Source organism: Abramis brama, assembly GCF_963993115.1.
Source record: "Abramis brama genome assembly, chromosome: 25".
NCBI lineage: Eukaryota > Metazoa > Chordata > Actinopteri > Cypriniformes > Leuciscidae > Abramis > Abramis brama.
Genome location: NC_139987.1, coordinates 7,031,884 through 7,176,062, shown reverse-complemented (window position 1 = coordinate 7,176,062; position 144,179 = coordinate 7,031,884). Strand labels below are relative to the sequence as shown.

At 37.9% G+C, this 144,179-nt stretch overlaps 7 protein-coding genes across 8 annotated transcripts in view; 4 read left to right on the top strand and 3 right to left on the bottom strand.

Moving 5' to 3' along the window:
* The window catches only part of LOC311076401 (integrin alpha-2), a 20,600-nt gene extending 5,235 nt beyond the window's left edge, over positions 1–15,365 (top strand). The window contains exons 13-30 of the mRNA XM_084104604.1: positions 58–201; positions 301–504; positions 2,530–2,660; positions 2,743–2,903; positions 2,991–3,139; positions 3,267–3,377; positions 3,479–3,561; positions 4,651–4,792; positions 4,886–4,972; positions 5,312–5,388; positions 5,477–5,560; positions 5,771–5,873; positions 5,983–6,093; positions 6,213–6,323; positions 9,318–9,431; positions 9,521–9,610; positions 10,454–10,570; positions 14,490–15,365. Coding sequence (XP_083960730.1) covers positions 58–201; positions 301–504; positions 2,530–2,660; positions 2,743–2,903; positions 2,991–3,139; positions 3,267–3,377; positions 3,479–3,561; positions 4,651–4,792; positions 4,886–4,972; positions 5,312–5,388; positions 5,477–5,560; positions 5,771–5,873; positions 5,983–6,093; positions 6,213–6,323; positions 9,318–9,431; positions 9,521–9,610; positions 10,454–10,570; positions 14,490–14,579 — 2,109 coding nt within the window. The 3' untranslated portion in view covers positions 14,580–15,365. The remainder of the gene's footprint in view (positions 1–57; positions 202–300; positions 505–2,529; positions 2,661–2,742; positions 2,904–2,990; positions 3,140–3,266; positions 3,378–3,478; positions 3,562–4,650; positions 4,793–4,885; positions 4,973–5,311; positions 5,389–5,476; positions 5,561–5,770; positions 5,874–5,982; positions 6,094–6,212; positions 6,324–9,317; positions 9,432–9,520; positions 9,611–10,453; positions 10,571–14,489) is intronic.
* Positions 15,366–19,953: 4,588 nt separating this feature from the next.
* On the top strand, positions 19,954–46,757 carry itga2.2 (integrin, alpha 2 (CD49B, alpha 2 subunit of VLA-2 receptor), tandem duplicate 2). 2 transcript variants are annotated; one of them, XM_084104603.1, is made up of 30 exons: positions 19,970–20,075; positions 24,837–24,960; positions 27,122–27,161; positions 29,418–29,527; positions 29,709–29,803; positions 30,911–31,025; positions 31,140–31,267; positions 31,817–31,965; positions 34,671–34,821; positions 34,938–35,103; positions 35,240–35,319; positions 35,404–35,542; positions 35,700–35,845; positions 35,928–36,071; positions 37,649–37,846; positions 37,930–38,060; positions 38,391–38,554; positions 38,653–38,912; positions 39,258–39,340; positions 39,731–39,872; positions 40,057–40,149; positions 40,224–40,300; positions 40,414–40,497; positions 41,527–41,629; positions 41,764–41,874; positions 41,988–42,098; positions 42,363–42,476; positions 44,103–44,192; positions 44,276–44,392; positions 44,483–46,757. In XM_084104603.1, exons 2-30 carry the CDS (start codon positions 24,867–24,869, stop codon positions 44,576–44,578), a joined length of 3,531 nt encoding a protein of 1,176 aa, XP_083960729.1. In that variant the 5' UTR covers positions 19,970–20,075; positions 24,837–24,866; the 3' UTR covers positions 44,579–46,757. The 2 variants fall into 2 exon arrangements, with proteins under 2 accessions (XP_083960728.1, XP_083960729.1); XM_084104602.1 differs by lacking the exon at positions 27,122–27,161 and having other exon boundaries at positions 19,954–20,075.
* On the bottom strand, positions 46,415–51,246 carry LOC311076402 (molybdopterin synthase catalytic subunit). The gene is made up of 5 exons (XM_084104605.1): positions 51,108–51,246; positions 50,878–50,994; positions 48,315–48,468; positions 48,097–48,220; positions 46,415–46,875 (listed from the first exon to the last, which is right to left on the bottom strand). The coding sequence occupies exons 2-5, from the start codon at positions 50,990–50,992 to the stop codon at positions 46,789–46,791; spliced, it is 480 nt and encodes a 159-aa protein (XP_083960731.1). The 5' UTR covers positions 50,993–50,994; positions 51,108–51,246; the 3' UTR covers positions 46,415–46,788.
* A 4,277-nt stretch (positions 51,247–55,523) lies between these two features.
* fstb (follistatin b) lies at positions 55,524–62,039 on the top strand. The gene is made up of 6 exons (XM_084104398.1): positions 55,524–55,702; positions 56,479–56,670; positions 56,886–57,104; positions 58,064–58,288; positions 58,561–58,794; positions 61,167–62,039. Exons 1-6 carry the CDS (start codon positions 55,618–55,620, stop codon positions 61,247–61,249), a joined length of 1,038 nt encoding a protein of 345 aa, XP_083960524.1. The 5' UTR covers positions 55,524–55,617; the 3' UTR covers positions 61,250–62,039.
* Positions 62,040–70,442: 8,403 nt separating this feature from the next.
* On the bottom strand, positions 70,443–118,784 carry arl15b (ADP-ribosylation factor-like 15b). Its single transcript, XM_084104397.1, has 5 exons — positions 118,336–118,784; positions 97,867–98,011; positions 97,573–97,632; positions 90,024–90,232; positions 70,443–72,095 (listed from the first exon to the last, which is right to left on the bottom strand). The coding sequence occupies exons 1-5, from the start codon at positions 118,441–118,443 to the stop codon at positions 71,943–71,945; spliced, it is 675 nt and encodes a 224-aa protein (XP_083960523.1). The 5' UTR covers positions 118,444–118,784; the 3' UTR covers positions 70,443–71,942.
* Positions 118,785–120,091: 1,307 nt separating this feature from the next.
* snx18b (sorting nexin 18b) lies at positions 120,092–124,162 on the top strand. The gene is made up of 2 exons (XM_084105226.1): positions 120,092–121,759; positions 123,415–124,162. Exons 1-2 carry the CDS (start codon positions 120,316–120,318, stop codon positions 123,660–123,662), a joined length of 1,692 nt encoding a protein of 563 aa, XP_083961352.1. The 5' UTR covers positions 120,092–120,315; the 3' UTR covers positions 123,663–124,162.
* A 4,118-nt stretch (positions 124,163–128,280) lies between these two features.
* LOC311076724 (chondroitin sulfate proteoglycan 4-like) lies at positions 128,281–140,214 on the bottom strand. The gene is made up of 10 exons (XM_084105120.1): positions 139,985–140,214; positions 138,318–138,481; positions 133,917–137,435; positions 133,355–133,828; positions 132,988–133,164; positions 132,270–132,468; positions 132,037–132,168; positions 131,581–131,756; positions 130,606–130,783; positions 128,281–130,507 (listed from the first exon to the last, which is right to left on the bottom strand). The coding sequence occupies exons 1-10, from the start codon at positions 140,067–140,069 to the stop codon at positions 128,415–128,417; spliced, it is 7,197 nt and encodes a 2,398-aa protein (XP_083961246.1). The 5' UTR covers positions 140,070–140,214; the 3' UTR covers positions 128,281–128,414.
* Positions 140,215–144,179: the final 3,965 nt, after the last annotated feature.

Below are 144,179 nucleotides of genomic sequence, written 5' to 3'. Positions count from 1 at the left end.
AGTTTCATTAGACAGTAAAGTCCTGTTTTATGTAATTGTGGTGTCTGTGGTTTGCAGATCGGGTCTTATTTTGGCAGCGTTCTCTGTCCCGTTGATGTGAACGCTGATGGAGTGACTGATCTGCTGCTGGTTGGAGCTCCGATGTACATGAGCGAGGAGAAGTCTGAGACGGGACGAGTCTACCTGTTCACCATTACCAAGGTGACAAAGATTTGCTGTCCATGCTCAGATAATCACTCAATCTTCACTCAAAGCATGTCCTAAAAAGACTGTCCATTTCTTGCCTCGTGTTGTTCTTAGGGCATCTTAAGCAACCAGGGCAGTTTAGAGGGACCCTCCGCATTTGAGAATGCTCGGTTTGGGACGGCCATCACTGTCGTCCCAGATCTGAACCTGGACGGCTTCAGTGACGTGGTGGTTGGTGCCCCGTTGGAAGGCAATGGCCATGGTGCCATTTACATCTACTATGGAGACAGAAAGACCATCAGAAAGCAGAGCTCACAGGTAGAACACACTCATTTTTATTTTAATATTCCTGCTGAAATAACCAGTATGAATTCAAGGAAGTGTGGCTGGTTAAGTTGTTGACCAGCCATGAAAACCTTATCCTTACATGTATCATCGGCACAACAGTGGAAACTAATTCCATGTTTACTTATAATATTATCAAGACGCAGTATATTATATTGAAAATAGCAGGGGGCCTAACACAGATCCTTGCAGCACTCCATAATTTACTGATGAAAACCTTAAGTAGTTAACATTCTTTTGTTATAATTTCTTAGTAAAATAATATTTTATCATTATAATATAATTGCAACAATATAATAATATTAATAAAATATAATAATTTAATTTATAATATATAATATTTTAAAATCCCACTTTAGTCATAGTCCAGTCATTTTATGAAAAAAGGTTGAACAAACTGCAACAGAAGCAAACTCAACTGATTTTGTATCCTCAATATGTCCTGAGTAAGGAAAAAAAAGTCCCGAAGAATCCCATTAGGGGAAAGTTTCGAAAAAGACCCAAATATACCCCATTCATACACCTATTCATGTGAATAGGGTTAAATTGTAACCTTTAGATATCACCATGAAAATTACTGAGTTGATTACTTACATCAAGACAAACAAAAATTGTATTACAAGTTTTTTGAAATTGTTTGTTAACATGAACAAACGGTGCATAATCTAATTATGTATGTGCTCATTTGCATAAATACCACAACAGGTCTAAACATTGGGTATAGCCAGGTGAAAATGTCTTGTTGAATCTTGTTGACACATAACAGTAAAATACTTAATGTTAAGGTCTGAATGGAACCCATTTAGGCTACCCATGAGCATTAATACATAGAGGCAGGAAGAAGTACTTTAGAAACCAGCCTTTATTCATTATTATTGCAGAGATGGGGTTTGGGGCTGGGTCCGTGGGACTGTTTCTGGGGATTCACTTTTTATTTTACTTACCTCTTGTCTTCTGCATTCTCCTTACCATTGTCTCCTGTTCTTCCCTCAGACTCGTCCCCCAGAAACAGTCCCACAGACCCAGCCCCAAACCCCATCTCTTAAAAATTAATAAAGGCTGGTTTCTAAAGTACTTCTTCCTACCTCTAATGCTCATGGGTAGCCTAAATGGGTTCCATTCAGACCTTAACATTAAGTATTTTACTGTTATATGTCAACAAGATTCAACAAGACATTTTCACCTGGCTATACCCAATGTTTAGACCTGTTGTGGTATTTATGCAAATGAGCACATACATAATTAGATTATGCACCGTTTGTCCATGTTAACAAACAATTTAAAAAAACTTGTAATACATTTTTTGTTTGTCTTGATGCAAGTAATCAACTCAGTAATTTTCATGGTGATATCTAAAGGTTAAAATGTTTACCCTATTCACGTAAGAAAAAGAATGAATAGGCGTATGAATGGGGTATATTTGGGTCTTTTTCGAAACTTTCCCCTAATGGGATTCTTCGGGGCTTTTTTCTCCTTACTCAGGACATATTGAGGATACAAAATCAGTTGAGTTTGCTTCTGTTGCAATTTGTTCAAGGTTGACCCCCATTTTGGCTTGAAATGATTGGACTATCAATCATTTTATCCCTTAAAACTCATCTTTGATCACCAAAATGACATATTTAAAACTTTTTTCCTTGAAAAAAATTATTTATGCCTTAAAATAGCTTGAATGTAACTCCACACCCTTGCCTCATTTAGTATATGCAGTTCAATGAATATGCAAAGTTTGTTGTGATTGGTCTACTCTGCTCTGATTGGTCAGATGGCCCAGTCTGTTGTGATTGGTCTGCTCTGCTCTGATTGGTCAGTCACCCAGTCTATTGTGATTGGTCTACTCTGTTCTAATGCAAATACAAAGATCACACTTATAAGAACTATTTACTGTATATATAAATATTTAAAGATCCTCCTTTTTCCTTAATTTTTTTTTTATCATGAGGAATTGTTTTTTGTCATTGACCTTTATACTAAAATAAGTCTTCCTATTTTGTGCAGAAAATTCTTGGATCCAAACTGGACCTGAAGCTTCGGTTCTTCGGACGCTCTTTAGATGGCCGTGAAGATATGAACAGTGACTCAATCCCTGATATTTCGGTCGGAGGAGATGGGAATGTAGTGCAGCTCTGGTGAGGGTCTCAGTGTAGTTGTTAAAGATCTAGTAAATAATTTACTGAAATTGTGATGTTTATAGAGTATTTCTGATCTCAGGTCAAGGAAAGTTGCAGTTATCACAACAACGGTCTCCTTCAACCCGGAGAAGATCAGCATTCTGAGTAAAACTTGCATGTTCGGTGGAAGGATGGTGTCGTGTGTTACTGCCAAAGTCTGTTTCAGGTCAACAATCAGACCCACTACATTAGTGGGTATAGGTAAGGTCGTCTCATGTATTTTGTATCTCATGTATGTTAATTTCTCTAAAAATCTCCATGAAAGTGAATGAAATCACTGTTCTTTAGATATCAAGTACAACCTGACCCTTGACGCTGACCTGCAGTCATCAAGAGCCACTTCAAGAGCCCAGTTTAACAGCTCAGAGCGTGTTCTCCAGAAAGATGTCAGCGTCTCTAAAACACAAACCTGTGTAGATCATAAAGTCTATGTCCAGGTGACTTTTTGCCAGTTACCACAAGCCTCATGCTGTTCATAATAACAGTGCTCACTGTACTATAGCTTTGTTTCATTTATAAGTGCTTGAATGATAATTTTACATGGTTGTTTTTGTGGTGTAATAGGAGACCCCTGATTTTGCTAGTCCAGTTGCTTTGCGAGTCGACATCAGTCTACAGAAACCAGAAGACGGCCCTGCCATAGATGCATTTCAGCCCAAAGCATGGGATTTTTTTGTAAGATTCCCTCTGAATTTAATTAAGGGCGTCAGTACGTCCAACGTCTATTTTTTTCAAAGTTTTTAAACTTTGACAAAAATGCATTTCTTTTTGCTCAGGTCCCTTTTGAAAAGGATTGTGGCTCTGATGATAAATGTACTTGTGACCTGAAGCTGACTGTGAAAGCTGTTGATGTACCAAGGTAACCTATTATTTATTTTAAAGGGCCAGTGTCTATAAACTGCTAAAAAAGGATAGTTCACCTAAAAATGTACATTCATTATACAATCACCTTGTCGTATGTGATATAATCATGTCGTTTCAATCCCTGTTTACATTATATATATATATATATATATATATATATATATATATATATATATATATATATATATAAAATGTGGTAATTTTAGGACTTCAACTTAAAATTGTTTATTTCAGTTAGTTGCCATTTCTAATTTTCATTTAAGTTTATTAAGTTTAAGTTTTTCAGTTATTATTTTATTTTTTTAAATATATATATATATATATATATATATATATATATATGGTACAACTATACAAATTCTAATATGGGCCGGTGTTTTTATTATTATTAAACTAAAACTAATCAAAATTGTTTTTGTTAATTGAATTAAAATAAAACATAAAATAATAACTGAAAAACTTAAACTTAATAAACTTAAATGAAAATTAGAAATTGCAACTAACTTTGTTTAAGTTGAAGTCCTAAAATTACCACTAACACTGAAAAAAATGCATATTTAAAAAACTAAAATTAAAAAGGAATATATAAAAATAAATGCAAATTCAAAATATAGATATAATAAATACTAAAATAGTACATAAATAATACTAAAATAACACTTAATCAGAAAAAAAAATCATAAAAGAAATCTGTAAAACTACAAAATAGCTTTTAATGAGGCCCAGACTGAAATTTTCTTCACATTTCATTCAGTATATATTCATATTTTTTATTTTTGTTTTATGAGTTGATAAAAAGCTAATACTTAAGCAATAAAATAAATAATTTAAGAATAAAAACAATCAAAATAAAACTTTTACTAAAGACATTTGAAACATATTTTCAGGGGGTACTTCAAGTAAATATTTAAGCTCAAATGGGTTCGGCTGCAAAAATGTTTGGGAATCTCCGCCTTAGAAGATGATAGTTAAAGTGATATTTCCTTTAGGAGTTAACTCAAAATAATCCATTTCTATCCCCATGGCTATGTGTAATGTGTTATCAGAGAACCAGAATCCTGACAGACTTTGTTGTGTTTTGCAGCTCATCTTCATTTCTTGTCAGCCCTGACAGAAGAAGACTCTCCTTCATTGTGACAGTAATGAACAGGAAGGAAAATGCATACAACACAAGAGTGTCCGCTAACTTCTCCAGCAACCTGTTCTACGCCTCTGTTACACCCCCTGTATGGGCCCCAATTTATGTTTTGACATAATAAATCTTCTCTGCTTTGTGTACGAGAAATTGCATTTGTGAACTTTCCAGCTCATGTTTGCAGGGTGATAACACTGAGGTGAAATGCACTTCAAAAACAGGCTCACTCGACTGCAAAGTTGGATACCCATTCCTGGCGCCTGACCAGACGGTAAGAGATGTGTGTGTGTGTGCCGGCCGGGTAAACCCTACATTATGGGGATAAAGTGTCTCCACAAAGATGGCAATATCTGAAATGCTTGACCTTGTGGGGACATTTTTTGGTCCCCACGAGGAAAACAGTTTACAAATCATTCTAAGTGATGATTTTTGAAAATGTAAAAATGCAGAACGTTTTCTGAGATGGGTAGGTTTAGTGGTAGGGTTAGTGTAAGGGGACAGAATATACAGTTTGTACTGTATAAAAATCATTATGTCTATGGAAAGTGCCCATATAACATGAAAACACAACATTTTTGTTTTCTTTAATAATTCCATTTTGTCTAATTAGGTAACATACAAGATCAACTTTGATTTCAACCTGAATCAACTAGAGAAAAATGCTGTTGTGAACTTTGAAGTGCAAAGGTAAAGACACTATTTTAAGACAGTTCTGTTTTAACTTTTGTGCATCTGTTTGTATAGCCTGTGAATAACCCTGCATAATATTTTCCAGTGACAGTAAGGAGGAAGTGACATCTGATAACAAGGTCTCTCTATCCATCCCAGTTCAGTATGATGCCGAAATCATCCTCACCAGGTCAGGACTAATGTTATGATGCTTTGACAACCTTAATCAGATCATAATGTTAAAGTGTACACACACACACACATATATATATATATATATATATACATATATATATATATAAATATATATATATATATATATATATATATATATATATATATATATCTTTTTTTTTTTTTTTGGTGTTTTAAAAATAAATCTTTTAAATAATTTTTCAAGAGACATGAGCTTGGATTATTGCGTCATTGGTGCTGAGGATCAAGTCAAACACACAGTCTCAGATTTCAATGACATCGGCCCAGAATTCAACATAACATTACGAGTGAGTCAAAACAATTAAAAATGTAATATTATACTAATATGTCCCGAGTTCCCTCTAGTGTTTGCAATGTGAAATATGCGATAGCTATTTGAAGCATGTCTTTCTGCAGGTTTCGACTGGAACCTTCCCAATCAATCAGGCTCAGCTGACCGTCTCGCTGCCCACCAGCACCAAGGCTGGAAACCATTTACTATATGTGACTTCAGTCAAAACAGCACCTGTAAGTTTAACGCTCGATTAAAAAGTATAGCTTCTATAGTTTTACTGCACATTATGCTGTAAATCCCAGGCTGGGATCAAAATGAAAATGATAATTTAAGCGGTGTTTCTGATCCGCAGGCTGTAAATGTGCAGTGTGACAGCAAAGCTCTCATTGACCCGTTAAACATCAGAGAGAAAACTTACACTGCCAGCTTCACTAAACAGAGCTTTAGAGGGACAACAGAACTGGTCAGTATGTGTGTGTGTGTGCGTTAATGTGGAATTTACAGAGTGCAACATAGGCCTTCTTGCACAATCAGCACATACAATACAGTTTAAAAGTTTGGTGTCAGCATATCAGACTGATTTCTGAAGGATCATGTGACACTGAAGACTGGAGTAATGATGCTGAAAATACAGCTTTGATCAGAGGAATAAATTAAAATTTAATATATATTCAAATTAGTGGTCGACCGATATATCGCCAAGGCCGATATATCGGCCGATATTTGCCATTTTTAAAATTTCGGCATCGGCCGATACGTTTTTCTGATTGGCCGATGTGTTGGAATTGGGACTTTTATTTTGACGGCGCTCCGGACTTTTATTTTGGCGGGCGGCGCTGATCACACAACGCTCACTCACCGTCATTAGTTTACCACCTGTCAGTCATATCTAATAGGCTACTTTGTTAGACAGAACTGGTAAACAAAGAAAATGGTGTGCGAAAAAGTAAAGCGTTTGCTTTTATATTATATTAACAGAAAAGGCAAACAATCAGTCTGAAATACTTTCTCATTTACCGTCAACATTAAGCAAATGCGCATCTAACTCATTTAAACAAATCTATGAATATCTAATAAACATCTTATTTCACAAAGCTTGCAGATTTAGGCCTAATCGAATCCAGCTGTGATATCTTGTGAAGTGTGCATTTGTAGCCTGCATAAATTGACTGCGAGCGACGGTCGGTCCGTGCGAATTATAAAATATTAATTTTAAAATATGCTGTGCTATATCCAGTTGCTCACTGTGTCATATTCATATTGTTTTCACTGTGTGCTGTTTGTAAAATTAGCGTTAGGCTACCTTGTCTTTATTTTAAAAAAAATATGATTACCAGTGCGCACGAAATTACCAGATTACTGAGTGCCCTGTTACAGTGTTTACTTCCTTTTTATTCACATATTCATATATTTTTAAACAATTACTTTATTTGTGAAAAATACTGTAATAGGATTACAGATTCAAGAAGTTGCCATCTCAAGTATAAGCATGTATATTTTAAGATGTGTTTTCTAATTTATTTATAATTCATTAAATATTGATTAAAATAAATATAAAGTATATATATATATATATATATATATATATATATATATATATACAGTGAGGAAAATAAGTATTTGAACACCCTGCTATTTTGCAAGTTCTCCCACTTAGAAATCATGGAGGGGTCTGAAATTGTCATCGTAGGTGCATGTCCACTGTGAGAGACATAATCTAAAAAAAAAATCCAGAAATCACAATGTATGATTTTTAACTATTTATTTGTATGATACAGCTGCAAATAAGTATTTGAACACCTGAGAAAATCAATGTTAATATTTGGTACAGTAGCCTTTGTTTGCAATTACAGAGGTCAAACGTTTCCTGTAGTTTTTCACTAGGTTTGCACACACTGCAGGAGGGATTTTGGCCCACTCCTCCACACAGATCTTCTCTAGATCAGTCAGGTTTCTGGGCTGTCGCTGAGAAACACGGAGTTTGAGCTCCCTCCAAAGATTCTCTATTGGGTTTAGGTCTGGAGACTGGCTAGGCCACGCCAGAACCTTGATATGCTTCTTACAGAGCCACTCCTTGGTTATCCTGGCTGTGTGCTTCGGGTCATTGTCATGTTGGAAGGCCCAGCCTCGACCCATGGCCTTAATGCTCTAACTGAGGGAAGGAGGTTGTTCCCCAAAATCTCGCAATACATGGCCCGGTCATCCTCTCCTTAATACAGTGCAGTCGACCTGTCCCATGTGCAGAAAAACACCCCCAAAGCATGATGCTACCACCCCCATGCTTCACAGTAGGGATGGTGTTCTTGGGATGGTACTCATCATTCTTCTTCCTCCAAACACGTTTAGTGGAATTATGACCAAAAAGTTCTATTTTGGTCTCATCTGACCACATGACTTTCTCCCATGACTCCTCTGGAATCATCCAAATGGTCATTGGCAAACTTAAGACGGGCCTTGACATGTGCTGGTTTAAGCAGGGGAACCTTCCGTGCCATGCATGATTTCAAACCATGACGTCTTAGTGTATTACCAACAGTAACCTTGGAAACGGTGGTCCCAGCTCTTTTCAGGTCATTGACCAGCTCCTCCCGTGTAGTTCTGGGCTGATTTCTCACCTTTCTTAGGATCATTGAGACCCCACGAGGTGAGATCTTGCATGGAGCCCCAGTCCAAGGGAGATTGACAGTCATGTTTAGCTTCTTCCATTTTCTAATGATTGCTCCAACAGTGGACCTTTTTTCACCAAGCTGCTTGGCAATTTCCCCGTAGCCCTTTCCAGCCTTGTGGAGGTGTACAATTTTGTCTCTAGTGTCTTTGGACAGCTCTTTGGTCTTGGCCATGTTAGTAGTTGGATTCTTACTGATTGTATGGGGTGGACAGGTGTCTTTATGCAGCTAACGACCTCAAACAGGTGCATCTAATTTAGGATAATAAATGGAGTGGAGGTGGACATTTTAAAGGCAGACTAACAGGTCTTTGAGGGTCAGAATTCTAGCTGATAGACAGGTGTTCAAATACTTATTTGCAGCTGTATCATACAAATAAATAGTTAAAAAATCATATATTGTGATTTCTGGATTTTTTTTTTTTCGATTATGTCTCTCACAGTGGACATGCACCTACGATGAAAATTTCAGACCCCTCCATGATTTCCAAGTGGGAGAACTTGCAAAATAGCAGGGTGTTCAAATACTTATTTTCCTCACTGTATATATATATATATAAACACCTGCTCTCTAAGATATCGGCATCAGCCATCAAAAAAACAATATCGGTCGACCACTAATTCAAATAGAAAACAGTTATTTTAAATTGTAATACAATTTCACAATATTATTCTTTTTACTGTATTTTTTATCAAAAGCAACCTCGGTGAGTATAAGAGACTTCTTTCAAAAAAACGCTGAAATGTCTTACTGAACCCAAACTTGTGTAACGTACATTTGTTCATTTCCAGAATTGTAAGGCGGCAAAATGTGAACCCATGACTTGTGTCCTCAAAGATCTGGAGATGAAAACCAGCTACTTTGTAAACATAACCGCAAGGATCTGGAAGGGCACTTTTGCCTTTGTAAGTGTCTCTTGATCTGTTTTATCATGTCTGATATCTGTCCTGAGCAGATACTTCAGTTCATACTCCATGTTTATCTTCTTTTATAGGCGGATTTTCAGACCGTTTTGGTGGCTGGAAGCTCTGAAATAGAAATATCTCAGCCTGATCTCATAGTCCTCACACACAAACAACAACAGGTCAGTTCATTACCCTTTCTTTCAGTTGTTTGAGCAATGATCAACACTGCTGAAAAGATCAGTGTTTTTCATTGCGTTTTAAGGCTGGTTTCAGCCGATACATCCTATTGGTTGACCACCATAGCCATTCTGTTCAACTGCAGAACTAATGGGGAAGTTGGTTTTAATCTGCACATTTGTCTTGTTTCTCCATACAAATATCTGAACTTTAGGACATTATACTTCAGAAGCAGAAGTTTTTCAGACATGGTTCAGAGTTTACTTTCATACCCTATTGTGAAATATGTAATGTATGTGTGTCCTTTAGAAATCAGTCTAATATGCTGATTTGCTTTTTGTGGAAACAGTGATACATTTTTTCAGGATTATCTTATGAATACAAAGTTAAATAAAAACAGCATTTATTTGAAGCAGAAACATTATAAATGTCTTAACTGTCACTTTTTTATCAATTTAATACATCCTTGCTGAATAAAAGTATTAATTTCTTTAATTAATTACTTTTGAATGGTAGTGTATCATAGTTCCCACAAAAATATTAAGCATAAACAAAATCGTATTTATTCTAACTTTTGAACGGTAGTGTATGTATACATAATACTGTATATATGTACATGTATGTCTGCAGTATATAATATGTACTGTATATAATATTGTTAAAGCTATAATACTGTCCTTAAATAGTACTTTTCATATTTTTCTCACACTATTATATTTCTGGAAAATGCATTATCATATTTTGGTTGAAAGTTGAAAACAACCTTTGCTAGTCTGGACTGTACAGTGGTATTGCTTTATGTGTCACTGATATGCTTTATCTAATCTTTCCTGACTCTGCTGCAGATAAAAATTACAGTCAGTAAAGAAGGAGCGATCGGAGATATTCCTATTGGTGTTATCATAGGAAGTGTCATTGGCGGACTCCTCCTGTTAGTTCTAGCTACAGTGATTCTATGGAAGGTATGTGCTCTTTGTTTTAGCATGAACTACAACTTCTGTTCAACTGCACTGTAATTTTACAAAGTAAAATGCTTCATTCTAATAATATAATATAATATAATATAATTAGAGCTGAATTATTTCAGTTTAACTCGTTTATTATTTCATCTTGAATTAGTTAAAAAGTGTTAAAAGAACGTAAAGAGTTAAAGAAACACTATGCAGTTTCCGTTTTTTTTTCAAACAGCGCCCCCTAGAGTTGCTGTGGAGTACTTGTATTTAACGTTACTGTCATAAATACCACTCGCGCAGAGCCGTCTCTGCACTCTTCCGACCGTGCTTTCTTCATTTTCTTCGTCGACTCTGAAATGCGTGCTAGTGTCTCCATAGAGGCTGCTTCATATGTTGTTGATGTATGTGACGTCGTGCCGTAAAGCAAGTCGTGATTCTCGTGAGATTTGTCGGGGCGCCACCTCTCAAACTTGCATTGCTGGTTTTGCCAGCGGCGTCCCCCTGCTGCTTTGCTATCGGGATGATTCGCCCTACTACGAGTTCGTTTACCATCGAAATGATTACGAAGCTGTTATAATAAGATACAAATCGTGCATAGTGTGCCTTTAAATAGATTCCGTGTCAGATCCGGGTCATGTGTGACGGCAGCCTAATAAACCTGCTGCTGTCTGTGATTAATGTTAACCAAAGAACAAAAGAAAAAGAGAAAATCCCTCACTGCTCTTGACTGAATAACTTTTGTAGCTTTAATAAGGATTAATCTGTATTAAATCTATAATTTATGCAGTGAAGACTGTGCAGTGATTGATTATTCAGTCCCTCCAGTTTTTCGCGATTCCGCGATCGCTGAATACAACGCAAAATCAACAAAATGTCGCATTTTTTTGCGATCCTGCATAATTCCTAATTTAACCGCGAAATAATCACAAAAATGAAAAAGACCTCACAAAACATTAAATTATAATCACCCAATTGAAATATCTCTAGCTCTCCGCGCACATATTGAGACGCGCGCACACACACAAACTCTCCACGCATTAGGCTATATGAAACGCGAGCACACACACACACACACAAACTCGCGCACATACACATACTCAATGTGACCCGAGCGAACACACACAAACTCTCCGCGCACATACTCATATGAGACGCGAGCATGCACACACACAATAGGCTACCTTAAAGATGTGGAAAAGTCGATCAAAAGTGTATCTACATTTCTCCAGGCTCGATGCCAGCAGCGCGCGATGCAGTATATGCGGTAAAATAAATGCTGCACCGCGACAAATATGATGAAGCCCTTGACAGTGCACATAGCAGAAAGTTGCTCCGTCTTCGAATGGTAAATGAAGATATACCTTGTTGATCCCTCTGACAGTGTTTATATTGCAATAATGACCTACTGAATGTACACTGCCGTTCAAAAATCTGTTGGTTAATCAGAATTTGTTTTCAGTAAGGATGCTTTAAAGTTTAAAGTGATCAAAAGTGACCTTAAAACATGTCACGTGTAATGTTACAAAATATTTCGTTTTTAAATAAATGCTGTTCTTTTGAATATGTTATACATCAAAGAATCATGAAAAAAAAATCCAAAATGTTAAAGCAGCAAACTGTTTTCATATTTCTGAAGGATCATGTGACACTGAAGCAATGATTTTGAAATATATTCAAATAAGATTTTAAATTGTAATACTATTTCACAATATTACAAGTTTACTGTATTTTTGATCAAACAAATTCAGCTTTGGTGAGCATGAGCTCATATATATATATATATATATATAAATTGTTCCTTTGTGCTTTTTTTGTTCCTTTGTGTACTGGCTAGGAGCATGAGTCAAACTGAAAAATAAAACCAAAGTTTTTCTGAGGTAATGTGTTATGTTAAAATGGATTACATAAAATTGGTATCGAAAAAAGTATCGTTAGGAACCGGTATCGATATTGGCACCGGATCTAAAGATTTTGAACAATACCCAGCCCTAGCAGCTGCACAGCTAGCACAGTGGGTGTCTGGCTCACTCATTGGCTGTGCTGCGGCAACTGCACATCCAACTTGCCAGGTTACTATAGTGCGGCCGGCTACGCAATACTCGTTCCCTACTCTCAGGGAACTGAGGTTACGATAGTAACCGAGTAGTTCCCTTTCGAACGGTCACTTCGTATTGCGTAGCTATACGCAGTGGGGACGCCATGCAAAACGCCGCACTGTAAGTAACTGGTTGCCTACTGCAGCTCAGGACCCCTTAACTCAGGATTTACACACAGCTCTACAGTATAAATGACTACACCTGCTGTTAATAGCCTATTTACATAGGTCAGGTAGAAAAATTACCCATAGGTTGTTTTAAAAGTTAATTTGATGAGACCAAAATAAACAAGCTTTATGCATTGTTTGTGATTTGTGTCATGTATGACTATTGTGCATTTGACATAATACTATTATGGTAAATGTGATGTCCTAATTATAAAATATAAAAATCGCAAATTTTTTCACAAATTTCTGGAAATTACCACCACAAAATCAGTCATTTTGATCGCAAAAATCACACAAAAAAATCGTGAAATCCTGGAGGGACTGATTATTCAATTTCTGTATAATTACATGTTAGACCTACCGGAAAATCTTAAAGCACTGTTTACAAGGTTACATGGGTCAAAAACAATGAAAACAATAACTTTTTTTGTGAATCTTAGCAGGGCGGGTAAAACCTGAACGGGCCCGACTGGGCCAGTAGGAAAAACCTTAGTATTGAGCCCTGATATATTAAAGGAGTACATTTATTACAATGGGTTTATGTGAAGATTTTTTTTAAAGCCTATTAAATGTTAAAATTGATAGCTGTTAATTATAATGTAATGTTGAATAGCTAAACCCTAACGCTCAAAATAATTAATTGGTTTGAGTAGGACAAACTTAAATTAAACTAATTAGTTCAGTCAAATTAACTTTTATGAGTATTTAGCACTTTCTTTTTCTTTCAAGTTCACAGAACTGATATATTTTAAGTAAACTGAACTGTTTCATTGTTTTGAGTTTTATGAAATGATTTATTTTAATTTAAACAAACTTAAGTTTAACTGAAACGGCTGGGATGTCTATTTCCCAGCGTGCTTTGCCGATGGCACTTGAATGGGAGAGTAAATGCTAAAATTAAGTGTAATATAATGTTTTTTTTGTGCAAGATTAATGTTAAGTGGGAGATTGAGTATTGATTAATGTTCTGTTATGCTAATTTAGAAGAATTTCTGTTAATGTTGGTTTTAGGATAGTTACCATCATGGTGACAAGTGGTGCATGCGGCTTGATTTGAGAGCAAATAAAATCATATTGTTGCACTCATGCAGCAAGTGCTGTATAACATACTATTGTTAGCATGATAACATAATAGTATGTTAGCAAACTAGCTTGTTAAAACTATAAGTTAATACTAATGAAAGTGTTCACATTGAGATTACATGAAGGTTTTAAGTTAAATGTATGAAATGGTGTACTCTGATTTTAATTGTTCTTAACTTGAAATGTTTAAGTACAAACTTAAAATCTGCCCGTTCTGCTTACTTAAACTTTGAATTTCAAAACTTAAAAAAATTGAGGCAATCGATTGCCTTAAATTTTTTTTGAGTTCTGCTAACTTATTCGGCTTTACAGTGTGGCTAAAATTGAGGGGGAAAATCCATGTAATAGAGACATCAGTGATTCATAGTGCTTAGTAAAAAAGATACCATTAAACAAATATTTAAAATATATATACATTTTTTAAGTTGTTTCTACATTATTTTGAAGATTCAATGTGAAAGTATTACAATATAAAAATATATTAAAAACTTTAATGTTCGGTGCGATTAATCACGATTAATTACAGAAAAATGTGTGATTAATTATATAATATAATATAATATTATACTGATTTCCCACCAGGTTGGCTTCTTCAAGAGAAAGCAGTTGCCACAGAAGGAGAATGAACAGGACCAGGTAGAACAAGAGGGTCTGTGTGAGAATCCTGCATGAATGGGACACATGACAACGATGTTACCTCGAAATGTACAGATAAATAACTGATATTCAGTTTGCTGCCTTCCGGGTCCTGCTGGAGGTCTCGGTTATGATAATGTTACTGTATTTTTAAAGCATCTCACAACTGTTGGACTTGATCGCTCCTTGCTCAGTTGTGCTCCGTTCTCAAGTTTGGACGAATGAGTTTGTACTTGCATGAGAGCTGTGATGTGTCTCCTTAAAGACAGGGGGTTGGGTGAGATGCCTCTGTCAGTTCCTGTCTCGTTCTAACTTGCTTCAGTATGTTCATGGTTCTCAGTTAAAACATATCAGAAACAAGTCTTAACATAATTTTAAGTTTGTCTATTGTCGCTAACGTCCTGCTGTTTTAGTTTCAGACCACCATTTGAGAAGTGTTTCTGAGACGTTTAACTCGCTCATGGCACAAACTCGCAGTACGATGACAAGTGTTATAACTCCTCTATGTGAAATACTTATTATGAATGACTCATGCTGTGATTGTTCAAGCCCCAGGGGCAGATTAAATTATGTTCTTGGTTTAATCCTTGTTTTTGTTGGCCAGATCTTCCCTTTTTCTCTTCCTTCGAGCTATTTCGGAATACTTAGCATATCTTAAAGAGATTGATGCGCATTGTTATGGTTTTATTAGACTTGTGTTGTTCAGTATGGCCTCAAAGAGTCTCTAATACGGTCTATAGCCTTCCTTCACTTAATAAAACCATAAAGTTGGGGTTTTATTAGTAAACTTTAATGTAGGAATGTGAAATTGTATACCTAATTAAAAAAAGAAAATATATATTAAAAGAAGCATAGATTTACTCTGGAAAAGCGTTGTCAGTGAAACGGGTCAGTTATACAGCCTATAACCACTGCTGTACTAGTTCCTAACATTAATTATATATTTTTTTGCACATTTAACAACTTTTTAATATAAAGGCATTGCATTGCAAAAATTCAAAAATGTTAATCTGTCCAACAAGCGAATAGAGAGCCTAGGTCCCTCCCCTTCCGGTCGACCACCATGAGACCTTACTTCGGAAAAATATTGTATGGTAGTCAATGGCACGAGACAACAAATATTTTGATCTCGTTTGAATTGTGCCCTGAATTACACATATGATGTTTGTCAATTTAAAATATACATTTTATAAAGTCAAGAAAGTCGCAGTTTGATGTAAAACTGTTGAGGTATAAGACTGTGAAAATACGTAATTACAGAGACTACAAACCCAAAAGGCGCACGTGTTACGTCATACCTTTTCTCTCAATGAATGAAGCTAACGTCTGTCTGTTTCTATAGTCTTACGTTATAATCGTAACGTTACGCCGTCATGCCTGAGTGTTTTGTACCAGACTGCACACATACGAGCAACGGATGGTGACGTACATAGTGCGAGACGAGAGATGTAGTTCATTGAGCGATTTTCACATAAAACTAAATGTTACTCTTCTGTTTTATGACAAACTGCGACTTAATTATCTATAATTATCTTTTAAATTTACAAATATCATATGTGTAATTCAGGGCACAGTTCAGACGGAATAAAAAGATAAGTTGTCTCTCGCCATTGACTACCATACATATTTTTTCCGAAGTAAGGTCCCATGAGCCGGAAGCGGAGGGGAGGGACTTAGGCTCTCTATAGAGCTGGTAAGTCCCGCCCCTTCCGCTAACCCCACTGGACCTCTAGGTTGAAAAATCGTCAATGCAAGTGAATGTGAGAAAATAATTATTTTCTGGTCTCGTTTGAATTTTGCCATGAATGTGAACATATGTTGTCTGTGAATTTTTTATATAATTTTTCGTGTGAAGAATGCTACAATTTATTATTCTTTATTTAATTGCCTTGGCGCTAATTGAAATACACGGGACAATCATGCCGAAGAGTTGCTGTGTCGTTTTCTGTACCGCCAACAAACAAATTATGAATTGAAGTTCTACATCCTTCCTAATTAACACACAGAACCGGAAAGGAGGACAGGGACTTTTGAGATTACTGTGTGATATAGTAGTGGGTGTTAAACTCGTATTAGGCAGTGGGCCAGATTTGTCTACATCCCTTACGAAAAAGAACTATAGTAATCCTGTAAGATTTCTATAGTAGTGTATAATACTTCTGTGATGTTCTGTAATACCTCTATAGTACTTCTATAGTATGTCCCAAAATACTATAGTATTCCTATAAGATTACTATAATATTTTGTCCCAAAATACTATAAGATTCCTATAGTTGTTTTTCATAAGGGATGTCGATGTCTCATTCACATTAGCGTTGATAGGCCAATCGCGAACCTATGGAGTAGTTCAAGGTCTACACTCAATACAGACTGCAGTCTGTGAGTTAGGGATAACTGTCAGCACAGTCCCTCGGCAACTTCGTACTACTGATCACCGTTTTACAAAAGGATTAATTAGGGCTGCACAATTATGACAAAAATCATAACTGCCGATTATTCCCTTGAAATTGTGATTGCGATTATTAATTACGCTTATCACAATTTATATATATATATATATATATACACATATTATTATACATGTTTACTTAAAAATTGTGAACACACACACTGTCCCCCTTTACTTAACATACACATAAATTGTAAGAATATGACTAATAGTAAAGACTACTAATAAATAAACATTAGGTATAGATGCTAAAGCAATTAAATAGCAGTCCAAGACTAGCTTTTGTTAATACAATGTTGGTATGAGCCACCACAGTCATTTAAAAATATAAAAAATAACACAAAGTGAAAATAAAGTGGCATGTTGGGGTTAATATTAAAACGACAGTTACCACGGTGATACACAATATTAACAAGAACTGTTAATGAAACATGGAAACTGCTCCTGGTGAATAGAATGAAAATCATCCCTGCATGCAAATATTTCTCAGCTAACACATGACGTACCAGTAACGTGATTTATTGGTATTTTACTTTTATTTCGTGACTTACTAATTTACAATGTAACAACGTTGCATGCTCGTAGTTTCCTTTGCACTTTATACACAGCGCGCCGCCGTATTTGAGTGAGTGTGCCGCGCGCTACGAGCACAGTAGCCTATAACGGCTGACATGACAGGAACGTCCGTTTTTCTGAGGTGAAAGACTTTTTATTTCAGCGTACATATACGTCGCTGCCTGGTAACTTAGTTCCTATTGTGCTGGGTTTTTTGAAGTAGTTGTGATTCGCCTTTTATAACATGCTCTAAATGCACGCAGAGTGGATTTATTTATTTTTATTTTTATTTTTTTGGTAATCGCGGCTTTGAACGATCACGTAATCGTGGCATCCATAATCGTAATCGCGATTAGAAATTCGATTAATTGTGCAGCCCTAGGGTTAATAGTTTGGAGTGAAGCATACGTACAATTGGTAAGTGACAAGGTTTTATGTAGTTATAGTATGCAACATATACGAAAGTTGATTGAGTTATAGGCTAATGTTACCGCTACAGCTACTGTGATGTCTTACCTGGAGATTCAACCAGATAACAAAATATGTCTGGAAACGACACCTCGATCTGGACATTTGGTTCGGGTCATTGACCCCGTTTTTGATTAAATAAGGGCAATCATAACCTATTGCAGTTAATTTTGCAATGTAAAGTTGCCGGTCGGCAGGCGTCAATGACTCGCAATATGGCATTTTTGTCATTCAAATACACACGACGTTCGCAGTGTTTTCCCCCACGCCGACTCCACCCTCGCCACGCCAGACCACGCCCCCAACTATGACTACATGCATATATATATATACTATGTATAACAGCTCCGATGTCATCAAGGGCCGAATAACCTGTTTGCAAAATGACTGTGGCATAAAATGTGACCACGGCGGGTCCTGTAAACAAGTTCCACTCACCTCTTAGTTGTTATCGTGATGTTCACCTTCACCGCAGATCACCTTGCTAAATTAATCAGACATCGAGGATGCTATGCTATCCAATATAAGCAATATCCATCGACAACACCCGCAAGATACTTGTTCGCTTTCAAACTGTGTATGAGAGACGCCAGTTTAAATTTGATGAGTGCACACGCCTAAACGCAATGCACAGACAGCCAGCTGTCACAGCGCGTGCACTAAACTAAATTCTCTTTATCGTCTTATTGCATTTAAAGTGTCAAAAACACAAGGTTCTATGTGTATCAGTATATTCTAGATCCCTGCATAGTTCTTAAAGTGACAGCAGTCTATATACGAATCAGTATACCGTATACTGATTCGTATATAGACTGCTGTCACTTTAAGAACTAAAGAACTAAATACTGTATACGTTTCATTCATACAGTGAAGAATGCAGTTTTATTATTTCATTTGATGATTCAATTTCTTACTTAAATGCTGTTTTTAGTGTTAACTTGTACAGTTAAAAAAAATGTGTACAGTCAGTTCAGTCAGAGTAGCAGTAGAGTAGCCTGACTTAACGTTAGTAGCCAACACATGTAAATTTCAGTACTGGGAAAAACTTCATATATGTTTTGTTTTTACTGTTATTTTTTAATTAATTTGTTTACAATTTTAATAACCAACATGTTATCGAATTATATTTTGTTAGTTTCAGTTCCCCTTTAACCTATTCAGTGTACTTTTACCCTGCTTTACCATACATGCTGTTTTAATGTGTCAACGTGGGTTTAGTTTGTGTGTGTGAGCACGGAGAACCTGATTTCAGTGCAACATGTTCCTGGATCAACATTTTTGTTAATCCTGGAAAAACATTCCAATCAACCAGTTTACAGTTTATGTCAAGTTTAGGCTTACAACAACCAGGGTTAGGTGCTTCTACATCAGTGTTATTCACCATTATTTCCCTCTGGTTTTAGGGATAACTTATGGGTAGGGTTAGGTTTAGGGGTAAGGATAGGGTTATGATTACATTTTCGGACAGGAATGTTGTTCTAGGATCAACAAAATGTGTTGACTCAGTCTAACTTGGCAAAATCGAGCACTCTCAAAATGGGTGTGGTAGGCTAATTAAAAACGCAGATATTTTAACACATTGTGTGTAATTTTGTGCTGATTGGTAAAAATAAAGATTAAAAAAAAATGCAACAGTGTCTTAGGTTTTTCTTGACTCATGTTTTTCGGTATATTGAGTATACATAACAAATTAGTCTTTTTATTTGCACTCTTGCAGCTTTGAATAAAAGAAGCCTGCAAGGCTTTAATTTAATTATTTAATAATGCTAAATGATGTCCAGCTCCAGCTCTCTGGATCTAATGGGAGGAGGGATAGAGTTATGGGTAGGGTTAGGGTGTGGTTGAACCCATTATGCCCAAATTACATCCAGAGAGGTGGAGCTAGTCTTCACGCTCCACCCATGGCTCTGCATTAAGCAGCCTCTCATTCCTAGCACTGTTTCACACACACACACGCTCACACTGAACTAGATGCAGATACACTGGAGAGCTCATGTTGATGCTGGATATCACTATGGACATAAAAATGAACATGCTGCAGGTACTTCTCACTGTTCTGTGTAAGTAGCCAACTTATGCAAACATTCTAGTTTATTTTTATTTTTTTATTAATTCGACCAAAATGAATGTGTGAACAGTGCTAAATTGTGTTGTAGGTGAAATAAATCTCAATGTATTTGAGATAGAATAGTTTTCTTGGGTCTGTGAGGAACATATATTTGTCTATTTTTGATCTGCACTGTATAAAGTATGATGTGCATGTAAATATACAGTTTGGTATTTCATCAAAGATGTTAGTATGGCCTTTGAAAAACAAAAGGGTAATTTAGGTGACTTTTCTTTTTCTTATTTTAAATTTTTTCTTAAAGTGCATTTCTGTATGATTTTAAACATTATATTAGACAAAAAAAAATGTATTTTAAGTGTTAATAGATGAATCATGCCATCTCAGTCTAAATGTGTAATTATATTGAGATATAGCTGTGCCTTAGGTAACAGGGTTGACCGTTTTATAATTATTTTAGCTATTAACCCTGTTTTCCAGGTCTGGACAGTACTAAATGTTTATAAGCAAGAAAATGAATGCCGTATTGATTATTCAGTTTTTTACTGTACAAAATGAAAAATAACAGAGTTGATTACTTAAAGGGGGGGTTGATTATGATTTCACTTTTCTAACTTTAGTTAGTGTGTAATGTTGCTGTTTGAGCATAACCAACATCTGCAAAATTACAATGCTCAAAGTTCAAAGCAAAGGGAGATATTTGCTTCTGGAACGCGATTTATAGATTATCAAGACAGAATATGCTAATCATTGACTAGAAGATAACTACACATAAGCTACATAAATTCATCAACTAACCATACAGAAATGTCCTGTTGCTTCTACATGTTGTCACTTCTTCTTGAGTCTCTCCATCATTGTCTGACTCTGGTTTGAACATAAGAGGCAACAAGTTTCAGTGAATGTCTGTGTGAGTTGAAAGAAAGCTCTTGAAGCTCCGCCCTCTATGCTGGGAGCAGCAGCTCATTTGCATTTAAAGGAAAAGATACAAAACAGTGCGTTTTTGCTCACCCTCAAAAAGTGACAATTTTAACATGCTTTATAAAAATATCTGTCTCATACATTCAAAAATGATTAAAAAAATAAAAAATGAAATGTTACTTTTTGTTCAGTAAAAAACTGAATAATCAATACTGCATTCATTTTCTTTCTCATGAAACAGATGACACAGGCTGACGGGTTCTTTACATGCATTACGTAATATCCTCTGAAAGCCTTCACCTCCCCAAATACCAACAACTGCGGTCTTTGCACTTAACCCCTTATCTACATGACATATTTCCTGTATAACCCAAGTGTTCAACTGGTCATGTGTCCAGAACTTTTATTACCTGATAGTGACACTTACAGTGTTGCAAAAAATGTAAATACTTACAGAGCTTTATTTAGATTTTCAATACTTTGCTTTTTAAAATAAACTTCTAAATGTCTGTTCAGTATTCACTATGTAACAGACGACACCATATTTTAAAGGTGCACTTTGTAACTTTTTTTGTTCAAAATGAACAAAATTTAAATAATGAGACAATACACCATCAATTCAATCCATCTTCCAAAACGTGTTTTTGTCTTATCCTGATTCACTACGTAAGCCTATTATAAGTGTTTATATTTAAAACAGAGTGGGGTGCTTTTCGCAGGAAATTGTACCTCACACAGAAAAGTTAGATATGTAGCTCTCTAACAGAGTTCGTTGTAAAGCATTATGTTTTGTGAAGGATAATTTCATTATGGTTGGTGTAGTACCGTGTCTAATGGGTAAAGCTACAATAACGTCTTCAGTTAGTCAGCTTGAGATCCTTTCCATCTAAACTGGTTTTATCTCTTAAAGGGATAGTTCACCCAAAAATTTAAACTCTGTCATCATTAACTCATCATCAAGGTGTTCCAAATCTGTACAAGTTTCTTCTGCTGAACACAAAAGAAGATATTTTGAAGAATGTTGGTATCCTGAGAGTTTACGGTTGAAATTGACTTTCATAGTAGGAAAAAAAATACTATGGAAGTCAATGGCTACCGTCAACTGTCTGGTTACCAACATTCTTCTTTTGTGCTTAACAGAAGAAGAAAAACTTGGTAACACTTTATTTCGATAGTCCACTTTATACATTCTACTAACAAAGTGTTGCACACTTTGCTGCTACATGTCACCTAACTGGCATTAGAGGATTAGTAGACTGTTAGCTTAATATTTGCTTACACTTTATTTTGTTGGTCCCCCAACAGACATTCTACCGACTATAAGTAACTTGGCAACTACAAGTCAACGTATTCTCCTAACCCGAACCCTAACACCTAACCATAACCTAACAGTCTACTGACAGTCTACTACAGCCTACTAATACTCTAATGAGAGATAGTTGGCATGTAGTTGAAAAGTTACTTATAGTTAGTAGAATGTCTAAAGTGGACTATCGAAATAAAGTGTAACCAAAAACTCATACAGATTTGGAACAACTTGAGGGTGAGTAAATGATGATAGAATTCTCATTTTTGGATGAACTGTCCCTTTAAACTTGGAAGTGACTGCTTTATAAGCAGTAGGATGACCAAATTCATCCGCACAGTCACCAAAGCACAACCAAAACAATGTTCTTCTGCAAAATGCATGCAGTTTTGTTTTTTTAACTGCTAAAGGGGAAAAAGTCACATAGTGCTGCTTTTAAGTGAAAAAAAGCAGTTGCAAATGTTGGCCTACCCATCTTTGCACCAGTAAAATGTGCAACACTTTGTTTTACTACCAAGTTGTATGTAGTATCTAATTAATTTAGCTTACAGTGGAATGTTTTCCCCGACATCTCGTGATTTCAGGGCACTTGAGCTCCTGAACATGATGGGAGACTCTTAGTGTGGGTTTAGTGTCATTTAAGGGCAATGAGCTTTGTTATTTTTAAGACCTGGGACAGTCTTGCGCACTTACCAACCAAATCAATAAAAAAAATCACAGCCAATCAGAAGAGCGTGTGGGAGGAGTATCTCTATCAAATTCATAAATATTAGCCTACAACCATTTTAACATTATTAAAACTACACACTAGGTGACTGAAATAATCATTATCATAGAATACACTTGTCTGTTCTCATTGAGTTTGAAAGTTAACATGCTTTTAATTCATTTCGTCACGTCGCGATGTATATTTATTTCGTCGTCTGACAGCCTTTGGTCAGCTTGTGGTTGGCTGGCTATGTGTAGCTATGGTAGCTTAATATTTCATTCAATCAGCAATAGCTGTGCTAATGTAAATGCAAGTAATTTTGAATATTTCATATGCAAACATGCTGTGCTAACTATTAATTTGAACTGAAGCAAGTAATTAATCGGTGCTTCACAGGAGTGGACACTGCTTTAGTCATAATCTCGAATTTACACTAATTACGACATGGTATGAACATACTTACACTCTAAAAAATAAAGGTCCTTTATTGGCATCAGTGTTTCCCTATAGAGTCTTTAACATCCATGGAACCTTTCCATTCATAACACCATTCCACTTACCATAGTGGTTTTTAAAAATGGTTCTTTTTATGGGATCACTGTAATTAGTATGTTTTTTATCCAGATTATTATTAGTTATCATTCCACATGAATCTACACAATGGTCAAAACATCATGGTTAAAATGGTGTAGGAGCACTGCAGGATGCTTGTCGAAGTGAATGGTGTCAAAGTTCAGTGTCTAAACAGGCACTGGACTGGAAACACATTCTTTCTCTCTCTCTCTCTCTCTCTCTCTCTCTCTCTCTCTTTAACCCCACAGTCTGACCTCTCCTTTTTTATCTCCGTCCATGTTCATGCTTAATTCTTCCTCTGTCTCGTTTCATGTGTCCGCACACTGTTTAAAGGCTCTCTTTGTGTGATGACTGTCTCTATAAGTAATGAATGGAGAACTCTGTAAGAGGAGATACTATATGTTCCTTCATTCATGGTGTTATGGATTGTGTCGCTCAGACATATTTTTAGATTAAAACGTTAATATAAATATAAACAGAGATAGCCAGGATTAAGATGCAGATTTGCAGGGATGTTTGAGAGCATAAGTTGAGTCATCAGAGATAAACCCTGCTCAGGCATGTTTCTACATCTCATGAAGCTCTAAATCAACTTGAGGTCAATTTCTAGCTTTTTCTTTATAGGTTTTTATTCAACACAGTCTCAGTTAGGTGCAAAGGAATGAAAATGTCTACATTACCAATGACATCTCACAATATTTCAACAATGGGACCTGCAAATAACACACAATATGTCAAAATTTCAATCAGAAAAGGTGTAAGGATCAATGACATGGTGCTCTTTTATTCTTGTATGTAAAATGCAATTCACACATACAAAAACTTCATTTTGGTTAAAATTCATTTTCATATTTTCTTGGGGACATAAAGTAAAACATTAAGCAAATAAAGCCACATTAAAATAATTAAATTCTTGAAAAGGAAGATTTCATACTCTTTATTATTATTTCCACACTCATGTCACTGACCCATAAGCTCTTGCAAAACAGAGAGGAGGTTATCTCTGTGTTTATGACTAAATATTGTTTACTATCTCTGAAAATCCCTACATCAAAGTTTTCCTGCACACAGTCACTCACAGCTTCACGTTCATGCTGTGGCATGTCTACATATCACATACCTGTTAAAAAATACAACTCCGTTTCAGGGGATATTATGCAGCATCAGACCAGATGTGTTGTTGGTATAATATGTTTATGTTGGTATATTTGTTAAGACAAAAGACTGATTTGTGCATGTCTCAACAGGTTTCATCATCGATAATTCTCAGGGTTTTAATGTGGGGACTTCTGGAGCTAAGATCTTCTCAGGGTCGGCAGAGGAACAGTTTGGTTACTCTGTACAACAGTTCAGCAATGGTCAAGGAAAATGGTAAGATGTGTAAAATATAATGGGAATTGCGTGCTATTTGTTTTATTTAATTATTGTGAGAATTGTCTGTCCCTATGTTGGATTTAGTTTTATTTGAGAATTGAGGTACTCTTTATTTTCTAAAAACATACTCTACAAAAGTAAATACTAACATAACTTGAAAAACTATATCCCATTTCGAGGGGAGTCACATGACCAGAGCAACAGGCCTGCGACCTGCTTAGTGCTCGAAATCTGTTTGATTTTTTCCCAAATTCCCTTTTATTATTATTTTTTTCTTCCAAATTCCATTTAATTTTTTTCTGGAATTATTATTATTTTATTAATTTTTTTCATTTAAAATGCTCTGTACTTAGATGGAATTTTAGACATCAAAAATGATAATTAATTTAAATTGTAAAACTTTTTTTTTTTACTTTTTTTATTCCATTTTAATTTTTATGGACTTAAATTAAATTTTAGTAATCAAAAAACATGTGTAATTAATTTAAATCGTGAAACTAACAATAAATGATCAACAATTTATTAGAATTTTATAATGGAATTTTTATTTAGAATAATTTTTTCTGGATTTTTTTATTTTTTTATTTTTGGACTTCAAAATTTTTGTCATCAAAAAACATGTGTAATTAATTTAAATCGTGAAACTTTTTATCAACGATTTATTACAAGTTTGACAAACATTACATTTTAGGGTCCTGTGAAATACAAATACTTTTATTTTTTCCCAGATTCTGTGTTTTCCAGTTATATTTTTCTGGATTCAATGTGATTGGTTTAATTACATTTTAATAATCAAAGTTGATGTATAATCAATTAAATTCTTAAAACTTTAACAATATAATAACTTATTGAACTTTTACAACAATAGAGCCCTATGAAATATTTTATTTTTTTCAGAAATTCTTGTGTTGTGTGTTTAGATTTTTTCTGGATTTAGGATTTAATTATCAACCGTGGTATCAAATGAAGGCATAACGCATTAACAATTTAATTAATCTTTTAAAATGCAATCAAATGAAAATTAAACAATTAATTTGGCAAAGGAGAGGTTTATTTCAAAAGCCCTACTTTTGATTTATTCATCCAAAATTTTCATCCAAATGGATTCTGCATTTTCCACATCGTAGAAATCATAGGGCCATTCCTGCTGGCCTGAGTATATGTATGTTTACTTGCACACACACTCTGATAGCTGTTTCCCCCTCCAGTATATCACTCCACTCGATACACACACACACACTTCCTGTGCTCATTCAATTTTCCTGCATCCGGGAGATCGCAATAAAGTTTCTTTAGAATCTATCTGCAAGGAAATGAAGGGTTTCTCCTCATTCCCACATAATAGCTATACTAACACATGATCTAAAACAACCAGCAATTGTTGGTATAATATACAACAATTCCTCTAAAACACAAAGAAAACTTACATCTAAACTTTGCACAACTTCCCTAAACATTTGATAACTTTGATGACTGCTGGGCCATTGTTCATTGTTCGGCCATTGTTATTGTTCGCTTCTGGTCACCTTCACCGTCGAGACAAGCTTCATGAGAGTATTTCTCAACATTCTCTGTATTGGTCAGATGAGGCATTTCCTGCTCTTGCGTGGGCCGCTGCGTTGGACGGTTTTGGTGACATCATGTTTGTTAGATGGTTCATGCTTTTGTGAATGCTGCTGATGTCATCATTCTCACTGTGAGTCCAGCATTTGCTCCGTCTGACTGATCTGGTTTGGCCTCCCACAAAACACATTAGAGAGAAGCCGTTACCATAGACAATGAGGTATTATTACCCAGAGTCTGTTCAACCCTATTCATTCTGATGTACTCACTTTGAATATTGATGTACGTCAGTTTCTAAAATCCCCTGAACTTTCCTTATTTAGTATCCTATTACTTTTCTCATTTAGTTTTTAGTTGTCGTGAGAACTATTAAATAGAAAAACTCATCTCATTATCTCATTGCTTCATATGTCTGTATCCTCCCTCTTAAAATGCTGATTTTTGTCCTGTCCAACATTGCCACCTAACTGCACACAACAATTACAATCTTACAACAATGTCAAACTTTTGGTATGATCTCCTGAGTTGATATTCAAAATACTGTTAATAATTAACTAATTTTAATGACCAAAAACATGTTTGTTTTCCCATTAAGATGTTGTTAAATTGCAAAAGTTCTTATGGCTTGAACAAAAGTAAGTGTAATTCCATTTTCTTCATTTTTACACAATTGTATTGATGTTGTTTGTCAAACTAAACCATTCAACGCTGTTTGTAACAATTTCCTTTTCTTTAATTTATGGTAAACAAACATTTATCAATAACTGAAAAACAATTACTATTTTCAAATTAGCTAGCCCCTACTGAGTAATAGCTTCATTTAGTCTAAATCGGCATCCCTGTTAGCATATAGTTCCCTTTCAAGGGAACTCGAGCTGCGTCGAGACGCTGTGGGAAAGCCTCTGCGTGATTGCGTCATGAAGCACGTATGAAACCAGTCCAATGGCGTGACGGAACGTCATGTGACGTCATCGACCAGGAAACTATAAAGCATACCTGGAACAAACAGCATCAGCTTCTGTGTCTTCAGCAAGCGTTCTATGTGAATTTGTCCCCGATGTTTTTTATCTGTCTTAGAATTCGCTAGCCAATCACATTCATGACGCAATCACGCAGAGGCGTTCCCACAGCGTTTCGACGCAGCGTCTCGTTCCCTCTTCAGGGGACTAGGGTTACATACGTTACATACGTTTTATATCGTTTTATAACATTTATATTGTGTTATTTTAGTATCATTTTTGTATTGTCTGTTTTATTTTCATTTTAAAGTTTAGAAATGTTGTGTTTTTGTAATTAGTTTTAGTTATTTAGTATTGCAAGGCAACTAGCTGAAATAAAATAAGTTTAAGTGTGTTTATATTTTATTTTTTAAATACACTTAAACTTATGGGACGTTTACACAACAATGATTGTACTAAAACTTTGCGTTTTTCACGTACAGACGGCAACATTGTCAAAACGACGCCCGTTCACACCAGGTTCACACAGATCCGTGAAAACGACTAAAACGCTGGATTATTGATGCCAGGCCATTAGGTGGCGATGTCATTTTGTAAAGAAACACTATGCACTGAACACGTAATACACATGCGCATGAGGTCACAATTTCACAAACTTACTTACACCAGAGCCCGTCTACGGAGAGCCTGGCCACTCCCTATTAAGTCCTATTGTACCGAATTCCGAGTTCCACTGGGGGCGATCGCCCATGAGTGCAGAATGAATGGGAGTCTGTGGAGCTAGACAGCTAAATTTGTTTCTTTCACCCAATTGCCGTTGAGAAATCTCAGATTTGATTTTTTATTTTTTTTTGGTTTTGCAAGTTCAACATGGGTTATAGGTCGAAAGTTGAATGAACGAGCACTTATGTCCTTTCGATTTGGACTGAAAGATTGCCGTAAAGCAGTATCTCTGGTCGTACGATGTGTATGACGTCATTGACATTTTAAAAGACTTTTTAAAGCAAATAAGTGACTCTAAAAAATTTAACACCCAGCAATGTGTAATTTCCTCCTTTCGAATACAATATTCAAATTACTAGACAAAAAAATTATATCCTGAGAAAAGTGGATTTTGAGGGGTATAGCGCCATAGACCTCCATTCATTCTGCACTCGTCCTGTGAGCGCCCTCATATGGAACCAGAGTGGAACTGCAACCAGTTCAGAAGCCGGAAGTGTACTGAGAGTGGAAGTTCTCCCCTTATTAGACATTCTCTGCTTACACGGAGGCAATAATAATAATATAATAGTATCCTAATAATAATATCCTTTTCAAAAACTTGCACTTTGAAATCCGTTTTCAGGCCACCAAAACGCCATTGGTGTGTAAATCAACAGCCAAAACACATAAAAAGTTTTAAACGGTCTTACTTTATTTCAGCTGGTTGCCAGATCACCATTTCACATTCTCATTTAGGTTAACTTGATGTATTTCTGTTTAAATTTATTTTATTTAAAGTAGCGGAATTGTTTTTCAATGGTATATTTGTTGTATTGTTTAAATATATATATAAGCTGTTGTGCAACGTGTCTGTTTAACGAGGACTGATGTTTTTTCTGTCTCTGTCTGTCAAGTTCGTGTGTCACTGTTTGAGGAATGTTGTGTTTAGTCTGGGCAGAGCCATTTATCACATTATGGTGACCTTGCAGTGATATTCTGTGTAATTTAGTGGGTGTGTTTAGATTACATATTGGATGTTCGGTGCACCTACACACACGTAATCTTGGAATCGCTTTCAAAAACACACCCTACGGCTACTGTTCATTAAATCTGTTTGTGCAATCCCTGTCTTGTAGAATATCCTTAATAACTGCTATGTGCTCCGCAAACTCACCTGAAACTGTACTTCAGGATAGTAGGACTAAACTAACACCTAATACTGTTCCTCAGGCTCCTCGTGGGTTCTCCATGGAAGGGATACGATCAAAATCGGAGGGGAGAAATCTATAAGTGTGAGGTTAACAAGCCTGGAACCAGCTGTCAAGCACTTAACCTTCAGAGTAAGCAAACATTTCCCATCATTCCCAGTGAGATACAGTACATCAAAAAGTGTTATCTGTTCTCATGCACAATCTCATGCTGTGAAGTTCAAACACAAATTCTTGGATTTTTAATAAGAAATTATGAAATATTATGAAGTAAAGGTGAAGATGTCTAATGTCTAGTTTAATATGCCCTCAGATTCAGTCGATATGCCAAAAATCACCAACAGCAACAACATCAACATGAGTCTAGGTCTAACTCTAACTCCAACAACCAAACACAGCGGGTTTATGGTAAGACTGATGCATTGCAGGCTCATTGGAAAAGTTTGCCTCTACATACATTTATGCAAAAATTCTAAAACGTACCTATACATACAATTTAATGCATTTCTAGCTGAATTGAACACTAGAGGCAGTAACACACCACAACTTTTCACACAAATTGTGATTACAGGGGCAGATTATCAATTAATAAAGATTTATTTTTCTTCAATATTTATTTTTTCGGGCTTTTCCCAAATCACGGAAGTGACCTCGACATCCGGGTTAGCGGTAGCATAAGCCATCAGGCAAGTGTTTTTAAATAAACTCCTGATGTACTTACAAACTTTCCAATGCCTCGTTTTATGAGTACAGAACCTATTTGTACTAATGTAGAAGTTTGGTACCATTCTGGGCATTATTAGTGGGGTAATTTACGAGATACATCATAGGATCCATTAGCGCCTGCACTAAGCCATTCGGCTGATTTCTCTAAATAAGCTCTAACTTTAATAATGTTCAACCAAGGGAAAAAAAGCTTCTGGGGTGGTGTTTGGCTCGAGGTCATTGTGCAAAGGACCCTATGTTGAAATTACTCCGAACCATCCCTTTAATTGAGAATCACACTTTTTCTTTTTTTAAATAGAGATCACGAATGATTCTCCCACGATTCTGAATAGACAATTAAACAAAATAACAAGCAATTTACTAGAGGTTCTGACAAAATGTTAATTGCTGCTGCACCAAAAAATTATTTTGAATGAATGATTCAATGACTCTCTCATAAAGACTTGTTTCATTACTGGATGAATCAGCGTTTTTGAACTAATCTCTTGATTGAATAATTTAATTACAAACGTCACTTGCCGCCACCTGCTGGTGTAACTGTATAACTGATACAATTTTTCTTTGAAGTATCAAGTTACTCAAGTAACCCTTGCCAATTGCCATTTAGGAATAAGATCGTGTGGGTGTTTGAATCAAGATCGCAATCTTTTAACGATTAATCGTGTGGCTCTAATAATAAAAACTGCTTCTTTGAAAAATAGGTTCTTCTACTTGTGTTTTCAGTTAGTTTATGTGGGATGTCGTGCTCAGTTGTTATTATATTAAGTTATATTTGTGTTTGTGTTTCAGACATGTGGTCCTCTGTGGGCTCAGCTCTGTGGAAGTCTGTATTTCTACCCAGGAATCTGTGCTGAAGTGAGCCCACAGTTTACAGTCCAGCCAGCATTTTCCCCTGCCAGTCAAAGTACAAACATACTTCCATGTCCTGTCTCTGAACGTTTACTGGTCAGGTTAATCTCCATTGTGAATCCCCAGCAGAATATTAACATTTATGTTGTTTCGTTTCTCTTTCAAACAGCTTGTGGCAGTTTTATGGACATTGCCATTGTTTTGGATGGATCCAACAGTATATACCCATGGGAACCAATCGTCGCTTTTCTCAAGAAACTTTTGGAAAACTTAGACATTGGACCTCAAAGGACTCAGGCCAGTCAGACTGCTTGTGTACTTCTGTCAGGACCACTACCGTCAAATATGATTGACAATTAGCATACAGTTTGGATTGGCGGAATGGTTCCGTTCTGGGCGAGAACTCCCTGCGCATCCATGCAGCCTAGCATGGATAAGAGCAGGGAGAGCAGCAATAATCCCCCTTGGGGTAAACAGAACAGAACCAACATGAAAATTTGCAAATATATTTAATTCAAGATTAAAATACAACATTATTCGATAATTATTCTGCTTCAAGGGGAATCAGAATGTCAAATCCTGTCTGGGCGAGAGGAGGAGCTGGGGATGGAGGAGGGTAATTTGCTCCTGAGAAACGCGATAGCTGCTGATAATACTGAAGGAGCTTATATATGTACACGGTGATAGGTGTCGTATTCCTATAGGTAGATGTGGATCAGCTGAGGGTCAGCTGATGCGAGCTTGACTAACGTGACCTGCCAGAACTAACACTATGCTTGATAATTAGTTTAACCTGTTTTTCTTGTCTCGATTGTTTACATATATTTCTGATTTCGTTTGTGACAGGTCAGTGTGATGCAGTACGCCGTTGACACCTCGTTTGAGTTCAACCTGAATACCTATCAGACAAAAGAGGCCATGATTAAAGCAGCTTCAAAAATTCAGCAGAAACAAGGATTAGAGACTAACACTTTCAAAGCCATTGATTTTGCCAGGTATGCATGATTCTTTCTAAACAACTTCACCTGAATTACTGTTACTGAAATATAGTAAAGGACAGAGCCTCATTCAACTGCATATGTAATTTATGACTTTTATTTAAAATCTTATAAAACACACTTTTTACATGTACGGTACATAGTCTTCTAAAAAAGTCCAACAGTGGACATACGTACATCGCAGCAGATTGTTTTCATCTTATGGGCCCTATCTTGCACCCAGCGCAATTGACTTTGTACACTGACGCATGTTTCATTCCTATTCTGCACCCGCGCAAAGCGCGCTTTTCCCTCCACAGAAGCACGTCGCTAAACTAGGGAATGAACTTGCGCTCCCTGGGCGGTTCAGCGCAAAAAAGGAGGCGTGTTCCGGCGCAAACGTTCCTTAATGCTATTTTGCAGGTTTAGAAAACAATTGCGCCACTAACCAGGAAAAAATAGTTTAAAGTCAGTGGCGCGTTGCGCATGTTATTCATATGCTATTTTAAGGGCGCATGCTTGGCCATAATCAATGTAGCGTGTGCACAACGCGCATACACTTTGATTCTCTCATCTACACAGAAGCAGCAGTTTTCATTTTTGCAAATCATACATTATTATGATAGATAGATAGATAGATAGATAGATAGATAGATAGATAGATAGATAGATAGATAGATAGATAGATAGATAATTTATTATAAAAGCATACATCTAGCTTACACATTTACCCAAATTATCATACTCCTTTTTAACCGAAGTTAATTTGGGTGGGTTTCTCCATCCCCAACGTCCCTGACGAGAGCGTTGCTCTCCTTGGCTGTGAACCGCTCCTGGCGCGCGTCTGGCAAATCCGCCGTTATAATAGGAATCCGCTTTAGAACAAAGCGCGTCTGCTCTTAAAGGGAATGTGAGATGACGCTCTGATTGGTTTATTTCACGTTACTCCCAAACCACACCTATGAATAATGAAGCTACTTCAGACCAACCCATTTTAGATTTGCGCCTGGCGCAAGAGTCATTTATCCCGCTGGGAAAATAGCAACAGCGCCAAGACCCGCCCACAAAGTTACTTGCGCTTTGCGCTTTGACACTTGCGTTTCAGATCGTTAAAATAGGGCCCTATATCTCATTTTTCATTTTTTATGTCTCAAAGACGAACATTTCCTCCATACCGTTTTCTCCATATCACATAAAGATATTGTGTTCTGTGATAGAAATGGCAGTGGTGTAAATAATTTTTTTTGGGGGGGTGGGGGTGGGGGGGGGGTGTTTTGTCCAACTAAGGCTAATTTATTCGTAGTAGTAGCAGGAATGTTACACTTTTTGCACAATAATTTGACAATTACAACTTGATTAGAAATTAGACTAACACTGTAAAAAAAAGCCCAAGTTTCTACCTTAAATTTTTCAGTACAATCAACTTGGATGTTTAAGTCATTTCAACTTCAATTACATTAACTTAAAATTTTGTTAATCTTGTATAGCTTAACTTATTTTGATGTTAAAACGATGTAAAAACATAAGTTGCGAGAACTTATTGATCATATCATTTTTTACAGTGTACATATTCTGCTCAGAAGTGAGAGTTACAGTACTTTGATTTTTCTTTGTTTCCGTCACAGATCACTTATATATCAAATATCTCAAGCAAAGAAAATTATTTTACATAAAAGGCATTTGAAAAGCAGCAAAAATTATGAAGACATGATAAAAAAAAAGTTTACTTTCTTTCGTTTAAAGGGCACCTATTATGACTCTTTTCACAAGATGTAAAATAAGTCTCTGATGTCCCCAGAGTATGTATGTTAAGTTTTAGCTCAAAATACCCAACAGATAATTTTTTACAGCATGTTTAAATTGTCATTTTTGGGGGCTCAGAAAAACGTGCTGTTTTAGTGTGTATCCCTTTAAATGCAAAATAACTGCTGCTGCCGGCCCAGGGGGCGGAGCCTCACGAGCTCACGCTCAGAAGAACCAGAAGGACAATCTCAACAGAAACTCTCAGTTGCGGTGTTCATTTCGACTCGGGAGTCGGACAATAATGCCCACAGAGCCAGAAAATATATGCTGTATAGAGATAGAACAGGTATAGTTTAGTTTAATTATGGTTATAATTTATTTGTCATCTGCTTTTATCCACTATTAATACAAGCCTGCTGTAGCAAACCCCGTCCGAATGATGACCAAAATATACTTTGATGAGTTCAGTGAAGTTTATTGTACATCACACAAAAGATGAGCGTTAGTTTTACTCCAGAGAATCTCTGTAAGAGCTGAATAAACACAGTATAAGAAGTGAGCATTAAAGTCTTATCCATAAACTCTCTCTCTCTCTCCCTTTCCTTATCATCAACATACACAGCGAAGTACACAAAACACTCGTTACAACTAACAGTAAACAAATATATAGGCTACACACCTTTTCAGTAGGTGCTAAATAAACTGGTAAACCTTATATCCGTAAAACGACTCGATGAGCTGTCATAAAGTGCGCGATCTCACTTTCATTTCTGCCGTGATCAGTAACGTTAGGACTGTCGCTCTGAAGACCGTAAGCTGGATCATGAACAGATCCATCTTCGAGTAACAACGAGAGTAAATGAAGACTGATATGTTCATTCTTACATCCAACAACAAAACACCTCATCTTTTCGCACTAAATGCTTTCTTTTCCCTTGGTGGGGTTTGTGTGGATTTCTGCGGGTGATTGGATCTCACAGAAAGGAGGCATTCCTGGCCAAATACGGAGGTCGTCCTGGGGCGACTAAAGTGATGGTGGTGGTAACTGATGGAGAGTCACATGATGCAAGTCTGAGGAAAACCGTTATTCCGGCATGCGAGAGCCAAAATATTACTCGCTTTGGCATTGCGGTTAGTGAAAATAAAAATATGTACAGTCCTAAGTGAAGGCATGAATTCATTTATGGGTCTTAATATTCAGTATTTATGAATGTTGTGAAGAGGTGGATTTTTGCACTTTTTTTTAGGTGCTTGGATATTATATAAGGAATGACATTGACACAAGCAAACTCATCGCTGAGATTAAGTCAATTGCCAGTAATCCATCCGAGAAATACTTTTTCAATGTGTCTGAAGAGGCGACGCTTATAGAGATTGTCGGGACTCTTGGAGATCGAATCTTCAACATTGAAGGTCCATGATTATGTTGATTTTACTGTGTTACATATAAATGAAAGTCTTTTAAGAGTAATGTAACAGACATGCATTTCTTTACAAATATATATTGTCAATGAATATTTTCTTTGTTTTTGTTCATTGACGTCTTTAGGTGTTGGAAAAGGTAGTGGGGATAATTTCAAACTGGAAATGTCTCAAGTGGGGTTCAGTGCATACCAGTCCAGAAATAAGGTGCTGGCTTTATGTCTGTGTATTTCCATCAGTGTTTCCAGATTAATTTTTCTCCTGGTGGTTTACATTGAGTCTTGGTTGTAGGATGTGATCCTACTGGGAGCAGCTGGAGCATATAATTGGATCGGGACCATTGTTCACCAAACTGCTCAGAAATCAGACATTTTGCCCAAAGCTGCGTTTGAGAAAATTTTGGAAGATAGAAACCACAGTTCATTACTTGGTAAGCATTGTACCAGCAGTATAGGTCATTTTGTTGTATCTAATGGACTGAAATATCATAATTTTTACATTAACAGTGGAATGTTTTTTCCAAAAGGTAGCATATTAGATTAATTCACTTATTTTTGTGTATAAATTTTCCCCTGTCATATATCCAGGCTACTCTGTGAGCTCTGTGACTGACGGCTCATCTGAGTTTTACGTGGCCGGTGCTCCTCGTGCCGTTCATAGAGGACAGGTTATAGTTTACATTATTGACAGCCAGAGACAGCCTGTGGTCATAGATTCACAAAGAGGAGATCAGGTACATTTGACCCTCAATGACCTTGAGTTTTATTAGACAGTAAAGTCCTGTTTTATGTAATTGTGGTGTCTGTGGTTTGCAGATCGGGTCTTATTTTGGCAGCGTTCTCTGTCCCGTTGATGTGAACGCTGATGGAGTGACTGATCTGCTGCTGGTTGGAGCTCCGATGTACATGAGTGAGGAGAAGTCTGAGACGGGACGAGTCTACCTGTTCACCATTACCAAGGTGATTTTATATATTGCGCTTGTTTTCTTCTCTTTTTTCTGTAGTTAGCTACAGTATACTATAACCTACTAATAAAGCGAAGGTTGTAAAAGAGATTTATATACACTAATGCTGCATTCACACCATGTTATAAATTACCGTAATTATGAGATGTCAATATGTGACGTTCGACTCGCACTGCATCTGAAATCGAATACTTCCCTACTATATAGTAGGAGAAAAACAGTATGGCAACAGAGTAGTGTGTCCCTAAAACACAGTATTCAAAAAACAGTTGGCAAAAAGTGACTTACTTCTTCCACCGAGTTTCTGAAGTGCGCATTCGATGGACACTTTACTATCCCATGAGGCCACAGGAAAGGATTTGTGAATGACGCTGAAGCAACGCAACTGACGGTACAGGTCACATGACAGTGACAACATGGTGGATGTAATACGTCGGAATTTCATTCAAACTACACACGTTCATACTATATAGAACATACTTTTTTAGTGGTCGCGAAGTAAGTTTCAAACCAAATGTAGTACCTACTAAGTATGGATTTCAGACGCAGCGTCAGAGCTCTTCATGTTTCTGTGGCAACACTATCAACGGCAAAATGAATCTGCAGTGGTCACGTGGTACAGCGGTCACGTGGTATAAGTCGGAGCTCTCAAAAAATGCAGTTTACAAGTTGTAATTATGAGTTCTATGGGGACGTGAACACTTTTTACATGTCAGCCGTGATTGACCGTTCGCAAAGACCCGCCCCCTTTAGTTACTGTTGCTATGTCCGACTAGCCACGCCGCTCTCACGCCACACCATGTTCTCACACAGTGAAAAATACATCGCGGAGCAAAGAGGACACTGACAACACGCTGACAGACTGGACAGACCAGGTTACTTTTGATTTGAAACAAAGTCTGAACTTTCGAATTTCATTATTTTTTAAAGAAATGTAAACAATAAATATTGTTTTTTGGCTCTTTAATGTGTTGTGACAGATCGCTGTAGAGGCTCAGTTAGAGCTGCTTGTGGAAACCGATCATCTCTTTCTTCTAGTTAATTTATAGCATGATATATAGCATTATAGGAAAGATGTCAGTATACGCTGTTTTTCAAGTTCAAGTCCACCGACGTTGATCTACTAACTCTCGTGACTGCTTTGTCGAAGAAAATGGCGGATTTGGCGGATGGCGGATTATGATTGGTCAGATTGCCTGTCAATCAAACTCCCTGCGAAGGGTGAATTATGATAATTCCAACATGACACGAATGCACCTTAAATACCACCAAATTCAAAATGTTTTGTGTTGGTAAGATTTTTTGATGTTTTTGAAAGATGTCTCTTATGCTCACCAAGGCTGCATTTATTTGACACACAAAGTTAACAATTTCAGACAAGATGGACATTTAAGGGATAATATAGTCATATATCACTTATTACACAGCTTTTCACCACATAAATAATGACCGGGACATGATATTGATTTGAGATAATATTCATTAATACTGATTCACCAACCTCGGAATGTTGCAACATTTCAGAGAGCCGCGTAATAAAACCCCTTTATTATTCATTTTATCTTTTAATAGGGTATCTTAAGTAACCAGGGTTTTTTGGAGGGTTCTCAAAAGAATGCTCGGTTTGGGACAGCCATCACTGTCGTCCCAGATCTGAACCTGGACGGCTTCAGTGACGTGGTGGTTGGTGCCCCATTGGAAGGCAATGGCCAAGGTGCCATTTACATCTACTATGGAGACAGAAAGACCATCAGAAAGCAGAGCTCACAGGTAGAACGAAACACTTCATTGAGTTCTCAGCACATAAAATGTAATTGCAAGTGCCAAAATTCTGAATATTCTCACAAATTTAGAAAATTATTGGAACGAAACTGGGCACAGCGCTGAAGTACTTTGGCCGTTCTCTAGACGCCAGCGGAGATATAAATGGAGACTCGATCCCAGATGTCACAGTGGGGGCTTTTGGGAAAGTCGTCCAACTCTGGTGAGAATCTGAACCAATTCACGATTAGATCGTCCCATGTAACAGGAGACCATGCTAATTTGTAATACTTTATTAACGGCCCACCTTCAACAACTGAGTGAAGTGTGTAACAGCTGCATCGACGGCCTCAGTCATGGTGGGATCTCTGGATATGTTTGTGGCCAGCGAAATGATCGCTCCAGCTGTCCTCTGGAATCCCATTTTTCACCTCAGCAATTCTCTAAGCATCAACTTTCTGTGGGACTCTCCTGTTTGTTCCAAAACCCATAAATCAATTGAACGGTTGAGTTTTAATTGATGCATTCTTGAACTCTTTCATTGTGGTTTTAGGAGTAGCGCAGTTGCAGTGGTCACAGCCAAGGTTTCCTTCACCCCTGATAAGATCAGTATCCTGAGTAAACCGTGTCGCAACAGTGGGAGGCAGGTGTCCTGCTTCAAGGCTAAAGTGTGTTTCAGCGCAACATTCAAACCAACGAATCCACAGGGCCCAGTGGGTAAGGATACTAATTCTGGTCTGGGTCATATATTTTTAGGAGATGGACACATTTGGTCAGAGGAAGTAATGCATTTAAACATCCTTTTATAAAAACAGATATCAAGTACAACCTGACCCTGGATGCTGACCTGCAGTCTTCTCGGGTCAGCCCTAGAGGTTATTTCAGCAACTTGGATCGGGTCCTCCAGAAAGACATCAGCGTCTCTGTGCAGGACATGTGTGAAGAGCATGATGTGTATGTGCAGGAGACCCCTGACCTCGTCAACTCAATTGCTTTGCGCGTGGACGTAGTTCTCAGCTATCCAGACGCAAAACCTGTTCTAGACGTCTTCAGTCCCAATGCGTGGGAGTTTTTTGTGAGTGTTGCGAGAACCAAAATTTAAGAGCCTGTGGTTTACTGTGATGGGCATGTGTGTAGAAGAATGGCAATTAATTAACAAATAAATCAACTATGTCAGGGGATTTCTAACCTTTCGATCAGGGGCGTCAACTGGGGATGGAAGGGTATGGCAGTAGCTATACCTTGGCTACAGTAGTAGTAGTTTTATTTTTTTTAATCTATCCAATTTCCCATGGAACCCCCTGGACCCCAGTTTAAAATCCTCTGACTTAGGCTATTAAGAATAGAAGAATGCATCATCTTTGTTCAGGAAACTCTCCCTAAATCCTTGTGTTTATCTCTGGGGTTTGGTTTGGTCCAGATCCCATTCTCAAAGGACTGTGGCCAAGATGAAGTTTGCTTCAGTGACTTGGTACTGAGTGTGGAGAGTGAAGAGAAACGTGGGTAAGATTCCTTCAACCATATGACTTAAACCAGACAGAAATGTTAATAAATGATCTCTTATAAGGAAATTTGAAATTATCTAATTAACTAGCACCCAATTTCTTTTGTGAAAAGTTTCGATAACACATCCATATAAATCACTTACACTCTTTAAAATAAAGGTTCTTTATTAGCATTGAAGCTTCCATGAAGAACCTTTAATATTTCATGGAACATTTCCATACCATAAGAGGATCTTTAGATGAATAAAATTATATTTTGCACACTATGAAAAAAGGTTCTTCTCTGAAAGGTTCTTTGGAGAATCCAAAATAAGTTCTTCTATTGCATCGCCTGTGAACAAGAGTAAAAGTATTTATAAGTGTTTGTTTTTTTTATTATTATTTCTAGCAAAACTCCACTGGTGGTCAGCCAGAACAAGAGAAGACTCTCCTTCACTGTGACAGTGATGAACAGGAAAGAAAATGCATACAATGCACGCGTGACAGTCAGCCACTCCAGTAACCTGTTCTACGCTTCTTTTACAACACCGGTACTTTACAACTAATCCAAACAATTCAATAATTATATTCTACTTGACATCAGCAGTACAATATATGATTGTGAAAAGAATTTTAATAAAACTGGGCAGGATTCAGGTGGTGCTGGCTGGCAGTCAGTAATTACTCACCGTCATGTTGTTCCACACCCATAAGATAACATTTCCTTTTTTTCAGACTGATGAAACAGAGGTGAAGTGCACTCTGATGAAAGATTCAGACAAACTCACCTGCCAATTGAGTTATCCAGCCCTGAGGACAGACCAATCGGTGAGACCGACATCTGCGAGCATTCGTCTTCAAATCTGACTGATATGATTTTAACGATTTTGTTACTTTTCCAGGTTACGTTTGTGGTATACTTTGACTTTAACTTGAATCGGCTTGAAAAAGATGCCAAAGTTGTCTTTGAGGCTTTAAGGTAAATATAGAAATTATATGTGACAGTTCATAGCTCAAGATCCACAGGTTTAGTAATGTGTAAGGAGATGGATTAATGTTAATCAATGTTTGATTGGTTTATTTGCACTGCAGTGACAGCACAGAGGAAACTCCCGCTGATAATATTTTCCGTGAATCCATTCCTGTCCAATACAACTCTGAGATCATCCTCAGCAGGTCAGACAACACACCCTATTTATAACATTACGACATTTCCTTTATTAAACACCTATCAGGAATGCCTGATTCTGATTGGTCAGCTGTTGCATTCTGCAGTCTACTAGCTGTGCTAGTTTCATTTTTTCTTGTACAGGGTTTCCCACATTTCAGGAAAGCATTAAATGATATTGGAGCATTTCAAATGTGTGATTTCCACTCTAAGTCATGGAAATTAATACAATATTAAAAGGTCATTGAAAAGTTTCAGAAATTAAAACTGTCAGTGTCAGATTTTCTACCTGTTTTAAATAATGTCTTCTGATAAAACGTGCTCTTTGTGACTGTGATCTCGATAAAGTGATTTTTAAAAATCCTCTAGTAATCATACGGTACCGTTCAAACTTTGGGCATTTAAAAAAAAAAAAAACTTTTATTCTGCAAAGTTGCTTTAAACTGATCGAAAGTGCCATGCAGTTAAAACATCTACGATTTATATTTCAAATAAATGCTGTTATTTTTAACTTTATATATTTATCACAAAAAAAAGTATCACAATTTATACAAAATTATGAAATGTTTCTTATTAGAGTGATTTCTGAAGGATCATGTGACACTGAAGACTGAAAATTGCTGAAAATTCATCTTTGATCACAGGAATAAATTACATTTTAAAATAAATTACAATAGAAAACAGTTATTGTATTTTCATATTGCTGTTTTTACTATATTTTCGATCAAATTAATGGTGAGTACAAGATACTTTTTAAAAAAAACATTAAAATATCTTATTGATCCCAAACTTTGGAAAAGCCATGGGGAAAAAAATCATGAAAGTTAATTGGTTATAAAGTGTGGGAACCCTTCTTGCGAAAAAATCCTGAGTAACTTAGTTATTGATATAAACATTATTTAAAACCTCTTTTAAAATAATGTTGAGTGGTTCCACTATTTCTGCTTGATATCCAGTTAAATAAAACATTTTAACCCCATCATAACATTTATTTCTTAATGTTTAAATGTTTCTTTATTATTTTCTAATTTTTTCAGAGAATCAAACTTAGATGTTTATTTACTGGAAAAAGAGGAAAATTTTGCAACCACAGTAAGGGGTTACAAGGACATCGGCCCAGCTTTTAACTTTAATTTAAAGGTGAGTTCATGCTGTAGTGAATTGGATAAATCCTTCAGGCTGTTCACTACCACCATCTGTTGGTTTGCTCTGAAAAGGAAGTTCATGGTAGTGATTTAGCCTGCTAATGTGAGTGTATTTATTTATTTCTACAGGTTTCTACAGGAACTGTCCCAGTCAGCCTGGTTTACCTCAATGTGTCGCTGCCAAGCAGCACTAAAGCAGGAAATCCCCTCCTGTACATTACCAGCATTAAAACTTCACCTGTGAGGAGCAATAACAGTTTATTTTACACCCAATGTATTTAATCATCCATATATGACTGAAAGCAGCGTCTGAGCATGTGGAAATGATTTGATGATGATATTTCCTGCAACAGGCTGAAAAATTCCATTGTACCGACAGCAATCTGATCGACCCGTTTAAGATCAGTCAGAAACCTTATCCAGCCCGATTCACTGAGGAGAGTTTTAGAGGAACAGAGGAACTGGTCAGTGCTTGATCTAATATTTTCCTGAAATCCAAGAAAGAGAAAAAGCATTCACTGCTGTTATTGATTGCGACGCACAAAGGAAGTAATAATGAATGAAGAATGAAACCCAGTAATAATTATTTGTGTAATAATGTTTTTAATTAGATCTAGATGTTGATTTACAAGTCAAGATGACAAATTCTGTCTCATGATTACAAATAACAGGATGTCTTGAAATTTCCATCCGCAAAGCCATAACCGTATTGATCATCTGTTCACCAGAACTGCAAAACGGCCACATGTCAGCTTATGCGATGCGTCCTGAAGGACCTGGAGGAGAAGAATGATTATTACCTGAATGTAACTACAAACATATGGAAAGGCACCTTTGCAACGGTAAGTGAACTCATCTCATTACTTTTCTCAAGTGTTGGGGTTAAAGTCCACCTGTAGGCTAGTCAATCATTTTATCCCTTAAAACTCATCTTTGATCACCAAAATGACATATTTAAATGCTTTTTCCTTGAAATAAAATTCTTCATGCCTTAAAATACTTTGAATGTAACTCTACACACTTGCCTCATTTAGTATACGCTGTTCTATGAATATGCAAATGAGCCCCGCCTCCACTCACTCACACCAGCTCCACTCATTGACGATCACACATTGCTCTGGGGTGCGTTTCCCAAACAACGACGTAACTCGCTGCTTAACTACCGTAGTACGATGCATCGTTGAAGAAATCAACTAGCTAGTCACGACTGTTTCCCGAAACCGTATTGTCGCAAAGTGGTCGTTCAACCACGTTGGTTTATGACGTCACGCACGTGTTGGAGTAATAACTTCTTTTAAATGTGAACTAAGTAACTTTTTTACCTTAACCGAACAGCTTCGGAGTCATTGGAATGGTTATATTACTTTTTTCGCCTGTGAGCGGAAAAACCACCCTTGCAACTTTGAGCCGGTGGGCCGCCGGCCTCAGCGTCAGAAAGTCTCGCAGGTCTCGCGATGTAACGAATTGCTTTAAGGCAAAAAAATCTGCTAAAATTCTGTCATTATTGCGCTCCCTCACGCTGTTCGAACCCGAATGAAGACGACGTTTTAAAGAATGTCCGATCTGCTTTGATGTCGTTGATCTACTAGCTTCTGGTATCTGAGAGTCACCAACGAGTTTTTCGACAGTGTTGTCAAATATCTACTCCGAAGCTGTAGGGGGAGCTCTAGAGAGAAACCTGCGAGCAAAAAGTGAGAATACAGCGAAGAAATTCCCGAAACTGCATAGCCCTGCTTTAATGAATCTGTTTGAGATCGAATTAATGCTAGATGTTTTGCTATAAATTACATCTGAGGACTATTTCTCATTTTTCTCTGTTATTTTGCTTTATTTCCAGATACAATCATAAGCTCGTTCTTACATAGTAGAGCACGTTCGCACATGCGCACTCTTCAAAAACGGTGCTTTAAATCTCTTGACAAACTAAAAGACGTAAATTACATTTATATGTATTCTAAATTAAAGACACAGGTTGTACTGAATGTCAGCTTATTTTGCTCAAGATACGGATTTATTAAGTCCACATGTCATGCAAACTAGAAACTATGCTTCTAACCACAGGTCGAGAGCTGTCCATCCAACTACATAACTTTGCGATGCTGTTTGCGAATGTTCGTTAGAACGATGGTTTCGGGAAACACTGACTCGTTGAACTATGCTGATAACGACGGAACTTGCGAACATAGTTGGCTTAACGATGCTTTTGGGAAACGCACCCCAGATTGGTTACAAGGTAGGCTAGTTTGTGACGTCAGAAACACCAGCGATTTCAAACCGTGTTTTTGAGATCGTCTTTGTTTCACTGCAGTTTTAAGGAGAAAAGACTCAGCAATGGTGTCGACTTATGAATTTGCACATGGTTTGACTTAAAACATAATAAAAACACCACATTCGACATATAAACAACATTAAAAGCTTGATTTTCACCACAGGGGGACTTTAACAATGTGTTTGTTTGCCCATTCAAGGCTGATTTCCTGTACGTCGTGCTCTCTGTGAGAGCTGATATAGAGACGTCTCAACCGGACCTACTGTTCATCGAGCAGAAACAGCTGAAGGTATGGTCAAAATACAGCAGGATCATTTTGCCTCAAACGTATTCATTACCCATGTCGAGACAATTGACATGAGTTCATTGCAGGTTGAAGTCAAAGTGAGCCAGCCTGGAGCTAAAGGGGACGTTCCAGTGGGCGTCATTGCAGGGAGTGTTATCGGCGGTCTGTTATTATTGGCTCTTGCCGTCGCAGTGCTTTGGAAGGTGCTTAATTTAGCTTTTTCCTCACAATGTCTTTTCAGCGTACATCTTGTGCCATTGTCTTCCTTTAAAAACCAATGTGTTTATGTTCAGGTTGGATTCTTCAAGAGGAAGTATCAAAAGCTGATGAAGAACGAGGAGAATGAAGGGGAACTGAAGGAACTGAAGGAAAACAGCGAGGCGCTCTGAGAGATCGGCCGAGACTCATTTGGAGATGTCAAAGGTTTCTTCCCTGACACAAATGTCCAGAACAGGGTTAGAAAGAGTGAATTGAATGAACTGGAAATTGCCAGTTTGATTACAATGCATTAACTTACAACTGGTATTCCAATCCCATTCATTTCTCAAATGCTTTTTCTCTGCTAGCGGGTGTATCTTTTGGAAGTCTTACCACTTCCTCTGAGTAGTTCGTTTTTAACTAGATTTTTTTGACTATTGTGTCTTTTTGATTATTGGTGTCATATGCTGGCATATGAGAAAACATGGACCTTTGAGTTCTTATTTGAACACATTTTATCAATTGTGTTTTATAGTTGAGTATGAAAATTACCAAACACATAAGGCTACGATATATTTCAGGAAACAGCTTGCTATAGCAAACTTTCTGGAAAAGTTTGTTCTGACTGGTAAACACCTTCCATTGGTCCGTGGCGATTATGTAATAGCTGTGGCTCCGCCGTCTTTGACGTGGAGATCCTTCTTGTTAATTTCTTCTGTTGTTCAGTCCTTGGAGGTCAGACGCGAGTAAAGACATGAGCACACTGGAGAGTTGTAATTCTAATTAAAAGAGACACATAGTATTTTCATGTTTAATACTGTAACGCTGCTTTCTTTAAAGCAATCTATTGTATAAAGTGCTATATAAGTAACATGACTGGAGTGCTGAATTGCAGAGCTTGTGCAAAAATCCACATCACTATGATCAGATGCTTTGTCTTGTTTTCGCGCCGCTGTCATTTTTGTTGTTTATTTTGTTGGTGAAAGGAAAGCTTGCAGCACATATTTACATATTCATCTAAATGTAGGCGGCATCTGGATGTTCGCTGGGTTTTTTTTCCCCTAAGCCAAGAACGAAAAAGAACTTCGCCTTGAGTATATCGGGACCTTTATTTTATGTGCTTTATTATATCAGTGAAGCGTTTACAAAACCATAGTGAAACCATTTCAGCAATAACATACAATAAATACAATTGAATGTAAATGTGTTATGGCCAAAGCAACACACTGTAAAACTCTTTCTGTAAATTCTACAGCTGCCACTTTTGTCCGTTCTATGCAAGAATCATGAGCAAATAACTAAAGTAATAAGCAGTGCTACTCTGCATAAAACATCAGGGAAATGTACTGATACTAAACGAGTAAAAGATAGTGAATACTTGCACAAATTAAGTTAGTAATAAGAAACAATGCAGGCAACACTTTTTAAAAACTTGTTAAAAACATTATATTTTACATAATATACTACCCGGTGAAAAAAAGTCACTGTTTGGATTTAAATAAGCAAGATATTACAAGATCTGGACCAGAAATTGATGCACCTCTCAATGGAAATAAATGTTATGATGTTATTTCCATCAAGAGGTGCATACATTTTTGGTCCAGATCCTGTATTGACAATGCAAGAGTCCATCACTCTGTAAAGTCTCCTCCAGCACATCCCAAAGACTCTCAATGAAGTTAACGTCTGGACTCAGAGGAGCCGATTCATGTGTGAAAATGATTCTTCTTTCTCCTCAAAACCATTCTTTCACAATCTGATCCTGATGAATGTTGACATTGTCATCCTGGAATATGGCCATGATGCGTCTTCCTACATGGCTGTTTAAGAAATGAAAATCTACACACTCCATCAACTAGGGTTAGAAGAACTGTTACCAAATATATAACATGTTAGAAACATTGCAATTATGATTCAATCATAAACTCTTAAGCATTTGCCTATTTAAATTCAAACAGCGACTTTTTTTTGTTGGGCCGGGCAGTGTATAATGCTTTTGTTAATAAACACTCGAATACTTCAAAATGTCTAGGAATTACTGATAATGTTAACTTTTATTTAATGTTTTGAAATGACAGTTAATATAAATAAGTAGGTATGATTATGTCTTAATTCAGGGTTTAACGTCTATTGATGGTGTGATAGGAAAAGAGGCCTGTCTAATCAAAGGCAACATAAGCAACAAAGATTTTCCTTAATGTTTACATGATGTTTTTGCACTGGTACCTTTGTAAAACTTTCTATTCTTTACAAAAAAAAGAGAGAAGAATATACTCGTTTGATGAAAATCTGTATTTGTTTCTCATCAGGTGTTACGGGAAACTTGAGCTTTGTATTTTTTCAATAAAAAAGTCTAGATGCTTCACGAGATTTACTGTAGCCCATTTGCTCATTTAACAGTTCAGCTTTCCTTGGAATCTTTTCCATCATCCGCCCACAAACACTCCTTGTTCTCTTTCCAGCAAGGCTGCCCAGACTCATATATTTCCTGAAAAGAACAAAATAATTACAAACATGTTGTAAACAATTGCACAAGAGAAATTATTACACTTTGATGGCAATAAATAACAAGTTACAAGTTATTATATAACTATAATTTCGGTATCACTTAATTTTAAGTTGACAGTTTCACATTACTACATGTACTTCATTACAAGTAACCATTACCGTAGCTCTAAAGTTAATTAACAGTACTCAGTACTTATTTGAGTAAATACAATGTAACAATGTAACAATGTCACCTTAAAATAAAGTGTAACCATCATTTCTTATAAAGAAACAAAAAGCCAGTGTTCCACAAACAGGGTAGACTGTCATGTCTTATAACTTTATTACTTTAATACTTAATAAAGTTAATTATACTTAGAGGCACAATTTATAACCTTTAAAAAAAAAAGAAAAAAATAAATAAATAAATAATAATAATAATAATAATAATAATAATAATAATAATAATAATATATATATATATATATATATATATATATATATATATATACTTTTTTTTTTTTTTTTTTTTTTTACTATTTGATTATATACCATTAACCTAGCATGGAAACTAGAAGGACAAATGGCTGTTTTTTTGAGTTTTTGACCTTCTCAACTGTATCCAATAATTATAACCACAAGTCATGATGCACACTTTAATATTTAATATATGTAATATTTGCCCGGTGAAAAATTCCTTAAAGTAACATTTCATGTTGTAGTATCACTTAAAACTACAACATGGCGGGAAAACAAAACTCATTATTTACACAAATCGTGTCGACTGCATTTATCAAACTTATTACTACGTTTGCAAGGAAAAGTGATTCATTAAATATTGTCCAAAACTTAATGTAAGTTTATTAATAACTACCAAAAAGCATTTGGCGCAAAGCTAGCTAGTCGCTAGAAACATCTGCAGCCCCGTTACCTATTCAGGCTTACTTTATTTACATTTTACTTTATTTAAGTCGCATCATTTGTGTCTATTTAGTGTTTAAGCTTGTTATTACAAGAAATTAACAGAATCAAACAAATTGGTTTTATGTGACGCATTATGGTTTTCAAACCTCCAATCAAATGTAAGAAGGAAATAAACATTTATTTTGACCTCCTGAGGCTGACAAATATCATTTACTGAAGATTAATCACCTCCTTTTTTTGTACCTTATTCATTCTCTGGGGTTACACAGAAGTCATGCACTACTAGGTATATTCATACCTTTTTCCAGATTGGTACAGTGGCTTTGAGTGTGTCGATGCCGTACTTCACCGCCTCCAGGGACTCACTCCTGTGCGGCGATGAGATCCCTATTATAACGCTTGCTTCTGTTATAGGAACCACACTGTGGACAGAGCAGGGAAAGAACACAGATATTCTTTAGATGTGCAAATATCAAGCAATGAACTCTCATCATCTAAACAGACTGCGAGACTCACCCAAGTCTATGTTGTATGCTGATATGCCTGATGCTGGGCCACTTTGTCCTGATGTCACTGCAGATCTTCCTCAGTTCTGACTCTGCCATTGGAATGTACGCCTCATATTCAAGCCGTATTACTTTCTTCCCCTCAAAATTATCTCTGGTAGTCCCTGAAAAAGGAGATTACATTCGAATCCTTCATTTCACCATTCTGCTCTGGACGCTGCATGTGCTTGTTGGAGGGATCAGGGTCTCCTCGACATGGATGGTACCTTTGCATCATGTGACCAACTAACCGTTTTAACCTTAATATTGAAATAGACCAAGAAACATGGGAGGCCGTTCTGGAAAGGGTTCACTCCTCGTCTCTCTGTGCACGTCATGCTCTAATACAATGCAAGGCGGTTCATAGATCCCGCTGGTCTAAATGCAGACTTGCTCGGATGAATCCAACCGTTGATCCAGAATGTGATAGGCATCACTTGGGACCAGCCACACTAGCTCGTATGTTTTGGACCTGTCCAGCTCCGGTCCTTCACTATCCACTCACTTTACAAATTTTGTAAAGCAATGTCTAAGATGTCTAATTTGACTGAACTGGAAGAGCCCTCACCCACCATCTCACGCATGTTGGATAACGAATATTTTTCAAGAAATTACAGAAAATTTGAAAAAACATTTAGCAGCCTAAAGGTCCTTGCACACGGAGTCCGGAAATTTGCGTTTTTTCCGTATTCGTGATTCGGTGGCTCTGAATTGTCAAAACACCATTCAAAATGCTTGCTACGGATGTGAAAAACGCAGAAAATCGAACCTGATCCGAATTTTTTTATGACGGACGAAAGTTTCGGAGGCAGTGTGCAAGCGTGATTGACATAACGTTGAGGTCGTATTTATTTTTTAACGTGTGAAAATTTCAGATGCGAATTTTGGACTCGGTGTGCAAGGGCCTTGACAATATTTTTATTCAAATTTGCCAGCCCTTTCTTGCATGTTAAAACTCTCCAGCTTGACCTAAACTCCTTTGTTTGGCACATAAACTTTTAGGCTTCAACGCCGGCCATGAGGGCGAGTAAATGTTGACAGAATTTTCTCTTTATGAATGGGCCATTGAATCATTGGTTCACCCGACTGATTCACTCAATACACGGATTCATTCAGAAACTAAACACTGCTGTGTGTTGCTCGAAGACGCACAACAGTTCTGATATTTTCATATTTTTCTAAAACCTGCTGTGTCTAAAATATGACAGAATATTAACTTCTTTTTTATTGAATTGTTGTATAAAATCAATATCACATTTGCACTCGTCCAATTCGGGACAAAAACAGCACTCGTGTGATATTGCTTAACTATATCATATCATATAAATGTGAGATAAAAACTCATACAGGGCATTTTTGCCCTGATATCTTGAATTTTAGGGTCATTCTAACTGCCTTCTATAGGCTGTTGTTGGTGCGTTAAAGGCGTTAATAATCATAATGAGTTATTTTTTCCCATAACTACATAATTAAATTAATGTTAAATCGACAGCACTATTATTTAATTTTGTTTTGTTTTATTTGGTGTGTGTGTGGGGGGGGGGGGGGGGGTGGTGCTCTCTAAATCCTTTTTTGTAATGATCTTGTGTTTCTAAAATGTTTAAAGGTCCCGTATTATGCCCCTTTTCACAAGATGTAAAATAAGTCTCTGATGTCCCCAGAGTGTGTATGTGAAGTTTCAGCTCTAAATACCCAACAGATCATTTTTTACAGCATGTTTAAATTGTCATTTTTTGGGTCACAGAAAAACGTGCTGTTTTAGTGTGTGCCCTTTAAATGCAAATAAGCTGCTGCTGGACGACCCAGGGGGCGGAGCTTCACGAGCTCGCGCTCAGTCTCTCAGGACAATTTCATCTCACGGAATGATGATAATATCAGAAACTCTCAGTAACGGTGTTCATTTCGAGTCGGACAATAATGCCTACAGAGTCAGAGTGCTGTATAGAGATGAAACAGGTATAGTTTAGTAGTTTAATTACGGTTATTATAACGTATTTGTCATCTGCTTGTATGTATCCATTATTTATTAATAGCCTACAAGTCTGCTGTCTGAATGATGATCAAACATATACTGATGAGTTTAATAAAGTTTATTGTACATCACACAAAAGATGAAGCGTCAGTTTTACTTCAGAAAATCACCGTAAGAGCTGAGTAAACACAGTAAGTTATAAGAAGTGCGCAAGTACGTAAACGAATTTCGGTTGAGGGAGCATTCCTGTGGGCGGAGGTTAGTCAAAAAACTGTTCTACTGACGTCATTAAAGAAGGAAGTAGAGGGATGTAGTCCAAACGGGCCGTTCGCTGTAGGCGACTTCTGTTAAATAAAATATCTCGCTTGGCATTGAACTTTGAGCTTTATAATTTTACAGATATTATTTATGCTCTAACAGCAACATTACACACTAACTACAGTTTGAAACATGGGATCACGAAGAACGGGACCTTTAAATTAATCATAAACCAAAAAATTATATGTATCTGTAAGAAAGCCAACTCTAAACAGAAGCAATGATCCAACTACAAAAGACTGACCAATAAACAGAGATATAGCGCCACAGGAGGGACACGTCACAGATTCAGAGACGCCATCAGCAGAAAGCTTGTCTGTCGTGAGTGTAATTAGATCTTGACCCTGATCTGCAGCCATACCTTTCAAAAAACAGAAAACATTATAAAACATTTTTAAAAAAGTAATATATATATATATATAAACAAAAAAAATGTTAATATATATACAGACAGACATCAGATTTGATGCTCACCTTGGTAGTTCGTTACCCTCCACTAAGGGGTGGTATGACGGCCACCTCGTCTCCCTCTCTGAGGGTCAAAGGCTGCGCACCCAGAGGCACGTACTCCTGCCGCACTGCCAGGACCACCTGATCCCGTAACACAGACAGTCTGGCAAACAAGATAAAATCTCATCAGATTCAGAACATAACGAATAGAAAATAAAAATTAACAGATGCTCAATCAGAAAATAATAGTTTACAACAGATCATTTGTTATTCTAAGCATTATTTATATGATTTAGAGCATGTATAGTACAATACAATTTAAACAAGTCTTCTGAAGGCAAAGAAAGACACTTGTGCATATGCATGAAATATTTGACACTGCAAATACCCAATATTATTACATGAAACACACACACATATATATATATATTAATGACATGATAAAGTTAGTTAACATAATATGCCAGAAAGTAACATTATAAATATGTATTACTTTATTATTAATAATAATACACACATAATAACAATTATTACGTCAAATAATTAATATTATAAGTAAAAATATATATTAAATAACAATAATAATTACCATATGTAATACTAATGTTGTTAATAGCAATATAACAATGTGAAGTACACTGCAAAGGAGCGCAACGCATAAACAAAGTCTGTGGTTGTTGGACTGACCGCATCTGTTTGATTATAATGCGTCGATCACGTGCAGTGTAAATATCACTGATTTTAAAATCCTACAAAAGTATTAATATAGTTGTGATAATAATTCACCTCGGATGTCTGGTCTCCAAATCCTGCCACAGCTGTAGAGATGTTATGTTTGACGGAACAGTGATGTTCTCCGCTTTAAGTCCTGTTAATTCGGCACTTTTTGCAAAGTACAGAACCGACACCTGCTTAACGTGTAACGTTAGATATGGGCTATTATGACAATATGGACAATTTCGTAACTGTTGGCAAGACATTAAAGTTTATGTAAATGTGATTAGTTTTTTTTATTTTTGCTTGCAGGTTATTGATCAGAAAACGTAATATTAAGTAATATAATGTAATAATGTAATACTTCAAAAGCAGACTTACCACGGAATTCATGTATGTACATTGGCCGGACACACATGTAAAGTTCAAACACTCGCAGCGCGTGCTGCTGCTGTCAGCTAGAGGCTCGAGCTCGTCTTCCTCATAGCCCGAATCCCATTGGTTCTGCTTCAGGTCAGCTGACTCATGGCCAGGAAACAGACAGATCATGATTTGTTTATTCAGGAATTCAATAAATGTAAAGGCTTAAAATTAAAATTTATAAATTCGCACTTTTCCTCCTCTATTATGTATTCTATTAGATTTTATCATTTTATCCTATCCTTTATCCTATTTAACCCGTTCCTGAAATTAGCTCCGCATTTCCATCATTCACCGGCAGATGTCTCCAAATCCAAATTCACATGTCTAACTGGGCCATTCACCAACCTCAGAGTTCAATGTCCTTAAATATAATGTATAAAGCACTTTCTTAATGGTTACTATATTTAGAGACTCGTGTAAAACACTGCATACATATATAACATTTGTAAGCTTCAAGTATACAAGAAAAATAAAATCAAAACAACGGATCAAACGCACGTCTCGCCATTATTAAACAGCCGATGGCTGTTGTTGTTCAGTAAGACGATTCTGTGTGGCATTCGATCAATCCAGTGACATCTCTAACCACAGACCACAGCTGTGCAACGTATGTCCCCGTTTCACAGTGATAGTTATTAACAACGTGTGGTAGGAGACACTTGCAGAGTCTTGCATTTCTCCCAATTTTCCGACAGAGGGACAGCAAGGCAGCGGCTACCTCAGACAAATCTGGCAAGCCGATTCAACATTTATTTCTTAAAACTAGTATTTTATGTTACCAGTGGGCCTACTAAGTCACTATGAAATCAAAATTGACAATTCTTATGCATATCATTTTTGTAAATCCATGTACCCTTGTAATCTTTAATCAAAGTAACTTCCCCTCCCTCTTGCAGCTCATCTCTTCTCTGATGACGTGTTTACTGGCAGGAGGGCGGGGTAACCTGTCACTCACATGAGATCCACCAATAGCAAACCACAATCCAATCAATTCTGGACAAAATCAAGTCATGCCCTACATTTTTTCTTGTTCGAGAAGTGGTTTAAATCGGCTTAACATTCCTGAGCCACAATCCTTATTCTGAATTCAATGCCAAAAATGTCCTACTAATTGAAGTCACTTGTCAGTATTGTAATAGTAGAAGCAAATAAGGAATAAGTACTACACTTTAAAATAAAGGTTCCAAAACCTTTTACAGGTTATACCTGTTTTCGTATAATAATGGCGAGACGTGCGTTTGATCCGTTGTTTTTATTTTATTTTTCTTGTATACTTGAAGCTTATAAATGTTATATATGTATGTAGTGTTTTACACAAGTCTCTAAATATAGTAACCATTAAGAGAAAGTGCTAATACATTATATTTAAGGACAGTGAATATATAGCTGTTTGTAGCGATGCAACAGAAGAACTATTTTCAGTTCCTCAAAGAACCTTTCAGTGAACAGTTTTTAAAAAATAATTTCTTTTTAGTGTTATGAACATTTTAATAAGATTCCATAGATGTTAACGGTTCTTCATGGAACCACAGAAGCCAAAAAATAACTTTTATTTTTAAGAGTGAAGTTCTGATAAGAACTTATTTGCATGGATGTAACACCTCATCTAAACACCTGGTCTCCACTGCAAGTTCACGACGTCAGCAGCGTCACAGGAGTTTGTCGTGTCGCGTCACTAGTTGTGTAGACGGGGTGTAACTCAACACCCTGACTGCTTCCTTTTGAAGAAGGATTTGTTGTGCTATATTTACAGGTTTGACCCTGGGGAGGACCAAACAACTGTCTCAACTATTATTAGAATGACCGTATCCTTGAGTCTATTATTACCCGTCATGAATTCACAGTAATAGACCACTTTAAAAGATTAACACTTATCGTCCAAACTGAAATGGATGGAAAACTGTCTGGATCTATTCAAAGCAGAGGACTCAAATAGTTCATATGAATCCCACGGCACAGAGATGCTGTTGCATTGATGGATATATTGTCTATTCATATTGTCTGGTTTGCTGTACAAACAGCTATATTCACTGATAAAGAGTGAACAATTTTTTTTTTTAAAGTGACAGTTTATATTAATATTATAGTATACTACTGTATAGGCCATCATTTTGTGTCCAGCATTGACGTGTAAAAACTGACTTTAACTTCTATTATGTGAAATTCTTGGCATTTTTAACACATCAGCAAAAATCCAGTAACTTTTGAAACCTTTTTATGTATTCTTTCATGTATTTTAATAGACATTTTTAATAAAATGCATACAATTCCAAGTTAGGCATCAGCCCTGTTAACTATAACTTACCTTTTCTGTATAATACTGTACAATTTCTGTACAAATATCTCATAATACCAGTCTCATCCCTTTGTGGACTCTCTTTTATCATCTTATATATTATGTTTGTCAGCTGGTGTGATTTTAAATAGTCAACCCTGCTACCAAGTTGACATGATTTTAAATATCCATGAATTTAAACCTACTTTCCATTTCTTATAGACACCTTTCAAGACCTCGAGCACAGGGCTAGTCATGGCAATAGAAAGTATAAAACTGTCAGCCCTGTTCCTTTGGGCACAGCTCTATTCCAACATATATACATTTGGTTACACTTTATTTTAAGGTGTCCGTGTTACAGTGTGATTATACATTTAAGTTCTGTGTAATAATAATTAACCACGTGTACTTACTTAATTAACCGTGTTAGGGTTAGGATTGGGGTGTGGTTTAGGCTTAGTTACATGTAATTATGCATGATTTGTAACTACATGTAACTTGTGTAACAAGGACACTGTAAAATAAAGTGTTACCTTACATTTTATTTAGCCTCAGATGGCACCTCCCAATGTATTAACACTGAGCATTTGAATTTTCTGAGAATATTTACAATCCTACAACAATCAAAGTTTTTTAAATCTTTTTTAATCACATAAAAAAGAAACTATTTATTCTGTAATTTACCAGAACCGGGTTATGTTTGATACAGTTCAAACTCAAAGTTTGGCATATGTTGAGAGAAAAACTATTTATATCAAATAACTGTTGTAATAATCAGCCTTTTATCCACAATAAATGCAAACAGAGCCCCAAATCACTTTGCTGCTGTTATCCAACTCTTTGAACCCTATTAAAAACATGGCCCCAAATCATAATGTTGCTCTTGAGAGGAGAAAGTTTCTAGACTTAAATGTCACCTGATAAATTTCGGTGAGCAAACTATTACAATGCTCTCCCCACCCCCTATGAAGTATGAAGACCGCCCACCACAGGCATCCAACTCGAGACCCCATATAGATTTATAAAGCGAGACGGATTCCGTGTGTATGACAGTCACTGAGTGCGAAGCATCGGGAGAACATCTGTCTGTCTGTAGTCCGTCTGTCTCCACTTTTTCTGAGGATGCTACAGTTACCGCGGCTCCGCCAGGGCGTGATCGCGCTCCTCATATGGTTCGCGCACTTGATGGAACAGCAGAAAGTACAAGGTAAAGTGACATTTATGCTTTGCGAGGTGTTTTAAAGTCTGAATGAGCAATATTATGCAGTGTTAAAAGCATTAATGCATTGACTTGGACTTGAGAAGGTTGAATGGTGCGTTTGCGCGCTGGCGCCTCTCATGCGTAAAAACTAAAAAAAATTATAAGTGAACTTGTTTTCAAGACACCTAGCTATTAGAATTTATAGTCGAAACTCATTAGAAAAGGAACCATATCTTTGCAGGCACCTTCCTGATCTTTAAGTGATTCGTATTTGTAGATGATGTTAAACTTTGTGCAGTAAGTGGGGTATTTTTTTCTCTCCATTTATTTTGTTTATAATGGCATTATGTCTAAACGATTGAGCATGTTTCCGTGCAAGGCACAAAACGCTTGCACAACCTCAAAATAGTGTTTCTGAGGAGTTTGAGTGGATTCAGATGGCAGAAAGACTCTTTGAACATTTGGAATTTCAACCCAAGTTTCTTTAAAAAATACCTCTTAAATCATTTTCAAATGTTTGTTTGATCTTTTACCTGGATCCAGCAAAAATCCATGGGCATTTTATAGTCATATAGCAACTTGGCACTAAAGATGCAACCAGATATTCAATATTGAGATGACCCAAGGTAAAAAATTAAGAATCGGTCATTGTCTGTTTTGATTGTCCGAAGTGGTTATGGGCACTAATTGCCTCCAATTAGCTTCATTCTATTGTATTGAGTGATGAATGAGCAGAATATTATTCGGCATGTATGAGAGGGTAATAAAGTGACTCTTTCCAGCTGGCAACTGCTGGCTTCAGCAGGGCAAGAACGGGAGATGCCAGGTTCTGTACATGTCTGGGATGAGCCGGGAAGACTGTTGTAAAAGTGGTCGTCTGGGCACGGCGTGGACTGAGGAGGATGTACCCAATAACACACTCTTCCGGTGGCTGATCTTCAATGGCGGCGCACCAAACTGCATACCTTGCAAAGGTAGAGTGTTTTCATCATTTGGATGACTGGAAGTAATCTGGAAAATTTGATTTCGATTTCAGACAGGAAATGTTAGGAACACTTGAGTATGGTATATAGCAAATAGTGCAACCCTTTGTCAGTCAGAAATGACATGATCACGTTTAAACAACAAATATTTATATATACAGAACTGATATGTCAGTTATTCATAACCTTCTTTATTGATTCTACAGAGACTTGTGAAAATGTGGACTGTGGTCCTGGAAAGAGGTGCAAAATGAACAAGCGGAATAAGCCGCGCTGCGTGTGCGCTCCAGACTGCTCCAATGTCACCTTTAAAGGGCGCGTGTGTGGCTCCGATGGGAAAACGTACCAGAACGAGTGTGTACTCCTTAGGGCCAAGTGCAAGAGACACCCTGACCTGACTGCGCAGTACCAGGGAAAATGCAAAAGTACGGTCACTCAAGAGAAAAAGAAAACAAAATTTACCTGATTGATTAGTTTTGTTGCGCACAAATCATAGGTGTACATTCTTCCAAAGAAAAAAGAATGTCTTTGTAATCTTCAATAATAACCTGCTCTGCCTCTGAAACAACTTTTTTTACCGGTGACATCACCTATTGGATAATATAGAATTTTTGGTAACACTTTACAATAAGGTTCATTAGTTAACATTAGTTAACATGAACTAAGAATGAACAATACTTCTTCAGCATTTATTAATATTAGTTAATATTAATTTCAACATTTACTAATACATTATTAAAATCAAAGGTTGCATTTGTTAACATTAGTTAATGCACTGTGAGCTAACATGAACAAACAATGAACAGCTGGATTTTTATTAACTAACATTAACAAAGATTAATAAAAACAGTTACATATGTATTGTTCATTGTTAGTTCATGTTAACTATTTAACCTTATTGTAAAGTGTTACCGGATTATTTTTTTAGCAAACTCGCATTTTCCGTTACGTTCTTTTAATTAACACCCACTTGAATATGGGTGTTATTCATTGTTATTGAATATAACAATCCAATGAATATGGAAAATTTAAGTCCCAAACTAAATTTTTCACAGAATATTCTTTTTCTCTCAGAAATACGTCACATTACAGAAGTTAAATGGTGGCGAGTGTCCTTTCACGTTGACTTTTTGCGATCAAAAACTAAGCAAGGCTTAATTCTAAATCTCTAACTCAAATGTGCATTAAAATGAACAGAATGATAACTTGCTAGACATGCATAACTTCATGTTTTTCTAATAAAAATATTATGCCCACCAAAATATCTATAGAGACAGAATAAATACAAGATATGCTTTTATGCATAAGCTAGTTTTAATTCAGTGTGTAAAAGCTTGTTAGCTACAGGAGCTGCCAATTTTGACAGGATATTATTTTTCGACAGAGTCATGCTATGACGTGCGTTGTCCTGGAAGCTCAACATGTGTACTGGACCAGACCAACAACGCCTACTGCGTGACCTGCAACCGGCTCTGCCCTGAGGTGACCTCGCCGGAGCAGTACCTGTGCGGGAATGACGGGATCGTGTACGCCAACACCTGCCATCTCCGAAGGGCCACGTGCATCATGGGACGCTCCATTGGAGTAGCCTACGAGGGGAAATGCATAGGTGAGAATAAGACACAAATCTTGCGCTTGCACAATCCTCCTTAAACATGTGGTTCTCATTACTCTGTTTTCTGTTGCAATAACACATTCATGTTTCACATGGGTAGCAGTGACTGTTGCTGCTTTTCCGCGTTATTTAATACCTCCTCAAACCACACTGAGTGAAACAAGACTAAAATTAACATTCAGTGTGGCCCAAAGAAGTGGTTTACACAAAGTGAAATCATATTTTTTGGGATAACTTTCTCATTTGGTTCGTCTCCTATGCTTCAGACGCCAGGTCCTGTGAAGACATCAAATGCCGGGAGGGACGGAAGTGTCTGTGGGATAAGCGTACGGGACGGGGGCGCTGTGCGGTGTGCGAGGAGGACTCCTGTCCCGAGAGTCGACCGGGCGACAGCGTCTGCGCCAGCGACAACGTCACCTACCCGAGCGAGTGCTCCATGAGGCAGGCCGCCTGCTCTTTGGGCCTCGTCCTGGAAGTCAAACACTCGGGCTCCTGCAACTGTAAGTAGAGGATGCTAAGCCTGGCCGCACCCTTGTCCCGCATTCCCACCCCCTGCCAGATAAACACCCCTCTTTCTCACCCCTCCCATTGCCCCCAAAAAGAAACACAAGGACTGTCCGAGAGCATGTATTCGGCTTCCTCTCGCAAAGACATTCTGTGTTTTAACTCAGAGGCAATGAGACGTTCTGAAGCATTAGAAGTGTCCAGGACGGTGCAGATGTTCTCTTGCTCATCTATTGATGTCTTAAATGTCTGGAAGGATTTCCGTTTGGGATGCGAGACAGTTCTGAACATGCTGCTCCTCCGCAATGGTTACACTATCTGTGCGTCAGAGACAGAAACGTGACGAGTCATGTGGAAATTACATAGGGACGTAAACTCACTTAGCGTGCTCTGTTTTGTGTTGTCTCTGCCTGTGGCTGACCGGCTCCGCGATGATGATCGCGTGATACAGATGGGCACGTGTGTTATGGACAAAGAAAAGCAAACCTGTTGCCATAATGGTGCACGCTCAGAAATATACCAGTGTTTGGGGCAAAAGTACCACTGAAAGTGACAAAAATGCCCTAGAAATGTAAAACACGGGGGCAAAAAAAAGTTTTTTTAACATGTATTTTAATACATAGATATATTTCTGACATATATTTTAATTGAAGTTTTTGAAATGGTTGGTATGCTGTGTGTGTGTGTGTGTGTGTGTGTGTTTTATATGGTTTAGAAATATATGCCCAGAAAATCAATTCCAAGAGGCAAATATTGTCCGCAGAATTTAATTTCTGACCCCAGCTAACATCTTTGTCTATCATCTTTATGTAATAAAGGGAAACTCAACCATTTTTTTCACTGTTGATTTGTTATGTCCATTTTGCGCAATGTGAAACATTTTTAATGAAAAAAGCCACTAGAGGGCCGTTCACACCAACAAGGACGATAGCTATAAAGATAACGATAAGGATTTTTATAGGCACAGAGAAACGATTACGGCGCAGAGAAAAGATATTCCCATATATTTATGATCTATATATTAAATGGTTTAAATAAATTGGAAAATGTATGGAATAAAAATAAACATTAATATATTACAATATATTGAATAAATGTTGATTAATGTTGCATGTTGAAAACATGTAAAGTCTAATTGGTCAAACACAAATTAGTTGAGTTCAAAATACTCTAAATTCTCATGCAAATAGTTGCCTCAGTTTTTTTGAGTTACACCAAGGCAATATTTTTAGTGTGTGGAAACTGATTGCCTTAAATTTTTCAAGCATTTCTAATGCATTCTCAAGCAAAATATTGCTTTTGTTTAACTAAAAAATAATTGAGGCAACTATTTGCATGAGAATTGAGTATTTTGAACTCAACTAATTTGTGTTTGACCAATTAGACTTTACATGTTTTCAACATGCACCTTTATGTAATACTAAAACAACTTTCCTCGTAAATTCAACTCAGATACTTTGTGTAGCACAAACATAACTCAATTGAGTGAAAGTAACTCACATAAAGAGTAAATATATTGTCACATATTTTTCAATATATGAAAAGCAGCACTTCCTTATGTATTATTCAATGTAATGTAATATATTGTTCTGTATATTTTTCAGTATATTTAAATTATTTGCGTAAGGGACGTTGGAATCGCTTTCAGAACGATTTTATCCAGCTGAACGATAAAAACATTGACAGCCAATCAGAATCCATCCTGTAACGAGCTCAAGCATTTAAAGTGACAGACAAGCGAGCGCTTAGAATAAACAGAGCGATATCGTCCGCTGGTGTGGACGCTAATATAGTTATCTTTATCGTTCTTGGTGTGAACATACCTTTATTCTTCACGTAAAATGTTTCTAGACAATGTCACTTCTTTTGTTCTAACCTTATAATGGTTCAAATGTGGGACATAACAAATCTCATGTGGAAAAAATGTGATTTTATGTTTGGTATGAACATGTTTAGATGGTTCAGTGATAAGTTAGAACATTTGTTAATGCCTTAAAGTAGAACCATCTTTAACCAGCCCGAGTCTGTGTGTGGTATTCGTCATCTTCCACAAAAGCAATATTTTTGTTTATAAGAAGGGATTACGTAATGTCTCTTTGCTTGATTTGATTCGATTCTGTACAATGACTTGACAAATACAAGAAATTGTCTCCGCTAATAAAAGACAGAGGTAAGGCCCCATTCCACAGAGAAATTCAATCCCAGGCTCTCCTTCAACCCTCAGCTGTGATCCCACCACTTTGTGTGAATCGCAAAGCATTGTTAGAGATGCTTTGGGAGAAAGATGCAAGAAGTCATGCAGTAAGACTCTGTGCCTGAATGCTGTTGTGTTTTATACTAATGCAACAGCTGCTATATTCCTCCGCAGCGCTCTCAGAAGAGACGGACGAAGAGGAGGATGATGAAGATTACGCGGATTATAGCCATCTATCTCTGTTACTGACTGGATAAATCACACTCAACAGCAGGACTCCATTTAAGCACAGAGTCATGTTCATACTGTACATACATGTACTCTTATTTATTTTCCGCAGACATGTGGAAGATGCTTATTGTTCTAGATGTTTATTTATACATTTTTGTCTTCTTATTTATACATTTATAGTCTGAATAAATGAACTGTCTACCGTCTTTTCTTTGTCGTCTTTGGAAGAATATTATTTATTATAATGTGCAATGTAACTCTGTGTGTGTTTTGAAAAGTGTATGTTGCGATTTGTGAAGAAAAAAAGCTTAAACGGTTTTTGTCATCCTCCCAAATGGAATATCTGCAGCAAAACTTGCATGTGTTTTATTTATTTGCAATCTAATGTTCACTAATAAATGTATTTAGCGTAGATCTGCTTCGGTTTACAATCAAAGCTGACAAAAGCAGCTTTTTTTCAGTAAAGTCTATGTATGATTTTGACACATACACCAAAAACAGTGGTTTTATTTGACAGAAATAATGTTGGAATCAATGCATTGTGTTTTATAAAATCAAAATATACCCTTGATGCTATTTTCTGCCAATATGTTTCCTGTTTTTATGTGGGTGCTGAGACGAGAGGAATCGTTTATCATATATTGTATATAATTAATCAAGTATTGTTTTCTTGCCATATATTGTTTGTCTTTTTTTATTTTAGAGATCCAGCTATAAATTTATAGTTTTGTATTTGTTTGTAAATGTTTAATGTATATAAAGTTAATGATGCCATTTGTAAAGATGCAGTATAAAGAGTAAAATCTGAAAAATCTACTTCAGAGTATTATTCCTAAATGTGTGAAGTGTAAATCTTGTCATTTTAAATCTATAATCCAATGTTGGGATTTTGAAAATTCCTTCAGAACATAATTGGCCCTGACCTTGAATCCTTAAAGGGGGAATTTGTTATTCCATGCTAGTCTCAAGCAGATTGATCTGAACACACACACACACACACACACCAATCTAAGTTCTGCAGAAGCCACCGGAACTGTCTGAGCTGCAGTGGAGAAACTAATTTGCCAGGAAGTTTCACAGACGGCTAATTGTAAAGGAGAGCGTCACCACCTCTTTGCTTTGCAAGGCTTCATTAGACGCTTATCGTTAATTCAAACCCACAGAGATGTTTTTCAGACAGTGTGGGAAAACTCTTCTTTTTTTCTTCATCAGATATTGTGCTCAGGCGCCTTTGTATATCAACATTTCTTTCTAGACTCTAAATAACAGTTCACACCCAGGACGATATCTATACAGTTAACAGATATAGTTCTAAAATCTTTCTACAAAACAAAAAAGAATAGCAGAGTTCACACCACAATTATAACAGAGGAACGGTATTGTCGATTTTTCCAGCTGATGAACAACAGCTCATTAGAATAGATCTGCTTTAAGAGCGCGAGCATTTAGGGTTGATGCTAATAGTATCATTATAACTAGTCTTTTTGGTGTGAATGGGCCTTAAAGGTTTAGTTCCCCCAAAAATGAAATTTACCCACCCTCAAGCCATCCTAGGTGTATATGACTTTCTTCTTTCAGCCGAACACATTCTGAGTTATATTAAAATATATCCTGGCTCTTCCCAGCTTTGTAATGGCACCGAATAGAGTTTTTTAAGCTCCAAAAAGCAAATCCATCCATCATAAAAAGTAATCCATACGGCTCCAGGGAAGGCCTTCCAGAAAAGCCTTCTGAAACGAAGCAATGCATTTTTTAAAGAAAAATATCCATATTTAAAACTTTATAAACTACAATCACTGGCTTCCAGAAACGGCCGAGTTCTGGCAGAGGGGTGACCTCTGACCCGAAGTATGATGTGGGATGTAGTGTAAGTTTAGGTGAGAATTAACAAACAAGGAAGCACAGAGGACACAGCAAAACAGAATGGCGGGCAGGAATTAGAAGTCTAAAACAAGAAGTTAAAAAAAATATATCAGAGGATTTCGATATAAAAGAAGAGGAGGTACTTTATATTCTTCCGCCGGAACTCGACTGGGACGTTTCCGGAATTGCTTCGCTTCAGAAAACATTTATTAACCCCCTGGAGCAGTATGGATTACGTTTCATGATGGATGGATGTGCGTTTTGGAGCTTAAAAAACTCGGACACTATTCACTCCCGTTATAAAGCTTGGATATTATTAATATAATATAACTCTGATTGTGTTCGGCTGAAATAATTAAGTCATATACACCTAGGATGGCTTGAGGGCGAGTAAATTATGGGATAATATTCATTTTGGGGTGAACTATTCCTAAATTAAGCTATTTACAAATAGCCCCAGTGATAATTTACGTTGGCTTCACTGAATCTGAAGTAAGTGTTCAGTAAGGTGAGGTCTGTCTGTGCTGGCAGGGAAGATCTCTCTTCTCCCGCGGGACAGCTGAATCAGCAGTGGGCAGGGGGAATATGGGCGCCCGGTCCCGCTGATACCTGCTGAGCAGCATCTGTGATAGCGCAGAGACAGCGAAGAGTAATCATATCTGAAATGCCTGCGACGAGGAAGATGGTAATCAGGAGTGAACACGGTGTCACTGTCTCAAGCTTGTTTTGGAAAAATAGCAGGCAGCCACTATAACGATGTTAAGAAACAGCTGACATTACATTATAGAGGAGAGACTTTTTCCCATTGTTATGCTGATAGAGTTAAAATCCCTTGACATTACTATAGTAAGGATTTATATCTTAATTATTTTGTGGAATATTATATCATATGGAAAGAAATCCCTTCCTATGTAGTAAAAAAAAACTCTTTAAAAAACGTGTAAGATCTATCCTAATGTGTTCCAAAGTGAATTGTTATGCAACTCTTCAACAGAATTGATTCCTGGCTGTCAAGCTCCAAAAATAAAAAAATATTTTCTTTTTGAAAAGAAAAGGGTTTCATAATCAAGCTTTCGCTGCTGAATTAACAGCAAAAGAACACATATTTTACCCAAGCTGTGAATGTGTTTGTATAATGAATTGTGAAGACAAAAAGACAAAAATTATCACCTTCATACTGAGCTGTCTTCATGTCTCTTATTAGCAGCACTTTTAATGAACTTACAAGCAGGCTATACTGGTTTAAATCATTGAATGAACTCACTGAGTAAATTAACCGACATCTGACACATATTTTCAGTGATGTTCGACTCTAAATGAAGCATTGGCAAGCTTTTAAAATTAAAGTTAGGGCAGGTAATTTCAGAGGGGCTAGCAATACTAGCAAGCTAGCTTTGAAAGCATGAGATCCCGCCCTCCCTTCAGAGCGTCTCCAAAGCCACGCTTCCTTCAAAACAATGAACGCAGATTCAGCAAAGCTTCACAAGAGATGTCTTAAAGGTACACTGTGTGGGAATTTCTCCCATCTAGCGGTGAAATTGTATTTTGCATCCAAACGAATAGTGCTCTCTAGCGCCTCGCTTTTTCAAATGCGTGTTGCAACTACAGTAGCCGTTATGTACCAAGAAGCTATGACAACATGTCTTCCAATATCACTTCATTGGGAAAAAATTGCCCACCCTACCTTTAAATGAGTAGCCTATCAGTACCGATTTCCATATCACAATGTGTAGTAATTTTTTTATGTGTGTGTGTGTGTGTAATAAACAATATTTATATTTATTAGTGCAGAACAAACATTCATTTGAAAGGTCTATGATTTTCTGCCAAGTTCATGCAAGGACATCCTTGTTCCCTCTAGGTATAAATTAGTACGAAAAAAAGGACAGTGCTAAAAAAGCATAAAGTGTTGTGTGGCACAAACAACATGTTCGGAGAGAACCAGTCTGGGAGAACAGGGCTCTGTGGGTCATTTCCTGACGGTTCATTGGGGTCTCTTTAGCAACCAGTCCACCGGATCCCCGCTGGGTCTCTCATAGAAGTTCAATACAAACGTGCGAGTCAGTCAATGTCTGCGAGACAGCCACTGGTCATCTGAGGTTTAGCTCAATCTGTGTACGACTGATGCCTGGAAATAGCATGAGAAATGTACTTGAGGGTGTAATCGAATAGTTCTGCTGCTATGGACAGCAGTCAAAACAGTCTCTTCTGCCTGTCTCTGTCCACATTTGATGAAGGAAAACCAGAGTGTTTCTGTTGCAGCTCATGCACGCAGTATACAGACCTTAATCTTGGTTTATACACTCAGTCTGTTGTCTTAAGTGTTTATGGAGCGTTATTAAAACCAGAGAGGCCTGTAGAGTCAGTGACTGATGGCCCTGTATGGAAAATCCACGCCTATTAATGTGCTGTTGACTGTTTTTGCCATTGCAGAAATGTTCTCCATTAGCAGTCATATAAATTTGGTTTTAATTTTAACAAGGAAATGGAATTTCCGTACGCTTCCTCAAAGCTCAACTTCAATGAGCCGACAGCGAATCGCATTTGAATCTGAGGGAACCGAATCTGCCGTTAAAAAACAATCAGCAATTAAAGCCTGGAATGAGGCTTTGAAACAAGATCACAGACCGCCGCTATAAGAGACTATCATTGTGTTCTTACATTACTAAGAGTTTTTCTCACTCGCTAATGGAGAAAGATTCCTAAATGAGCATGCATGCCTCGTTACCCCAGACGGGCCGGTTTTGATGTTCCAGTATTGAAAAGAGGCGAATGTACATTTTGTCCTTACATTTGAACTTTGTGTCACAATACAATGCAAAATGGCATGTGCGCTACATTCACTAATGGAGGCAACTCCAGTCACAGCCCTAACTCATTATAATCATTCATGGGAACATGCTTGTGGAGGTACGGCGGCAGGAACTGCACATTTCTCATCTGCATGAAGGAAAAAAGCACTACAAAAGGGTCGTTTGCTTTTCGGACGCATGGTCCTTTTGCTTTGAGTAAATATGGCCTAGTTAAATACATTTTCATTGGCAATTCTGGGATTCTTGAGTTTCATTGTGGCTGATAAGGCAAAAACAATTTGGTAAATTTTGAGATTTTGGGCTGTGTGGCGTTTCACAACTTATACACTTTGTGTTTATTTTATTGCACTTTATTTTCACCTGTAGATTTCAATTACAATACACATCTTTAAAGTTGGTTTCTCAAAATGTGTTTTTATTCATGCACTTCACGTGGTATCGGAAATTTCCTACTTCCTACTTCTGAAGTCGTGATTACGAGCTCGTCGCATTCAAGCGCTTTGTTGTCGGAAAGAGAAGGCATCATGGAAGACACCAGGTTTATTCTTGCCTATTTATTGGGAAAATCTTAGCCAAAAAAGCCAAAATATTTAGCATCCCATTCATTGACAACCATGTAAACATTGACCACGTTATCTACAGATTGCTGACAATTCTGGAATTTCGGTCAATATACAGGCTATTACTTGGATGGATGAGCTTTTTTGGGCTTCAAAATCTCAGGTACCATTCACTCCCATTATAAAGCTTGGAAGAGCCAGGATATTTTTTAAGTCATAGAAAGTCATATACACCTAGGATGGCTTGAGAGTGAGTAAATTATGGGATCATTTTCATTTTTGGGTGAACTAACCCTTTAACGACTGGACGAGGCGATGTCGCTGTTGTGGAAAAAACTAATAAAGCATACCTGTCAGAGCAGCAGTCATTCTGCCCTCCACCATGTTTAAAGTTTATGGCCCGCAAAACATGGGAACTTGGGTATCAGAATTATCCCTGAGCTTGCCAGAGGTAAATATATACGACTTGAGAGGGCGATCATGTCCAATTTTTAACTAGGAAACTCATATTTACGACCATTCCGATAGCATGTGAAGGCAGCATTAAATACACCCAACTTTTATTCCTGACTATAATCTGAAGGTTTTTACAGAGGGGTTTGTTCATAATCATAAAAGATATACAATTTTATTCCAGCTGTTGACAGTATTTTCTGATTTATGGAGTGATAAAAAAGAAATATCCCAAATCCCCTCTGTAGAAATCTTTTGACTCTAATAAGTCAACAGAATGTTTGGAATTCTTCATGTAATCAATCAAAGTATGATAATATCTATTAGTTAAATGTTTTACCCTTTCTTCCTGGGGTGTTTTGCCTCAAAGGGATAGTTCAACCAAAAATGTAAATTCTGTCATCATTTACTCGCCCTCATGTCAAAGTGCGGGTGGGGTCCAGTGCGGTTGTTTTGGACCCCATTGACTTTCATTGACATGAGGGCGAGTAAATGGACAAAAACTGTTGAAATATTCCTCAGAATATCTTTTTTTGTCTTCCGCAGAAGAGCGAAAAGTCTTGAACTATCATTTTAAGAGCTGCAAAAGAAACTCATAATAACTATTAAAAAAAAATAAAAAAAATAAGATACTTTCTGAAACTCTCCCATTGCACAAGATAGAGAGCATTTTAAGAAGATTACTTTAAGGCTGTCAGACAAGACTGACACTGGGGGAAAGGAAGACGATATTGAAAGTTTGTCTTGCAGACAGCTTTGTGAAGTTCTTCAGACGTGGTTAAAGTTAAAGTGTTCATCTGTCTGCATGCTAATATTCGTCTGGAATATAGCGTGAGTGAGCAATTTCAAATGGTCTCAGGTTATTTTAGATAATGTATCTTCTCCAGACACAATACCATTACCAAAAGAAGTTCTTTCTCTTTCAACGTCATTTACATTTCATTCTGTCAAAACAGGTTTTGTAAGTCAGATCTCAAAATCAGAGGAATAATTTTCTGTCTGCCCCCAGAAAGCAAAGTCACAGACAGTTTTAATGTTGTATTGAGAGATTATTAACTTGAATTACAGTCAGAAGAACTGAGTGTCAAGGGGAAATGAGACAGAGGTCAAAGTTATATTTCAGGATGTCTGCTGTCAGCTGAAACTAGAAGAAAGTTTCTTTAACATGCAGTCATACACTGTAAAATCCCTATTAAACTGGCAGCTGTGGTTGCACAGTAAAAAATAGTGACAATGTTTCCATTTGACAACTTATAACTGTATATTTCATTAAGTGATATAATGTTATATCACTATACTAATATAATCTGACTTTTTACCTTAATATGTACCGATAACCACCACAATAGTACAGGTGGCACAGTAGAAAACCGCATGATGAATCAGAGCTCATCGTAAGCAGCCTGTTCATTAAACATTAATAAGTTACATTAACTAAATAACATAACACTAATGTGCATTACCGATAACAAAAATAAGAAGAAACAAAATTATTGTAAAAAATTTAATCATTTGTGATGTGTAATGCAGGGACTTCTGGGAATGTCCTTTTACTGTTTTTTTTAACAACATCATATAATTTGGTAAAGTATATGATATTCATAGTTTTACTTGCAAAAATCATATATTTGACAGTATTTTACAGTTAAATTACATATAACGTGTTAAACCATCACCATATATATAAGGTTACTTACAGTTAACCAATTAACATGTTTCTACTGTATTTTACTCTTTTTTTTTTAAAATAAAATAAAATATAATTTAATAAAAGACAAAAAAAAATGTTTTAGTGTAGAATAAACACTGGTCTAGTGATTGTGGTTACCCTGAGGAAGGTAAGCGAAAAATATTTGAACGATTAGCATTTGAAATAAAAATATATACTTAATAAATACTGCACATAATTCATATTTACATAAACCAGCCAATATTTGAATATAGCAAGCGAAACAATTTTAAACATTTTGTAAAAGTATTCACATAAATAATGGTTCCATCAGCACTTCCTGCATTTGGAGGCAAAGTTGAGCCACAGGTACAGCATAACATTCATAAAATTCATTTTACTTTTCAGTTTTGGCATACGTTTTAGAATGAAAAAAAAACAGCAACACTAACTTTCCTCATTCACATCTGTCAAAAACAGTCAGGTGCACATGATGATCCCTTTATATACTGTATGTATATAATTTATATAATGTAAACATAATTTGATAGATGAAGGGGCTGGCGCATCTTACCCCACTCTCACCTAAAAAAACAACAACAACCTTTCACTTAAATCGTAAGTTCGCCGATTTTGTATTGCTTCAATTTCAGTAGTTTTTGTAAAGGAATGTCTACTCTTTCTCTGTTACCTGGACCGAGAAATTCACATTTATTTGTCTGACTTTTGGCCAAGCTCCAGGGCTTTCATGAAAACGTCAGATTGTACTTCCACGTTTTTGTATCCCTGCACACAGAGAGTCGGATCGACAAAGGGTTATTAACAAAACAGTGTTGTTAGAGTAGGGTTATCACTGAAAACTGCATCATACTTTGTCTACTCTTTAAACAGCGTTATGGTAAACACACTATGGCTTTCTTACCTGTACGCGATGGCGTTTTGCTTTGGGAATTTGGGCAGAACGGACAGATCAGTGGTTTACTTACAATTGTTTCCCCTCCTTTTGGGCTCAAACTGTGCTCGTTGTCATCCAGTTTGAAATGTTGACTACAAACACAGAGATTTTTTCCGATTTTTTTCAACCGTGGTGTTCTCTCAATATTCTTCGCAGCCTTACGTTCCCACTCCCGTTTTGTTTTTACATTCCCAGCATCTATAAATGTGTTGTCTGTCAATTTAGCTCTAGATCTTGTTTTGAATCTGGTTTATTGGAAATCCCTACAAGCCAATGAAAAGAAACGGCCTCCATCTAGTAGTTTTGTGGGTTATGAGGACAGCTGGAAATCACTGTAGATGACTAATCCATAGACAGGGAAACACTATGACTAATCACTATTGAGATGATGAGCCATAGAGAAGCCGGCGTTCCTTATGCTTTAGTCAGAAGAGAGCTCAAAGCCTTCCAGATGACTAAAACAAGGGAAAATATCAAAAGGAGGACAGCTTTACTTACTGTTAAATGGGTCAATGACAAAATAATTGGAAATGTTTTTATTTGAATAATTTGAATAATTATTGGGGGCAAAAATATCAGGATGGTATCTTGATATCACAAAGCAAAAAGCCCCTTTGAAAGAATCAAATTCTTGAAAACAAACCCTTATTACCTATTTTGCCATAATCACTATTATTATTATTTCTTAGAAAAGCATTTTTGTTAAAATATTCTAAATATCTGCATTTTTTGTCTGCCAAGAAACACCATAAGACAGGAAATGATCTCATATACAGACAGAGCCCCTGAAGACCCCAATTACAGTGTCAAGGTCAGTAAGTCTAGATAATGTTCTCGTCCATTATTCACGAGACGAAAAAGTGAAACACGATACCATCCTACAAGCAAATGACGAAAGACAACACATTTGTCCTTCTTCTGCCTTTATTTTCCATGTTGCTCAGTGGAAATGATGCATAAATACACATAAACACTGTCAAACATGTGAATGACTTGAAGCCACCTTGGTAAACTGCTAAAAGTCCACCTAGACTTTTTTCTTTCTTTCTTTCCAGTACAAAGATGTCCTTTCCAGAGACTAATCTGTAACAAATGTACAAATATTTGAATTACAAAAAGGCAGCTGAACTGGTTCGGAGGGTATAAAATTGTAGTAGATATAAATAAAACACAAGGTTGCGATGGCCGAGTTTGACGATGACTCTGCATTCGAGCTGTTTTTCAAAGGATACCTGCTTTTGGAAGTGTGGCTGATGTGGCACATGACTGGTTTGGTGGCTCTTGCATTAGCTTCCTCTGTTCACGTGTCTGGGAACTCATCTAAACGGGAGAACTTTGAGACTAGAGGAGGCGTGCTTATGCAAAGAGAGTGTTTTACATTCAGGGCCAACAGAAATACAAAAAGATTCACAAACAAATAATGCGATATCCAAAACAAGCACATGGTCAATACATCATGCATACAAAATCGAAGGCTCTGTCAGTGTTCACCTACAGGGGCTGATTGTGGTTTTAGTGTCTGTGGTGAAAAGACAAAGTCAAACCGGTGTTATATTTTTCAGTAGGGCTTTGTCAACCATTACCATCCAAGATAAAGAGATAGATGAGGAAAACCCTGGATATGTTCAGCTTTGAAATAATACTAGACCAAGTTATAAAAACACCTTTGTGTCCTCAATGATCTTAAAATCAAAAATGTTCGTTTATCTAAATCTCCAATCGAGTGCGGCTCCATGCTGTTTAGAGATATTACATGACAGGAGAAGATTTTATTATGTTTTTTTAAGACTCAGGAATCACTCATAACTCCACTTTTCACTTCACAGCCACAAATATTTAAGACGGCAAATTTGAATTACATCTAAAGACTGTCATTTGTGAGAACACACACTGAAACGTTTGTTTTAAAAATACATTATCACTCACATTAAGGCTTTTAAGTACAAACTGGCAACTCTCACTCACTCAAACACGCATTCACGCATTTTATTAAGTGTAATCACTCAATAAAACAACCTACGGACTACATGACTTCCAGTTGCCCTACGTGACCAAGCATATGATTAAATCATCTATTTAGGAGCAATGTGCAACTAGGTCTGTATTAAAAAGAACTGATATAACCATTTAATTGACAATGGTAATCGTGTGTTCTGGGTTAATACGTGTGGTTTGAGAGAAGGTATCAAACTTCAGGGCTGAAGTACCTTCTTTTTCTGCAGATATGCATCCTTACGTGAGGATTTACCAAAGTCCATTTTTCCATGGCTCAATTAGTTTCACCACAGTAACAAAGTTAAAGTAACTACGTAGTTTACACAACGGCCATGGTGACTGGAGATGTGCTGGCCTGTGGTGAGTTGGCGATGGGTAGTGTCTGAGGGATGCTGGGATGTCGTCCCTGGGTCATATCCTTCCTGCGTCCTGGTCCTTCTCCTCCAGCAGATGAATGAGCTGACCAAAGCTCTCCTTTACCACGTCCATGTTGTCCACCGTGCTTCCCTCCAGAATCCAGCTCTTGCCTCGTGCCAGAGGTTCCAGCTCAAAATATTTCTTTATCTGTGTGTGAAATGAAGAGATGGAGAAAGAAATGAGGCTCAATTAGGTGGAGACTTCTTACACTGTCAATCAACCTTATTTTTAACGGCCATTTGTAACGTGTTATTTGCTTCCACTTATTTTAGCTGTACAAAAACAGTCTGTTGTGCTGCGTGATATTCGAAACTGGTATTTGCTATCATACTATTTTAATGAATTATCATAATCATAAACAGACATTTTGTAGTGCAAATAGCTTCATCGTTTACTGCACTTTGTTATTCTTCAAATTATTTCCCTATCGCAGCTAATGAATCGAAAGTCTGGCACATTCACAGAAAAAAAGCTTACTTCCACATTGCAAAAAAGGTGGATAAACTTGGAGTAAAAAAGTTGAATAAAAAAAATGGACTGAGTAGTGCTAAACGCAAAAAAAGTGCAAATAAAGCTTAATGGTAGATAAAAAATGACTTCCCAAATATATTGTTGTTGACATCAAAGATGGTGTATCTAATCAAACTTGTCGCAAATTCATTGGTCATTTAGTAGAAGCAATAGTCAAGAGCTGTTTCCATCCAAATTTGCTAATTTAACTTATGCACAAAATTGGAACATAAAACATTTGAGAATAAAGCAGGGTTTCCTGCTTACTTCCTGTATATAATAACTTCCTGGGTAATTGGTGCAAAATATTTGTAATAAAAATGCAATTGGGGAAAGCCACTGTGGCTCTTTTATCCTACATCATAAATGACTTGCGTCTCAGAGACGAAACGCAATAAACGTTGTCATGTTATCTTGCGGTCGGATGCCTGGTGTTTGGGAACGCAATCGTGTGAGATGCTTCTGGGAGTTCATTATACCAAAACATTTTAATGATAGACTTTAGCTCAGGCATTGCAGATTGACCAAATCAACATTTGAGATGCTGTGCAATGAAATTGGTCCACTGGTTAGTCCAGTTATCCAATCGCATCCACTGTTGAGGCAAAGTGTTTTTGTTGCGCATCAAGGGATATGCATATTTTTAAAATGAATGCACATCTTTGTGTTTCCATCCAGTGTTTTTTTTTTGATAATCCAAAACTTGCTTAAAAATAGGTGGATGGAAACATAGCTGTAGAGAGATGGCAACATGGACAAGTTGCATAAACTGCTTAGACTTGTTTTGCAGGTTAGTCATCTAATAGGAGTTATGCTTTCCGCCCAACGTTCGAACCGGAAAACAGGTATAAACATTTCCGGTTTGCATTACCGTACGCATCTGCAGCGGTTGGTGATCTCTGAGGTAACTTATTTTGCGCTTTTTTTAGAATACAATTCTTATTTCTGTTTTAGTTAAAATGTCACGAATGCTTAAGTATCAGAAAAAATTTTTTTATAAAAAAATAAAATGCAGTCTTCATTTGATTGTTTTAATCGTCTGCAAGCAAATATAAAAGGTTAAACTACTATGATAGCATACAAGTCTAAACTAACTTACTGATAGTTAGCTAACTCTACATCAGGTGCCATTAGCAAAAGCTACATATACTAACTTACATACCTTCATAATCATGAATAAATGAGGAGGCGTAAAAACTTAAATCCTTTATCTAACGGAGTACTCGGGGCTCTGGAAGTCCGTTTGGCAATACGATGTACATCTGAAATGGATAGAATGGGTAGCTCCTGTAAACACCGACTATAAAAGGTCGCCATTCCTACGCTATGTTTACCTCAGTAGCTGACGACCGGAAGTAGTTATATCTGTTTTGTAGAACCCGGAAGTATGTTGCGCATAAGCCCTATTGTTTCTTTAAGAGTGGTCATCATTTTTTTTTAAACTAGCACTGTAACAAATCAATCCTGAGATCAGACTGTTAGTCTGCAGATTAAAACAAGATTTTTCAACAAACTTTTGGCTGTGTTTGTTATTTTGGAACAAGTTTCCCCTACTGACCAATAAGAACGCAGGCTGAATTGTATCTGTAAATATTCATCTGTAAATGAGTTCCAAAATAAAACAACAAGATCTTTATTCTACTGAAGTTAGAAAGTATGTGGTATCGGCCAAGAAATTCCAACGTATTAGCCAGGGGAATATGAGGACAAACTTGTAGTACTAGCGCCAGTCCTTTTCAACGGGGCAGAAATGGGAGGGGAGACAGGAATGCGATCAGTGTTCGCTATGGTAAATGATTTGGAGGAAAACTTTAGATAACAGGAGAGAAAAATTATATTTTAATGAGCAAACATGATGAGCACTTGACTTGACAGTGCTTGACTGAACACAGCATTTATGAGATAGAGGATGTTTCTTCTGATTATTAGCAGCTCTGTGTTTTCAGAATTTCCAAGGCAACAATAGAAAGCAACAAACATAAAAATTCAACAAGAGTTATTTCCAAGCCCTTCAGGAAAGATCATCTCATTGTGAATTAAAAAAGCCATGTGCCATGTACAATGGTCTCAAAAGGTATTTCTGGAAGCAAAATGATACTTACAAAATGATAGCATCTGCAAAACCTTTTTTTTTTTTAGTCCAATCAGAGTGACCACAGGTGTAGTTCTTCACTTTAACGAATATCTAAATAATATTAAAAAAAGGAATTTTGCTTAGCTAATTTCTCTTTACCATAAATAACATTTTTGTTAGGCTATATCTTCAAATAAATCCATGAATGTGGCTTACATTTGGACTCACTGTATGCTTTGCTAAATATTCATCAGTAAGAACTTAAAGGGTTAGTTCACCCAATAATGAATTTAAAAATTATCCCATAATTTACTCACCCTAAAGCCATCCTAGGTGTATATGACTTTCTTCTTTCAGACGAACACATTCAGAGTTATAATACAAAATATCCTGGCTTTTCCAAGCTTTATAATGGGATTGAATGGTACCCTAGCCCAAAAAAGTTTGGGTCAGAGGTTCCGACGGAACTCGACTTGTGTTAGGCTGTTGCCGGAAGCCAGAGGTTGTAGTTTATAAAGTTATATATATGGATTTTTTCCTTACAAACTCATGACTATGCTTCAGAAGGCCTTTATTGACCCCTTGGAACTGTATGGATTACTTTTATGATGGATGGATGGATGGATGGATGCGCTTTTTTGGGCTTAAAAATCTAAGGTACCATTCATTCCCATTATAAAGCTTGGAAGAGTCAGAATATTTTGAATAAAACTCAGATTGTGTTTGGCTGAAGTCATAAACACCTTGCATGGCTTGAGGGTGAGTAAATGATTGGGTCATTGGATCATTGGATGAATGAACCCTTTAAGGAATAACAATATTGAACCCCACTTATGGACATAACACTGAAAATTTCCAAAATGTCTTATTTTGTGTCCACAAAAGTAAGTCACAAAGGTTACAAAAGTCATGAGGTTGAAAAAATGCTGACAGAAAATATAATTTTAGGTTGAACCTTCTAAAGATCTGAAAGAATAGCATGATGCCAGAAAAACCTTGACCTTAACTTGAACAACAGCACTTAAACATCCAAAAATGTCCCTGTCAAAGTGATTCCTCCCCTCCAGCTCCTAATTTATGATTCCACCCAAATCGTTGACCTCTAACCTTAGGGGACTTAAAGAAGCCCAGAATAAATACAGAGTAAGCCTCTAGCACAGGTGTGAAAAGTGAAGGCTGAGAGGCTAAATCATTTCCAATGCTGCACTCGCATTATTTATTCCTGACACAAAATAATCACACTGTATTTTCCTCTTGTTTTGGTGGTGTTTCTGGAAGCCGGCCCGTCTCGTCACCTGATTGGCTCAGTCCCAAACCTCCCTGCTGTGGAGAGAGACTACCCCACTGGGAGCACTTCTTCAAGCCTGGCCTCTGATTCCACATTTAAACTCACTCACAGCACTGAAATACATGGCATCAGTGTCACATCTAGGCAAACACTGAGCTTAACTGACAGCCAGCGGGAACGTGCCAAAAAAGCCGTTGGAATTTCTTACTTCCCTTTGAGAGTGCAATGAAAGGAAAAAAAATAATGAAAAATCAAACAAAACATCCTTTGAGCCAACGCTTTCCTATTATGCCAAGAATGTTGATTAAGATTTCCCTGTCTGGGACTTCATTGCTACAAAATTACCCAATCCTGCTGCTTCGAAGAGCAAGAACAAACTTGGAACGCGAAGCCATATTTGTCTATTGTTTCACAGTGAAACATATCCAGGCCTAAAAAAGCAAGTGTAACATTTAAAAAAGACAGGAGGTTTAGGACGGACTCTACCAGTGACGTTCATGAAAAATACTTTAAAAAGATGATACTGGCTGATACAGAGTGCTGGTATGTCTGACGGCAGCTGATACAGCAGAATATGTATCATCTCTACCCTGAACAAATGCTAAAAATACAAGACAGAAGAATTGGGTCAGAATGGTCAACTTTCAGCAGTGCTTTATACTTTGTTTACATGTGTATAGAAATTTCTGAAAAAGAATCACAAAAACACTTTAAATGTTGCCACACAAGTAGTTGGCGATATTGTGCTATAAAGATTTTATGTAAAAAACCACTGAAGAATGTGTACTACTTAACTGATGCAGTATATGCATACTCGTCCATATAGTTGTATGATCATTTTAACGATTGTAGGCTGACTTATAAACGTTATCTATGACAACCGACCCCCCAAAAAAAATCATTGTTCCACTATTGCAGTCAAAATTCCTTCCTGTCGAATTCCAGCACATTTTTATAAACTGTTGCCATGTGCAAATGGTTCTCATGAAGTATATTACAAAATCTGTTTCACCAGTTCACGCACAGCATTTTGAAAAGCATTTCCAAAAACCTGTTTTCAGTAAACTAAAACATTGATAGGAGACCAAAATGCAGTGAAAACTTATGTCCTGTCAATCAAAATTTGGTGACCGATAACTCATGCGGTGAAGAAAATATCTCTTGTGTGGCTTAGGTGAAAAAGAAATTGTGATTTTCAGGAGGAAAAACAAAACAGTCAAATTATAAATAAAGAAAGAGAACAAAAGCAATAAAATAATTTATTTTTGAAGTTGCCGATTTAATTATACTAGGTGTAAAACAAGGTGTAAGTAAAAAATAATCACCAAGGGGTATTGGCGGATGTTGTTCTAAGAAATCAGATATTGGTATCAGCACACAAAATACGATTACACAAATTTTAGAGTGTATCCCAACTGAGAAACCTTGAGTAAGCCCAAGATGAATCTAACCTCACGCCATGTGCAAGGCTCACATGGCGCCAACTAAATCAGCAAGTTCTCCAAGCCCGATTGGCTTTAACACCTGGTTTACAGCAGATCTTTTTCTTTATGACATGTTTGGATATGAAGTCTTTCCGGTGTCAGAGGGATAAACCCTTACTGGAGACAAGCCGTGACTAAATCACTTTGTAAGAGACCTGACTACCGATGCCCCTGCACAAAGTCAGAAGCTCATGGGTTCCAGGTCAGGGGCCGTGAACAAGCTTCTTGGCCTGTGTGCTTTCATAGTGTGTTCGCCAGGCCATAGAGCAGATTTACAGTAACTCAATTTGCGTAAAGCTTGACGGTTCACATCTGGAATTGCAACAGGATAAAAAGGAGCTGGGATTGAGCTAATTAACTGCAGCATTGCAGGACTGCAAGGTCTCTTATTGGTGCAACTACCAGCCTCCAATCAGCTGTCCTCTTGCCCTGTACGTTTGTGTGGACTGACCTTCACTTGAGGAACTCACCCACAAAGAAAGAATATACACCCACAGACGCACCCCCTCAGGCACTGACAGGTGACCTGCTGGCAAGCCCACATCAACAAAGCTGCTCAAACTATAATCAACAAATCCATCTGATATCCATCAGACTCTGAACTTTGTACACTTAACCACACACACGCAGACCCACCTGCAGATCTGCTCCCCAAAAAGGGAGAAATTCCCCAATTACAGTGCTCATTTCTTCAGCATACTGCAAACATTTCGATTGGGAGATTCATTTCAAGGATCATATCACAACGAGTTTCTAAAGATAGGAATGTGTAAGCGTTGTGATATTCATCAATTTCGAAGAGAAAAACATAAAAAGGTTTTCAGTCCAAAGATGGAGCTGAAGCAAACGATGGAGAGCACACCTCCTCCCCCAATAGCTGAGACTCTGTCCAGTTGTTTTGCAGAGCTCTAGTTTCTGTTATTCATGTGTTAAATCAGGCTCATTCCACAGCAAACCACAGCAGTTCCATGGGCCCCCTCTATTCACATGCTGGAGGCTGCACTCCCTTTCTGAAGAGATTTCCTCATATTAATAAATGGAACAGTATTTCATGCAGGGCAACGAAGGCCCTGTCGCTGGGGATTCCTCAGTGAAGAAACATTCCTGACAAAGTAGCTCAGAAGAAGAGCTTTAGCCAAAATCGTGTTCAAGTTTCAAAACAAAAAGTGCTGGCCAAGCAATACGGGTATACATGTGCATGTATTAGAGGTGTATACATGTGCGTTATATATTGCTCAATCTCTCTTAACAGGAACATCTTTGCAAATCATGAACAAAGAGACAAAGCTGCAACAGACAGATAGTTTATGCTGTCAAATGTGGACAGAACTAAATTAATCGAGATCACTGGATGTCTCCATACACCTGAGATGAAAAAGACCATCTGCTCCGATGCCATGACCCCCCCCAAACAAGCATAACTTCCCGTTGTCAAGACTAGTGTTGGTCGGCTCTTATGTAAGCATGTGTTTGAGTTACGGTGATGACTGAAGTGGAGTTCAGAGTTCTCATAACTCACCGAGTCTGGCTCCAGAACATTGGGAACATATTAAAAGGAGCTGAACCTGCCCCCCTGGATATCTTCAACAACACTTTACCTAAACTTAATCCCAACCGGGAGCCCCACGCCATATCAGCAGTGATTCATAGACAAAAAATTTAACTTTGATACTATCCCAGAAGACAGTCATACATTTGCTATTTCACTTTCCTTTACACTTGTTCACACCCGTCTAGCGTAACACGCTCAAAAGCAAATGTTAGGCAAGGCTTGCCGCTCAGACTCACAGGACTGCAAATCAAATTGGTTAAAAATACCTTATTGTAACAGTTGCTCATGGGAGAAGTAATTCAATTAGAGCCCATGGTCTGCAAAGGTATAAATAGTCTATTACAAGATGAGCAATCTGGTGCCCCTTTCTCCACATAATGCTGGTTCCTGGACAGGTGCCTATTCTTAAATCAGTAAAGATCAGAAAAACTGGTTGAGTTTTTCTGAGGGTCTGGAACCATGGCCAGGATTGAAAATCAATGTTCTACAGAGTTTAAAGAGAAATTAGACTCCCAGTTTGCACCGGCACCTTCTTGGAGAAAAAGCAGTATGGATTAACCCAAGGACACTGATTAAGTTCTGCTTAAAAGATGGTCTTCAGTACTACTGTAGCTAGAATTTAAAACGTGTCACAGATCCCCTGAAGCTCTTCTGTCAATGCTTGGATCTGTCCTATTGCAGAATTATCCTGCTTGCACAGTCTGTTCTATACAGACGGTGGGCATCAACTCCCAGACTGCAAGTGATGCGTCTGCTCAGAGTGCAGAGGAAACAACACTAATTGCCATCACAGAACCATAAAGGATGTTCTAGTACATGATGTCTCCCTGTAATATGCTTTGTACAGCACGATAAATAATATACCATGATTTCGATGAAAAAATGTTCTTTGGTTTGTGTGCATCTCGATACATCACATTGTCAAAAACGCACATTTGGACTGCAAGAATTTGGATACTTCAACTGCATCGTCTATCCAGGATCCATGACCATATGGTACACAAGCAGACGGCTGCTGGTTGTTCAGAAACTGGGCACTGCCACCAGACAGAAGTACTGCATGTGGCAGCACCATTGACCTCTCTCAGCAGAATGCCCTGAGTCAGGCTGCCAGCCGAGCCAAACAATAAAGTCTGGCCAGCATGTTTTTTTTTTTCCGAGCCCAGACAGAATACAGAGTCCAACCAGCCAGACAGATCTTCCACAGTTCAACCTCCTTCAGGCACACAAGATGGCCTTTGTCTTCGTGTCTCAAACACATCTTTCAGGACAAGGAAAAATTCCTCCCCCCAAAAAACATTCAATTGATGGCGCCTGATGTCAATGAGGACTTCTCTAAGATATTCCTCGCCCCTTTTCTACCATGTATTTTAGGGATGCACAACAAACTACTCGGGACCACTTACATAAAGCGCCGTAAGGTATGTTGTACATCTTATTGCTCGATGTTGGTCAACACGTTGAGATTCAATTCTATTGTATAGCTAAATTAATTTAGCGAGAAAGCAATGTCCGTGAATGAGAGTACTCTTAAGCAAGCATGAGTATTGAAAAGGGTCAGTGAGGACGTGAAGAGGGCAGATAAGCCAAAGACCAAATACATTTGCTTGCCAGCTCTCTCTGTATGGAAAGCGATGTAAAAACGGTACCTGCATGGATTAGTCGAGAGGGTTCAAAGACATCTGTCATCTGAAACAGGTCCAGTTCTGGAGCTTGAGGGTCTGTGTGTCTCCCACTCATGTTGGTTCTGTGTGCATCTATCTCTATCAGTCATAACTTTATTAAAGCCAGATGTTACGGGTGCCCTGTCTACTTCCAGAGCCGTGGTAATTTTATTATCACTCTAAATCACAACCCAGTGAGATCAGCCACAGGAGAAGGGGAGGGGGTGTGGGTCATGCAGGGGAAAACCGGGCAATTCTTTTAAAGGTAAGACATTGACCCCTTCCATTACCGCATGGGGGGAGCTGCTTCCAAAGAGCAGATGGGTAGATGGGGGCAGTAAATTACACCGGTGACTGTGACTCTGCTGGCTAGAGTTTCAACTGCAGAGCCCTTAGAATTGAGGACCATAGAGCTCCAGGGGTACCATATATCAAAGATACAAGAGTCTTTCTCATAAGCATAAGGAAGGGATTTAAAAATTACACACACACACACCTGTAACGGTCAACACTAGTATGGTGGTTTGAAACAAAGTCAAACACATTACCTAAGAATTGTAGGACTGGTTTAGAAAAGCATCTTCATTCTATCGAAGTCATTTAGATTTTGGTGGTAGAAGACAGTCAAATTAGACAGATGGCAATATGGACAGGTTATGCGACATTCCCTGATTCTCCAAAACCATGAGCAAAACTGAAGAAGAAAGAAACCAGACAATATTAAATATAGTTTGCCTTGCAACAAGGATAAAATATTTATAGTTGCATTAGAATATAAAATATTAAAAGTTGGCATGAAAGAGAAATTCACCATATGTATTTTTCTAATATTAAAGATCTTATTGTAAAAGATTCATCCATCCATATGTTTAATATTTTTACCATCATGACATTTACATTTGTTTCTCATGAATATTAATTACATGACATGCTGTTTAGCTTGGGTAGTCACAAGTTATAGTAGGATTTCTGATTACTGCTTCTGCATTTGCTCAATCCACGGCCAACGTAAAAAAATGTGAGTTTCACAAACGTCATTTTACACTGTTGGCTACATTTTGTTTTTCTTCGCACTGTGGCCAAGCAAAACATAATTCTTAAAATGTAATGATAATCTCCCTAAATGTGGAGTGCATGGATTCTTTTCCTGCTCAAAGTATAAAGAGAAGCTTGTTGACTTTTTCTTCTTTTTTTTTTTCTTCTTTTTCTTCTTTCTGAATCAATTTTCATTAATAAATATAGTAACACATTGAAATGTTTGATTTTATGGACATCTTAGTTTACTTTTACGTAATAAACTATTTTGGTAGTGTGCTGGATTGCCACTTCATGTCCAATATCAAACTGTGTCCTGAAGCGAAACCAGTGAAGAGCCTCTGGTCTGAATCATGGGGTTCATTAGGCACAATCATCTTTGCATGATCAAAATGAGAGAGAGAGAGAGAGAGAGAAGGGGGGGGGGGGCAAAAATGGACAGCACTGATCTTTCCCACAGCAAGTAACATGAGAGACGGACGAAGGGTATAAAGCCAGACAGACACCCAGACAGTGGAGTGAGTGTGTGCGTGTGGTATGAGGGAGAATGGTGTTTCTCCTGCTGATCTGACACTGGCCTTGGCATCCAGCACTGAAAACCATGCCAATGTCGGCTGAGCAAATTCCGAGCCCCCGAGGAAAACAACAAACGGGTCTGTTGTTCGGACCCAGATTGCTGTGTGACCACGAAGGACACAGATTCCAGTTTTGCACTGCCTGAACTGAGCTGGTCCCTCACATCACTTCTTGGATCTACTGTAGTCTTGTGTTAATGTACTAACTGAATGGTACTAACTGTTTTTCTCTTCTAGATCTTCATCAATTTTGTCTTGTCACAACTTTTCCCCGTCCATTTGGCTCTGGACTGTCAACAGTCCAATGATATGATGACAGATTTTCATATCTGCAAGTAAAGAAATTCGCTATTCCCTATTCAGATCTCAATCATCAAAATACGCTTTGCATGGCTACATTTGTACCCTTATGCAACCTTAATTGTAGCCCCTTGTCAAGTTTGCACACAAGGAGGAGAGAATTATACGTTATTTTTCATGTGGTTGTTAAGATAGTTGCGCATTGGTTTATTCAATTTCAATACAATAGGTCCCCACTGCCACATTTTCAATCACTTGTATTATTCTCACACTCAAACATCTCAACAGTTCCTAAATTTACTTTTTTTTCACAAAGCACAAAGGAAAACAAAATCATAAATCTGGTAGTCAACGCAAATGGGTTTTCTTGAAATTAAAATTTTTCAGACATACAAATCACAACCCTTCCTGCATCATATTTCATTTGCAAGACTGAATTTTTACACTTGAAAAATTCCAATCCAAACACAGTTGGGCAAAACTGATTAAGTGCTCTCAACCAGTAGCAGCCTTTGCCATGTTTCACCCATTTCACTAGAAACGGGTCTCGCAGGAGAAGGGGCCTCCTAGGGCCACCAAGGTCGGAAAATAATGGGGGCTTGAAGCAAAAATGTCTATAATTAATAAAAATTCCCCCAAAATCCAAGATATGGTGCAAAACATGTCTCGGTATAAGTTCTTGTTTTTAATATTTATAAGCAATACCACAAGAGCAAGAGTGCTGTTTTCCCAAACATAAGAATGTTTACAAAAGTGATTTTGATTTTAAACAACAGTTCAATAAATAAAAAGTGAATATTAGGTGACTTACATTTTAGACACAGTATTGTACATTTTTCCTCAATTTTGCCAACGAAAAAAGTTACACGCAGTTGAGCCATTGCACGTCTCCGAGCAAGACAGATTCAGTTTCGATACTAAATGAATCCATGTTTTTGAATGAATCTGTCTAGAATGACTCGACAACTCACTCTCACTTGCTTTGGCCTTGAATGAATCAGCCGTTTTAAACAAATTGTTTGACTGAATGATTCAATGACTCTCTCGTTAAGACAATAGCTGTGACCGAAATACTAACTGTGACTAAAGTGAAAACTGACATGTGAAGGCCAAGTGCTGTAACCCATACTAGGAACTATCATATTATATATCATACAACTATCATACTAGCCATACTTGGCCTCTGCATTTAACCAATCCAAGTTAGTGCACTCACATTAAGAGTAGTGAGTAGTGAAAACACATAGACCCTGTCCCAAATAGCACCCTAAGGTCTCATGGACTTAACGGACATGCGCACGCGGCAGCCATTGAAAGTCCACAAGACCGAAAGTGCATATGAAGTGTGCCATTTGGGACAGGGCCATCCACTGCAAACCATTGACACACACTGAGCATTGGGCAGCCATTATGCTGTGACGACCAGGGAGTGATTGGGGGTTAGGTGCCTCACCTCAGTCATTTCTTGCCGGTATTGAGAATCAAACTTGCAATCTTCGGATTACCAGTCTGACTCTCTAACCATTAGGCCATGCCTAATATGGGTAGTATAAATGAAATACGGACATACTACATCAGCCATGTTGTTACTGTTATGCGTCCTACCAGCGTTAGTTGCATCGTTTTACTTCATAAATAATGGGTAAAGTGTCCATCGAATGCGCACTTCAGAAACTCTGCTAAAGTAGCAGGTCATCCGAGATCTTTTCGCCAACTGTTTTTCGAATACTATGTATTCGGACATACTTAGGCTGAATCCCAATTCTCTGTCTTACCCCTTCCCCTACCCCTACCCCTTCGTCTTACCCCTAGCCCTTGTCCCTCGAAACCGACTGGTAAGTGCTAGGGTTGAAAACATACCCCTATGAAATGAGACGCCACTTGGTTACGTCATCATACATCATATTCCGGCGTCCCTGTGTGATACAGGACAGTATATTGTAACGAGTGGAAATAAGTATGGCCCCTTTAAGAGCTGCGCGCTCTGCTCTCTGTTGAAAGGGCTGTAATGGTATTGTGCCGTGCGACTCGAACAACCCCATGTATGTGGGTCATTTCTGTGTTGATGCTCATTATTCTTGCTTTGTTTTATTGAGTGACGCTGTGGAAGGCAAGGTGGAGCGTGTGGCAGACAGTTGCAGGAGTTTGATTTGTCAATAAATTGCGAGTGAATCGCCTCCGTGAGTCTGTCTGGCCTAATACTTCAGCTGCGAGCTATCCTTATTTTGTTTCCCTCCTAACACAACGCGTTACAATATGTAAAGCACGTATCTTTTTCCTGGGCATGTCGCCTGGATTTCGGGATCACCCAAAATGTCCGGGATTCGGCTTTTGCTTTCTGCCGTCGCTATTCATTATGCACAGAGTGTTGTTTCAATTGGACTGAATTCATTCAAATCGGTGAATCTGAATGTAGTGTTTAACGTACATGAACGCTAAACAAGTGAAACAAGTGATCGGTTTATGTGCGTTTTAGCATTGCTTAAATTCCTGTGTTTTCGTATCAGTCGGGATCCGTTTTAAGCAAAAGCCGAATCCCGGACATTAGTCTGAGAAATGCGGGACTGATTGTGTAAACCAGCAATGTATCGTTAGCATAGCCTAGCGTAGCAGACCAGCGATTTTTAAAACCGTTTCAGTTAACAACATGGTTGCAAATATATATGTACATGACTGTGTAGAGCACAAAACACGACTGTCATCATTTTTCAATCAATCATTTAAGCCGAAAATGAGACTTTCTTGATGGTATGCCCGCCTTTGTTGGCGGTTGCGCAGTGCATTCTGGGTACCCCTTGGTTTCAAGTAAGCTTGCGAAAATTCTTGGTTTTAAGGGGTATCTACCCCTTCCCCTTAGCCCTACCCCTTGATCAAAATGAGAATTGGGATAGCCCTTACTCTCACGTGAACGTGCAAAACTAAGGGGAAGGGGTAAGGGGAAGGGGTAAGACAGAGAATTGGGATTCAGCCTAACTCTTGGCATTTTAACATTTTACTTGTTGTAAATGTTGGAGGTATTGTTGTTGTATCTTTCTAGAGCTGTCAGCTTTGAAATGAGATTAATCATTAATATTGCTGAGCAAGTATTATGTTTCCATTTAAATATTTTCCATATAATATTTCAATAATTTATTTAGGCTTTAGTAAAAAGAGAAATAAAACCTAATCATTCATTTGCAAACAATGCACTGTCTTTATAAATAGCAAGGCACTTGCTAGTTTTCAACACAGTTTAAATGAGTTTGCATACATGAAAATATACAGCTGCCTGCATATTTTATGAAGAGGGTCCCTCGCAAGGGGATCCTAAAATGTGGGGGTCCCTGGCAATTAATTATATGTGAAAACTCCTGACATAGGTGGATTTCTTGGTTTACTGGAATGAAATGGTCATCCAGGGGCAAGACAGATGATCCATCACAGTTCACACCCTGAAATATAAAACAAAACAGGTTGATGCTGGCGTACAGGCCACTTTCATGCAAACCAGAATGCGAAGCAGACCAACATTTGATACGTTTAGCAATTTATATCTGGCAAAAATGAAAAACGACCTGAAATATTTCCACAGACTAGAGTGTGCAGATGAAGTAGTATAGAGGGAGGATTGTATTTCAAGACAACTTTTAACAGCAAGACTGCTTTGCAGTTTCTTATTGGCTATGTAGACTTATAGACCATATGGCAAATGCTGCGTTGTCCCAAGTACACAATACACTGCTTGTTAGCACGCATATCTAATCAGCCAATCTCATGGCAGCAACTCAATGCATTAAGGCATGTAGACATGGTCAAGACAATCTGCTAAAGTTCAAACTGAGCATCAGAATGGGGAAGAAAGGAGATTTAAGTGACTTTGAACGTGGCTGGTCTGAGTATTTCAGAGAGTGCTTATCTGCTGGGATTTTCATGCAAAACCATCTCTAGGGATTAAATAGAATGGTCCGAAAAAGAGAAAATATACAGTGAACGGCAGTACAGTAGGCGAAAATGCCTTATTATTGCCGAGTTCAGAGGAGAATGGTCAGACTGGTTCAAGCTTAAAGAAAGGCAACAGTAACTCAAATAACCACTCGTTACAACCAAGGTCTGCAGAAGAGCATCTCTGAACGCTCAACCTTGAAGCAGATGAGCTACAGAAGCAGAAGACACACCGGTGACACTCCTGTCAGCTGAGAACAGCAAACTGAGGCTACAATTCACACTGGCTCACCACAATTGGACAATTAAAGATTGGAAAAACATTTCCTGATCCTTCCATTTCTGCTGCGACATTCAGATGGTCAGATCAGAATTTGACGTAAACAGCATGAAAGCATGGATCCATCCTCCCTTGTATCAATGGTTCAGGCTTCTGGTGGTGTAATGGTGTGGAGGATATTTTCTTCAAACACTTTGGGCCCTTTAGTACCAACTGAGCATTTTTTAAATGTCAGTCTACTTGAGTATTGTTGCTGACCATGTCCATACTTTTATGACCACAGTGTATCATCTTCTGATGGCTACTTCCAGCAGGATAACATGCCATGTCACAAAGTTCAAATCATCTCAAACTGTTTTCTTGAACATGACGATGAGTTCACTGAACTCCAATGACCTCCACAGTCACCAGACCTCAATCCAATAGAGAAGCTTTGGGATGTGCTGGAACTGGAGATTCGCATCATGGATGTGCAGCCGACAAATCTGCAGCAACGTGATGCTATGTCAATATGGAACAAAATCTCTGAGGAATTTTTCCAGCACCATGTTGAATCTATGCCACAAAGAATAGCAGTGACATTGATCAATTAACATTAAAAAAGGGGTTGAAAAATGAGATTGATATAATGTCACATATAACAAAAAATGGAAATGTAATCTAATTTAACAGCAGATTTGGTTTTTAAAAAGCTGGCAGACACTTATATTGACCAAAAATATTTGACCAGTTCCTTTTCTGTTTTCTGCACTCAGGATCTTTTCTTCTTTGAAACAATGCCCATAGGAGGTCCAAGAGATCTGATCCAGTTTGAAATCAATTGAGAGCAATTAAATGGAAAACAAGCTGGTCAGGTCCGATCTTGTGTAACCCAAGTTGCATCTCCAGCAAGGAAAGCGAGTGTCGCTGCCAACTGAAAAGCCCCGTTTTGACACACATCAGTGAACAGGGATGTGTTATTCTCCAAAGGCAGATATTTACTGCTCACTCAGGACCATTTCTCAGCCAGTTAATTAGTGCTCTGTGCATTGGGTGATACCCTGCAGCCCGCGGACCGATTTCTACACTCGGAGCAGATGTGCACGCATGCACACTCACACACGAACACACAAACCAACGCGCATGGTATCAGCCAAATAACACACAGACACCAAATCATTCAGGAAAAGACGTAACACAATCCTCCAAACATAAAAGTGACAAGGGGACCATTAAAATAGAAATGTGACAGCAGAGACATGCCATGCATTCCAACTGTTTGCTATTACTAACAGCGGTCAGCAATTCATCTTAATTTTGATGCCACTTGCTTTTGAAACAATGTTTGACAGAATCTTAAATAGAGCAATTGGTAAAATGAATACACTCTTATGAGATGGGACAACAGCTGTAGTGTTTCCCCACACCACCAGTATTTTGGGCTCCCAACAATACAAAGACTTATTGTCAGGAAAGCCTGAGAAAGTGGGTAAGCTGGGTGCTGCAGATCTGTGGGAGAATGTCTTGTGGCCTGTCAATGTTTGCAAACAACAAGCGAATCCTGCGAAAATAAAACTGTAGCAGCGCAACACCACCTCCCTAAGTGGAGCAATGCCTAATGCCATTATCGTTTAAAATTTACTACAAATGTCATATAAAGTTTTTGTATCTCACCAGAGGTATAAAGGTGAGGTCACATTTACCGTTGTTGTGGGGTCATTTTAATAAAAACCCGTGTGATCGGGAGTTTCGCATGAGGGTGAAAAGTTCCTCACGCAGATTTCGCAAATTGGCCATGTGAAATCGCTGTGTTGACCAGCACAAAGCTGCTTGGTTTGAAAGTGACTTTCATTTGAGCTGTGCTTTATGCATCGCTACTAGAGATGCACCGATTGCAATTTTCCTGGCCGATTCAGATTTCCGATGCCAATGCCAATTTTTGCAGATTCCGATTTTCTTTCAAAGAGCTATAATTGACAGCATATGCAAACAAAAAAATGTTTTCCGTCAATGCAAAATTTTATCTCAATAAAAAAAACACAAGTAAAATATCATTAATAAAATAAGAACAAATAAACTAATTGCAAACAACAGCACAAATAAATGCAATAGGATAAAGAGAGATGAAATAAACACGGCTTTGAGATTTTCCGGTGGGTCTAACAGTATTCATGTAAGAAAAACTACAGATATAAAAGTAATCAAATGTAAAATAACACTGGACAGTCTTCATACAGATTAATGCATACAATTAAAGTTATAAAAGTTAGTTAAGAGCAGAGAGTGATTTTCTTTGTTTTTTGTTCTTTGATTACCATGACAGACAGCCGCAGGAATATTAGACTACTTTTCACTTTAAGAGTTTATGCACGGATCCAATATACTGTTACACAACATGCGTTATCTTTCTCAACTATTTATTTACATTGCAAAACTGACTGTGTTTAACTGAATACTTGCCAAGATGGGCATTTTCACATAATTTTGTGAGTATTTGACTCTTTAAGCACTGTAAGCCACTCATTTTGGTACTTGCGACGCACAAGCTGCTGAGAGGCGTATTTATGTGCGCGCCAGTTATATAGACCGGAGCGAATGAGATGATTGAGTGAGAGGAGGCGGGGGTGTGTCACTTCACAGTTGGAGAGAAGAGAGTTAGAAGGCGCAGCTGACGTTATTTCCTGTGCCGCTGGCAACAAAACGGACCAGCTCGGAATCGGAAAAATGGAGATTGACCGGCCGGTTACCGGTCAGGCCGAGCATGAGAAAAACAGTTGACAAACAGTTTCTGGAAATTTCGCTCTATCCCCATTAAAGCAAACAGAAGCTGTACTTCCATGACTAGAAATAGCTGCCTATGGCGCTGAGTGACATCTTGCCTTAAAAGGAACTGTGGTATTTGGAAACCTCTTAAATTCTGTCGCCATTTTCTTACCTATAACGTTGTTCCAAACCTATATGAATTTCTTTCGTCAGTGGAACATAAAATAAGTTTGTTTTTTTTATGTATTTTTACCCATGCAATGAATGTTTGGGACCCCACCGACTGTCCTTGCATAACTGAAAAAACATCTTCTTACTTGTTCCACCGAAAGTCCAACAGATTTGGAGTGACATGAGGGTGAATAAATGATGACTCAGTGTTCATTTTAGGAGAAATATCCCTTTAGATAACCTCTTGTATGGAGTTTATGATCATGATTATGACAGGAGGTATAAAGAGAGTATTAGGTTAGCTCTTGTACAAAGCGGGCGGCAGGCTTGTCCCATTGGTAATGGCCAGTATGATGATGGGAAGTATTAGACGAGTATTAAACGAGTGTAAGGTTACGGCTTGTACAGAGCGGATGGTAGGTTTGTTCTGGCGGTTAGCCAGGGTGAGGAAGGGAAGTGTTAAGCATGTATCGTGTTACCTCTTGTACAGAGCGGGCAGCAGGTTTGTCCTGGTGGTTGGCCAGAATGAGGAAGGGAAGCGTGCAGAGCTGCGGATGCTGCAGGGCCGAGTGAAGCTCCGTACGCGCCACCTCCAGATCCTCCTCTGACGAAGCACTGTCCAAAACAAACACCACCCCCTGAGAGCCCTGGTAGTACCGGCTCCAGTACTTTTTAATTGAGTCCGCTCCTGCAACACAAAACATAAATTCACACCGTCAGGAACGCAGCAAGGAAGTCATAACATTTAATGCACACATTAACCCCTTCACAGAAAAAAAGGTGGTTTTCCTGTAAGACATAAATCAGATGGTGGCAAAGGCGAAAACAACGTAAAGCATAAAAAAAAAAAATAAATAAGCACAATGAGAAGCTCTGGAAAGCGTATTGGCGACCGAGCAGGAAAAGGTCTACAGCGTGTTTCGACACAGCATCAGTTCGAACAGTGCTGGAATGCATTTTGGTGAGGAACCCGACCTCCTTTCAAAAATCATTGCGGATATTGCATTATGTATTTTTATGACTTAAAGAACGCATGCCAACTCGCACTCCCGCTCGGGGAGGCCTGTGGGAAAAGCCGTGTCCAAATGAAGAGCGCTCAACGCAACAGTGTTTCTTTAAAGTCGACCCTGAGAGCATATTAAAATGGTTTCTTCTGATGGCCAGTCTACAGCACAGTTCAAATGGGCCCACTTTTACAGTGAACATATGGTTTCTCTTGTGCACAGCAATTTGGGGGTACAAAAATGTGGCCACCAAGACACACAAGCGCAGCATGGCTTTAGTTAAAGTGAGTCATGGCGGGGCCTGTACCCTAACCATGAAAAAACAGAGATCAGTTTGTCTATACCTCTAGTTCTTGTGAGTTTTCTGATTGGAATGCGCCATATTAATTACTAGCATGCCTATGTGCATCTTCTCCTGCGATAACGGACCCGAAAAAGAAGCTTTATTCTTCCGTTTTCATCTTAAAGTATGAAATAATAAACAGAATGCTATTTGAAAAGGTGGAGTCTTAAATCAATGCCAGACAGTAATCGACAGCTTTATTCAAAGCTCTTGAAGTTCGGCCAAGACGTATAAGCTGTTTGCTTGACACTAAGCAGCTGCGCAATCCTTTTTTTTTTTCTCGCTAAACACACTGGACGCGAGTTTAATGGTTCCACTTCCAAACTTCTGAGCCTTTGTCACACCACAAATTGAGCTCTTAGACATGCCTCGCCAAATTATCAGCTCTAAAACTGTTCTGAGAGGTATTGGTTCATGTTTGGAAACAGACTCCACCTATCAGATTGAGTTTCAGAGCTCGACTTCCCAATATCATCGCTGTGTATGATGTACAATGTAATACTTCCAGTTCTCATTAGGTATTATCCACTGTGGTATTCAGCAATAGCTTTCCAACCGCTGAAATGCAAGCCTGACAGCAATAGCAAACACACTTTGCGATAGCTGGCCAAAGAAGAAATAATGTTTTCTGCAGATGTTTAGACAATTTGTGACTCGCAATAAATATTTGGGATCCTCACAGACAGGCCATGTCCAAGGCTGACTCATCTAATTAAGAAGCGTTTGATCTGCTCTTGCAATTTTAGCAAGCACTATTAAATATTAATGCACAATTACTTAGCATATACAGCCTGATATTTCTTTCCTATAAGGCATGTTTTTCCAAAACACAATGTCCCATCAGTCACAAATGTGTATCAACAGTCTCTTTGTGGTTTAATTTTACTCAAAGTCTCCATCTACTGGCTGTGAAAGTAAAATCAAAACACTGGGAGGTCTTGTGGAGTCTTGGGCTTTGAAAAGCAGAGGTTTACTTTCATTTCAAATGCATAAACATGTGCATTAAGAAGAGAACGATGTGATGGAACAAAACAGCATTTATCAGTAACGGGCATTACAATCTCATGTGATAATGCAACTAAAGCACATTTTCGCAGAAATCATTACATCATGGCTGGGGTCCAGAGAAACAAAGAGAGAGAGCCTGCTAAGTGCTTTCAGATGGCCGCTGCGAGATGGTAAATGTGAGCATGTGGGTCTCCCTTCTCTGGTGCGCCTGTCAGCCCAGCAGATCGCACAGGGTGTCATCGTGACACTGATGGGAAATGCACACAGACAGCGCGGCACTTTGAGCGTCTCCTGGCTTCCTGACATCACTCACGCAAACCCAAAACACGGGCCAGACGGGCAGACCAACCAATAACACGAGAATCCGGTAAACCGTCTCGATGGCAGTGGAGGAAACGACGGGAGAGCCAGCGTGTCAAGCCGGCACACAACCTCCATCAATAAAGTGTGACATGAGCCTTCCGCGTCAGGTTCAAGGTTAATGTCCCAGCCGTAACCCTACACTGATGTTTTTGGGGGAAAAGAGGTCGCGCTCCGCAGGCCCCTGACACTGAGCTGAACTCGTTGGAGGTCTGGAGGAAAGGTTTTCCAAAGTGCTTAAAAGGAAATTATACCACTTTTCAAGGAGAATTCAGAGGTTCGTCAATTTAAAGATGACTTCCCAATGTGGGCTGTTTCTCACCAAAAAATTCTCCTATAATAATAACAATAATTCACTTTTAAAGGATTATTTCACTCAAAAATCATTTACTTTCTTCTGATGAACGCAAAAGGAAGAATGTGCCGGTCGCTCACTTCCATGCAGTTAAAACAAATAGGGACTTAAAGGGATGGTTCACCCCAAAATTTTAATTCTTTGTTCACTTATTCACCCTCAAGTTGTTACAAACCTGTATGAGTTTGTTTGTTCTGGTGAACACAAAATAATATATTTTGAGGAATGCTGGTAATCAAACTGTTGACGATAGCCACTCACTTTCATAGCAGAAAAAAAAATACTAAGCAAGTCAATGGCTACTATCACCTGTCACAATAAAAGAATCATGAATGTGGTAAATGTAATTTGTATGCTCTTAAGTTTTTTGTTAGGTACAGGCTAAAATGTAAAGCTGGCGTCAGATCTTTTCTGCTATATTATGACGTACATCTGAGTGCAACAGATTATCGAAAAAGAAAAAAAAATGTAAGATGGGGTTCATCCATTGGTTGGTGATTGGATTTTGAAATTTTGGCATTGCACTGAATAATGTGAAGTTGATTGGGAAGAGGCGGTTTTAAGTGGACTAAATGATTGTCCTGTATGCGTCATCAGAGAGAAGTCTTTCATTTTCACCAAAGATCGAGTCTTGACATTTTGATAAATGAAACATTCATGGACGAATCATTCACAATAAGATCTTCAACATACATTTACAAGAAAGATAGGTTGAATTTACTTTTACTGTCGACTTTATTCATTATATCCACCCTGGCTTTTCAACTACATAAAAAAATACAACCAGTACATTCCTCAAAAATCCTTTTGTGTTCGACGAAAGTACGTAAAAGTTCGGAAAGACATGAAAGTGAGTAAATGATGTTAGCAATTCAATTTTTTGGGTGAACATTTCCTTTGAACTAGTGACATTTCCTTTTCTCTAACTCTACAGGCTTCATGACCCAGGTGGAAACCCCCCCTTTTAGGATTCTCAGTTCCAGCAGTTATGCATCCAGCCTTTTTTCTCCTCACCTATCTGTCCCTCCTTTCCCCCAGGGTTCCCTGCATCCACAACACCCTCTTATTCTTATCATCACTCACTCGTTTTAAAGACAGATTCAAAGCTGCAGCCCATCACTCTTACGAAAAAAGGAAATGCGGGCCAAGATGGCTCTGGGTTCAGTGAGCGAGTGACATCTGAAACATTTCCATTGCGTGCCGCATCCAAGCACTGGCATTTCCTGGGGTTCAATTTACCTTGAAGAGAAAACTATTAGTCATCAAAGAAATGAGTTTGTATCCTTACTGGTCGGGTCCTCATGTTACATCTGTGTCAAATAACATTCATATTCCTCATGCTGTGTCAGATGATGTGTTGCCAAAGATTACTTTTCAAAAGATCATATGTGAAATAATGGTTTCAAATGTTGTTACAGATGTTTCCGTAGATATTCACTAATGGGTCAATCCCATAATGCTCAAATTGTTTGTATGGATCATCTATTAATTTATTAATACTTACAATGAACTGAATATACTTAACTTCATACACTACCAATTAAAGGTTTAGGGCAAGTAAGACTTTTCAGCAAGGACACATTAAGGTGACAGTAATAATAATAATAATAATAATAATAATAATAAGTGCTGTTCTTTTGAACTTTTTATTCATCAAAGAATCTTGTTTTCGACACTGATAATAATAAGAAATGTTTCATAAGTATCAAATCATCATATTAGAATGATTTCTGATGGATCATGTGACAATGAAGACTGGAGTAATGATGCTGAAGATTCAGCTTTGATCACAGGAATAAATTTCATTTTAATATATATTAAAATAGAAAATAGATCCTTTAAATTGCAATAATATTTCACAGTATTACTGCTTTTACTGTATTTTTGATCAAATAAATGCAGCCTTGGTGAAAATAACACAGTGTCTACATTGGATGCGAGCAGAGTGACGCGACGCAAACAAAAGACAATACCCATTATAAACACTGATGCTGTCTACACTGATGCGGCACATAAACTGATGTCCCGTTCTATTTCTGATGTAATGCCTGTGCTATTTCTGACATGAAGGACAAACAGATTTGCAATGGTCGCAACAGCTTGCGATGCTTCTGGTGTAGACATGGTGTGAGAGACCTCTTAAATAATCTTACTGACAGCAACATTTTCACCGGTAGTGATCATGATGACTGCTTCACTGCTTATTAACTTATTAAACTTCCACCAACTTATTCCAAACATGTATGATATGATAATCATAGAGAGACAACATGATATCATAGAGAGGAGCCCTGCAGACCCTCGTGACTGTGTGTTAAATCAACGAGTCTCTTAAAGGGATAGTTCACTTTAAAATGAAAATTCTGTCATCATATACTCACCCTCATGTTGTTTCAAACCTGTATGAATTTCTTTCTTCTGCTGAACACAAAGGAAGATATTTAGAAGAATGTCAGTAACCAGACAGTTTCTGGGTCCCATTGACTTCCATAGTAGGAAAAAATATATACTATGGAAGTCAATGGGACCCAGAAACTGTCTGGTTACTGACATTCTTCTAAATATCTTCCTTTGTGTTCAGCAGAAGAAAGAAATTCATACAGGTTTGAAACAACATGAGGGTGAGTATATGATGACAGAATTTTCATTTTAAAGTGAACTATCCCTTTAAGGCCCTGATATACTCTTTGCTTTGAGGTAAAAAGAAGTTCGAAATACGTTAGCAGCCGTATACTGATAGCGAACATTCGACGCTGGTTACACTGCTGAGAGTGACGGTTAGATGAATATGTTTATGTGTGCTGAATAAAAAAATAAACAACAACAATAACTTTCCTTTCAACAACAAAAATGACAGCGGTGAGAAAAAAGTTAAGAAAGCATCTGATCATAAGATGTTTACACAAGCTCTGCAATTCGGCAATCTAGTAAAGTTATGTCACGTATATACAGGAGTGCACATAACTGATGCGCATGCGTGGTAAAAATAAACGATGCGCAGCCGGACACCTTCAATTACTGGAGTAGGATTTTTCTCCATCTCTGGTAAGATAGCAATCATGATGATAAGTGTGTTCATTAATAATTAGTTGTTAATAGGGGCGCAAGGGATTTAGTTGATCCATGATCCGTACGGACCAGGCCCCATGGTTCGGCACGCATGTGATTCACGGATCAACTGCTAAGTTTAACCATCATAGAGAGAAAGTTTATCACTTGGACGTGTTTTGTATTGCCAATTTACACTTTCAAATCTTTTAAACATGAAAGAAGACCCGAAAACCAGGACTCGAGCACACACAGAGAGAGAGAGAGAGAGAGAGAGAGAGAGAGAGACAGCGTTTCAGACAGCACTTGAGCACCGAAAGAATTCCTCTTTAGCGTTTACTTGCGCTTGAAGGGACACAAAATTATGTCAAAATACCCATCTCGGCAAGTATTCTCTCGGTTATGTCATAAGTGAACAGTTGAGAAAGAAACCGGATGTGTGTCAGTATATTCGGTCCGTGGATTCAGTCTTAAAGTGACAGCAGTCTAATATTCCTGCTGTTGTCGGTGTCATTAATGTTAATAAAATAAAAAAAATACAGCTTTAACCAAGATGAACCTATATTTAATTTCTACAGAGAACAAATAGTGTTATAGTGAAGAGAGCAGTCAGGAGGAAAGTGATGACGACAGCTTGCAGGATAAGTGTGTCGCGTAAAGTGTGAGTACCAAGCATTTTCTACTATAAAGCGGTTCTCCAGTGTGTTCATGTTTTTACTCGCGATTGTCCAACTTTGAGGGATTGAACAGAAGAAGTGAGCCGGAGAAGATTTCCATGTTAAAGAAGGTGGAGTCTCAGAGCCACACCCTCCTATTACATAATCACCACATACCAATGGTAGTTCAGAGGCGTTAACCAGCCAGAGTGAACTTTTACTAAGAGTTTGTTATTCAAAACCATATGGAACAGAATAAATAAAAAATATACATTTTCTAAAACTTAGGCCCAATCCCAATTCTATTTTATACCCCTTCGCCTACCCTTAACCCTTCGCCTACCCCTAACCCTTGCCCCTTGAAACAGAGTGTCAAGGCGTAGGGGTGAAAATATTCCCCTAAGAAATGGGACACCACTACTACACCGTTACATGTCATTATACATCGTCACTAGCACCTACGTCACAGGAGATGCGCCAATGTTTATCACAAACTTCCAAGATGCCGTCGTCAGCTGTAGTCTTGCGTGAGTTACAGCTATTTTTTGTATTTTTTTTCTGAAGTTTGCAGAAAACAACGGAGATGACGATATCTTCGACGCCTAAAGCTGCGTTCACACCAAACGCGAATAGAGCGTCTGGCGCGTGTGATTTCAATGTTAAGACGCGTTTACGCGCGTCTGGAGGTCTTGCGGCGCGAATGAGGCGTTCAGTGAGGCGCGGTGGACGCGAATTCGGCCCACTTCGCTTCAAACTTTTGCTTTTTACACGCGCCATATTGTTAACGAACTTTAACGATTTTTTTGCAACCGTTTCTTTGAAGAACATGACCGTAAATATGAGCACAAGATTGAATGTGACAAAGAAAATGATTATTGGCAGTCATGTTGCCTCTGTAGCCGGTGTATGCAGGTACATTTCTCATACCCCTTCGTTTGAAGTGTGGTCCCGAAAAATCTTCGTTTCAAGGGCTATCTGGCCCTTCCCCCTACCCCTACCCCTCCAACCAAAAGAGAATTGAGACAGCCCTACCCCTTCACGTGCACACGCAAAACAGAGGGGAAGGGGAAAGTGAAGGGGTAAGGGGTAGAATTGGGATTGGCCCTTAGCATCTGTGTTTTAAACATTTTAAAAAGATTTGTTCCTTCTCTATATATCGTGGACACTCTTATTTGTCATTGGCCCATATATTAATTGTGATTTAAAAAAATTAAAATAAAAGTAGTAATCTCATGAAAAACAGAGAACATTTACCTCCGAGTTCCTTGACATTTAAAATGGCATTCTGGAACGGGACAGCTTTAATGCTAAAACCTGTAAATAAAAGTTGCACAAGATTAACAACCGAGGCCATGAGGATTTCACAAAAACACCTCCATTGCTACACTGACCGAGATTTAATCAAGTACTCTTTAAAAGACAATAACAAGGTAAAATCTGGATACAAAGGGGTGGGGGGGTTTAAAGCGTTTGGCAAAGAGGAAGTGCAAAGATCTGTGTTTGTGTTTGCAGGACGTGTCTGGTATTGCTCTATGATGGTGGCCTGACCTGTGGTGGGGACGATGTTGTCTGTTGCCTCACTGCAAAGTCTGGAGAGCAGGCTGGTCTTCCCAGAACCCGTCAGACCGATGCAAACCACGTCATATTCTGGTCTGGGAGGGGGAGGTCCTTTACAGCAGAACGTCCTGAAACACTGAAGACGGGACAAAGACAGCAAGACAGGGGAAAGGGGGGAGGAAGGAACGTTAGAAAGGTTACAACAATTTAGATAAAAAATTTCCCACTCATCTTTGTGTTTATGCGATTTTGCCGACTTGTGATTCTCCGAGGGAAATGCTGTGGGTGTATGCGTGTGTCACTCTAGAAACAGAAACACATCTCAAAGCCATCTGACATCTGTTGACACCATCTGGTTGAGAAAAAGTTACAGCGAAAGAAAAAAACAAATCTACCACACAGTGCCTCCATTGAAACCATAAGGGCCGAAAGTCATCACAACGTTCTGGGACAAGCAAGCACCCCAATATATTTCCACCAAAAAAACAGCCCTGTTTTCTGTAAGCTGCTGTCAGAGCCCTGCGGTTGACGTCATGACACTGAGTGATAAAGCAAATAAAAAATTGGCCAATAAATTTCAACAGAGCCAAACACACACACACGTAAAGAAGAAAGCCAGTAATACTGCTTAAACCGATCACATAACTTCTACTACAGTCTACACAAGGAAGATCAAAGCCTGTTTGACATTTACATTGCACAAGGAGGAGGCATTGTGTTATGTTGCGATGGTATGGGTAATATGGCCCCTTCTGAGTAAAAACAAAGCTATTTACAGTCAGCGCAATATATTGTATTACATTTGTCTCTTTCTGTCTGCCATATTTTAAGTTACAAAGTACATTTCACATCTGAAGGTCTTTATCTGGTTGGCTCAGTGTAGCTCTATCTCTTAAAAGAGACTCAAAGCCTCTGTTGCAAAACTCTTCCACTGCCTACACAGCATGCGGACCCAGATGGACCCTCAAAAGTGACTGATTTAGAGAGCTCTACATAGGCCGCAACATAGCAAGACTTGATTTCAAGGGAGTTTGATGTTAGCATGTTGCTAAGCTAACAGAGTGATAGTCTAATAAGCATAAATTAGACTGAACAGAAAAAATAATCAATTAAATAAAAAAATTTGCCAGTGCTTTTTCACATTTAATATTTACAACATTTCTCTCAATTTTTTCCACTGAGCTTGTTTCAGTGCATTCTGGGATTGCCTGAAGGAAAAATGCAGGTAGGTAAACAACTAGGTTGTTTTAAAAGGGTGCCTTGACTACTGCTTTTTAGAAAATGAGTTTCATGCATCCGATACTCAAGGGGGCGATACTTATTTTCAAATGTCTTTTTCAAATGGCTATTGAGTGCAACAAGTGCCCACCCACTTTGTAAGCAGACTTTGGCTGCATCCGAAATCGCATACTCTCTTGAGTAGGTATTTATTTTGAATTTGAGTAATTACTTCAGGGCAGCTAAAAAAGTATGTTCTATATAGTTTCATATTCACACCAGAATCTCGCTGGAAGTAGAAGGTCATCCAGGTACTTTTTTGCCTACTCTTTTGATTTCGGACGCAGCTTCTGTTCCAGAATTATTTTTCCCATAGGGAATTTAAAAAGTGTTACAAGGCATCAACCAAGCCAACCAGCTACGAGGTGAATCAGCATTACAAACTTCGATTTGAAGCATAAAAGTGTTTGAAAATCATATAATATATATATATACACAGTACTGTGCAAAAGTAACCAGTATCAGTTTACATTTCCAAACATTCTTTTTGCCATTAATTGTAATAATCCAGTGAGATTTGTGTATGCACAAGGAGTCTGACAACAGCCGGTATGATCTGATCTCACCATCATCGAGTCCGTCTGTGATTACATGAAGAAACAGAAAAAAAGACTAACAGACTAAATCCTGTTAGATTTCAGACTTCAGACTAACGTCTCCAAGATGCTTGAAGAAACCTTCCTGCAAAGCTACCTGAACAACTATGCGCAAGTGTACCTGGACAAAAGCCGCTTTAAACGCAAAGGGTCGTTACACCATATATTGATTTGAATTAGTTAATTGAAGTTAAATCATAAATAAATTAAATTTGTGATTTTATTTTTGAAAGCATTCTCACTTTACAGCATTTTAACACAAGTGCCAGTACTTTTCACAGTACTGTAGCTTTGCAGGAAGGTTTCTTCAAGCATCTTGGAGATGTTCCCGCAGTTCTTCTGGATTTAGTTTGTCTCAGTTTTTTCTGTTTCTTCATGTAATCACAGACGGACTCGATGATGGTGAGATCAGATCATACCGGCTATTGTCAGACTCCTTGTGCATACACAAATCTCACTGGATTATTACAATTAATGGCAAAAACAATGTTTGGAAATGTAAACTGACATTTCCTACTGACACACTACAGCAAAAGATATAAATAACTGGGGGGGGGTTTGCGAGTGTAACAGTTTGCGAGTGTAGGGAGCTGTTACGTCATTCATGGTGCTTCATGGGAGTGGGCAGGTACTTTGTTTGTTTCGATTCTCTGATTGGTGGACATTTCTTGCCAGAATCATGTACTTTTATACCAGGAATTCATGCTGTTAAACACAATTTTTTTTTTTTTTTTTTTTAAATAAGACAAAATGATGCAGGCTGACGGGATCAACAAAAGCACATACCATCGATTAATAACCTTGTAGCTCACAGCAGATCTGTCTCTAAAGGTTTATAGGTTGTTCAAAATCTATTTCCCTATGGAGAAAATGAATGGAACTTTCACTTCGGGAACCCGACTGTTGCTTAATGTTGACAGCTCATCTAACTTCAGCTAACATGCTGAGAATGTAATCTATACGTGCACTGCATTATGAATTGAACTCTGACAGATAATAGGAGTCAATGTGTGAAATTAAGCCTGCAAGACGTTTCTTAGATGCTGCTAACAACAAAAAATCCGGCTTAGAGATAAATGAGCGTGAGAAATCTCTTAATGAGAGAGTGAGGGGTGCCAGTGGAATAGTGGTTTCCTTTATCACACACAGGCTGTGAATATCTGTGCTAAATGCATTAAGTTGCCATGTGACACTCAGTCAGGCTGATCACAGATAACTTGAAAGAGGGTAAACTGTGACAAATACAGTGAGAAATCAAAACAGCGCATGCATTAGTTCTTTCATTCATACATCATACAGCCTAAACATGTGACTTTGAGGAAAATGGAGGGGTGTGGTGGGGGTTCACTCTAAATTGAATACAGACTGATTTGGGTGTATGGTTAGCAAATGCTGCCCTCTAGCGAACACAATGGGCTTTACATCAATCAAAGCCAGTGACTTTCCAAACATAGCCTAATCTAGTCGAGGTTTTGCTTGCTTCTTACATTATGGGGTGAAAAAGCATTTGTCTCCACTGATGGTAACTGAAAAGTAGCCATGTATTATAATTAAATGTTTTTGCAAGCATATCTAAGTATTATAAATGTGGTTTCTTTGGGCTTCATCAGTGAACATTATTCCAAAGAACAAAAAATGTTTTTCAGTTGAACGAATGTACAGACGACGACTGGTGTCACCCATCCTGTTTTTCCCAACTTTTCCCAACCACCTGATGTACAGAGACCAGTATTCACAATCCAATCAATTCCTAGAGGATAAAATCCAGTCTCGCCCTACATTGTTTTTCCCAATGAATATCCTGCTGCATTCGGAAATACTTCTCTGTTGACAAAACCAAAGCCAAGCAAGCAGGGAAAGTAATATTACTAGATTTTTACATGTTCTGAAGGAAAAGTGAGTCTCAAAGTGAGATTCAGAACTCATCACCATGATCCAAGTATGGTTTGGGCATTGCTTTCTTTCAATGGATTACAAATGATAATGTAAATGTAAAAAAGAAAGAAAAAAATGCTAGAAAAGTTTACTTTTTACTTCAAGTAATAGTTCATTTAAATCTGCAGCTCTCTTCGAGCAAAATGAACTAGGCGATGCCAAGCTCCAAAAAAGACAACAACATAAAAAGCACAATAAACATTTAAATGTAGTCCATGACCTATATGCTCTTTTATGAGTGTTCTGAAGCCATTGTTTTAGGTGAGCTATTTATGTAATACTACCCCTTATTTTTCACCTTGAGTACAACAACTACTGGCCCAGAGACAAAAACAAAATATATCCTGCAGGGTTCCATGAAAACATATCTTCAAAACTGATATGCTTTTTGTAACAGGAAGCTCCTTAGTAAGTAAATCCTAGAAGCACTTCAACATCCACAAGATGGCAGCACAAACAGTGTTCAAATGAGTGTTCTTCTATCTTCTGATGATGTATCAAAATATAACAAATATGAAAATGACTTGGTCAATGCTACAGCAGGAAGAACCTTTGTATGAATACACATGCAGAAATGCTCTATCACCAGACCATCATAGGAAGGAGAGAGAGTAATGAACTTTTATGTAAAACAGGTTGGACCTGTAATTGATGATATAAGTTTCTAAGCAAAGGCAGTAGGTCATACAGTGGCGTATTTTGAAGTCTTCATGTTCCACAATAGTGGAAAGCTTCTCTGATTCATGGTCAAGTTTGTCAGCATGCATGAATATGACAGCACAAGTGCTTTAAATATAGTTTAAAAATAAATAAACTGTACACTGCATGTATGAATTGCATTTTTAAAGTATTGTTTACTTATGAACCAATTACTAAATCTGCTCAAAAATGACCTACAAAATAAGACAAAAAGTGGAAGTTGAACTTCAATGTTCAATGGCATGTTATAGTCTCAAGTATCACAAGCATATAAACACACTCCCTTTACCCAGTTAATCATGCATAGAGCAAATTACACAACAACAGCAATGGCCTAATCTTTACACTCTGGTGACTGGCTGATACATATGCATGATATGCCATGATAATCACCATCTTATAGGCTTCAACAACAGTACGAAGTAGGGATGTCAATTTTCAGAACTTCCCATAATCGATCGTTGTTTCAATTAACGATCAATTAATCGATTAATCGTTAACCTTAACCTCTTAAATATGAAGGGGGAGGGGCTACTAAGTTACATCAGGTTACTTAACCACTTGCTTAACCCACAAAATAGGTGTCGTTTTAAAGCTTAGGAGCCTGGCTTTACAGTGAATATAGGGAATATGACCATCACTTAACAATTGCTTTAAATTTGCTGACATATTAGAAGTGCTCTATTTTCATAGCGTAAAAAATAACTGTAAAATCATTGTACATAATGGATAGACTTGTCATATATCATTGAAAATGTCTCAACTAGCAGAAAACAACAAGCATATTTGTTTCAGTTAGAGATCAAACTAGGCCTATACCAAGTATTTGCATGAAAAAGTGCCGCCAACACACGTGTAAACAGTAAACACATGATGCTTTTGTGCCATGTTATTGTTAGTAACTTCGCAAAACATTAGTAAACCATAGTAGATCACAAATCTTTATTTAGAGCAGGTGGTCTTGAACGAGCCCAAACACAACATAAGATAATACGTAGATCACACATGACATGATGCTTGGCTAAAGCATTGGCTTTATTAAATCCTGACGCAGTGTTTGCCGACGTCATTTGAAAGTTCAACCATTGGAAACTGGATCTCAGGTGTGGTGAGTGGGTATAGTGGGGACGATGTGTAGAGGCCAATCGGACACCGTTTTACAGCTGGAGAGCGCTTGGATTGGATCGATCGCTCAGATTGACAGGTCTTGATTTACTGTGCGCCACAGAATAGGATCTAAAGCTGAAACAGCTCTGGAAGATCATCACTCATCCACCAGGATCTTATTACTTGTTCTTTATTCTATGTACTTTTATTGTGGCGTTTACACAAGTAGTTCTTATGTTCAGTAAAATCACTAGTTTGGAGTGTTTTTTGGACCCTTGGTTGATTATGTTTCGAAATAAACAGCTAGCCTACCATGGCTTGAACACATCAATACACTTAGAATACTTTACAGCACGCTCGCTTTATTTTCCTCGTGTGTCTGTTTTATCAATTAAATTATAATCAACAATTAATCATTCGTCAATTAATCATTAGCACTGAGAGTACAAAGGGCTAAATCCGGAAGGCAAAATGTGGACTAATTCTGGAGTTCTTATCACAATGGGCTGGATGTTTTCACAAGTTCCACAAGGCCCTAGAGGCATTTTCATCTATAAAGAAACGGCCACCAATGCCCATCATACTCCACATTACTGTTATGATGGTCCTTCCAGGTAAATACAGGCTGGGCACACTGCCAGCTGGAAAGGGCCAACAACAGGAAATAGGAAGGGCTCAAACCATGATTGATGCCACAATCGGACGACTGGGAGGAAGAGGTAGTCCCATGCCTGAAATGCACTGAAGACATGCTGGCGCACAATAAAAGCAAACAGCACCTGTTTGTTCTAGGATAAAGGTAAGGGAAAGTGGAAAATTATATCATAGATGTAAGGTCTTAAAGATACAAGCAATTTTAATTTTAACTTGCTTGGCTTTTTTTTTTTACATTTAATCATTAAGCATATTCTTTTATCCACAGCGACTTACAAATGTGAAGCAATCAAACAAGTGCTATGAGTAGTCCCAGTTAGTCTAGCACAGTACACAAGTTGTTGTTTTTTATGAATAGGAAAAAAAAAAAAGACAAAATAGAATAGTAAGTGTTAGTATTAATAGATCAAGTGTTTCTTGAAAATGGCTAAAGACTCGGGTTGAGTTGGGCAGGTCATTCCACCAGCAGGGAACAGTCCAGGAAAAAGTCAGTGAAAGTGATTTTGTGCTGTTTTGAGATGGCACCACAAGGCGCTGTTCACTTGCAGAACTCAAGCTTCTGGAGGCACTGAAGTCTGAAGTAGCGGCAACTGGCAACTAGGGCTGAACGATATTCTGTTTTAACATCGACATTGTGGTGTGCGCATGAGCGATAGTCACATCGCCGGAACATGCGATGTGAAGGGTAGTAGCACCCATGGTGTATTAAGAGAACGGTAGCACCAGGGTAGCACACAGTAAACATGAGTTTGTTGTTTGGCTTGTTGCTGGGGTGACATGCACGTTCCGCGTGCCTGCACAGTGATTGGTTCGCTGTGCCGCTGCTCACCGCTCACAGCCAACATTCACTGGCAATCCTATAGCTAAAAATGGGCGACGAAGAGGATCCGCCGCAAAAAAATTATGATTTCGTACCAAAAAGAAAATCAAAATCAGCTATTTGGGACTATTTCGGCTACAAAAAGGAGGATGTTGACCAAAAAGAGGTACTTTGCCTGGAGTGTTATAAAGTTGTGGCCCCAAAACAAGGAAACACCACCAATTTGTCTGATCACTTAAAACGGTACCACAAAGCTCTTTACGACGAATACAAAGTCAAATCTTGATGTCAACCAAAACAAAAAAATATTTGCGATGCCTTTGCCAGTGTGACACCTTACCAGAAAGGCTCTCAACGGCAGAAAGAAATAACAGACGCAATAACGTTTCATATCGCTAAAGATATGTTGCCATTAAACACCGTCGCCAAAGAGGGATTTAAGAAAATGATCCGAACGCTTGACAGGCGGTATGCTATACCATCCCGCACATATTTTTCTATATATGTTATCTAATACTCTGTTTAGAAGATTTAATACAAAATATATTAAAGTTTTATTTCATTTTGTTTATTTCATATATTTAGCCATTTGATTATGATGACCAACACTGTTTTACTTTGGCACTTTGGCTAAGAAAAGTTGACTTAAAAACAAAAGATTGTGAACCAAAATGCTTATAAGTTGTTTTATAAAAAATATTTGTATTTTAAGTTATATTTTTGTAAACCAATCAGGGGGTTGGTGTAAAGCTGCTGTTTTATTTAAAAATGTGTTCTGCTTTTGTGTTTACAGAAATATGTTCTAATTTTGGAATAAAATATTAAGTGACCTTTTTGTCACTTGTAATGAAGCTTGCTTATTAGTGAAATTATTAATATCATGGAATGGTAATTATTGACTTTAGCCTGGATTAATGGCTCGCAATATCGCAATATATATCGTTGGGAAAAAAATATCGCAATGTAATTTTTTTCCAATATCGTGCAGTCCTACTGGCAACCCATGCAATTTTATTAAGAGAGGTGTGACGTGCTCTCTCTTCAGCTAGTTAAAGACCAGTCTCGCTGCTGCATTCTGGATGCTGGATGGCCTGCAAAGAGAGCATTACAATAGTCCGGTCTGGATAGATCCAGATCTTGGACAAGGAGTTGTGCAGCATGATCCGATAAGAAGGGCCTAATCTTCCTAATGTTGTACAAGGCATATCTGCAGGACCAGGCAAATATAGCAATATGGTCTGTGAAGTTTAACTGATAATTGATCACAATTCCAAGGTTCCTGGCTGTCCTGGAATAAGTTATGTTTGAATAACTTAGCTGGAAGGAGAAGTTGTGATGAAGTGTTGGGTTGACCAAAACCACAAGCAGCTCTCTCATTGCAAGATTGAAGGTGGCCAAACATTTTTAATATCTAGAACTCAAAAAACACTTAAGGGATATAAAAGTTGGAGATTCGGTGTGGAAATGCAGATTCCCTGTAACCTAATGACATTTTCAGCCATTAAATAGTTAAAGTTAACATGAAACTGGAGTTGCAATGGTCTTTTCTTCCCCATTGCGACATATCAGAAACGGCTTCTGGGACAGGAAAAAACGTAGGGTAGAACGTCTTGTCTTTGTGCATGGGGAATTGATTGGATGGTTGTGGTTTGCTATTGCTGTAATATCATGTGAGTGACAGGTTGTCAGATTTTTGTATTCCTTTAAGTAAGAATTAAAAGCTGTTGCTCAACAGTAAACTGAGAACTTTCAGAACTATCTCTAACATCACTGCAGTGGAGTTCTGAGTCAACAGAGCAGATGGGGATTTTCACAGTATTAAAGGGCACTTATTATGACTCTTTTAACAAGATGTAAAATAAGTCTCTGATGTCCCCAGAGTATGTATGTGAAGTTTTAGCTCAAAATACCCAACAGATCATTTTTTACAGCATGTTTAAATTGTCATTTTTTGGGGCTCAGAAAAACGTGCTGTTTTAGTGTGTGTCCCTTTAAATGCAAATTAACTGCTGCTGCCAGCCCAGGGGGCGGAGCCTCACGAGCTCGCGCTCAGAAGAACCAGAAGGACAATCTCAAACAGAAACTCTCAGTTGCAGTGTTCATTTCGACTCGGGAGTCGGACAATAATGCCCACAGAGTAGGGCCAGAGAATATATGCTGTATAGAGATAGAACAGGTATAGTTTAGTTTAATTATGGTTATAATTTATTTGTCATCTGCTTTTATCCACTATTAATACAGGCCTGCTGTAGCAAACCCCGTCCGAATGATGACCAAAATATACTTTGATGAGTTCAGTGAAGTTTATTGTACATCACACAAAAGATGAGCGTTAGTTTTACTCCAGAGAATCACTGTAAGAGCTGAATAAACACAGTATAAGAAGTGAGCATTAAAGTCTTATCCATAAACTAACTCTCTCTCCCTTTCCTTATCATCAACATACACAGCGAAATACACAAAACACTCGTTACAACTAACAGTAAACAAATATATACACACCTTCTCAGTGGGTGCTTAATAAACTGGTAAACCTTATATCCGTAAAACTACTCGATGAGCTGTCATAAAGTGCGCGCTCTCACTTTCATTTCTGCCGTGATCAGTAACGTTAGGCCTGTCGCTCTGAAGACCGTAAGCTGGATCACGAACAGATCCATCCTCGAGTAACAACGAGAGTAAATGAAGACTGATATGTTCATTCTTACATCCAACAACAACACACCTCAATCGCTTAGGAGACATTCTTGTCTACAGCGGCTCAAGCGTCGAACAATGGCGGACTCTGTGTCCAGCTCACTCAGGGCGGGTCTATGCTCAAACTGAAGTGTCAATCAAGGAGTCGTGGGAGGGGCCTGTGCAATTCTACGTCACATTGCACCGAATCTGAGAACAGCTCATTCTGAGACAGTGCTTATGATTTATTGAGATTGTAAAAAAACCACTGGGTGGATTTTTATCATTCTAAGGTGGTTTTGCTCACACACTGCCAACACACATTTATGTTCAAACACCATGTAAAAGTGAATTTTGCATAATAGGTGCCCTTTAAAACTGATCCAGGATAAAACGAAGGGACTGAACAATATCCAGCAAAGCTGTAGCTCCTCTCGCTGCTCCTCCACTGATGGTATTGGGACATAAATCTCCACCGTTACCCCTCCTTCAACATTTAAACATGTTGAATAACAAGCTCTAATCTCCAAACATCAGACAGAACACTTCAGGTAATAATGCTATTCTCAGCCCTTAGGAACAATCAAACAATCACATCATCTACAAGGTCAAGCTTTGCCCTAAATAACCAATGAATGTGGATTTTATTTAGTCTTTCTCAGCAGTGAGTGACTGGCCATTGAGCGATGGCTTGAGTTATGGTCCCAGAATCTGGAGTGGCCGGGGGTAGCCTTCAAACCCAGTGCACTGGGATCTCATTCAGGAAGTTTATTTTTGTGTTCCTATTCCGTGCTGATTTACACCCAGTTCCCACCTTTGATGGGCTGTATTTTGAGTGGCATCCTGTTTGGTCTGACAAGGATTCCAATTCCCAGCAACTCCTGGGTCACAATAGTCAAACTGGACTGTGGGATATTCCCCCGCTCGAGAGGAACTCTGCGACCTAACTGCCACATCCTGACTTATCAAAGCACGGAAGTGAAGCATGCAGAATACATGGTTAGCGTATCCATTCCAACACCAGCCAGTCTCCAATGTGGGCCGCCGACTGCCAGAGATGTCGTCCACCCTCCTACTGTAACACTCATGCACCTAATGGCTCGTTTCCACCGAGCGGTACGGTACAGTACGATTCGGGACGGTAAACCCTGATCCGGCTTGCACTTCCACCACCAACAGTACCCTAACTTCATAGGTGTCATCCAACATCTGACTAGTTGATTGACTAGTTGATGTTTTAGCATGCTGTTTAATTAACATGATGTTAAGACCTTCTGTTTTTGAACGCAGGAAGACATCTGTTTTAAACTGAGGTCTCCTACCATAGCCTACAAGTGATTAAATGCAATGTAAATGCATGCATTCAAGGTAAAAAAAAATTATAGCCATTATACATTGCAGCATCACCTCTTTTCTCACAGTGCCTAAAACAGTTCAATAAAGGATTCTGTCTCCCTAAACCCCTCCTTTCAGAGAGCTTGCTCTGCTCTGGTTGGTCAGATGGTCCAGATTGTTGTGACTGGTCTACCGCTTATAGTTTTGGAAACTAAACGTCTATTACAATATCTGAATTTCAGCTCCAGAGGCTTCCTCAGAACTCAGAGTGATACAAACAGTAACGCGATAAGACACAAATCAGAACGCAGTGCCGTACTGGTGCACGTCTGTGAATCTCCTGTCTGTAGCCGCGTTTCCATTACCCTTCAAATTGCGCAAATTGAAATTGAAAATTGAAAATACGCCCAATGGAAACACGTCAATTTCGCAAAAAACTCCCATGTATCGCAAAAAAGTTTTTACGCTCGCATGAGGTGGTTTTACAGGCAATTCGAAAAAGAAATATTTCGCAAAACTGCAATGGAAACAGTTTTTGCGCATTTACAGGTCACCTGACGTAGATGCCGCGGTATGTTTGGACAGAATATGAGACAGAGTTCTTTATTAAACTCATATAAGACAAAAGAATTACAGGAATAATGGATTCTAAACCTCAAATAAATGCCACAATCAAGACCTCGAAGCAGATATGTGCCGCTCACAAGTATAATAAGGGTCGTTCCTTACCATTAATGCTTGGAAAACACACATACATCTCCTTCGAGGTTTATAGTACATAAACCTACCAACGTCCGTTGCCATGGTTTTTGGAATGATTTTACTTTTAAGTTTTAGTCGCATAACATCGGTTAATGGAAACGCCGTCATTTCACATTCGTTTTTTGTCGACATTTAGAAAAAAAAAATAGAAAAAAAATCACAAAAGTTTTGCGCAAATCTGTAATGGAAACGCGCCTTGTGTGACACACACACACGACTCGTGCACACAGAAGCCACTTCAGACAGCGCTCGAACGGACATAAACACATAATTATGCCAAAAAAGCCTGTTTTGTCGAGTATCCTCATAAGCATAGTCTTAAATGAATTAAATTAAGTCTTAAATTAATGTAAAGAGTTGTAAGAAAATGGGATGCGTGTCAGATCTGCGTCATGTGTCGTCGGTCTTAAAGGGGTCATCGGATGCAAAATTCACTTTTATATGGTGTTTGCGTATAAATGTGTCTTTGCAGAGTGTGGACACAACCACCCTACAATGAAAAAAATCCATTCACCCCTTTTTTTTTATCCTCAAAAAGCCTAAACACTCTCAATAATCAAGCCATTTGGATTTACTGAGCAATATGATGTCATATTGCTCATGCTCCGCCCACGACCAATGACGGACTGTCCCGTATTAGCATATTTCCACCCTCAGCCAGTTGTATACTGTCTGCCAAGGCAGCACTTTACGTGTCTTGTGTTGACATGAGACATGCACCGAAACGGGTCACTGTGAACAGAGCTGTTTTTGAGGAGGTAAAAAGGGTGTTGTTTTACACAACCATTGAGGAATTTTAACCAAAGTATGTTACAAACTTTATATGAAGACCCTAAAGAATCATACCAACTTGTGGAAAATGGGCATCCAATGACCCCTTTAAAGTGACAGCAACCTAATAAACCTGCTGCTGTGATGTCAGTCATTAATATTAACCAAAGGGCAAAAGAAAAAGAGAAAATCACTCACTGCTCTTGGCTGAATCACTTTTGTAGCTTTAATAAGGATTGATGTTTATTTAATTTATCATTTATGCAGTGAAGACTGAAGTGTTTGATAACTTCGTTCAATTTATGTATATTTCCTACCTGTAAGACCTACCTGAAAATCTTAAAGCACTATTTACAAGGTTACATGGGTCAAAAACAACGAAAACAATAACTTTTTGTGCATTTTGACAGTTCAAGTAAAAATCTGAACTGGTCTGACTGGGCCAATATAAATTCAGAAATTGAGCCCTGATATATTGATATAATATTTATATAAGGGGTTTATGTGAAGATTGTTTTAAGTTTACATAAATTAAAAGTTGTTATATTTGTTAAAGCCTAATAAATGTTAAAATGTATGGCTTTCAATTATACTGTAATGTTGAATGGCTATAATTAATGGCAAAATTGAGAAAAAAAACTTTTTCATAGGGACATCAGTAGCAGTACTGGTATCAGTGATACTGGCCTTCATTCATAAAAAAAGTGAAAATATACTAACTTTATGTTGTTTCTACATTTATTCACTCAATGTGAAATTATATAAAAATATATAAAAAATGTTAGGTGTGATTAATTGTGATTAATTACATAAAAATGTGCAATTAATTAGTTAATTTTTAATATATGCAAACACTAATTTGAATATATGTAGTTTACACATTCCTAGTTCTGTAAACCTGCACTTAAAAAGGGAAGAACATTCAAGAGGGTCGAGTCAGAGTCAAGACCGAGTTGCAATGCTCTGAAGTCCCAGACCATGGAAATAGACCATGATTCAGAATTTCAGACTCGAGAATATCCATGTTCTCGATCTTGTCAGAATTAAGGACCAAGACCATAACCATATTTTCATGGTCTCGGACTTGATATAATATGGACTCGGTTTGACACTGACTTGAATGAGCTGGTCTCGACTACAACACTGTGTATATTAGTCTGCATTTATATTAGTCTATTTTCACATCAGCAGTTTCTGATACACTCAAATAACCCTGGGTGCATCCAGCCAGTCACTTCACAAGTCAAAGTCACTTTTGATCACATTTCAAAAGGGAAAATCACATTTCTGGTCCGTTTGATGTTTGAATGTTTGATGTTTGAACAACTGACCTGCTTATCTGCTTATTTCTGGTTTGCATGCATGCTTTCGGAAATATAAACCACTTTAACCTATAGCCAATAAACTAAGGTCATTTAGTGTGCAAAAGTGACACTGAAAACACCACATAACTGGTTTCACAAAGTAAACCACAGATAAACAAAGAGAAATCTAGCCTAAGGGTGGGTTCTCCACAAGGCTGCTTACATTCACTATCTTAGCAACATCAACTCAATCTTCCTAATTACAAGTAATTTTTCAATTTTCGGACCATTTTTCTCCCTGGAGCAACCTGGGGCGAGAGACTTGCTCAAGGGCACAATGACTATCATGTCGTTTGAACCTACAAGATCTTATCTTTTCTGGCCCAGATCATAAAGTACTAGACAACACAAAATGGCTTATGAATGGTTAAAAAATGAGTATCATTTGAGTATCATCTTAATGCAACTAACCTGGGGTGCAATTCCCAAAGCCAACTATGGTCACAAGTTCTGTCATTACCAAAAGAGTTCAGAGGAACTTGGTTTTCTCCCTCAAAGGAAGTCATTGTATTAATCCGGGATCTTGTAAGCAAAACTTTAATAAAAAAAAACATCCCCTTACTCCTGGATGTTGCAATGCCAGCCAATCAAACTGAAAGTGTTTTGATTTTTGCCAGCGCTGACCATTTTTATGTGTAATGAACGGACTGTGGGTGGTCTGTTGCCTTCTGCGGGTGAGACAGAAGAACAGGTGCAAAGCCTTTGGGCTTCTCGGGTCCGACTGAATGCTCCACTTTTCCACAAGCAGTGAGGCTTGTCATAGCCTTTAAATCAAACTGAGCCTTTTGAATAAACATGAGAGTCACTGTGACTAGTGACCTCAGAGAATCCATTAAAAGATCATTCTGATAAACCGACAATTTAACACACCATTAGCACTAGATCACACATGGCACAAATAACCCACTTTACAAAGGCTTAAAGACCTCTTTTAGGAGATTTGTGGCTTTTAGTCCATGTCTCAGTCCTTTGAGGCCAACTCTACTCCAGCGCTTGTGTACACGTAAAAATGGACAAAATAGAATTCAATTAGCAGATATTTACTTTCTCTCGTGGGAAAAAATACTGGACGCGTGGGTGTATCCATATTTTTGTCCAAACAAAAAGTTTTTTAGCAAAGAAGATTAGCTTTTCGAGCGTTTCCATCAAAATATATTAACACACACAAGAAAACTGCACTCACCAACCATTTCATGTGGTGTTTAATAGATCTGGATGTAGACCATCCAACCAGAATCTAAAATTTAATTTTTTCTTCACATTACCATAGCTAACCATATAATCATTTCAAATTGAGAATATAAAATACAATTACAATTAGAAAATTAAAAGAGAGAACATAAATAATTCTTGACTATTAAAGGAGAGAGATGTTCTTCATGTTGATTTTATCAGTGGGAGATATGGGGTCAGATCTTTGCAGGTCACCTCCTGACAAAACATAAAAGACAAAAGCTGTCACTATTAACACATTTATTTATTTCAAAAAAAGATTTATTGGAGACACAATGCAATGATGCTTTCTCCAGACTATAGGTTTCTGTAAACTATTGTAGAGGAGTTCCAGACTCCTGTCAGCTATGAGGGGGAATGAGGGGGAACGGAGAACCTCCTACTGTAGGAAGCCCAGAGGAACTGAACACTAAGGAAAGGACCTATATGTAACATGATAGAGCATGCCATGAAGTTTCTAAGCCCTACTAGGACATCCAAAGACACATAGAGAAGAGGAGACTTGTGCTGAACTGCCCCAATGACATACTGTGTGCAAAAGCCACAAGGCAGAACCACTAGGCAGATAATCGATCAGGGCGAGTCCGGGTTTTGCCGCCCGAGAGCATAAACAGAGCTCAAGAGCTTCTGTGTCAAACCTCTCAATTTTACCCAAGCTGTGATAGTTTGAAAACACACCAGGGAAAAGGCTGCTCTAATTGTGGAGTGCCTGAGAGTTTTGGAAACCTAATACACTGGAGCTAATTATAAAGCAATTATGAAGAGCAGAAATTGGTCTCTGGTGTTAAACATTTGGAGTTAAATTGTCACGGAAGCACTGAAATGAGTGAGATGCATGTGCTCAGATGGTCTCCAATGGTTTAGCAATCAAGGTACGGATGCAGAGATGATTGTTTAATGGCATCAGAGCATAATCCAGTACAAAATCTCTACTAAAAAGACCAGGTAAGAACCATTTTTGGGGACATTAGCACGCAGGATCCCATTGAAGACCCAATAGTGACCAGCTTTGCCAATTGCTTCCATCACATTTCAATCACGGGAAATCAAATACATTTGAGTAATTGCAACAGCCAATAAATGTCTTTATAATAGTAAATCATTGTATCTTTACCTCTAGTCTTTGACTTCCTCATTGCATTGCCTGACTTGCTCTCTCGCTTGAACAGACAGCCGAGCTCACAACTACTGCTGTTGCTTTTGGCAGTTAAACGCAAACCAAAGCTTTAATGCTCACCAGGGTGAAAGTTAAACAAACAATTTAAACACAATGTTCCAGGACACGTATTTTTCCATGAGCTAATATGATTTTTCACATAACAATACAGTCGTCAACAATGAAACGTAAAAAAATAAAATAAATCATTCTAAGTTTTTAGCTTTATAGCTTTAACAAGAAGAGCGAATGGTCATTGTCTTCTGTCATAAAATGCAATAGCACAGCACTAACCATTAAAATAAAATCCATTTGCCATTGATCCAGTATCACTCACAATATCTATGTCCACAAGATACAATAATAAAAGTCCATTAGTAAAACCAGAAGCTGCATTACTCTTTAGGATACTAAAGATACTGTATGTCAAATACTCTTTGTGAGGTGGGCGGTACGATGGGTGGTAGAAACGTGCCTGGTAGAGATTACAACTATTGAATATTTTAAATAAAATATACATGACTGTTCAAAAGTTTGGGGTCAGTAATAGTTTTTTTAAGTCTCTTATGCTCACCAAGGCTGCATTTATTAGTAAAAAACAGTAATATTGTGAAATATTACTGCAATTTAAAAATAACAGTTTTCTACTTAATATGTTTTAAAATGTAATTTATTCATTATCGTATATGCTGATTTGGTGCTTAAAATAAGAACATTTCTTATTATTATCAATGTTGAAATGGTTGTGCTGCTTTATTTTTGTGGAGACCCTGATACATTTTTCAGAAGTCTTTGATAAATAGAAAGTTATCATCTAATACTTCAGCATTTATTTTTAATGTCTTGCAACAATGTGAAAGTCTTTACTACTGTCAATACAGATCAATTTAATGCATCCTTTCTGAATAATATAATTCATTTCTTTTATTTTTTTAAATCTTACTTTTGAATGGTAGTGTTTATAAAACATATAAAGCATCAGATGATGGTAATGGTAATCTAAATGTAAATAAAATATAGGGCAAATAAGCATGAAATAAATGACAAAAAATAAACCTCTAATAAGGCCTATTTTCAGGATTGTGTTACATTATTTTACAAATGAAAAACATGTCAATTAAAATAAAATAAAATAAAATATTTGTGCTTTACTACTAAGAAATTAGTAACATACTTCCTCCTCATGCCTTCCTTAGTTCCTCAGTTAACCATTACATAAAGCTTCCGATTTGGCTGTAAATTAGCTTGGTTGCCTGTAAAATGAATAACATTCGAAGGGATTAAATTCATGTATGCGCTCGGATCCGGCTTTATTTAATCAAAGACCCACCAAAATGGCTGTTGGACAAACACTAAAATGCATTGAGATTCCACGCACAAATTAACCATACAGAGTGAGGAAACAAAATAAAATACAACACAATAGGATCATTGCTGTTCCCATTTCAAAATAAGCAGACCACGGCCCAAATGAGGCCAGATCCATAATTAAACCGAGCTAAGATTCTGCACTGAATGCACTGTGTCCTTTAATAATGGAAAACCATGGGGACACCAAAAAGAATGAACTGAAACCTGAACAGTTAGCACTCAGAACAAACACTAAAAACCATTGGCCCCGGACGGCCAGCACATAAAAAGCGTGAAGGAAACACGCAGCACTGGAAAAAACATACCAGAAACAAACGTAGATACAATGATGTGGTTTCCATGCCAACTACAAAGGCAAAAGGTTTAAGCTCCACCCATTTCGGGGAGAGGGAAGCCAACTATGCATGCCATGAGCCCCAGGAGCTGACATTGATAAAGCTTTCACTGAGCTCGCTAAAACCTTTTTCTAAGCCCACTGTTGATGAAAAGGGCATAAAATCTGTTTACAGTTGTGCACAACCTGTTAACTGTGACGATATGCTTGCATTGGAGTGCACATGTTGAAGTCCAACCTACTTTTCACATTCTAGTGAAATATAAATGGGTATTTACCCTCAAGACAGACCAGTTCGGGAGCGCTTCTATTTTTTGCTCTATCAAACATGAACCTAATGAGAAAAGGGGTCTGACAACATCCTCTCGTCCTTACCGACCCAAAGTCAAGAGTGTCAGGACAAAAATACATAATCAAGCATGTTCCTAATCCACACACCGCCAGCCTTTTCAGCTCTGTTTCTTGAGGAAATGGTTCTATTCTGAGAATCCTGACCGGAACATCCCAAAGGAAGCGCCCCCGTGACCTCGCTGCATATGTCCAAGTCAAGTATCAAAGCACCGAATGTGCGAGAAGTTTACAGGCACTGGATGCTGTGGAGCAGCACCAACATGACCGTACAGCCTACTCATTAAACCGTTATTATCAGACATTGATTACTGTAGGCAAATTATATGACACGAATGGTGCATAAAAAGGACTTTGAAAGAGGTCACGCCGAGGCCAAATAAGCTGATAATAAACATAATGTTATCGAAAAAGATTAGACGTGATCTGTAACCACATATCATCCCATGTAAATTCATTAATGGAGTTGTGATAATCACGAGACATGTGACTGTTGGTGTCACTATGAGATGACAATAAATCTGCCATCAATAAAACTGAATGGCCCACTCTTTCAGCGGTGTTGGTTCGGGAAGTATTATTTCCATTCGTTTTTTCCATAGGGATTTTTTTTTAAAGTTTTTGTTAAAGCGTTATAAGCCATGACCCAAGCCAACCAGCTATACGAGGTGAATCAAAAAAGAAAAAAGTTTTGAAAATCGGACAAAAAGACAAAGGTGCAAGACTGTGTACTAACGGCTTAAGTGAGGGAAAGAACTACAATCCCATAAGCATCGCGAACAGCATAATCGATTTAAAAACGATGCAGAAATATAAAACTACTAATTTAAAAATGTTGAAAAAAACAATCATTAACAGTGCTTCAAGGGAGTGGGTGGAGCTAAAGAGCTATTTGCTCTTTTCGACTCTGATTGGTGGAATTTTCTGCACAGCATCATGGGTAATGTAGTTTTTCACCACAAATTGTGCTGTTAAACATGATTATTTTAAAAGTAAGCTCTAAAATAATGCAGGCTGACGGCTTCAACAGAAGCAATTAGCATCGATTAAGTACTTCGTAGCTCACAGTAGGGCTGTCTTTAAAGGTTTTTATGTTATCGTTAAAAATCAATTTCCCTATGGAGAAAATAAATGGAAAAAATACTTCTGGGACCAGACTGTCGCACTCTATAGTCTTTTCTTCTCTATTGTGATGTATATCAGAGTGAAACGGCTTCTCGGTTAAGATAAAATGTAGGGCGGGACTTGATTTTGTCCATGAAGAATTGATTGGATGGTTTGCTATTGGTGGATCTCATGTGAGTGACAGGTTGTCCCGCCCTCACGCCAGTAAACACGTCATCAGAGAGGAGATGCAAGGAGGGGAGGTTATTTTGATTAAAGATCATGAGGGCACATGAATTTAAAAATTAGTAATAATAAATACTGAAATATTCCATTAAAAAACAAATATTGTTTTTAAGGCAGCATAGTTCACCCAAAAATGATGTTTATGTCAACATTTAGGCTACTCACCCTAATGTGAGTTTTCTTTAATACATGCATAGATTTTGTTACCTTCAGAGCAGCAAATTAAATTAGATTTGTAGACTAAATAAATGATCATACCTTGCAGCAAACTACTTCACAACTAAAATGAAAACTGTATAGGCTACTTATCTAACTACATACACACTTTTTATTTATTTTTCAAAAAGCAGGACAAAATGAGATATAAAGCGTATCAGAGATGGACAAAAATTGTTGATATTACAGGAAAGCTCTTCATTTAACAGTGATCAGAACTGCTATCCTTTCTGGATACCCTCTTCTATTGGCTAAGATTTGTTTGTAAGCAAAACAAACAAGAAACTGTAAGTGAATTTACCAATATACTGAGAAAGGATATTTGTTATAGTTACAAACATAACATAATAACTGTTCAGAAAGGTATTTGAATTCGTGGGAGCAGCGATGAAAACAAAACACCTGATCCTACAGGCTCTGGCCATCTTCAAAAAGAAATAAAAATAATACTCTACCAGGTAATCCATGTATTTCCCCGATAGCTTCTTGCTGTTGTCTACGGAAAATAGAAGTCCTGAGTTAGGGCGACTATGAAATGAAACGCTGGTGTTAATTGAATGCATCCAAAAGTCGATTTTTTGACGGCTTTGGAATCCCCGCCTCTCAGATATGAAAAATAATATATATTAATAAAGCGGCTAGCAGCGTTAGCTGTGCACTCCTCTTCCTCTGTAAGTCCCACGCACGGTTATGTAAATAAAACAAGTCCTGGTGAAAAAAAAGGATTCAGGCTTTTAATACATTCAAAAACATCACTATATGTATTTTTAAGTCGAAATAATTCCGACTCAGACGTGATACAGCGAGTGCAATACAGCTTAATGGTGTGGGCGGAGAAAGGCGCTGTTTGTTGTGTGTTCGCGAGACAGAGGCAAAAGCATCACGACTTCGACGTGACGTCACTGTCACGCTGAGTATTACGTTCATTCATCCAACAGGGATTGAAATTCCTTCTGTTTCTGACTTCTTTTGAGTGTTTAAACCGATATGATATTATAGTATTGACTGCCCTTACGACGCTCTTTCACGTAACGAAGGAGTTTGTTTCATTTTAAGAATGCAAGTCTTGCTAACGTCTAAGCGATCACGTGAAAGGAGATCGTAGGCTACAGGTTCTTTTACATCACGTGACAAGGAAATAATGGTGCCAGATATCTGGTTTGATAGTGACCTCTACTGGTTAAAGTAACACACTGTTCTTCGAGGAGGATAGCCGTGTTGTGTAATCTGATCATTATGTACATAGAAACGCGTCGTGCTCGGGAATGCTAGTTTCTTTCAAAATGTCTAACTTTTTGTGGTTTTTCTGCTTATAATGTTATAACATAGGCCAATTGCGTCATGTTTATGTATACAAAGTTTTTTTAAAAATGAAACAATAATAGCCTACTCATTTGGATAAACAGGCCATGAAACAATAAAAGGACTGTCTGTGTGGCACAATGCATTATGCAGCTCACATGTTAATTTGCTTCCTGTTATAAACACTTTGCCTACTCAGTTAATGTGAATAACAATATCTGTATCAACTGCATATGTTAAATGACATGCATGTTAGGTAAGTTTGAAAAGTATTTTTCATGTTTCACTTTTCATCTGTTTAAGATTATATTACATTTGGCTTATAATTGGACACAATGGCTTGTATTCTATTCTAATTTATGACAATTTATAAATGTTCAGCAAGTAAAGTCTGTTGAAAATCTTTCTAATAAACACATTATCTTGTTAACACCCAAACCTGCCCAAATGAACTTCATTTTTTTTTTACAAACAACAAAAGAAAAATATATATTCACATTACATTTGTAGCCTACATCCATTTGTATGTACAATACATTTGTGACTATTGGAATGTTCTAACTAATGGAATGTTCTAACTAATGGAATGTTCTAACTAATGGAATTTGTAACTAGTTTTTTTTAATAATTCATTAAATATAATGATTCTTCCTGATTCTGATAATGTAAGTAGGCTACTGATAGGTTACTGATCTGTTCTACGTGCTGAGCTAAACAAAAAAAATGAATGACTAATTACAATAAGATCTTTTTGAAACGATGAGGTAATTGGGAGACAACATGTTTTGAAAAAGACAATGATGGTGACAGTCAGTCACAGTGCTGCACGCAGGGGCATTTGGGTTTATTCTCTGCCCCAGGCTGATTATTCTGATTGGCTCCACCCTCGATTATTCTGCCCTGGACCGCATTCAGCGAAGAGAGGCAGCAGGCGGACACAAACCCCACTTTTTCAATACCCTTCTGAGAGGAATTTTAAACTGTTTTCAACAGGATAATGTCTTCAAAAGTTTTCGACGTGGTTTGGTAGAAAGCAGAGACCGTAAATTCCTGAAGAGGTTAATTTAACGGAACGGCGCGGAGAGTGTATTGTAACTTTGGAAACTGAGTTTACAAAGCGTTCCCACACAACTATGGCGCTCAGAGCGAGAGCTTTATACGACTTTATCTCTGAAAATCCCGGCGAGATCTCTGTGACAGAGAGTGAACTCCTAACTTTGAGTAGTGAAGAGGTTGTCGATGGTTGGTTGGAGGGCACGAACACCAGAGGTGAGACGGGACTCTTCCCTGCATCATACGTGGAGATTATTAGGACTGACACATCACTACACGATAACGGCACATCCGCTAGTCAGGACTATTACTACCAAACTAGTCCTCAGAGGAGGGATACCTCAAACGAGTCGACCCCCACGCATTCCGCTGTCTACCAGGGACATCTTAAGCAACAGCGACTCAGTATTCAGACGAGCCAAGGAAGTGATGAGGATTGGGACGATGACTGGGATGACAGCGTGACGTCGGAGGAACGCGGAGGAACACCTGAAAAACGCGGGAATACTCAAGCGACCAGCTCAAACACATCAGTGTCTCGACGTGGTAGTAGTGCGCAACAGTCCAAAAGCACAGGAACAGTTGGAAAAAATCTCAATAGGTTTTCAACCTTCGTAAAGTCAGGCGGCGAGGCTTTTGTTTTGGGTGAAGCTTCAGGTTTGGTCAGAGATGGAGAAAAAATATTCGTGGATATGGGTCAATACGGTCCGGAATGGCAAGATAACCCATATCCATTCACTTGCACTATCGATGACCCCACAAAACAGACCAAATTCAAAGGCATGAAGAGCTATATGTCCTATGGACTCACACCTAGTCATACTCAAAGCCAGGTGAATAGAAGATACAAGCACTTTGACTGGCTTTATGCGCGACTCGTAGAAAAGTTCCCTGTCATTTCGGTCCCTCACTTGCCAGAAAAACAAGCCACTGGTCGATTTGAAGAGGATTTCATTTCTAAGAGGAGGAAAGGTTTAATATGGTGGATGAATCACATGACGAGTCATCCTATTTTATCCAAGTGTGACGTTTTCCAGCATTTCCTCACCTGCAGCAGCAATGACGAAAAAGCCTGGAAGCAAGGCAAGCGAAAAGCTGAGAAGGACCACTTAGTCGGCGCTAACTTCTTCCTCACTATCTGTCCTCCAGCTTTACCGCTTGACTTACAAGAGGTGGAAAGCAACATAGATGGTTTCAAAACGTTCACCAAAAAAATGGACGAAAACCTCATACAGGTCAATGTCACAATTAACGAATTTGCCAGAAAGCAGATCACTGGTTTTAAAAAGGAATATCAGAGAGTTGGACAAGCGTTCAGACTTTTAAGTCAGGCCTTTGAATTCGACCAGCAAGTATACTCAGTTCCATTGAACAAGGCCATTGTACACACTGGAGAAGTCTATGAGATCATTGGGGATTACTTTGCAGAGCAGCCCCGTCAGGATTTGGATCCAATTTCCGATCTTTTAGCGATTTACCAGGGACACCTTGCAAACTTTCCAGACATTATCCATGTTCAGAAAGGTTTGGGATTTTTCTCATGTGTTTGCTCAAATACCACTTGTCAGAATGGCATGCAATAAACATGTGGATATAGGTCAGTAGGTCAGTAGTTGATGTGCTTGCCATCAGCTTAAAGAAAGGACACACTATCCAGTGTCAGCTTAATATTTGAGTGGAAACCTCAATTCTCAATTTATTTCATAAAACTAAAAAAGCATTTTATTCATACTGTAATGGATGTATGCTGTTTTAGTGAAGGAAAGCTGCTGATGTAAAATAGATTCATTAAGATTTTATAGCTAATAGAAAATGGCACATAGCAACAGGCTCTCGGCAGTATGTCAAATGGCACGTCCTGATTTTTCCCTGGTGCAAGAGAGAGAGCATATGGGTTCTGCTAGTTCTTGCAGCTTGAGATGTGTGTTGGTATGGTGAAATGAAGCCAACCCTGTTGTAATCCTCACTTCCCTTTAGTGGGGGAAGTGTATACCTCTGACTAATCTATTTTTCCTTTACTGTGAAATTAAAGTGACAGATGTCATTCTTTTGAATCATATCTCTGGGTTTTTATGACGCAAATTGTTAATGCGGTTTTGTATGAGAAATTGCTTGTCTCTTCAAAACAACTGATACTGGGAAAACTTTTGTGTTGAAGGCTCTAATCCTAAGCTTAGGGCTCCAGCACAGGGAAGCATTGAATGCTTACACCACAGTTTAACTCACAGATAGTTTTTCTGAATCCTTGGATGTAGAAACTATGAAAGCCTGTTTCCACCACACACAAAAAACGGGGGAAAAAAACCTGCGACTTTTTATCTCAGAATTGTGTGATATAAACCCGGAATTGCGAGTTATAAAGTCCAATTCTGAGGGGAAAAAAGACTGACGTTTTATATCTCACAATTCTGATTATAACTCACAATTGCGAGTTTATATCTAGCAATATTGACTTTTGAACTTGCAATTGCAAGTTTAGGCCTATATCTCTCAACTCTGAGAAACAAAAGTCAGAACTGTGAGATAAAAAGTCACAATTAACTTTTTTTTTTTTTCTGTGGTGGAAACAAGCTTCCGTAAGAAACACATCCCATAACTAAACTTTTTGATGTAATATATGTGATTGTATACGTAAAGTCAATGTGAAACGACATTCGCAACTTATTCTACTTTCGTATTCGCCTCAGATTGAAACAGGATATTAAAAAAAAAAAAAAAAACGTAGGTCAGGATTTTATCCATCTGGATTTGATTGGATTGTGAAAAGTATGCGTTACATTCCAAAATGGAGCCAAGTTAGAGGGGAGGGGGTTAAAAAGTAAATGAAGTCTCTTATTTTGGAGAAAGAGCAAGTTACATTTTGATACAAGATTCCATTTTTTTATTTGGAATACTAATGCACTGATGAATCATATGCAATAAGACCAGGAAAGTGAATGTAGAAAGTAGATGTAGAAGTTAATTTCAGAATGCACAGGGAATATTGATTTCTCCTTGAGAAATTCCAAAGAGAGCTGTTAGCCATAAATCAGAAGCCATGACTGGTCTGAGCTTGCATTTTAATGTGTTCAAAAGGGAAGACTCTCAAAGAGTGCATGTGTGTGTTTTTGCAGATGTGATTTGTGTGTTATAGACTTTTAACCCTTTTCTGTTCACTTGCATCCTCTGTCTTTCTCCAGGAGCCCTCACTAAAGCCAAGGAGAGCCAGAAACACGGCGAGGAAAAAGATGGCACTGCAGGTGGAGGCATCAATGACCGCTGCAACATCATCTCCTGCGCTACGCTAGCTGAGATCCAACACTTTCATCGCATACGTGTGCGTGATTTCAAGGCACAGATGCAATATTTCTTACAGCAGCAGATCAGCTTCTTTCAGAAAATCACAGGCAAGTTGGAGGAAGCCCTGGACATGTATGATCAGGCTTAGGAGGTCAAATGGCCAGAACTGAAATGAAACGCAAATAAGCAGCCTTTTTATTATAGATTCATGAAAATACAGTTACTGTCTTGTAGGAGTGTTTGGGGTGGCTTTGAGTTACAAACAAAAAATAAGGATGAAAACTTACCAGAAACTTACAACGGTCCTTAGAATGTTGACTACGTTATTATTAAGTAAAATCATATAATCTGATTATACACACCAGTCCTGATTGGTTTCAGTTGTCCTGAAACCCTTGAAACAGAACCACAATTTGAAGTTTACATGTTAATTGGCTTAGTAACTACAGTCGATATAAACAACATAGATCACTCACTTGTAATTGTGTGCCTGTACTGAAATGCTCTCTGTACTGGTATGGACTCATTCCTTGGACTATGAACTGTGGTGATGCTGAATAAGAGTAGATTTGAAGGCATTTGTGTCTTTTGAACAGATTCTGCTGAATTCTATTACAGATATAAAGAAACATTATGCATTTGAATTGACTTATTGTGTTGGTCTGTCAGTTACGGTTGCTTATGATCCTTCTCAGTCTGTGCAAGTTTTACTCTCACTTCGTTATTAACCTTTATCTAATATGCTCCGAGGGAGAGGCCTGTGTCTGTTTTACATTAAGAAAGACGAGACACAGTTTCACAGCCCTGGAGGAGAAGTGCAAAGGAACAATGACCTAGAAAACATGGGCTGAAACCCTCTTTATCTAGAAGACATTCCAGACGAGGCTGAGAGGATTACTCACGGTACTAGTTTACCAGCACTTCCATTATTCAGTTTAGACTTTTTCTCCCATGTTTCGACATGAGTATTTTTAGCTAATTACAGTAAATGAGAGCTTGGTGGATGTATTTTAGGAGCTCTAATTGTTATCAAGACCGTTTAACCAGCTGGATGAGCAAGAAAAATTGAAGTGAAACTTCAAAAATTTAGATGTGGTTCTCAAACTCTGGACCACTGGTGGTCTGTGAAAAGTTTATTTATAATAACAAAAAGTAAACTGGCTCAAGACAGGATTGGTTAAACAGATGAAGAGTCTCATGAAAATCTCACCTGGAATCTCACATGAAATTTGGGTTATTAGGTGTTCCACAATTTTTGTTTTACATTTTAAGTGGTCCCCTAAAAAGGTTTAAAGTCGCTCTGTGGTGAAAATCAAGGTTTTAATATTGTTAATATGTCTATGTGGTGTTTTTAATATGCTTTAAGACAACACCATTGCAGAGCATTTTCTCCTTAAAACTGCAGTGTTTCGCTGGTGTTTCTGACGGCACAAACTACCTTGTAACCAATCAGGTCAACGTGTGATCGTCAAAGTGTGATCTCCGAGCTGGTGTGAGTGAGTGGAGGCGGGGCTAATTTGCATATTCATAGAACCACAAATACTAAATGAGACAAGGGTGTAGAGTTACATTCAAGCTATTTTAAGGCATTACAGATTTTGAAATATGTAATTTTGGTGATAAAAGGTGAGTTTTAAGGGATAAAAGGATTGACTACAGGGGGACTCTTAAGAACCATTGAAATATATTGAAATAATATTGAAAAATAAACGACCATTAAAGAAGTTTAGCATTCTCAGGCCTCAGAGCGCCAATCACCTATTGAAAGAGATACCATTATTAGTTTCTGTGCTTACTATGGTAAAAACCGAGCTGTCCCGGAGCAGTCAATCTCTCAATGCATTTGAATTATTTATAAGAGCTAAAGTTAGGCTTCTCTTTCCACTCACTGCCTGCGTCTGTTTTCACATACTCGGGTCCTTAATCATGAAGAATTTATTTCCACACCCCGATCACTAACAAGCCCACATATATTGCCTTTAAAACAACACTAAGGAGAAAATGAAGGACTACACTCATTTGTGTTTTTATGAAGCATTTGTTTTCCAAATAATTGGAGCTATAAATAAATTAAGTAATCCACTAATATGTGGTATATATATGAATCATAAAAGTTCAAAACGTCCAAAGTATTTTAGAAAAAGCAATGATTTTATTAGAATATACATTTATACAATAAGAACAATCATTTTTACATTAGTGTACATCATAGTACATTAGTGTATCTAACTCAGTGATGCTTTCTCTCAGTCACACAGACGTAATGCCATCTTGCTTATTTGGAGTGTGAAATTTGTGGTGCAATATTTCTGAGGGTGGATCTGTTTTTGTGGTCAGCATACTATTTCATATTTAGACACTTCTCAAAAATGTACCTTTGAGTAGTTTCAGTTCTCTCATTTCATGGAAATCTGACAAACTTTGTCGACAGCAAATATGAATAAACAAGGCATTTAGGTACAGCATAATGCTATGGTTCTATAGTGTTTTTTGACAACCATTTAAAAAGGAAATGTAATTTTTTTTTTACATTTGGTTATTGTAGAGTATGCAGTAATAAAGTATTCCTTTATAGTTAATTCTTAGTTTATATATTTGAAGTCTTTACATTGTTAATATATTTATAGCCTATATACAAGTAGTGAGTTCTTCATGCATTGTCACTGTAATTAACAAATTATTATTGTAATATTTTTTGTTATTATTTAAATATAAATTATTATTGTTAAATTAGCTTATATGTAAAGAGTTGTGCTTTGGATCTGCATGACTGTGCGTATGAATATGTTTATCCTGCTGCTCAAAAACATTCACTACTAGGCTTAAGAGATATAATCACTTTGAATGGAAAGGATCTCAAGCTGACTAGCTGAAGATGCTACTGTGCCTATGCCCATTAATAGACACTTACTTGAAAATAAATTCCAGCGCTATGACAACCATAATGAAATGACCCTTCACAATAGATAATGCTTTACATGGTGCCTACATATGGCAATTTATCTGTTGAGTAATAACAACTCTCCTGTTGAGTAATAAAAACGTCATCTCCGCATCGCTTTCAAATCCCTCAGTTCTCGCCATCTCTGAAAACCTATGCCACTCCCACACTATACATGCATCAAAGTAGCCGGAGCAACTTTTCTCTATTTACGGATATGACAAGAGACACACAGGCGAGTGACGCATGTATGCAATTTCCTGCGAAAACTATTTATTTAAAATCATTTAAATTTTGTTCATTTTGAGAGAAAAAAAAGACCTGTGGAGAACTCACTATTTGTATATAGGCTATTAATATATTAACAATGTGGAGACTATAATATTATAAACTATAAATTAACAATAATAGTTTGCAGATGATTTGTTAGCTCTTTATTACTGTTTACTAATTATAAAATGTTACCGAAAATTTACATTCCCTCTTCTACTTACCAGTAGGCCTAAAAAAATAATACAATACTGTATTAGGTGATCCGACAATGACATAAGAAATAAAATTTTAGGGGCTTTCGCACTAGAGGAACGTTTTCATAGTTCCTATAACTATTGGCGGAAGTACCTGCTTTTTGGCGTGTTTGCACCGCAGAAACTGGGAACAATTTTACAACAATAGGAACTAGACAGTGCGTAAGTGTACGCAAGTTGATGGGCCGAACACAATGCCATACGAAACACCGGCACCAGCCATTTTTAAAAGTTGTGTAAACACAGTTAACAAATACTTACTCCACGATCTAGCATTCATAATAGAACATAAACATACAGAACGTTAATGTCAACGGCATTTACCTGTCGCCTTTGTCTGCGGCATTGTGTTCTGTTCTCAGCCTCGATGATATCTAGCACTGCAAGTTGTCATAGATTTAGTCTTTTCGCCCTCCTTTTTGCTCTATTAATCACATAACTTATACATCTACATTCCATCGCCATTTCAACTTCACAGTTCCTACTAGCAGTGCGAATGCAACCAGGAAAATGGCCCTAGGCGAACATTTAGTTCTCAGGGTCAGCCATGATGGCTAGTTCCTATAACTGAGTTCCTATAACTATGTTGTGAAAGCCCTTATTGTTACTACATGAAGGCCTAAGTAGAATAGTTACATGTCCGTATTTAATAAATTATTTGTTATTTGTCCTCTAAAATGTGGCAAAGGATCTAAATTTATAACATTCAATTCATACTGGAGTCTGTGAACTGAATTAACCATGTTCATTCATTCATTCTATCTGTAGCACAAAAATGATTCTTTGTTATTACAAGGTCAGAATGTTTTGCAGTTATATTTACCATTATCCAAAGTCAGAAACCTTTTTGCAAAAATTGTACCTTTAGCTCGTCACTGGGGTAGCACCCTCAAAGGTGCACGATTGTATCTTATGTACCCCTAAAGGATGCATATAGTACCTAAATGTGCTAATAGTGTTAGAGGAGGTACAAAAGTGTACTTTTGAGGGTACTGCCCCAGTGACGAGCTAAAGGTAAAATTTTTGCATAAAAGTTTCTGACTTTGCATGATGGTAAATATAACCGCAAAACAATCTGACCTTGTAATAACAAAGAATTGGTGACTATCTGTGTTTTGTAAGTAACAAAACATCAAAACTACAAAAAGATCTAAGCTGTGGCAGGACAGAAATTGGACTAACATCAAAAATGAAATTTGGCGATCTTTCCCTTGACACTAAGCCAAGAGACCTTCAGTCTATAAGGTTAAAATCCAAATGTCAACAATAGTATAAGTAGACATTTTCTCAGTTTCTCAGTGTATGGTATGAAACTTAAAAACATACTTTCTTCTGCCAGTAACGCTAAGAGTTGGCTCTGATGATGGTCATGCACAATGATAGTTTACAAAATTGGTTCAAGCAACATCTGGATGTGATAAAATGAGTTGAATCAAACCCAGTACTGGTTTTGTTTAAGGGGTGGTGTTGCTGGTGTACACTGCTGGGCGGAATCAGGGTCAAGTGGACTCCATGTGCAAAGGAGAAATGGAGACACAGTTCTTTCAATCGCTGGCACCAAGGCTGCATCATGTACTTCCTCTAAAACGGGGCTGTCAGGGCAGCTTGGAGTGAGTGGGGTTACTATAACCGAAGGAACAGTGAGACTTCTCTCAGGCTGACCCAGATATGGGCCTCTGGCTAAAATATCTTCATCAGGGTTCCCAGTCAAAGCCTGTATCATTGCGGGGTGGGCCCGCTTTTCCCTCCGGTGCCGGAAGACAAGAATAAGAACCACAAGAATGACAATCAGGAGGAGGCAGGCCAGAAATGGCAGGATGATGAGCAGGGGATCAGATGCAGGTCTTGGTAAAGACTCCATCCTCACTAATGTATTTTTTGGGGAGGGGTCCAACTTGCCCATCGTGGTACGGGGCCCATGAGGGACCGTTGATCTGCTTCGTGTGTGGTTCCCCCAGCGGTTTCGGGGTTTCAGCTTTGAAGCAGTCCTGTGTGGTCTTGTTGTTGGATCTAAGTGAGATGGAGGGTACATGGGTGACATAGCATTTGTTGTTCTGTTGAAAGTCGGCAACTTGGTCGGCTCTAAAAGTAAATGCTTCCCTGTAATGGGGTCATAAGGTATTACTAAATACACAAACTCACCCATGGCAGGCTGAACATTGGCTGCCTTCAAAAGGAAAACAAATGAGTCATTAAGTGGATGGACTGCTGTGACATTGTACCTGGCTGCTGTTGTGTTGCCATAATTGGTTTGGAAATTGATGTTTTCCTCTATGGCAACTCTGCCCTGTTCCACATCCCTGAATGTGAAGGACTCCAGCGAGCGAGAGGCTCCTCCAAGGTCAAATGTCACTTTGACTAGCCTGCCATGTTTCGGCGGCTCAAGGATTTCAAAGATGGGATCGCTAGCACTAAGGGAGGCCAATTCTGTTGCATCAAGGACGTCCTTTCTTAGCTTCACTGGGATACCATCTGGGATCCTAACATGCTCTCCAAGGTGGATCAGTGGCCTGACTGTGATGTTTACCACCTGGTTGGTCAGGTTACTCTCAGATGTGAAGACTGTGAACTCAAAGCTGTCTTGAAAGGATGACAGGTCAGTCATGTTATAAAATAATCTGCCAGTGTGAAGGTCCTCTTGGTCAAAGTGTGTGACCGGCTCTTCCATAACCATGACACAACCATGACTTGGTGGGCCTGTAACTAAATACTTAATGGATGCATCTTTCTCATTGGTCACTGCAGCCAGATGTTCGAATGTCACAGTCACTGTGGTCTGACCTTGCAACAGAGTCAGTCCGGTGTTGTTGGCCACACTGATGGTGATATTCTCTACCTCTACACTAAAGAGCTTGTAGAGTGGTCTGTGGAAGCCATCAGTTATACTTAAGTAGATGACCCCTGATGAGGGTTCGCCATTTTGAACAAAGTGCACCCTTCCTTGATTTACATCAGCCTGGGTAAAAGTGATAGCAGACTTATTGAGTTGACCCTCCAAAGCAAGGAAGCCATTTTTAGGCTTGCTGATTACCGTATAATAAAGCTCCTCAGGTGGAGTGTCTTGGTCCTCCACATAAAGGTTCTCAGTGTCCAAGGTCACAGTGTCCCCTTTGACCACTTTGAGTCTAGGGGATCCCGTCTTGAGCACAGGAGGCCGGTCGTTAACAGGGGTCACAGTAATATTAAATATTCCTGATACTATATAGTCTGCATTCTGGGGTCGTTGAGCAAGCTTTCCTTTGGGGTTTAGCCACACATCAAAAGTGAAGTTATCATGAGTGGTCTCAGAGTCATCATGTACATAAATAACTCCATGCTTGTGGAGGTTGAATTGGGAGAACTTTGGTCTTTCATGTGTCAGGTTCTTTTCGCCTACAACAATTGTACCGTGGAGGGGTGGAGAGGTGATTTCGTACCAGACCTCATAGAAATTACGTTCCTCTTCTCCTAACTTTCCCAAAAGGTTGGAGGCATCCAATTTTGATTTATCTACGAGAACACTACTACCCTCAGCGACAACAGCCCCTGTATAATGAATATGAAGTTGTTAGTGTAGAGATACTATATTAATTGTGTTCAATTTGTTTATCAAATAAACATCACGAGAAGTCAGAAAGCATTACCAGTATTTGTCAAGAGTGCACTCCTATGCTCCGAGCCAATATTTTCATAAGAGACGTGGATATTAAAGGTGTGAGCATGGAGGGATGCTGGGGGGCATGATGCAGTGAAGGTGAAGGAATCTGTAGCGGTCCAGGCAACAGGTTTAGTCTGTGCATACAGCACCGCACGTTCTTTCACCTAAAATAATAGAGGTAATTAAGCTTATTTATAAATTAGAATGATCGGTAACACTTTAGTTTAGGGTCCAATTCTCACTATTAACGAGTTGCTAATTATCCTTCATATTTCTAGGATATTGGCTGTTTATTACTACTTATAACGCACATATTAATAACGTATACTGTATGACCATATTCTACATCCCTTAACCCTGACCAATACCTAAACTTAACAACTACCTTATGAACTATTAATTAGCAGTAATTAGGGGTTTATTGAGGCAAAAGTCGTAATGAGAATTGGACCCTAATCTAAAGTGTGACCGAATTTAATATCACATTTCATCATTTTTGCATTATTTTCTTCTTAAGTATGTTAATAATTACATTTTAAATATTTAGATATGCTAATTATGTTGAAGAGCCATATTTTAAATAAATGTTTTGAATTTCACTCGAACGGTTGGCTCGGCTGAAGAGTGAAATTAACTTCTAAATTTCTTACAGCCCATTCAAACATTGTGATGACAAAAAAATGTTTGCCCATGTTGCAATACTACAATACAATTTTTGTCTGAATTTTATATTATGCTCAAATAGTGTTACATGAAATTTTATTTTGACAAAAGCATGCTTAAAACCATACATATCTTCAAAATATATATGCAGGATGACATCTGTAGTAGAGCATTTGCTGGTCCCTGAAATGTCAAAACTTAGCAGAATACACTCGCTCAAATCTTAGCGATGCGCCTATCATATTTTTTAAAAGACGTACAAATTTAAACAAAACTTAGGAGCATATTTGATAAATACCATGTTTTGGGTGAAGGAGGAGATTTCTTGTGTGGAATTTTCTGCTCGTTTCCACATTAGGCTTCCAAATTTTGGAGGTGAGGTCACGGTGTAGGTGATGGTGCGATTCCCATAAATATCATCATAGTCATTTGTGATTATCAGCAGCTCATCTTCAGAAATTAACTTTGAAGAACCTGTGGAAAGGATACATGGAATAAATCCTTTACATCATACAGAAAACGGGACCATCACTGTTTCAAAGAATAGGCTAGTCTGAGCTTCACGCAACCCAGTCCAGCTTCTGCATGTCCTTTGGCTATCTCTTCGTGTGAAAGACACCCTCACTAACCACTTCCTACTAAAAAGTGTAACCATAGTTTTCACTGGTATAAAATGGCACTTGAGTTTAAGTTGAAGAAAGCGACAAGAAAGAAGAAATACTATTGGTTTCTTTAAAGCACTATAAAAATTAACCTGGGAAAACTTTAAGTTCTTGATTTTTCTCTAAGCTGATGACCAGAGATTGGGCTGTGACACTGAAGATTTTCCTTGGAGCAAAATTCACTCCATCATTGACTTGAAAGTGAAATCCTCCTGACAAGGCACCTGTTGAAACATAAATAACACAAACCTACTGAGAGATCAAGCAAAATGGCTTATCAAATCGTATTGGCAGTTCTGAAAGGCACTTTAAAATGTAAACTAACCACTATGTACAAAGACCAGCTGGCCATGATTGATATGCTCTTGGGTGAAGTTCAGAACAGGCCTTGAGGGGGCGCTCTTCAGGGCTAGATGCCCATTACTAGGTGGAGTGATGATGAATTCAAGGCTCTCAGGAGGAGAATCTGGATCCTCAGCACTGAGGTCCTCAGTGGTTATCTCTGTCACAGAACCTTCCCACACCTAGTAACATACAAATGATGCTGTCAGTTTTGGTCATGTTTTGTCAAGTGAGGTTTAACATTTTTCACTAGAAACAGTATTTATTTATTTATTTTACAGCAGAAGCCATTTTAGAATGTGTTTACTGAGCCTCCTGCTGGTGACAGTGGGTGTCTGCAGATTAGTCCTCACAGTTTATGCTGTTTTAACCAATGTTCTTTAAATAATCTTTTCATGATGGAAATAGAAAAAGATGCTAGGTTTTAGTCAGATATTAGATATTAGTAAAATGTTTGTGATAATGCACAAATTTGTCACGTCTGTGGGAAGGAGATCACCCAGGTTAAAGTCATGGTTTACTTTGTGTGTGTGTTTGTGTATGTGTTTTATTTTTGTTTAATATAATTTAATTAAACCATTTAAGTAAACATTTGACGTTCACAAATACTGTATAAATAGATGAGAAATGGTTAGTAAGTGTAATACAGTTATCTTTGTAGTGCAGAATTAGTACAAATTAGTTTCAGGGGGAAAACTCACCTTGAGGATCCTGTTGACAGTTACAACTGGAGGTTCATCATTTATGGGAGTTACATTGACATAAATCACAAAAGGCAAGCTTTGCTTCCGGATATCTGTATCATTGGCCACGACTGTAAAATTATCAGCCATGGTCTCACTTCCGTCATGGACATAGAATATGAACCCCTGTTCAGCCTGTGGCAAAGGGAAAAAAGTATACAATGCAGTTCTTTAACAATATTTATAATAAAGATTAGTACAAAATCTTTACATTTGAAATATATATTTTCTTAAACAGTGCTGTTTACAACATATTTTTAAAGGATTGCCTTATGGGAGTGAAGAGAGACAAAGTAAACAAGTGGAGAGAGTGAAAAGAACTCACTTGAGCCCTTGTGAAAGAAGGAATGGGAACACCAGGGATCCTTGAGTGTTCAATCCGGCCATGATGAGGCCCCTCGGTTACAAGATAGAAGATTTGGAGTCCATGAAAGTGTTTGTTAACAACTTTGATGATGTCCTGACTGAGAGCTTTAGAAGAGCCCTCTATCAGGGTCATATTGGACACCTCTAGAGGGATGTGCAAGGGGATAATATCCACAACGACTACAAGGTCATGGATTGTTAGAACGCCATTGGTTACGTCAAGCGAGAAAGAGTCATTAATAAATCCATGGTCTGTTTGAACATACTGAACATGCCCTTTATTGATATCATCCTGTGAAAAGCTTTGGATGGGATTCTCCTTACTGCCGTGGTAATGATCTTCTTCTACCATAGATATCCGCAGAAAACCATGAGCGGGTGCCAACTTCATTGTATACACAATCTCATAAGGTTTGTTATCCTCATGAATAACCTGAAACAGACCAAATGAGAATATCAAATAGATAGTCTGTATTCATAACCAAGTTGTCTGAAAATGACTTTAATAAAATAAAACTAACCTGGAGAACGTCTTTGTTGATTTTGACAGGTTTTACTTCCTCCACCAAGATTGGGTTATTGTGAATGACCTTTGGGGGCTGCTGATGACTCTCAAGGTACACCCTAACTGCCACACTCACATCCAGATGCAGGCTTTTCACCTTACAGGTGAAGTTAAAAAAGTCCTCCTGTGTTTCGCTGTCATCATGATGATACATTACATGACCCATCTTCAAGTCATGTTGTGTGAAAGTATCTGCCTTAATACCATTGCATTGAAGAGTCCCATGTCTTGGTGGTAGAAAAACCTCAAATACCATTTCTTCATCATGCCTGACATCCATATTAGTGGAAATACTGAAATTAGCAACTTTTAAAATGGCCACCTGGCCTTTCTGGACCAAAATACCTGTGTTGTTGGCCACCTTAACGTATGGATCCTGGGCCGACACTTCAAGTAGTGTTGATGTATAGTGTTTGCCATCTGATATGAAGAGGACACAGCGGCCTAAACTCACCCCTTTGTGAATGAACAGCACTCTCTTCTCTTCTAAGTCCTTCTGATGGAATTGATAAAGCTTGTGTGTGGTGTCATTTACCAGGACTAACTCCCCCATGGGGATCTTTCGTCTGGTATAAAGCAAATCTCCATTATCAAAGTCTGTGTCAGCATCATGGTAGCACAAGTCTTCCAGTGTAAGTAAGCGCTGGCTGTCACGTACCACATGGAAAACTTTATCCACAACACGGACGGGTTTCTCGTCATTAACCAACTGGATGGAAATATTAAATGTGCCCTCCGTGCCTGGGGTTTTACTTTTCAGAGAGCCAAAAGAGGCCAGGAATGTAAATGCATCATGCACAGTTTCACTATCATCATGGACATACAAGATGCGTTCCTCCAAAATGTCCTGATTGGTGAACTCTATTATGCTGTCGTTGCTGGAAGAGGAATTAGAGAGGTTTATTTTCTTCAATATCCCATGTTTAGGGCTGCTGGTGACAGTGTAGTGTACGGCTCTGGAGCTGGGTGTCTCTGAGAAAAGCATTGTCTTAGTAATGACCTTGCTCTCCCCTTCCAAGAGAGAAAGTCCATGATTTATTAAAATGATGTAATGAATATCTGCTTTGATGCTGATTCTGAACTCATGAATCCCTGACATAGCAAATTTTGAGAATACTTGAAAGTGAAACATGTCCCTTGTATCATCCTTTGGCCTTTCTAAGAGCTCATATTGCAACTTGCGATTAGTAATGTCACCTTGGCTAAAGGTAGAGTTCTTTTTTAAAATCTTATTAACGAGAAGAAGATGTCCTCTCCTCGGTAATGTCAACAAACGAATGTGAAGGTCGTTTTCCGAAAGTCTCGCACCTTTGGTGACAACATGGAATTCTTGAGGTGTCAATGTGACTTTGAGTTCACCATCTATTGCTACCTTATTTCTGGTTATTCTGTAACGTATCCAGCGTACTCTAATCAAAAACAACAACTCATCCGTAATGACTGAACCAACTGTGACTTTGCATTTTAAACTGTCAGTGACATTACTTTGCTGCGTACCATGGAAAGTGCTGAGATATCGAAGACGGTCCTTTTCCAGAAGTTTCTGCGTGAATGTGCCTGTTTGCTTCCACTGCCCACTTGAATGCAGCCTTTGCAGCTCACCATAGATTGGTGGCACTGTGACGTCATAGCGAATATCCACTGCTTGTTTAGGGACATTCACTTGTACAGCAAGATGTTTGTTACTAATAAGGGTTGCTTCACCTTGGGTTACCTCTACTCCGGTGTTATTGGCAATCTTGTGTTCTAAGGGAACAGCGATGATCCTGAATACCACAGTGTTGCTAACCTTGTCCCCATCACTCACCCTAATAGCCATTCTGGAGTTCTTGACACCTTTGTGGACATAATTCACTTTACCTTGCTCTAGATCGCTTAGGGAAAATGAGGTCACTGCCCGGCCTGGGTGTTCTTCTATTTCTAGAAAACCTGAGTCAGCATTCAGGTTTCCAAGCACTGTGAACATCAGGTCTGTGGAGTTAGTGTCAGGGTCGATGGCCCTGAGAACATCTGTGCTCAAACGACGTCTTGAGTGCTCCAGCAGAATGAAGAGACTGCCCTCAGGAAGGCTAAGTTCAGGAGCATCATTAACAGGTGTGATACTGATGTTAAATCTGTGCAGACGGTTCCCTCTGAGATAGCTAGGCACTTCCTTTTTGCTGTTGGTGAAGATGGAAAACATGAAAAAATCATGTAGGTCCTCAGATCCTCCATGGACATACATTACCCTTCGATGCAAGAGGTCCAGCATATTGAAGGTGTTCTCACCCAGATTAGGGTCAACATCCAGTCGGAGTTGCCCATGTACCGGCTGCTCTTCAATGCGAAACATAACCTGCGAATGTCGGATCCCAAGTTTACGGAACTCTAGGTTAATCTTTATGTGTTTAGACTCAAGTGGTGCCCGTCCGCCTTCAAGAACCTCCAAATCCTTGAGTAAAAGAAAATTTTTCTTCTCAAGCTCAGGTAGGACATCTGTCAAATTTTCATAATCCATAGTAATAATTGATGGACTTGTGGTAATGGGTCCAAGCCGTTTGTCTGGTTCACAACCAACAGAAATATCCTTGGTGACCAACGCTTTTGGAAGGCCCATCCTTTGGTAATTAACTCTGATATTTCGAAGACAGCCTTTAAACGACCCTCCTCCAATTCGCTTGCCTACCACAGAGAGCAAACCATTCTTGTGGATTTCTGTGTAAGTGCTGATATCAACCCCACCTAAGTACAGAGGCCCTGTAAACTGTAGCGCACTGGCATTTATCCCAAAGCTAGAATTGTGCATCTCCAAACCCAGAGTAAACTGAAGATTCAGAGGAGACAAATAGAGCCGCAAAATGTGCCATGTCCCATCATTGACGACCATAAAGGAACGCAATACTGTCTTAGTTGCACCTATTTTAAGGATAGCAACAAGGTGACCCTTTTGGATCTCCAGGGCAATATAGTCACTTTGGCCTGCAGAGCTGTATAAAAGGATCCCCTCTGAATTTACTGTATGCAATTCACATTCAAATACACCCTCTTGGGGTACGTCCCATGCTGGCAGCGACATGTATGCTTTGGAGCTGAAAAAACTTATTGAATTGTTGACAGTGGCTGAAAACTCTGGGCTGCAACCAAGTGACACTTCATGAATCATTTTGTATCCGGAGTAAGGCCTAAGGGAGGATAGAAGGTTATGCTCATTGAACAAAACCTCATCGACACACCCCCGAAAGCCAGAAGATGTTTTATCTGCTGAGAGGTAGGGTTTTTCCAGATCCCCAACACCACCTACAAAAAGCCCATCTTGGACTTCCAGTTCAAGATCAGGTCCTGGCATCTTAACAGTTGTTATAGAGTTTTTGTCCACAGTCAGCGTGATGTTGGCAAGTTCATGTTGAAGTTCTACTATGTGCCAGGTCAGATCATTCAAGGGTACACCCTTCTCAGAACGAACCGTCCGTTCCCCAGATCCAAGATCAATCCGCACCTGACAGAGATGGACAGAAGATCTTAACAGTAATGTAGGAAAAATCTTTAAAAAGCAAATTATTTCACTCTAAAATTTGCTGAGTTAATTTATTACCCAGACTGCTGGGTTCTGCCTGTTGGGTTATTTTCACAGTGTTGGGTAATTTTGTGTCTCCCATCGATGGTGATGCAATTAAATGATGCACCTCCTCACAAGGTTTGACAAACTGGATTAAACTGGAACCGTAACAGTCATTTTCTCTCCTGTCCCGAGAGATCTTCCTAAATAACTTTAAGGTTCATTTACACTTGTGTATCAAATAATATTGCAAAGAAACTCATATTACATTAACTACAGGTAACAGAGTCACCATGTCAGTATTCCTCAGCATGAAAAGACTTGTAAGCACAGTGATGCAAGTGGAGGTGAATACTTTTTCTGTCTGGAAGCAACAAGAAATCACTTGCCTTTTGTTTTTGCCTGTGGGCATAAAATATCTGTTTTAAGCAGTACTTTACAACTCGGATAAATGTAACTGCCAAGGATGGGTATAAGTTTAAGATCATTTAGAAGGATACTAATTTGTAAGATTCCAACATAGTTAAACTGATTCATTTAAACTGATCGCAATATTTCACTATGTAGCTAATCTCAGTCTCTTACAGCAATTAAGAACAGCAATAATCTACAATGATTGTACTGCATTCTTAAGATAAAACGTTGTTTTGCACATTAATCTATATTAGTTAAACTCCATTCTAGCAAATGCATGAGTAACATAAGGGTGTTAATATGCAATAAAGAAAACATCAAATTACAGGATGCAATAAAGTGGATATACAGTGTTGGATATGAAGTCCGCTTTTCAGTGACATGTATTTGATGCATTTAATTAATCACCTGTACTCTGCCAGAATGCAGTCCCATCCAGAGGAAGTCCGTCTCTCCAGCTGCCAAAAAGAGAAGGCCACTGGGTGCAGAGGTTCGGAACCGTACATGGAAAGACGTCTGGCTGGACAACTCAACTGTTTTCAAATGCACAAAACCATCTCCGTAGAAAGAAGCTGCAAAGTATTTTGGACTCGCATCAATAGGGATTATATAAAAAAGTTATTTGTGTGTGCTTAATACAGCATATACATAAACATTACATGTTTTTCACATTCTGCACTTTACAACAGTAAGGGCACAGGTCACATTCCTTAAACAAAATGCCAGATGGTAAGATGTTCTGAAAACAGAGATCCAAATAGCTTATGTCTTTCACATATCTTGCTTTTTGAGAGATATAACACATTAATTATTATCACACAATTGCTTCACCCTAACTCCATCCACTTTTGAATGTCCTTATATGTGTGTGAATTATTCCTACATACTGTATGTATCTGAGTTAGACGCTGCTTTTGTCCCGAGTAAATGAAGAGTTTTATCGGCCTGAACAGCTCTGTGACAGCTGTGCCGAAAGCAGTTTAGACTAAGTGCTGTTGTGTCTGCTGCCCTCTAATGCGTTATCAGAATTCAATTAATGCATTTAATGTGCTGAATGCCTTTTAAGAGCTTAATTTATAGAGCACTGTGTCAAAGGGGTCAATAGGAGTCAATAAGCACAGTGACTGGAGATGAATATGCTTTTCAAAATGCTAACCATAGTAAGTTAGTAGGGGCAGGGAATTAAACGTAATTATTTGATTTTTCCACAAGTGAGGGACAGATTGCAAAAGTATGTCCAAGTTACTGCATAAACTAGTCGAGAAACAGCAGCAGCAAACAATTTAGCTCAAAAACACTGGGTCAAAGTAACATCACAGAAAATGTGTGCTTGTTACATAACTATGAAATGTTCAGTTACACTTTATTTTAAGGTGTCAGTGTTACAGTGTAATTATACATTTGATGACTGAGTAATAACAATTAACTACATGTAATTACTTTAGGTTTAGTTGCATGTAATTATGCATAATTTATAGTAACTACTACAGTAATTAATTACATGTAACATGTAACAAGTCCACTGTAAAATAGTGTTACCAAACATTCAATAGAGAAGAAATACACCCATGAATATATCATGAATATATATCTTATATTTGTAAACGCTTAAAAACATTATCTTATCCTTCTATCAATGTTGTTAAGATGTTTAAAAATGCATTACTATCTCTGTGTTGGCTTTGGACTGGGAGAGTTCGCTTCCATTCATGCTGCAGGCAAACAAAATGAACTTGGACAGATCGGATTATATCTAATCCCATTTCAGACATGTGTAGAAGTCACTTTGTACAGTGAGGTATTAATTACAGCTTATTTGTCACTACCTCCAAAATGTGCCGTTTATAACTGATTGTTTACATTTTCTGTAGTTTGCATGAATAAAAATCGTTCCATCTGAACAATTTAAGACTACTTCAATAAATAAAATTAAGTTCTACTGAGATAAAACTACAAATGTATGAACCACAACAAAATTATATTCGACAAAAGTGTTGTTTTAAATATGAATGGCCCATATTATATTATATTATATTATATTATTATATTATAAATGTGGGTTTGCTGACACTCACCTCCGAAAGCTTGTCCAACAGTCAAAGAGAGCAGCACAAAAACGCGCCACAAAAACCTCTGCTCAAAGGCAATGTGAATCCACATGTTTCATAGCACTTCGGTTCAAATGTGATGTCTTATTGATTTAATATTACCCAAAGTACGTCCATTGTGCGACATTAAATCATGGTTAACTTTAAATCACTGTACCTGCAAGTCTGTCCACTAAACAACGTCACGGGCGTGTGACGGGTTACTCCTCCCTTTATGCATATTCATATAGTAGCTACTCGTGCCACAGGGGAAACTCAGAAATTGCCCAGACTCCTCAAACAAATTATTCAGCATGTAATGAAACGAAGTGAAATCTTAAAACTGCCAAATCTGTTTTGGTTAGTTTTTGACATAGGCTATTGATCTGTTAATTTAGTCATAATCATGATCATAATCATAACCATTTTTCGAGTCACATTTTGTCATTCTGTTTTTATTGTGTTTTACTTGTTTATTTTAATGTTTTATAATCAATGCATACATTTATAAACATCAGCATTTATAATTATAAATACCTACATGAATAAATAGGAACCTTATTCGCCTATAGGCTATACATTTATAAGTTTAGTGCACAGAATAGAGATCAATTCAACACATGCGTTTATTGACGTGTATGATTTAAGTTTGGTCATATCACTATGCAGAAGTCAAAATAGTCAAATAATTTTGACAATGACCACTAGAGGGAGCAATCATACAACATAACCAGAGCCGTTAAACATGACTACAGTAACAAAACATCCATTTACACTGCTTTATTATGATGAGAGTTAAGACTATAATAACATCGCTTCCTAAGCATGTGTGTTTGTGGAGTTAATCATGAACAAAGCATTAATTATTTTACTGTTTTCTTAATCCATTTGAAATCAGTGATTATCCCCTGTTGCTGTTTACCCTTTACATGTCACATCTAAGGTAGATTATAATATCTCCCTCACAAGATTATGGTCTTTTTTATTATTATTATTTTATGTTCAGATCAGTGTGGGAAAACAACGTTTTAATTTGTATTTTTGTATTTGCCCCTGGAATTTACTTTTACCAATAATTTTTTTTTAACCATACAAAAACATACACACGGTGTGTCCTTTTTATTTATACTTCAACTGAATCAGTTATTCAACTGAATCTGTTCATTGCTACACCCCGTTCCAAGTATACTTGGAATATATTGATTTTACATTGGGAGGAAATTCTGATTAATCATCAGTCCACTAAATTGGACACTGTGCATCACTAGCTATATTTCAGCTACAATTCATACTATTACTTTGACTGTTCTTGAAAATACTTCATCTGCAGTAACTTTTTTGGTTGTAAATAAATGTATTTGTGTTATTAGAATGTAATTTGCAGTTAAGTCAAAAAATGTACTCTGATTACATAATGCGTTACTTGTAAGATCAAACAAGTAATCTGATTACATAATGCATGTTACTTGTAATGTGTTGCTTTATTCATTACATCAAAAAGTAATCTGATGACATTATGCACGTTACTTGTGTCACAGAGCCAGTCACATCCTCAGCACCAGACCTCTTCAGTCATCTTCCATCGGCACCAGCCAGTACCTGCAAAGAGAAGAACTGATACTCACAGCTAAGTGTTTGCTACTGTTTGATGAACTCGGTTACTCACCTGCGTGCATCGCTTGTTTCCCTCTCTTACTTGACAATAAACGACCTCCTTGGAAGTTACCTTTAAGTAATCTGATTACGTAATGCATGTTACTTGCAATGTGTTGCTTTACTCGTTACATCAAAAAGTAAACTGATTACATTGTGCATGTTACTTGTAATGCATTACTTTACTCGTTACATCAAAAAGTAATCTGATTACATTGTGCATGTTACTTGTAATGCATTGCTTTACTCGTTACATCAAAAAGTAATCTGATTACATTATGCATGTTACTTGTAATGCATTGCTTTACTCGTTACATCAAAAAGTAATCTGATTACATTGTGCATGTTACTTGTAATGCATTGCTTTACTCGTTACATCAAAAAGTAATCTGATGTGCATGTTACTTGTAAAGCGCTGCTTTACTCATTGCATCAAAAAGTAATCTGATTACGTAATGCATGTTACTTGTAATTTGTTACTTTACTCAACATCAAAAAAGTAATCTGATTACACATTGCATGTTACTTGTAATGCGTTACTCCCAACACTTGGGATTGAAAACATCTGATTGATAGTTTTTCCACAGTCTGAAAACCTCTATAGATCAATGTAGATTTCAGTCTGAGGTTTTCTCAGAGAGGAGATCTACAGTAGAAATGTGGCCATTTTGAACTTAATCAGAATTGTCATCTTATACGGGTAAATCGATGTAGCATGTGCATTTAGACTATATAGTCAAAATTGGGTTTCCACAGAGTTGTACCTCCACCAGATTTTTGATGGAACCACATCCTCATGTTCGGATAAAGACATGCAACGTTAAACTTGTATGAAGTTATTCCCCGTCTGCTGGTCGAACGGGAACAAACTCAATTGCATTTGCAATAACTGAAGTTGAATTATATTTTCTGTATTTTATAGTTTTCACATGATTTATATCATTTTATTCACTGGTTTGTTAAATACACACAGTGATATTACGGTATCATGTTTAATACAGTATCTCTTCAGTAACATTTCCATGAGAAAAAAGTTGTAAAAGTACCATGATATTACCATCTGATACCATCACAGTTTCATTTTTGTTAGGCAACATAGACAGTGAATACAGATTGTGTAGCTGTAGTCGGGCAATAAACCCATAATAAACCCAGCCATACGCAGATACGCCAAGAAAAGCAAATGTTAGATAACACATTAAAAAAGGATGAATTTATTAAGGGAGCATTTTTCTCCCACATTTGGGGCATATTTCCGACTTTCTGACTCACATCCAACTGTTGCCTTGCACTTCTAATAACCAATAATGGCTCTCTGTTCCTCACTATCTTTTAATATGACTGGGTTCTGCCTTGTTCTTTAACATGAAATAAACCCATAAAAGTTCTGTTGTTTCTGTTGCACTACTGAATCATCTTAACACTCTTATAAATAGCGCACAGGGAAACATGTTTGTTATTGCCAAAGCTTTAAAAACCTGTTGTTTTTGTGTGCCAGTGACGTGGCCCGGATCCAAATGAAGGGGAAGAGAACGATAGGTCAGCACTGGAGCAGTTTGGAGAAACTGTTGACTGATTCACTTAATTTTGAATGTCCGTAATTGTTCGAAACGAACACAAGCCAGGTCTGTATCCTGTGATATAGAGCAGTGTGTTCTGGGCCATGTGTTTACTGCTATTAATATGGCTGTGTTGAGTGGAGAACAGCTGCTACGTCAGGGGAAACTGTGTGTGTTCAGTGAAACATATTCTCAACTACACACGTTTTACAATTAACAAACTATATGATTAGTTATATCAAATTCTCCTTGATCTTTTGACATTTAAGAGGTCTTTGTACCATTAAAACATCCTACAAGTTTCATAGCTTAAAACATCATTATTATAAACAAAGCATTTATTTAATCAAGCTCAAAAATGGCTCTTTTTGATATTACGGGATCTGTGACATCACACGAGCAAATGTATTTGCATATGACCGCCTCCAGAGCAAGACATCGACGAATAGTTCAGATCCTGAATGCACATCTGTATGCTGAATTACAGCATACATCAAAAGCAAATAGAGCCATTATAATAACTGACGCTGTCTACACTGGATAAAGTATACAGATGTGAGTTCAGTTTCTGATGGACTTCACACACTTGAGTCTGCCGACAACAGGACAAATGGAAGAGTGAAAGAAGAATCGCTTTGACGCGTCTAGTTTAAACAGATTGTTTGTGTCTCTGTACAGACTCGAGAAGGATCCCAGAGTCGGAAACAAGTGTATTGTTTATTTTGATGGCGTCCCGGATCGTGTCGAATGATTATATGTTTGTTCAGAGCATTTTCTTTTGTAAATGAGGCACAGTGTAATGGAGAGTTCGCAAAGAAGCTTTAGTTGAAAGATGAAGCAGCAACTGTATTGAATCTGACAGCAGCTGCATCACAAACCATAAGCAGATGATTTCATAATGCTTTGTCTGGTAAATTATGATTATATGGATAATGTTTTCAAAACACTTACTCGCGTTCAATAGCGAGTGT

Excerpts from the sequence above, each read along its gene's own strand:
- LOC311076724 (XM_084105120.1), bottom strand. The coding sequence starts at position 140,069 with ATGTGGATTCACATTGCCTTTGAGCAGAGGTTTTTGTGGCGCGTTTTT. Across the intron at positions 138,482-139,984 it reads TGTTGGACAAGCTTTCGGAG|CTTCTTTCTACGGAGATGGT; the intron begins GTGAGTGTCAGC and ends AATACTTTGCAG. Across the intron at positions 137,436-138,317 it reads TGCATTCTGGCAGAGTACAG|GTGCGGATTGATCTTGGATC; the intron begins GTGATTAATTAA and ends CATCTCTGTCAG.
- snx18b (XM_084105226.1), top strand. The coding sequence starts at position 120,316 with ATGGCGCTCAGAGCGAGAGCTTTATACGACTTTATCTCTGAAAATCCC. Across the intron at positions 121,760-123,414 it reads CATTATCCATGTTCAGAAAG|GAGCCCTCACTAAAGCCAAG; the intron begins GTTTGGGATTTT and ends GTCTTTCTCCAG.
- arl15b (XM_084104397.1), bottom strand. The coding sequence starts at position 118,443 with ATGCATTCAATTAACACCAGCGTTTCATTTCATAGTCGCCCTAACTCA. Across the intron at positions 98,012-118,335 it reads GGAAATACATGGATTACCTG|TGTTTCAGGACGTTCTGCTG; the intron begins GTAGAGTATTAT and ends TCCCGTCTTCAG. Across the intron at positions 90,233-97,572 it reads AAATGTCAAGGAACTCGGAG|GAGCGGACTCAATTAAAAAG; the intron begins GTAAATGTTCTC and ends TTTGTGTTGCAG.
- fstb (XM_084104398.1), top strand. The coding sequence starts at position 55,618 with ATGCTACAGTTACCGCGGCTCCGCCAGGGCGTGATCGCGCTCCTCATA. Across the intron at positions 56,671-56,885 it reads AAACTGCATACCTTGCAAAG|AGACTTGTGAAAATGTGGAC; the intron begins GTAGAGTGTTTT and ends TTGATTCTACAG. Across the intron at positions 57,105-58,063 it reads GTACCAGGGAAAATGCAAAA|AGTCATGCTATGACGTGCGT; the intron begins GTACGGTCACTC and ends ATTTTTCGACAG.
- LOC311076402 (XM_084104605.1), bottom strand. The coding sequence starts at position 50,992 with ATGGCTGCAGATCAGGGTCAAGATCTAATTACACTCACGACAGACAAG. Across the intron at positions 48,469-50,877 it reads CGCTATATCTCTGTTTATTG|GGACTACCAGAGATAATTTT; the intron begins GTCAGTCTTTTG and ends CTCCTTTTTCAG. Across the intron at positions 48,221-48,314 it reads AGCATACAACATAGACTTGG|TGTGGTTCCTATAACAGAAG; the intron begins GTGAGTCTCGCA and ends CTCTGTCCACAG.
- itga2.2 (XM_084104602.1), top strand. The coding sequence starts at position 20,009 with ATGTTGATGCTGGATATCACTATGGACATAAAAATGAACATGCTGCAG. Across the intron at positions 31,026-31,139 it reads ATTTTCCCCTGCCAGTCAAA|CTTGTGGCAGTTTTATGGAC; the intron begins GTACAAACATAC and ends TCTTTCAAACAG. Across the intron at positions 34,822-34,937 it reads TTACTCGCTTTGGCATTGCG|GTGCTTGGATATTATATAAG; the intron begins GTTAGTGAAAAT and ends ACTTTTTTTTAG.